At 43.6% G+C, this 101,636-nt stretch overlaps 4 protein-coding genes across 7 annotated transcripts; 3 read left to right on the top strand and 1 right to left on the bottom strand.

The window, feature by feature from the left end:
- Positions 1–17,878: 17,878 nt before the first annotated feature.
- snx33 (sorting nexin 33) lies at positions 17,879–37,684 on the bottom strand. The gene is made up of 2 exons (XM_076733892.1): positions 35,356–37,684; positions 17,879–21,206 (listed from the first exon to the last, which is right to left on the bottom strand). Exons 1-2 carry the CDS (start codon positions 36,785–36,787, stop codon positions 20,953–20,955), a joined length of 1,686 nt encoding a protein of 561 aa, XP_076590007.1. The 5' UTR covers positions 36,788–37,684; the 3' UTR covers positions 17,879–20,952.
- Positions 37,685–37,696: 12 nt separating this feature from the next.
- Positions 37,697–47,767, top strand: snupn (snurportin 1). Of its 2 annotated transcripts, none has more exons than XM_076733894.1 (9): positions 37,697–37,768; positions 40,248–40,412; positions 41,286–41,469; positions 41,709–41,813; positions 44,610–44,706; positions 45,319–45,416; positions 45,582–45,659; positions 46,167–46,247; positions 46,417–47,767. In XM_076733894.1, exons 2-9 carry the CDS (start codon positions 40,255–40,257, stop codon positions 46,735–46,737), a joined length of 1,122 nt encoding a protein of 373 aa, XP_076590009.1. In that variant the 5' UTR covers positions 37,697–37,768; positions 40,248–40,254; the 3' UTR covers positions 46,738–47,767. The 2 variants fall into 2 exon arrangements, with proteins under 2 accessions (XP_076590009.1, XP_076590008.1); XM_076733893.1 differs by lacking the exon at positions 37,697–37,768 and adding an exon at positions 38,808–38,875.
- A 4,609-nt stretch (positions 47,768–52,376) lies between these two features.
- On the top strand, positions 52,377–74,523 carry ptpn9a (protein tyrosine phosphatase non-receptor type 9a). Its single transcript, XM_076733891.1, has 13 exons — positions 52,377–53,015; positions 59,923–60,066; positions 64,288–64,377; positions 65,759–65,883; positions 67,068–67,173; positions 67,862–67,972; positions 68,429–68,745; positions 69,249–69,336; positions 69,656–69,725; positions 70,519–70,597; positions 70,722–70,872; positions 71,564–71,771; positions 72,066–74,523. The coding sequence occupies exons 1-13, from the start codon at positions 52,983–52,985 to the stop codon at positions 72,254–72,256; spliced, it is 1,713 nt and encodes a 570-aa protein (XP_076590006.1). The 5' UTR covers positions 52,377–52,982; the 3' UTR covers positions 72,257–74,523.
- Positions 74,524–77,551: 3,028 nt separating this feature from the next.
- sin3aa (SIN3 transcription regulator family member Aa) lies at positions 77,552–95,187 on the top strand. Of its 3 annotated transcripts, none has more exons than XM_076733020.1 (21): positions 77,552–77,597; positions 82,580–82,796; positions 83,618–83,800; positions 84,005–84,111; positions 85,451–85,745; positions 85,870–86,118; positions 86,400–86,552; positions 86,744–86,899; positions 87,011–87,100; positions 87,350–87,468; positions 87,569–87,779; positions 88,077–88,193; positions 88,467–88,705; positions 89,149–89,332; positions 89,414–89,990; positions 90,472–90,641; positions 90,756–90,929; positions 92,368–92,460; positions 92,949–93,043; positions 93,249–93,441; positions 94,187–95,187. In XM_076733020.1, the coding sequence occupies exons 2-21, from the start codon at positions 82,611–82,613 to the stop codon at positions 94,415–94,417; spliced, it is 3,822 nt and encodes a 1,273-aa protein (XP_076589135.1). In that variant the 5' UTR covers positions 77,552–77,597; positions 82,580–82,610; the 3' UTR covers positions 94,418–95,187. The 3 variants fall into 3 exon arrangements, with proteins under 3 accessions (XP_076589135.1, XP_076589134.1, XP_076589137.1); XM_076733019.1 differs by lacking the exon at positions 77,552–77,597 and adding an exon at positions 80,320–80,528; XM_076733022.1 differs by lacking the exon at positions 77,552–77,597 and adding an exon at positions 80,412–80,528 and having other exon boundaries at positions 87,014–87,100.
- The last annotated feature ends 6,449 nt before the right edge of the window (positions 95,188–101,636 follow it).

Raw genomic sequence — 101,636 nt, 5'->3', positions numbered from 1 at the left:
AAGCAAATATCCTTTTTATGTGTCCATCAAATTGGTCTTAATGTAAATCTCCTGGAGTCTGAGTTTGAGCAAATGGCACTAAGTCAGAGGAGCAAAATGTCTCCATGCAACAGGAACAACAGATAGTGATACTTTACTGGCTGCTCTTAGTTGAATTTACTGTGATGACTTGAATAAACTCAAAGAAAGTTTGGAAATAAAATAAATCCAATTAAAAACTGGTCGTTTAAAAATGATATACTGTGAATGTTCTGTGAAACCATCCTCTGAGATTCGTACTGAACACATGTAACACTCACACACATACAGCTGTCAGAGAGGGTTGGAGGTGGGTCCCCGCGGCCATATGTTGGGGTCAGGAGAGCAGCGTAATGTGCTGGGCCGGGGCCAGAGTGAGAGTCAGACACAGCCCTGCTGCTGCTGCAGTCGGTCCTGCAGAAAGAAAGGCCTTTCAGTCAGAAGGACACACACAGACAGCTGGACGAGGGATAAATGACGAGTTTTTTTGTGGTTGTGTGAACAGCCTGTTGCCCGCTGTACTGTGTGTGTGTGTGTGTGTGTGTGTGTGTGTGTGTGTGTGTGTGTGTGTGTGTGTGTGTGGGCTTTTCCTTACAAATGTTCATGTTCTTAAGAAAACAATGACTCACCTTCGCCTTCTTTTGAATCACTGAGATTAGGAGTCATTTTTCCAAGAGTGTCCTGGCCAAGAGAATCAGCAAGAGAACAATTACACAAAGTATGTCCCAGAAAATCACTATTATAATTCCATTAATTACAATTTTACAAAATCATCAATAAAATAAACAATTGTGAAGAATTGGCAATAATAAAGGTCACATCCCAAATCTCAACTTCCTGCAGTGATGTGAAAAATGTCCTCCAGGGTGTGTCAGTACACTCTGTCATCACTGTCAGCTGTGCAGGTGCAGCCAACCAGCCTGCTACAACCCCCTGTGGGCTGGGTGTGGTCTCTGACACCACACCTGCGTGACTGATCTCCACATCCCATCTCTTTTTTTAAAATCTTTTTTTCATATTTTGGAGTAAATAGTCTAATAAATGTAAACATTTGAGGCATTCCTGTCTCCCTATTATTTGCAGCCCAGGAGCCGGTCCTGATGGAAGATATGAATCATGGGAGAAAACAGCAGATTAGTAAAATATACGCTGCAGGTGTCAACTTGTCAGCATCAGGATTCATTGACCCGACATAATGCTGAACGGCCACAGCTGCTCGTCTTCATCAGAGGCAAAACTACAAATGTCTGAGCTGGCAAACCTGCAGGGAGTGAGACACTGAAAACATAGATTTTTAAGTTCAGTGTGAAATTGGAAGATCTACATTATGTCGCTGCACCCTGTTGAACACTTTAGGAAGCAGGATTAACAGTAATCTAGGTAATTATCCTGAAGACTGGCTGAATCATTGCTTAAACCCAGATATTAGCATGTTGCTTAATAAATGTCGATGACGTCCCGCCCTTCAGCGTTTATTACAGGTGATTCTGTCGCCTAATTTTACAACCTCTCAAAAAAATCCCCCTGATCTTTTGTCTGTTAACTGCAGGATTATTATCTTTTAAAGAAATGTCAGCTTTGCTAAAAAAAAAACACAGTGACAGAAGAAAGGAGGAGAGGGAGGAAGACATGCAGCCTATATGAGAGTTATGTTGTTATTATGTGTGAAAACCCTGGATACTGCAGCCTGTATGCCTGCCTCATTAACCACGTCTCCAAACTACATTCCATTCGCAGTAGGTGACTTATACCATGTAATTACATTAACTCTTTGTAGGAAGGCTCTTATACACACACTCTTCATCTGACCATCAAGGAAACGTGTTTAGCGGCAAAACAAAAGAGGGACAGCACCTATTGATGTCGCACTTTAACTCTGGATGATTTCTCCAGGATTTAGCGTTAGCTTAGCTTCCTCAGAGGTGTGCTGATTAACCCTTATACTTCCTTTAAAAGGTGTCTGAGTGAAAACATACAGACGATGAATTTTGGATTCTTAAAAGGAAAAGCTGAACGTTTGTGCTCTTCTTGGTGGAGTTCATAAGATTGGTACCACTCTGATATCCGTACACTAAATAAGCTGACGTGCTTAGCTATTAGCTAATCTCAGCGAAGCCTGGAAACCAGAGGACACAGAGAATCCCAGCCTGAGAACATTTGTCCATTTACCGTAACGGCCGGGCTCAGAAAAAGAATGCAAACCCAAAAGACAGACACACCAAAGCTGTGGTTTTAGATGCAAATCATCTCATTTCACATTGTAGCTCTTGGTCATATTTTGTCATCATAGCAATTTAGGGTTGTAGTTTTTGTTGGATGGTTTGTGATCCCACAATTCTTTTATTAACTGACAAAATGAACCTCAAACCCTCAGATCAAGAGTCTTATAGTGTCTTTCAGGTCCTTGTTTTGGTTTTCCAGCCCGCTATTATGCTTCTGTCTCACCGCCCTCATCATCTTGACGTCATCTGCTGTCACCTCAGGCCGCTGGTTCCAGTAAAAAAAGGTGCAGCCTAGATTACCTGCTCAGCACCAAATGGCACACAAAGCTAGCAACTAGCTTTTGAAAACAGAGCAGCATTTAGCAGCTAAAGAGGTAAATGAATGAGTTCAGATAGCAGAGATCTCCCTAAAAGGCAGTAATATGTCAGCGTTTTGTTTACAGCTTGTTTCTGCTGCCCCTAAGAGGCAAAGGTTACTTATTGCAGGTTCAAATAAAATCTGCCAAAACCAGCACCTCTAAAACTCAAAAGTAAATGGTAAATGGAGTATTTATGGCGCTTTTCTAGTCTAAGCGCTTTTACAAGAAGTCTGCATTTACACACATTCGTACGGGGGCTAAGCCACCAGCTCATTATGAGCGTTATCCATTCACACACACTCATCACACATAAGGTCTCTCATTTGTTTAATTTGTACCCAAACAGAAATATAAAAACAAGCAGTGGTTTTAGGGTGTGTGGGAACTATTTCTTGGCTGAGCGCAGTGACCTCCTGGAGTCTGATGACAAGGATTCCAGGGAAGCTTGATGCTAACGATCTCCTCACTGCGCAGTCAAAGTTGAGGGTTTGTCTGTAAACTATGTTTTCGGATGTTTTCGATGGACACTTCAGTCATTATCTTACCACTTGTTTTCATTTTCTCTACCAGGAAAAAAAATAGCAAATAACCTGGTGAGAATCCTAAATTACTGTGGTGAAGAATGATGGCCATAAGTAAGAGTTATGATGAACTGGAATTACTCTTCAAAGGTTCCCAGTATCACATCAAATATACCCAGACTGATAATCTGAACTCCAGTCCAGTTTACCCTTGTTTGCTGCAGCCACCTTCTTGGTGACTATCAGTTTGTAGTGGATGATGTGGTTTAGAGCACAATTATGTAACTACATCAGAGATTATCAGCTAAACACCAATCATCACAGCGACTGATTTCTGATGATTTCTACTGATTGAAAGATAATTAACACATCACAATTCATTCCTCGGCTGGCCACAGACCCCCACTTGCGAGCCGCCTCCCCAGCGGGCCGCCCAGACGCCAGCTTGCCTCTGAAGTCGTGGCGCAGTTTATTTGGTTTTGTGGCCTGACCAGCGGAGCAGATGATTCCTCGGGTCCGGCGCTGACTGAGACTTTCACCCTCTCTTCGTCTGTGAGAAATGCACCGTGGTCACCCTGCTTTGTTACTCCCACTGGCTGGAACACTATTGTCATGGAAATCTCTCTCGTGTTTTGCTTGTATGTGTGTGTGTGTGTGTGTGTGTGTGTGTGTGTGTGTGTGTGTGTAGTACCCTGCAGTGGGGTGGGACAGACTACAGCGTGAGCCAAGAACAACACAGCGCTGGTTTAATATAGCCTCCCGCCCTCCTTTCATCCCTCCCTCCACTGCACCTCATCTTTCTCCCCTCCTTCACCACCCACCCTCCGTCCCCTCATCCGTCCTCATGGCCTCCAAAACCATGAAGAAGGCAAAGAGTCTGGACTGGGCAGGAAATCAACAGGGTGGACCCCCTGTCACCCCTCCCTGGAAGCTTGGGGGGGGGTCAAGCCTTCAGATCTGGTTTGTGTCGCGGCTCCGTCCAGCTGATAGGGTGGAGCTCTCCCTCCAGGGTTTATTGTGTCACTGCATGAAGCAGGGAAACAAATTGTATTACTCTGTATGCACACATGCATGAAAAATGCAAACCAGGTCTTGGTTTCTTTTCCTCACTGGAGAATATGACAAGTACTCACACAGCGATGATGTTCTGCATGTTGGCAGGCGGTTGTTTTTTCACAATTTGCCAAACTTTTAGTCCTTGTTATTTTTCGAAGGCGGCTTTGTGATTGAGGTGAAAAGTTGTGCAAGTTCTCCCTGTTGATTTTGGAGAATGAAGGCACCAAACTGTAATACGACCAGAGGAAGTGTGGTCCTGCGGTGGTCCTGAAGGTGTATGTGCAGGGTGAGGCGGTGGTCAGATCGGGGCGGGCCGGGGGTTCGGCACACACACAGACTTGGTATGCAGGACCTGACTGGGAAGTTATTTTAAGGAAGAGCCCTTCTGGAAATTCACTCAGAGCCGTCTGCCTCCGCTGCTTTTCATCACCGATGTTGTTATACAGACCACTGCATAACAATGTGAAGTCATATGGTGGATGGAAAAGAACTGTGCTCTTCAACAATATTCAAAAGCACTTTACGATGTGCGCAGCATGTCGAGCTGCTCGACAGAATGCACTTCAAAGCGGCTACAATCAATATAATTTTCCACGTTCCTTAAACATGATGTACTTTAAAGCAGCCATAACTGATTTTTCAAAACAAGCTGTAAACTCGACACAGATGCGGCAGACACGGAGCTGTGTGTCTTTCAAACCTGCAAATGTGAGCCCGTTATTCGCTCTCAGTTCAGCTCGGATTTGGTCTCAACCAACTTTTAAGGGAAAGAGCTGGATTAACAGCTAACGCTATGTTCAGCAGCTACTTCCGACCTTTGTCTGTCATTTGCTGCTGGGCAGGTAGTGCACGCTGCATTCATCAGAGCTGAGAAGGAACCAAAACACACAAGCTGCAAGACACTAAAACTCTCTGCACACCTGCAGAGTCAGGTGTCAGGTGATGATTCCTGTAGGTTTTTACATTACATGTAGTGATTTGACCTATTAACATTAACACTGCTGTGTTTAAAGCTGCACAGTGTCATATGTACTATTAACACTGTATAAAGGTGAACAAATATCCATTTAAAGTAGCCAAAAACATATGAATTATCCATGTTTCTATTCTGTTATTTCAGCTTTACATGAGTTTAATGTCATTACAGAGTATTTTTATTTTACATTCTGAATGATGTAACAAGGGAAAGATGTTATATAAGAAAAGGTCAAGAACATATCTGAGTGGAAAACAGCTGTTAAATAAATAAAGAAAATCAGCCGGAGGGTGAAGAAAAAGGAAAAATGTGACTAAAGATGTTAACTGAAAACGGATGTAAACAACGGGTGGACAACATGAAGTGTGAGCAATATTTTGAGCTAATTAATGAGAGCTGTTGCATTAGCTGATAGACTGGATCACGTGTTCCTCAGGTTCAGACTGCACAGTAACTACAGCACGTTTAACTGCCGTGTTCAAGTCTAACATGATGTAATCAACTGTTTTGCCAGAGTGTTTCCACAGAAACGTTGGGTCTTCAGACATTAATGAGACTGTGTATTAACATGAACGTAAGAGCTCCCTGCAACCACAGAGGATGTGACTTGTTGACAAAGTGGGTGGATGTTTTCTCTCTCTGCACTTTCTGTGGAAGATTAACTGGGATCTGTCCTCTTCTTCGTCTTCGTCTTCCCCGTTAGAGGTCGCCACAACGGATCGTCTGTTTCCATCTCACTGGCAAACCAGGTCCCACTCAACCGCATGGAAATCTGATTTTAATGATCCACATATCTGATTTGGCAGAGGCCCTTCCTGTCATAACCCTCCCCATTTATCAGGCTTGGGCATCCCTGAGCATCCCAGGGTTCAGTGTTCTGCCCTTTGACATGAGGAAGCGGGGACAGAACCACCAACCATGTGATCAGCAGACGACCTTCTCAACCTCCTGACCCACAACCGGCCCCCTCACTAGGATCTGTCTAATTGCTGGCAGTATCTCTTCACAGTTTAGTTTCCAACCATCCAGGAATGCTTAAAGCCACAGACAGAGGGAATGTGGGGGAGAAAAAAATCATCGAGCTGAAAATGTTGGCATGCCTCCACAGCTGAACAACCAGGACAGAACATTTTTTTTCTTATCTGTTTCCCCTTGTTCTGTGTTCGAGCGCTGACATTTGCACAGCGCGCGATGTGAGCAGATTAACCACGTCGTGCATTGTGTGTCGCATTCTTATTCGAGCACTGTTGATAATACTATCTGGGACTTGTATTTTCCTACTTTAAATTTAACCTTTGAAGTGTTATTGGCCAACTTATTAAAGTGTGTTGCCTGAAATGATAAAGAGCTTTTATAGTTCAGGGCTGTTTTCTGGCTTTCCTCTCATCAACGTCTGGGTGTAAATCCTGGTGACGTGATAATATTTTCTAATGGAATATCTGACTTCATGTAACGTTTCCATCTTTTTAGAGGATGACCCCTAAGTGAGTGCATCTCCTGAAAAATTAGCTCTCAGATGCTAGCAATCAGGGCTCTGCATTTTTCTCTTTCATCATCAATAATAACACAAACTGGGGAAGCATCTCATGCAGTGTTCAAGCCAAAGTCTCTCCTCTCAGGCATTTCGACCAAGCTGACTGGCACTCTCATCCTCTGACTCTGTTCGGTGATGGATGCTTTTTTCCTTGAGGGCATAAGCAGAATTTCCCTCGAACATTAGATATCCACTGTTTCAACACGGAGTCACACTCTTACCAAAACACTGTGGGCAATGAGAGCTAAATTCACTAAACATGAGTGATGCTTTGCTGTATGAAATCATCTGCTCTGTGGAAATATGAAGCAAAACATATTGTACATCAGGGAGCATTGAATCGCGGCGCATGGACGTCTGTGTTGTTGGAATAAAACCTTTTAATCACGCTTGGCTGTATACTTTCTACAGTCTGATGTTAGTTTTCCAATGTTGACGTTTGCTCTGTCCATTTCACAGACAGATTAGACTGTCTCAGGGGAAATGGGGGTGGGGGCAGTTTGGTATGAGACAGTCTGCCCAAACTGGATGGCTGAGACTGTCCTAATTATCACGGTCGTTCTTGTGTCTGCATACATTTAAGCTGAATGTAAGAGTTTTTATTGGCTTGTGTGACCATAACAAATCTGTAGGGGTTCATTGATCAAATATCAGTGACCTGATGATTTCTTTGGCTATTTGCCTCCGTTCTGTAACACAATGTTACAGAACGGAGGAGTGATATGTAGCAGAGGGGTTGAAATCCAGCCCTGTCCTCAGCGGTAAGGACACAGTCTTAGTAAATGGGGCGCATGTTTGCCAGGTGAGCTATGGAGGCAACCAGGACAGACTCGCTGTAAGCCAAACCATGATCTTTTCCTAAATCTAACCGTGTACTTTCTTTGCCTAAACCTGACCAAACTGCCACCATTTCATGTTAACCACAAGTTTATTATTGTTGTCAGCAACCTTTATTTTGAAAGTCTCACCAGACATTGCATATTTATTATTGCTAACTTGGCCCTGCACATGTAAAACGGACACTAGAGGGGGACTCAGAGCGTTTAAAGCATTGGGCCACTGACTGGTGGTCTGGATGTCACGAGCTGGGAGTGATCATTAATGTAAGATTAATGGTGCATTTATATGTAAAATGTCCTGTTAGCACTGGCACTGTTTTGGCCACGTCCGCCATTGCACAAAATGTCCTCATGTAAACAAAGGATACAACAGCGTACTCTGTGTCGTCATAAACCAAGAACTCTGTTTTTCCTGCCTACACATCAACACTGCTAACAGTTTCTAAATATCTTCACCCTGGATGGAGTTTTCCAAAAGCTCAGTTTTCAGTGACCTCAAACGACATTTGTGCGTCAACGAAAAGCCAAAGAAAACTCTATTAAGCATCAAATGAAACAGGGGCATCATCGACATTATTAGTTACACCTTTGCTTTTCCTGCTCTGACAAGTCAAAATGTCTGTTGTGTTTCAGGTCTAATCCCTTGTCATCTGGTCATCTCTTTCTCACTGGTTAGTCCTCTGCCAAATCCTCCACTGTGCCAACATCGCCGCTCAGGCTCTGTTCTGGTTTGCCTACCTGCTCGTTAATGACTCTCTCCTGTTTTCTCTGCCTGCTCCCTTTCTGAGTGTATTTGCTTTCACTGACTGCTTACTTGTCAGCGGTTTCTGCCTTGAACCAAGACCAAGAAACTTTAGAGGGAAATTCTGGAATTTGTCAACCTAGGTCACTGCAGCTGGTGAACTGCAGAGCAAAGCCAAAGACATAGTTAGACGTTGCTTTAAGGTGCGTTCAGATGGAACAAGAAGCCTTTATTTGCATGAATTTGACAGCTGGAGTTTGTGCAGTCAATTTTATTTTCCATAAACAGTCAACGTACCAATTGTACAGACGTAAACTGTGGCTAGCTAGCAACATATGCACGGACTGTGTGCATGGAGTCTGCCTGTATGTGAGTTTTCCTTGTCTCTGCGTTCATTAGGTGGAGTCATTAAGCCCCCGGATTAGCACAAACGTCTCTCTGAAGTCTCAGCTTGCCTCAACGTCGCACTGCTTCAAGCCAAAATGTATCTGTTCACATCCAGTCACATCTTTCCACCAACTTTACATGCAGCCACGCTACATCTATAACTCACTCAGTGTTCAGTCTCAACACTCTCTGGCTGAGGTGGTGGCTGACTTTCCATTTAGCTCGTTAGATACGTAGTACCAAACACAAGTCAACGGTTCGTGTCTGCAAGTTTCATAACTGAAAAAACAAAATGCCAACATGCACAGTGCTGTTTACATCAGCTGTCACTGTACGATAAACAGAGACTCCAGTTGTGGCTAATGGCTCGATAACAGCTACAGGGATTTCTGTACAACAGAGGTCACGAGGAAAATGTCACAACCCACAGACACACTGGACAAAATATAAGAAAAAGACTGAGATTTTACCCTTTAGGCCACTTCTCTCTGCTGGGACACTGACAGGGTTGAGGGTTTAATGTCTTGCTGTTTCAAATCGAAGAGGATGCAAATATGTGTTATAAGTTGTCTACAGTCAAGCTCAGTCATTGCCATGAACCTCAACATGAAAACGTCAGAAACACCAGGAGGGAGAACGTACGTCACTCATTAGTGTAAGAGAGAAAAAGAGGGATGTAGAGAGAGAGGGCAGGCTTTTGGATCGGACAGTGAGATAATGGGTTTTTTGTGGCTTTTGTTTCCTAAAGCAGGAATGTTGTTTACAGGGATTGGACAGCGTCTCCGGAATGCAGACTGTGTTCTGAGGAAATGGCTGTTGTCTCTAGAGGGAACTTCTCCAGCCAGGCTGCAGACCCAGAGGGGAAAAGGTTGACAGAGACGCACCTCATGTGTAGCACTGGGAGCATGTAGAACTGCTCCTTTCACATTAACAGATGATGTGATATAACATCCCTGTTTATAGCCTCACACAGCCAGGATACAGGCTCAGGCTTCATTAGGATATTTACGTCTGGCAATCATTTGAGCTCGGTCTGACGTGCACCAGCTCAGCTAACCATGGAGGAAGTTTAAATCATCCTCAAACATCACTAACAGTTTTTAAAGGTAGACTTTATATACACACTGCAACATGAGCGCGGGTCTTTACAGCGACTTTACGGCCTAAATGTTGCCGCAGATTTATTAAGTAACTGATTTCGGTGGATAGATTCGAGGAATTTCCAGCCACGCTTTCACAGCTTGAAAATTGGAGACGGTGCCCTGTGGCAGCCCAGATCACACTGTGATCATCCAGTTAAGGGGAAGGTATGTGTTTATTTGTGCATGAAGATGACAGATGTCAATCACGTGCTGCTTGCAGTTGGGTCCATCTCAGTTGGAATCATCCGTGGTGACTTGTGTGACGGCTTCACCGCCGTCTGTGACAGAGACAAGTGGTTCTCATTTCAACAGCGCTCGACCTCCTTCAGAGGGTCTTTTCAAAGCAGTTGGCGGTCGGATGAGAGAGGTGCCGGTTAACCAGCTTGCTCCTTCGTTTCATTCTTGGGGATTGCAGAGAATAAAAGGTGGTTAGAAAATGGCTGTTAATGGGCAGTTAATGACTGCAGAGACTATGAGGATGCTTCTGTTCTACTGATCTGAATTCTCTGTAACTCAGCGGGAACAGAGAAGCACCAACACACCAAAGTCTTTGTGGCTTCGTCTCTTTTAAACAGGATGCTTTAATTCCCTCCAGATTTAATGTTTGGGTGGTTTTATTGTGCTTTTTGTATCTCAGTTGCCACTGAAACATACTCTTTTCAGCACTGTTACTTTTACATCTTGACTCTATTAGGTAAACTGCACACTAAAGCACATTTATTAGACTCGCATTACATTGCATCAACATTCCAATCGAAAATATATTCTGAAGAAGCAGGAAAACATTCAACTATTTTTTGGCTCACAAATGGCAAAATGACCCCTCAACTCCAAGCAAAACTCCCTGTTGGATTTCTCCAAGAGGTAACTCGCATCATTCCCCCTCATCCTCTATCTCATATTTTCCTCTTGTACTCGGTGTACTTTTAGTCCTTACAAAACACTGCTTCAGTATCTTCTTGTCTGTCCGTTTTTCCCATCATTTCTTTCAGCTGGGGTCACAGGAGTATCACATGGGCACATTAACATCTTACAGCCACCTTTCACATCTGCAGGATGTGACCATTTCATGCTCAAAACATGAATTTTGGATGGAATATCACTTTAAACTCAGGTTGGCAGACGTATTGGATCTTGCAACACTCCATCGCTTCAACAGCTCATTAGATGAGCGATCTCTGGCAGCTGTTCACAAGCAGTCAGGTTGCAGGATGTGATTTAAAATTTCCAGAAGTTCACAAGCAGTCACACAAATGTTAGAATCACATCTTAATTGTCTTCTTCTGCTCTGAACATAAACGTGCTTGGATGTACCAAATGTTGCCAGAAATTTTTTATACTGGAAATCAGCAAAATTATGGTACAACTAGCAGGACAGCCGTCGAGACCGCTTAAGTACAACACAGTTTCAAGAGTCTAAATGGGGCTCAAAACCAAGAAATTAAACCAGGGTCAATTCAGTACTCTTCATACTATTTTCTTACTGTTGATCATCTGAGATTCAGCTGTGATCAATCTTCCATCACTCAGTGGTTTGGATTTAGAAAAGTCTGAAACAAAAATAAAACTTTCAAAAGGTTGTAAGCTAACAATGAAGTGTATCTTTCCACACATTTGTGTATTAATCTACGAGTCAGAAAAGGCAATATTTGGTTGTCACATGGCACACTATGGAAATAAGGATTACATTATAAATTTTGCATGTTTATGGGGAACTGACACTGACAGCAGCCCTCTCCTGTCAAGTTAACTGACTGAGCCAAGACCAAAGACTGCAATAGGTAAGACCAAGAGCCGACCGACAAGTCCACAATGATAGGCTGTCTGACTGGACTCGAGTACTTCACCCCGACACTGTCTAGTTCCAGTGGTAGATTTTTTTTTATGAGCATTCATGCAGCAAAAACACTGTTCCCACTGGTGTTCTCAAGTTATAAACTAATTTTATGTGCAAAATGGAGACATTTTGCTCCCTGAGACGGCTTGAACATATACCTCAGTCAATGTCAATACGCTGTTCATGAACTTTAAATTTCAACTACAGCAAACAAATGTGTCTGCGATAGAAATGCAGTTTCCAACAAGAAAGGTGAAAGGTTGATGAAAGGTTTATAAAGATACAGAAGTGCTCAGATTAGAACTACTACCGCTGCAGTTTCCATGTGATGACACAGCAGCGCTGAGGCTATACTTAGTTAATTCTTAGTCTTACTCAATTAAAGAGCGTGGTCCGGATGTAACAGCAGCATTTTGTGTCCTGGCAGAACAGTTTACAGGCCTTGTATTTGTCTGATCTAAGCCTGAGTCTGTCTCTCTTTATTTTCCCAGCAGCCCCTACAATTTCCACAACTACCCCGTGTCTGACTCACTTGCTATCTAAAGATCTTTGGATTTCACAATCTCTTCACTTCTGGAGAAATGAGTGTTTGCCATGTGACATCCTGAAAAGGCTCCGCAGAGAAGGCACTCTCACACAACGCATGCATTACCTGTCCGGGCCTGTGGCAAGGAGAACATTTCATCATCTTAAAACAAAGCACACCCACACACACGTACACATTCACAGCCAAGTAAGACATCTGAAAAGTACCAGGATTAAAGTATCACACGTTCTCCTCCCAGATACCAATTGTGTAAGAGTAAAGCAAAGGGATTACAGCCTGTATAAAGTATGTTCTCAGCACTTGAAATGCACTGTAATGTGACAGCACGGAGCCACACAAGGTAATGGGTATTTACTATTGTCTTTCATAGCCAAAAACCAGTCAGATGAGTTTGTCACACCCTGTGCTCTGCTGTCACATGAACACACAGGTAGTGAGCTGTGCTTAAGCACCATTAGCTCAAATAAAATATGATGCTGGCTCATGAATTTGCTAGAGTAAGTTCATAAAAACACTTTCCTATCATTACCTGTGGAACGGCTCCAGGCTGTACATCAGTCTGACCTCTTGGCTCGTTGGTTTTTCATTTTTGCCAAAGAGATGTTAATGCTGATTAATGCTGAGTGGACTATTCTGAGAGCAAACTGGTGAGTCAGTTTGCAAATGCCTGTTTTTATCATGCAGCAGAGAGAACAAAAATTAGATTTTTATGATACATCCTGTCTTCTGCAGACACCACTGATGTCAACCCAACGATTACAGCCATATTGAAGCTGCTACGGCCTGATTAACTTGTCAGGAGATCGACTTGAAAAACAGCAAAATATTTTACTGGGACTTTTGGGAAGAATGTTGAGGCATTTTGGGTCCAACCCACTGGAATGTCCTCTCGCGTAGCCAAGTGAAGTGTTAGAGACCTGCCTGGCTTTGGATCGGTACTGGGTGTTTTTGGCATCTGTTAATATGAACCTGAGATGGACAGTTTTATCCACAGGGCCTTTCAGGACCATCGGATGCGTCACTGTACTTGATACTATGTGGTTGTGTGAATTGAAGTTTAATTCAAATTATTATTTGTATTATTTAATTGGTAAAAGTTTAATTATAAGAGCTCAGTGCTGCTCAAGGACACTGACACTGCCTGGGTGAAAGTCCATTTCCAATGGCTTTCAAGCATGTTTTCACTTGCACTGTAGGCTGACATATGTTATAGGTTGGCTGCATGGCTGCAACTCCAATCTGAAATTCCTACTGGGTAGAAGAAAGCTACCTGATGTGCACTTTGCTGATGGGTCTGGGCAGTAAGATGCATCTGGAACCAGTCAGTCTGAAGTCTGGGTCACCCCTCCCCCTTATCAATAAAACAGAAAGGAGGTCAATAAGACAGGGAGGTGAAAGAGGGCAGACACAGAGACAGGAAGACCAAAACAAAGTTAGGAAGACATTGATATAATAGAAAAATGTGTTTGCTTTACTTCAGTAATTATACAGTGCCACGAGCTAGGAAGTCTATCAGTTTGTTAGTGTGGTAGTTTTATTCACGTTTTGTTTAGCTTAATTTAAGGCCCACATTTATTATTATATGTATAAGTTATGTTTTCATCAGCGTGTAATCACCTGAAAATAAGATTAGTACTTTCATTACCTTAAAAGGAGTTGTTTGTGTCCACAGAGACAGCAGGAACTTGCCACGCAGTCCGCCATGTTGCATCGCCATGTTTCTACAGCAGCCCAGAAAGGACAAACCACATCGTGCTTGGAGAAGCGACTTCCGCGTTATTCGCGTATTTTCGCGGACACAGTAGGGGAGGGTGGGAGTGCATAGTAGACGGTTACACTCGGCAACGTCACCGCTAGATGTCTCTAATCTACACGCTGGCCATCCATAACCCATTCATTGGCTTTCTTTCTTTATTAGCAAACATTTTGCAATAGTTTTGGTGATCCTAACTTTTCATCCAACTCCATCATCAGGACAAACTTTTACAGCCCTGGCTTAGCAAATGGTAGCATGCTAAAAGCACAGCCTTTCAAAGCTGCTAGCATGGCTCCACACCCATGTCTAATAATGTTTACACTCTTTCTTTACAGTCATTTAACTGTGGCTGGGTTAGCTAACCCCCGTGCAAATCATCTCTATATGTTTTAAAAACACATCTGTACTGTAGCCCTGTTCACACCAGTTTCCTTCTCTTTCTCCTCTGTATACTTGTTGTCATCTATAAATGAAACTATTAGCTGTCGTGTCAAACACATTACATCTCTGTGTACTGTTTATTTACTAAGGGCTTTCAGTCAGGATCAAGAATGAATTTTGGAATGAAAAACAGACATGACTTATCAATTGCTGAGACCCGGTTTGCCACATGTGTAAGTCTATAAGATCTGTTGACATTTTCTGGAGCGATTTCAAATTTGCTTCACATATAGCACATCAGCATTTTACAGGAGTTATTATATCAATATACTAAAAGCAATAGTATCTGTAAGCTAGTTAGTTCACTGTAGGGGTCTGGACCCCCCCAAGGGGTCCCAATATATATTTGAGTGATCATAATTCAAAAAAGGGGGGAATTTAAGCTGTTCTGTTGCATAAAATCCTGTTTTTCTGACTTCTTATCTCATATTTGTTTTGTTTTTTCAAGTGAAAAAAATATATTTCACAAACATAACTCACAAATTGCACTTATTTCTTCACTAAAAGGCCACATAGCCTGGCTTTAATGGTCACAAGTAGATACTGCTTCATGATGGGGTCAAAAGCTAGAAGAGGTGGGAACCATTGCAACAAGTATGTAGTCTATCTGAATAGCCCCATGTGTTTCTGCAGAAAGCTAAATGAGAAACACACTTACCTTGACCTCTTTGGAAAGGTCAGAATATGATTTTTCTATGATTGCAGAGTGCTCATATCAGCACTTCAGTTAAAGGACAATAATTACCTCCGAAGACTTGAAGTGCCAGGATTCCTCTCCCAAACTAAGTCAATGGAGCCACAAATCTGGTTTGAATGTTGGCTTTTGGCCTGCTGTGACGTTGGCCCCAGCAGCAAGCAGCAGCAGCAGGAGGAGGAGGAGGAGGAGGAGTGATTACCAAACATACCATGTGTGTTCATTCGGCCATCTGTTGCCTTTGTTTCCCTCAGATGCTCGGGGAGGAGGACGCTGTAATCCTCTGCACCATGGAGGTCAAGTCCATGTCAGTCAAGTCAGTCCAAGAGTGAGACAACAATTCTGTCTGGTCAACCATGAAAGTGATAGCAACAAAAAAGTCACAAGTCAAGTATCCCTTTAACTGCTCTACAAACAGAATGTATACTTCAGGGAAGCTTACTTACAAAGGACCGGGAAATTTGAGATTCAAAACTTGGAAGCTTGACATGTTTGAAAAAGTCATGTGTGATTCATGTCTGCAGTCAAACTGCTACTGGGACCTAAACACATTTGCCGCTGTGCTCTGGAGCTCAGACTGATTTTTCATTAAGGGAAACAAATGAGGACTCTGGGTACATCGTGTCCTCTGAGGTATCCTGCCGAAGGGCTGGAGGTGCAGTTTTCCTCCCCAGACTATGCAGACAAGAAACTGCTCCTTCCCTTCACTCAGCATCTTGTTTTTTTCTTTTATAGACATCTGCTGGCACTTTGGGCCGTAACGCTTTTACCATGTGCCCCTGCAGCAGCGCTGCAGACCTGAAAGAGATCCACGCTTTCCCCTTTAGATGAGCCAAGTGAGTTGCTCTGGAAGTTTAGGGCATGAAAATAAGTTAAGAATGTGCTAAGCAATGCATATGTGTCTAGCAACGTGCCACTCAAGCATGACCAGACCGGTAGCAACAGGTACATGACTGTGTGATAACTGACATGCTGCTCTCCAGACATTTTGATGACACAACTTCCATTTAAGCACCACGCTGGAGCCGTTTCAATAACTGTTCCCTTCTCCTGGCAAAGAGGTATTTAGCTCATCCAGGCTTCAGCTGTGTCTGATGGAAAAAGCCTAAAAGAAGGCAAAGTTGACCGGTTTTCATCTCCCCCCCACTTCCACGCTCCCACAAATTGGGTTGCTGCAAGAAGTGCACTGTTAGCATTACACTGGCAATACCTCAAGGTTTTGGAACTTTTTCCGAGGTGTCGTTTTACTGCCATTGAGGCCTTTTTGCTTCACTAATACTCTGTGGTGTACATCACAGAAGTGTGTGGCAGGCAGGCTTGATTATTCAGAAATACCCTCTAAACTTGCTTTCACCACTCTAATTAGTGTGGAGATTTATGCTTCAAATGTAGATTTCCTGTCCTCTGTCAGTCTCAGGTTTCTGTGTGAACTTGATGATGTCTCCTCTTGGCACATATCATGAAGGTGACATCATCCTGTCGCTCCAGTTGCATACCAAAACCTGAGAGAGCCTGAAACATCAGACCAAGGCGCTGGGTTCAAATAGAAACATCTGGATTTTCTGAAGTTGAAAAGATTGCAAGTGCTCAAGTGCATCTGTAACACACAGTCAGGACACAGGAGCATTTGTGATCCTTCAGCATCACTATAAGTCAACGCAAAGGAACTGTTACTATAAAGGTGCAATAGTATAGCTAAAACACCTGTTGTCAGGGTTAAAACAGAAGAGGAAGCTCAATATTCATAAGGTACTAATTCAGTTTAACAACAGAGCTGTTGATTTGAGGCATCCAAATGAGATGTTTGCTTCCGAAACATCTGGAACGCATTAAAGAGAAACGCCTGGGTTTCACTTTAACATATTGAACTAGGCTATAGTTTGGCATTCATCAGCTGTCTCCAAGAATTAACCCAGCAGGAGGGCCTCACTCATATCAGGAAACTTTCAGTAAAATGCTCTTAGACTAAACGTTTACATCAGGGTGGAGGGTTTTCCTCCAGGTCCACAGCCAAAGGACAGGTCTCATATGTTTAAATAACTATAATTAAACAAGAATAAATATGACACAAGACTACAGCCAAGCTGGTGGCTCTGTGAGGGTGCGCTGAGCTGCAGAAGGCAGCTAAAATGTTCAAAGTGTTTTTGTTAGCATGCTAACTTTTGCTGGAACAGTTGAGGGAAATCAGCTTTGGAGGTATTTGCAAGTGAATGTAAATGTTTGACCAGATCTTCTGGTCCAGATCACTGACCTACAGACTGCATTCTCCAACCTAACTTTGAATAAAAAAACGGTTCTATTGCAAATTCTGGCAGGATGCTCACATTTTTCTTTGTGTCTCATTTACTTGGCTGTTATGTCACAGTGACAGTATGTTTACATGTACAGAGAAATTTGGAGAACAGCTCCTGGCTGTCCTTGTTTTGGTTATATTGAGGACAAACTGTTTGCATGTGTCATCACATCCTGCTCAGATATATGCTGATGTCCTGAGTATGGGCAGAAAAACAAGTTAGAATATGACAACAACAGTGGCTGAAATCAAAGGCTGATGGGATAAAGTGAATGTGAGCTCCAGTTTTTCATCAGTGCTTCTTTGGAAGATAGTTTGTGCTTTTTTATACTTGAGATATGGGTCACTGTAAATGCAATATGACTCTCACATGTTCCTAGAATAAAACTTGAATAGTCTAGATTTAATGTGTGCATGGAAAAATCTCACAACGCTGGCTTAATATCACATGGTTCAAATGATTACTGATTGATATTCCAGTTCTATAAATCCACAAAAAGGAGAAAGACAGTAAGAAATCACCATCATTACTTTTATTAAGTTTTTTAGGTCCCCTTCCCTTTAATCAAGTGACAGATTGCTTATTGAAAATCACCATCTGTTAAACTAAAGCACAGAGTTCCAGCAGCTCACCAGGTCACACATCCATGTTAGGAAACAGTTACTTGTGTGAAATGTCTGGCATTTAACTTATCATGCAGCTTTGGAACATGAGAGGAGAGTGTCATTAAGAAACCCGATTAGGGCCGCGAGCACTTCTTTGAATGGTTTTTCACTTTTGCACCTTGCGTCTTCCTTTTGCCCAAAATCTGTCTTTGCCTTTGGTGTCCTTTACAGTTTATTTGTGGAATGTTTCTTTACTTTTTCCAAACGCTCTCTTCACATTTTCCTCATAGTAGAAAAGATTACAAAACCAGCAAGCACTTTTCACTACAACCAAACGGAGTAAAAAAGGAAGCCCAGCAGAAAATGTCTGACTTCTTTGGTCTTGGAGAAACTGCGATGCAAATCAAAAAAAAAAAAAGAAAGAAAGAAAAGAAAAAAAGAAAAAAAGCAGAAGTATGAAAAGCAAAAGGTTTGTTCGAAAATAAACAAACACCACATGTAGACAGCAAAGAGTTAAAGCTGCAGATGTGGACTGAACAGTACCAGTAACTGATACAACACCCATATCTGAGTCACACACACACACACACACACACACACACACACACACACACACACACACACACACACACACACACAGGGACCATTTGTTGCACTGAATCAGCACTTCTTTGTTATCGGAGAACAATAATAAGACCTAACTTCACATTCTGGAACGCCAGGCAGAGACGCCACAGAAACACTTTTCATCCAAACGCACCACTGACAGATCAAACCCTCTTGCATCAAAGCGGAAAAGAGTCACAGCTGACAAATGAACACCGGAGGCTGCGTGAGGAGAGCGGTGTCAAGCTCGAAAAGCATTCCCGACACGTTTTGAGGTAATGCTTATAATTACAACGCAGACGCCACATAAACCTCGAAGGTTAACACAACGCTCAAGACTTTTTCTCCCGTTAAACGGGATGAGTAATGCTACTGGAACAACTCGTATTTAGTAATAAACACACTCAAACAGTGAAGAATGGGACCTGAATCTCATTCAGTGGGGAAAAATTAGTTAATGAAATGTGAAAAATGAAATATAAAAGGTGACCCTTCACAGCTGGAATAAGAGAAATATGTATTATTATTGAAGGAATAGTAATGGGAATATAATCGCTTTCTTGCTGTGAGTTAGATAAGACTGATACCTCTCTCGCAGCTGGTGAGCTTAGCTTAGCATACAGGGCTAACAGCTAGCCTGGCTCTGTCTAACGGTAACAAACCCGCCGACCAGCGCCGCCAAAGCTCACTAATTAACACTTTATATGCTGTTTATTTAATCCTTATGAAAACCAAAGTGTAAGAATGGTTTTACAGGGGGTCACGGCTGAACTATTTAATGAATGGGTGCAGTGTCGTAACCCCTGTAAAATGACAAGCTGATGTTTTTACACTTTGGATTTTGTCCAGATTCTAACATTTATTAAATGCTATTTAATAGAAAACTTTTAATTAGTGAGAATTAGATGAGCCAGACTATTTTTTTCCCTTTGCAGACAGACAGAGCCAGGCTAACTGTTTCCCCCTGCTTCCAGTCTTTATGCTAAGCTAAGCTAACCATCTGTGGGGTGTAGCATAATGAGACATGCAACATGAGAGTGATACCAATCTTTAATGTCAAACTATTTCTTGAGGTTATGATGGGTACAGCATAGCGATAATCTGAATGATATAATGTGGTTTTATCTGTGCATTAGATGTTTTCATAATATATGATATGTGATGATATGAGCATCAAATCGTGCTGTTTTTGGACCCAGACTATACTAAACACAAAACTCTGGCACTAGAAAGAATTTGGTCTTGCCAACAAAATGATTTAATACAAATATTGAAATAACAATTTCATGTTCTGCCAGCTAATCCATTTCACCTGCATGACTACTTTTCATTCTGGCTGGCTGAATAAACCTGCTGCCACATGCAAAGATACTGTCTAATTTCTTTTGTTTTCCACCGTGGGAAAGGGAATTGATCAGCACAGTAGTTGACTCATTTCACTCGCTCACCCACACATAAACACATGCCACACACAATGACCCAATATTACATAAAAACATGTGCAAACTTGTTTTCTAAATACAATTCATTCCTGAAAATGTCCCCTGTAAAACATAAGCCATGCTACAGACAAATAGTCCATTTGTCAAACGCCTCAGATCCTTTAAGGCACTTGCTGCATGAAAACAGTCAGAAAAGGACATAACTAAACTGAATTACATGATATCAGTGAGTCTTCCACACGGTGCAAAGTTAAGACAGACGTTTGTTACTTGTGCTAAGAGACACCAGAGAAACTCACTAAGATGATGGTGAAATTTCACTTCAGTATGCACTGCACTTATTTGGCCAGATATGCTACTCTTTCATGGTCTGTTGAGAGAAATCAGTAACTTCAATCAAATTCTAAAATGCTGCATTAAAAAAAACAACTGGAATGTTAATCAGATGGTGAAATTTACATACCGGAAGTCACAATCAGTCCCAGGAGAAGCCAAAGTGCATGATGATGGAGAGAAGGGGACAGTTTCAAAACCCGTTTCATGGCGTGCGTTACACTATACGATCAACTATAGATCCGCTATGAATTTCAAACTTATATTCTTATTTTAATGTTACAAACATCTTAAATTATGTAAAATAAACAATATGCTGTGACATTGCCTATGTGATGTGTATTTCGGAAATAAAAAGGTACAGTAGGTCTTTAAGAACAAACAAAAAAAATGTGACTTTGAATCCATCAAAGCAAAAGACGGACTGGCTTTATACGTCTTTCCAGTAACTACCGCTTCACTAATCTGCAAGTCTTTTCATGACCAACATAAAATAAAACGCCTTCATAAAAGAGTCCAGACTTGGATCCTCCTCCATTTATGTACTGGGGTTTTTTTGGGGTTTTTTTGGCGTCTTGAACTGGGCAGCAGTTCGGTGTCTTTACAGACAGTCGTACATGCGCAGGGTGCGCTCCAGTTGCTGGACAACACGTTGGTAAAAGGCTATCTGCTCCCTGAGGTAGGCCTGCATCATGTCTTTGAAGTCCACCTCTCGCTGCTGATGGAAGTGGCTCATCTCTGCCTGGAGGGCAAACCCAACCGTCCGGCAGCGTTTCCTAATGCCGTCGGCCTCGTCCTGGTCCATCTTGCCTTCGTCACTCATCCGCTGGCTCTCCTTCACCTTGGCAAAGGCACCTGGATTAACACAAAAGGTTAAATCATTTGAAAAACAGAAGGCTGGTTAGGAGCCAAGCACAACACCATGATCGGGAAAGCTTGTTGTTGCATATAACCAGTTTTTGAGATATCCATCTCTGAGGTTTTTGCCTCCACCCGAACACGACAAAAACATATTTTATCACTCACACATAGTCTGTGTGCGTCTTGCCAAAGCCATGCAGATAGTTTTGGCTTTATTTCTCAGGTTTTGGGGATTTCCTCCTCCATCCCAGTTGTTTGTTTGTCTGTGTGACTCACAGCATTGAAAAATCCATCTAAAAACTTAGGAGCAAACATAAAGCACTTCTGGATAATCCACTACAGTCAGTAAGAAAGGGGGATTATCCCAAGCAACAGGAACACAGATTCTTGCTGCCGATTGCTGTTTAATCTTTTAAATGTCTTTTTTTTTTCTGTGAGCACCACAGACAAATTTCCATGGAGCAGGAATAAATCTCAAATTGACTTATGTGCAAATGCAGCCATTGATTGGCATCTGAATGTCAGATACAACTGCAGATAAGTGAGAAACTCTGTTCTTTTTTTTGTATTTGGTTGCATTCACAGTTTAATGTCACTGTCAACTAAACAGTCAATGTAAAAACTCATCCCGAGTCACTGAAAGGCTGTAAAAAGTGCTTCCAATTAAAGGATAAAAATAAAAACCCTAAATGAAAAGTTGTAATAAAGTTAAATATAGTCTAAAAAAACAGTTAGATTTTTATTGCTCTTTGGGTGGGTCTGTATTTCTTACTATATGTTGTGATAATACAAAAATCTGCTGGAGTATAATGTGGCAATATCTCAGCGGCAAAGACCAACATCGTAACTTTCCCCCCAGAAATTAACTACCGCAAAGCTGCACACTTTATAGGTAAAGCAGGGAACACACCGCACAATTACTTTTTGTTTAACTGCATACCAAACGTCTAGCTTCAGATGATGCGGACAAGTAGCAACCGCATTCACCCAGACTTCCATGACGTCACTTTCCAAGTGAAGAACATGGCAGCCTAATGGCATGCCGCCACGCTGCACTTCCCATCAGATCAGTGAGCCTGTCTCAGTCTGAAAGTGAGCTCGCAACCGGGAAGAAGACTGATCATTGAGCAGATAAGCTAGCTAGCAGGACTAGTTTGGACAAGTCAGTTGCTCTGTCTTTAATGTAACCGCTGCAGTGTACAGGTTTTATCCATTAACTCTATCTGTGAGTTCATGCCGCCCTGGATTTTGTGTGGAATTCCTGGCAGAAGTCTGGGAAAGCATGAACAGCACTTCCAGTCTGTTCCAGCGAGGAGGCGTGTGGACTACAGTCTGTGGCGCTGACCTACATTCATGTATTCTGTTTTCCACATGAGAGGAGAATGTGCATCACCAGATAGCATGTCTGTGGGACATAAAGGACAGGCACTCGTGGTTGTGTGCATGTATGTGTGTGGAGCGGGGAAGAATAGGAGGGGTTGAACCAACATTTTTGGATCAGCTAATGCAAAATCTCATCACAAAGAAAGCTCTGATGCCGTCTTCCCCGGAGCTAAACGTGCTCTCCGGACTGATGCAAATCTATACAATTACAGCCACAAAACGAAAAATGTGACTGAATAAAAAGAAACAAGGCTGTTTAAGTTTCCACTTTCAACATGTCTGAATCAGCTGATGCACAAAGTTTGATGTGTTCTTACTTGCAGCTGAATCTGCAAAGCATGCAGGTTTCTGGAAACCAATCCCTCTTCCCCACTCTCTGCCTTCTGCCTCTTTTTCCCCTGATAACAAATGCTCTGTGATACATGGCCAGCAGTCTGGAAAGGCACCAGATTTGTTTATCTTGCCCAACCAGACTGGCTACCGCGTGTTTTACGGCTGTGGCCAAAGAAAGGATTGAACTATTTCACATGTGACAGCTTCATGGGTCTGTGCTGGGCAGATATTAGTACTCTGTGGGGGACAAAGAAGGGGTGAGAGGAGAGAAAAGGAAAGGGACAACACTGTGTGGAGGAGTGAAGAACACAAATAAGACAAACCAGCCTTACCAGGGTTTCTGCAGGGTTTTTCAAGTTAATTAAATTTAAGCCTTTTTAATAACACATAAAATGCCATTTAACATGCATTTCATCATTATTCCTGAAACTGCAATGAGTTTTAGCCTCAATCAGCATTTCCACATTAAGGCATGATAAGCTTTCTCGCTACTGCAGCTAGCCTTAGCTCATGTCAGCTAAAGGTCTGATGGTGCTGACTGAAACGACACATGCAATCCACTCCTGCAATAATCCCACTTTATGATGATACTGTGAGTGTGTAACGTCTCCTGATAAGAAAGCTTTTTAAGACTTTTTAAGACCTGCAGACACCCAGTCTGGTTTAGTAAGACATACAGTATGTGGAATGAGAACGATCGAGATTGACTCTGACCTCAACCCTCTGGCTGACTGAACTCAGGCATCTGCTAAATTCCCCATTCCCACAGCCTTCCCCAGGCGCGGGGTCACTGCAGGATGAATTCAGGAAGCGCAGCCACTTCGTCTCTGCATCTACATCACTGCGCTATCCGTTCGACAAACACAGGCAATCTGAGAAAGGAAGTCCCCCTTTAACATATTTGAATTTGTTTACAGCACGGGGTGCTTGTGCGCTTGTATTTGGTGATGATATTTCCCAGTTTCCTATGACTGAGTTCCTTTTTAGCAAAGCCAGCATTATTTTTCCCCATAGACTGCAGATTCTTTTAAGATCCAAGCATAAGCACACAGCAGTTTTAAGACAAGTGTGCCTAATTTTAACTCCTTCTCATGCGGAACATGGTTTCCAGTCACAGCTAATTAAATCATTCTTCCTGTTTAATCATAAAGTGCAGGCATCATAAAACTGGAGTGGAGCCTCTTTAGTTGAGGCCACTTTGTGTAAATAAGCTGACCCTTGTAACGTGTAATTGATCAACATAACGCGCTGGTTGGTGGTGTGCTACTATCAACTGTTTGACAAGGGATTTTCCTGTAATGAGCGTCTTTAGAAAGACATATGTAGCATGACACAAAATGTTTTTCATATTAAAAAACCAACTCGCCATCTATTTTTGTTTCAAATTAATTAGCCTTTTAAATTCTTCTGCCACTAATGATTATACTGCCAAAACGAACTCATTAGGAAACCGTCATTTGGGATGAACTGAAATGACCCCATGATTACAAATCAAGATATGCTCCTTCAAAAGTTGCACATTCCCTTTGAGCGTCAAGTTAGATACAGTCTCCAATTATGAAAAACATTGCTTCACAATCCTCTCGAGCTGTGTGAGTTTTTGTGTGTGTGTGTGTGTGTGTGTGTGTGTGTGTGTGAGTGAAACGGTACTGGGCTAATATGTGAAAGCACAGCCACTAGTATGTTATTACTTCACTGCTGCAATGAAAACCACAAAACACATAACACCCCCATTTTTCCTTTAAGACTTGGAACTGAGCTAAATTTCTCTATTGAAAAGTAAAAGGAAAAAATACTTGGCAGGTAAAGGCATGACGTTTTCAAATCCAAGATAATGGGTTATGGTTTGTTGAGCCAGTGACTGAACCGGCCATTACTCATGTACTTAAAACACGGGAATACACTTCAGTTAAAATACTGTAAGTTTGAAAAGCCTCAAACTGTAACTTTAACGTCCAAGTACTGACAAGAAAACGTGGGGTAGTATTCCATTTCGAATTTGCGTAATCAGAGTGACTCATCAGTGCACTGTAAAATAAACAAATCTGTGAATTTGGTTCAGAGACTTCAAAACAGGAAGGACTAACGTGACTGAGTAAGATTAGGGGATGTTATTCGCATTGAACAGACAAGTAAACAGAAACATTTTTTAACTGGGGACAAATGAGGCTTGTCACCACAAAACACTGACCTTTAGTAAAGGGCTGTGTGTGTGTGTGGTGGGGTTGACGTCTGTGTCAAGCACTGCAGTGAACTGATGAGATGGGCCAATTTGAAAAAAATGCACACAAAATTTACCCATGATTCTATGTGAAGTAAGCATTGCTGGAGGCTTCTAGAGCTGCAATGATTAGCTGATTCGTTGTGAACAATTAAATTAATTATTTTGTTAATTGATTAGTTGGTTTGAGAAGGTTTTTAAACAGAACGGTCAAAATTCTCTGATTGTAGCTTCTTAAATCTGAATATTTCCTGGTTTCTTCACTCCTCTTTAACTGAATATCGTTGGTTTGTGGACAAAACTCGACATTTGAGGACATTACCTTGGGCTTTGGGAAGCACTGGTGTTTTTCACCATCATCTGGCATTTGATCAAACAATTAATCAATTAATCAAGAAAATAATCAACAGATTAACTGATAATGAAAATAATTGTTAGTTGTAGCCCTACAGGCTTACTAACAAAGCAGGGAACTGATAGGGTTAATATAACTAGTTGGTGAGCAAGTGAGCTAACAGCTAACACCCTAGCAAGTCAACAACATGTTAGCACTAGTCAGTCACAATAGCTTTCTGGACTCCTTTCTATTTTCTCTGTACTGTGCCACCATTTTCTTCTCATGATTGTAAAAATTTAATTCAATAATAAATTATACAAGAGGGAAAAATCTTAGCTAGGAGAGCTAGTTAGTTGGTGATTAGTTTGCTAGCTAGCTAACATATTGAATTAACAGTGTGAGCTTATTGCTCCATTAGAGACCGAGCTAACAAGCTAGCTGACTTAGCAGAGCTTGTTAGTTCGGTCTCTTATGGAAAAATAAGTTCACACAGTTAATTCAAAAGACATATTTGTATCATTGAATCCTGTCTCCTAACTGTCAGTAACTATTCCTCATTTGTGGAAAAGTTTATAGTCTGACAGATGAAGGTTAAATAAAAGTGAATGGAGAAACACAGCTAATAAGCTAGCTTCCTCCATTTTGGACTCTGTGGCTTTCTGTTCCCTCAGAAGGTCAGGACTGTCAAGACTCAAAGTTCACCATACATCTCCCCTGCTGCAAATTTTGCCATTTTAAATGATGGTATGATTGGACATTTAGATGATAATGATAGGGATTAAGATAAATAGCCTACTGATATTTAATCTTGATGGAGGCAAGGAGAAAAGGAAAGGATGGAAGAAGACAGGTCAGGAAAGGAACAACATGCAGGCTACAGAAGAGCTGAAAATAGGGAAGAAAGGGAGGTTTTACAAGAGAAGAAAGACTTAAGACATGGCTTCAAAACTCCCTGACAGGGTCAAAAGTACTCTGCTATATCTGCTAGTGTTTGAAGTGGGCCTTAAAAGCCTTGAGGACACACAAACATGAAAAAACCCAGAGCTGAGTAAGCTAACAGTAATAGTGTTTACGGCAGCCAATCAGATGAGACAGACAGAAACAGAGATGTAGTTTATGTCCTGAGCTGGAGACTCATTTCAGCCGTCTTAAATATCCTTTGTCCATTTATCTTCATGGCAGATTTTTACTCTGGAGGGTGCCAATGCTCAAACAGATATTTCCTATTCTTTGATTTTTTTTTTTTTTTTTTTAAATAACTCACGGATGAGGAATGTTCAAAACAGAATCACTCTGCAGCCTGCAAGCAACTGCTTCTGCACGTTCAATGTTATTTTCTGTGCATCCACATGACTGCAACTCTTAAACTCGCAGATATAATATATGGAGCTTGCAATAGCTCCAAAGCTCAAACTGCAGATCTTAATTCAAGTCATGCAAAAAGATGTTCAACAGATGTTCTTTTTTTTTTTTTTTTAACATAACACGATCGGATCTGAAATCATTATATACTTCACTTTCATACAGATGGTGTTATAAATCCACTCTCATGTCAGACGTGTCACTATCAAGATGTACAGTATTTGTTTATTGGGAGGGATATGCTCCGCGCTGATCCTGAAGGGATATAATTCATTACCATTGCTAATAACCCCGTGTTTGTCTCACAGCATTCCTCTGCAAAGGATTTAATTCATCCCTTTTCAGATCAGGTTTCCTACGTTTGTATGGAAAAAGGGTGTTGTCACAGTGAAATCAAAAGTTGGACTGGATTTGGACAAAAATATTTGGGTTTCCAGCTGCCATGTTGGAACAAAATGACCGGCTTTATGATGACCTTGGCCTCACAAAGTTCAGGCCTTTAAAAACTCCGTTATGTCATCACACATCAAGTAAAACAAACGACCAGTGTCAACATTAACTGTGACATCATACTTCCTTTGTATAGCTTAGCAGATTTGTGAGACTAGACTCAAATCCCTCCAGGTCTTAAGGCTTTCTGCTGGGCTTCTAATCATGACATTAATTTAATTTATAACAGTTTGTGCTCCTTTGTTATGGAACAGATGTATTATTTGCTCTGCGTGTTTGTTCTGTAGTTTTTGCCTAATGAGAAGTGTTGCAATGGCTCGAGGGAGGCAGCACAAGTAAAAAGAATGCAGGACGTCCCTATGATGAAAGACGTCTGCCTGATCAGAACATTAGTTGTCCTCCAAGCAATGCGGATGTCAAAACTAAACTGGCCCATCCTTCCAACTGACAGGACTTTCCAGCGTTCTATAGCTTTTATGATGGTATGTATGCTCGCACAGCAAGATCATGACACAAGACCAGAGTGAGCAAAGCAAACAATGCTCTCCTCTGAGGGATGGCGTCTCCAAGCCAACCGCAAGCATCGCGTCAGTGTTGCCATGATTACAGCCACATTGGCAGGCACCCAGTATCTTTCTGACAGTTTAAGCGTCATTCAACTTAACACTTGTAGCGAGACAAAGGCAAAGAAAATGAAGTTCAGGGTTACATTAGCTGAGCTGGAGCTCAACGGACAGAGCCAGAAAAACCATTAATCTGTGAGCTAACTAGTGAACGTGTTGCCAAAGGAGCTGATCAAAACATGAACAAATACAGATGGCAATGACTTCTATTTTCCATTTATTCACGATAATGTTAGCATTTGGAGATTCAACCTCTGAAGCCACTTTTCCTGTTAAGGGTCAATGGGGAGTGAAGTCGATCCCGGCATGCAGTGCGCATGAGGCTGGGTACGCCCTGGACAGGGTGCCAGTCTACCACCACAAGGTTAAACATATAGACAGAGAAACACATTCACATACACAGACAGGGTTTACAGTTAACCCAAGCTGCATTTCTTTGGGCCACAGAGATCATGCAAACTCCACATAGAGAGCTACCAGCTGGTGTGGTCAGCTCCAGCTGTGAGGTAACAGTGTGACTAAGCAACCATGTCTGACTTAGCATTCATTTAGGCTGGAAATAGAATTGTATTGAAGCGGCATTAATTATAGTTTGGCCACTTTGGCTAAAATCTGCCAAATATCACCTCATAAAAGCAAAAATCTCAGTAAACAGCTGCTGATTCACACATCCAGCAGACACGGAGCATCATTAGCATGCATCTGGAGTCGTGTTTTAGCTCTGTTGTGGTCTCCACCAACTTCTCAGGGATAACATCTGGCTTTTTAACCACTATCTTCATGATTACTTCATTATTCTCTTTACCGAGAGCAGCTGCCTGCCTCACCTGGAAACAGGTGTGAGGGGGGGGGGAGCAAGAAACAGTACAGCTGCAGGTCGTGAAACCAAAACAATGTGCTGAAGGACACTAAAATGCCCCCAGTCCTACAGGATTTAACATTTACATGCAGTTTTAGAGTGCCAAATTGTTTGCATGAACACAGCCTTAAACTAAGCCTTAAACCTACAAACTAGTACGCCTAGTTTAACCTTGAGACATCAGCTAGGCTAACAAGCTATCACTGATGCTACTTGAATTACAGGAATCTCTGTGAAGCTTAATGTTCAGTTTTTGTTGACACGGTGTTAGAAAGGTTCAGCTCTGTTGTAACTGAGGTTACAGTTAGAGGTGGTGTTGTATTAGACTGCATTGTACTCTGAGAGGCAAAAGGCTCCAGTCATCCTCAAGAGTGGGACTGGATACACAAAAATTACGGGGGGTCTTTTCATAAGCTGACTCCTCTCTCACTTAATGCCTTTTTCAGTCAAATGCCACAAAATCTGTGGTCCTTTGAGAGGAGGAGGGAGGCGGCAGTGGTAAAGACTGAGTTCTTGGAGACATCTGTAATCTCCTTCAGTGTGAAACAACAGTGCGCTGGGCCAACACAGACAGGAATGCAGAAGCATGAGGATAGACAGTGTGTGTGAAGACGAGGGCCGAGCCTTTGTCGAGATTTATGAGTAAGCAACCAGGAGAGAGAAAACATTTGCTCTCCATAGTCACCACAGTCAGCAAAGGGGGATGAAGCCAACAAAATAACATGCAATGGACGTTCAAAAGGTGCCCTGACTGGGCCACTGCACGCTCCTGAAACCCAAGCCTGGTTTCACAGATTGAGGTTTGTCTACCTGCTGACAGTGCGGTATTTTCTTGTGTGTTGTAGCCAGAGTATGGAATGTTAATCCGTAACATGTTTGTCACACAATATAAACACGCCATGAGCTCCTGGGCAGCACTTACAAAATTTAAACAATACTGTTCCAACAAAACACACAAAGACACTCATCTCTGCATGCGGGCACAAACCCAAAACCTGAGGTTAGACATTTCCTCAGAACTGGCAGCACAGTATCTTTTCCTTTAAAGTGATAGTGCCTGCATGTGGTTTGTGTAAATGTGTTGCCATATGGAAAGACAACTAACCACTTGTCCAGATTAAAAGTCTGGCTGGAGACGTCCCAGGGGAGCTAGCTCGCTCTGAAGCTGATAGTGCTTTGCTCTGGTGTGGATCACAGATGGTTTTATCCCACTATCAGCAAGGGCGGCAGACAAATGCTCGCTTTACTATAGAGCAATCTAAATGGCGAAATGAGTCACGATAAAAGGAGATCCGCTTCGGTCTGGTGCATTTTATTTTGAAAAATGGCCCGATTACCACGGCACATTTGTCATGACTTTTGCTTTGGTTTTATGTCAGTTTCAAACTTGTACTTCAGGAATTTAATCTGCAATTATTCCAATGTGGCCTTCTCTCGCTAACCCACAAATGGAAGTTCAGTTTAATGTAGAAATCCATCATTGTTTTGGTTTGTCCACAAGAACTGAACAGAAATCGTTGCCTTACTTTGCACAACATGCCACTGTGGGGACACTGGTGATGCGGAACCAGAGCTCAGGCCGCATGAACGCCTCAGATTTCATCTTACACAACATGTGATCAGATCAGACTGGACAGATACCCACGCAGCGGGTGGGTTGGTTTCACTCTATTGTGCAGCCTTTTGTGTTTATTCAAAGCTTAAACAGGTGGTTGCATCTCAGATCAGTGCATCTGTTGTCGAATACAAAATCTACAGAACACGATATCCACTTTACTCTCATAAACGGATGAAACAATTACTGCCAATGTTACCTAACATCTACAGAATACACATTGAACAGAATATGAAAGACCAGATTGATGCCAGACCAGCACTGGCCACTTTATGATTTTGTACAATAATTCAAAATAAGCAGTACTCATGCAATAGGAGACAGTACAATGAATTTCAGAGACCAGGGTCACCAACAAATAATTGCATCTGGCAGTGCTCACATCTGCCTTTCACACAGAGGCCACAGGGGCCCTTTATTCTATAGCAATGCAATGCAATTAACCCTTCAGATCAAGATTTTAAAATTGTATTCAAATGAGATCAAGGTCTAACTATGGGATTAGTTTTGGCAGAGGTTCAAAGCCCGGCAGTTAGGAGTCCCAGCTTCTGACCAGACTAGATTTGCTTTCTCTATTATTAAAACCAGGGCTGCTGCCCAGAAAATCCTGATTTGGGTGTCTTCAGTGGGAAACAGGAGGAAAAAGATGAAAAGAAGAAGAGAGACGTGAAGAGGATAATGGAGGTGAAACTTCTGTGACAGACTGAGCTGCTGATTGAGCAACAGCAGAGACCAAAAGAGCCTCAAAGATCCGTTGAGTAAAAGCCAAAACAGGACAGAGAAAATGGGAGAAAGACATGCATGGAGCACACCCTGACATTTTTCTGACATTACCCAAAACCTTCTCCTCCCTCGATCCATTTTATCAAGGCCACATGCAGTTACTGCCCAACACCACATCTCAGAGACAGTTAACATTCCTGCTGTTCACATGCTCTCCAGGATCACGGCTAAAAAACAGCTCCCATAGACCTCAGCGAAGGGGAAAGTCAGACAGGAAAGACGCAACGAGCAGATGAACAGGAGGAGGAGTGCACCGGAAAAGGTTGACCTCAGTTCTGTGTGTTCTCAGTGTTGCCACAGCTGTATCTGGTTCAGCAGAACACAAGTCACATCGAGGGGAGTTATCTAGACCGGCAGGGAAGACTCGGCACAGGGAAAAACACTGCTGCACAACCTCCTCCTGTACACTATTTGTTGTCTCTTGGCTATTAAATTCTATTGTAAAACAAACGGGTTTTTTGTACCCTTATCAAAATTACACCTGGCAAACTGACAATGATAACAGGAAGTGCACGCAGCCCAAAAATAGTCCACCACATAATATCGCTAATCCTTATTTTCACATTGTTTTTTATACATAATATAACGTATTAGTGAGTGAGCTTTCAAGGTGCTGTGAGGCAGATTATGTCACTTTTGAACAGAGCCAAGCTAGCCGTTTCCCCCTGCTTCCAGTCTTTGTGCTAAGCTAAGCTAACAGCGTCCTAGCCCCAGGTTCGTATTTATTGCACAAACATGAAAGTGGTATCAATCTTCTCATGTAGCTCTCAGCAAGAAAGTGAATAAAGGTATTTCCCAAAATGTTGAACTATTCCTTAAACAAAATCAGAAATGCTCCTGAACGAGGTCAAGTATTACAGTTTAATTCACGTTATGTTTAGTCTCGTGTGCTGAATTCTTTCCTCACTGTCAGATGCATCATCTGCTGTTCCTCATATCACCATTGACAGGTGACCAAGTGAAATGTCACCTTGACTTCTCGGGGTTTTACCATTGTTGGAAACATTTGGGATAGAGTACACAAGACACGTCAGTCAGAGTCAAACACAAAAGTTGGCCTCAGATTCCAATCACATAAAATCTACTTATGTCCTAAAAAAAGTGATTTCATTATCATTTGAAGGCAAAACAAATCACTGTGTTGATAAAAATGCCAAACATGAGAGCCAAAAACACAACCCTAAAATGGCTCTATACGTTCTCTCTGTTCCTTTGCTCTAGTGTTGATCATGTGACACTGTGTAAGCTTGACTGGATTGAGTGTGTGTTATTGCTTCAGAGCTGAACTTTTCATTTGTAAGAGGAATAATATTTTATTTCTTCTTTCAAAGCTACACAGCGTTGCTATCAAGGCTCAGTTCCCAAAATTACACAGAGCTGTATTTCCTACTTCCCCCTCGTGGTGCTTCAAGCATTTTAAAATGACGTTTCATGGCCAGAAACTTCAGCGTGACCTGACACCACCAGGGTTCAATAATGGTTTTCATTTCTGGCGATTTAATATCATTCAGATGGCTTTGCTTTTCTCATTTACTCCTGGGTGGAGTGACTAAATGTAACTAGTGGAATTATATCTCGAATGACCTCTGCGATAATGATCTCCAGCTGTTTGGAGATAATAACTCACTGGTAGCAGCCCTTTCCTTCCTCCTGAACTAACTCCAATCAACTGTTACAGTTTTTGGTTTGAAGGTTGATTCAGACTGCTGGTATGACAGTGTCTTGTACCAAAATCTAAGTACCAAATGTACCAAAATTAATATTTCACCAGGGGGTTTATGATAATCCGCCATCACAAACACAAGCCAAGCACAGTATTCAAATCAGGACGTCACAGGACAATGGCATGCTTTATCATATTAGGGCCAATAACGTTACTGATTAAACACTGTTATTCTAATACATGAGAGTAAAGCAAGCCTGACTGCAGCGGCGGTACAACAGTTTTCAACTAATACAAGTTCTGAATCTCCTGCTTCAGTTGCTTCAAGCATTTATGCATTCATTTCCTGCTGTGAGCACTGATAAGTGGAGACCAGCTCAACCTCCTCTTGAAAATGAATGTCCTGTGATTCTGTTACGCCACTTTTATTTGTGAGGTGTGATTCTTTAAGTAGGTTTTCTCTTCTGAAAAAAAGTAGATCTTGAAGGATCTGCTAGAAGAAGCAGAGAAATATCAAGAGCTGATAAAAAGCCCCAGGAATGACTGTTGAGGGTGTCCCCAAAATTAGTCTTTGAAAGGGGATTTTGAGGGTTACTGCCTTCTTGGCTGTTGTAACATTACACAACAACAAAGCCCTCGTCTATTTGTCTCATCAAACTTTAAACAGAATGCAAAAGGAGGTGAACTACCACAACAAAAAACACCCCATTTTAAACATGTTAATGGTAGTTTTGTTCTATCTCTGGTTAGACAGATAGTTGGACTATTTCCAGTCCTTAATGACAGTTATATTGTACACAAACTTTATATAATGTCAGTAGTATCAAGAGCTTTGATATTTAAAAAGTGAGCTCCTTCATACATACACACTTTGAGTTATATATCCTTAGGAGACATTAAGCTGAGGTATGGTGGAGTATGTGTATACTGTGTATCTTCAGTTATTTGAAAAGAGGCACATTTGAGAAGAAAAACCAGAGAGTGTTTGGTATTTTTGCTGGAAAGATAACAATTAAGGGAATAATCTGACCAGGATCTCAGGTAAAATGATTTCTGTAATACTCTACCACCTTCCCTTCTACGACCTGCTCAGGTTGTCAAAGTCCATCACGCTTATCAAAGGAAACCGAGGGAATGTGGTAAGATGTGGGTGTGTGCATCTGCAGGCAAACACTCTGACCTAATACTCATAGACTGACACATAAAACATTCAAATGCTATGTGGGATCAGATGGGGCGTGTGTGTGTGTGTGTGTGTGTGTGTGTGTGTGTGTGTGTGTGTGTGCGCGTGTGTGTGTGTGTGCACAGCGAGGGGAGGGGAGCTGCTGGAGGCTAAACCTGACCTCATCTGTCACCCATGACAAAATAAATAGCACAGATTGAGAAATAAAACGTGATCACGGGCCATCAGATCATGGGAGTGCGCTCCCATTAGCAGACGCTGTGCGTGTTATTCTTAACTGTTACTGAAGTGTTTGCAGCTCTTTCCCACTGAAGCTGCTGCTGCTGCTGACAAGCTGATACAGAATTTCACAAGTTATTATTGGCGGTTGAGTATTCAGGTTCAATAATAATCTGCTTGAGGACAACTTCTGGACCTCACACATTAGGTCTTAAGGACTCAGCAGTGTTGGAGTCCTTATCTTATTTCATGCCCAGTGGGATTGCCTGGTGATATGATATGAAGGAGAATTCATATCAAGCTGTGTGTATGTGTGTACTGGGTGATCCTCTACAAGGTGGCCACAGTAGTGCTCTGGATTTCAGTTAGTATCATGGTGGATTGACAGGTTTTAATGAAGGGGTGGAAGGCACCAGGAAGCCCATCCTTTCAGGACTTGGTGAAGTAGCATCTTGTTAACAAATGTCTTATAGAAGAGGGGACAAATAAATTGAAAAATGGGTTAGATATGTCGTAACGCTGAGTTCAGGTAACAGGAAGTGACCGCTGCTTGTGGCTTGGAGTGCATTATTTTGACATTGTGGTATACTAATATTAGAAGAGGCCTGTGGCCCCACTTTGGTGCTTTTTAGTTATTTCATTCATATCATTTATTTCATTAATTACTTCATATTTCAAATGCATCTTTGTCTTTTTGAAGAGTTTCTTGATGTTTGTTTTTCACGTTTTTGTCGGTCCTCTGTTGAAACATTTGAAAACCTTAATGAAACATAAATCGTGAAAACCATCTGCTGGAACCTCGCACAGTCTTCTCAGTTCAACACAACCTTAATGTTTGAGAAATTCTAACTGTGAAAATCCCAAAAATGTGGCCTCATGACTGGAAGAATGTATCTTATAATGTGAAACAGGGAACGTTGAGTTAAAAACGTACGAACCTGCAGGAATGAAAACTGGACGGATACATTCAAACATCTGTGTTGATTAGGATGTAATCATCATTAACATTCTTTACTGTTCTTCCATTTGTGATTTCCCTTTAATGGAGTTTGCATGCAGAACAACATCAGAGGAATATCTGACACACTGAAACAATTCATGGATGACTTTACCTTTCTGCAGATGAATGATGTCGGGGAAGTTGGCGAGCAGGCCCTGGTAGAGCGACAGCTTGTCCAGCATAAGGAAGAGGTCATACTTTGGTTGCTCTGCAAACATCTCTCCAATGTTCTCGTAGGTGCGGCCTGTATGGGAGATGGCGTTGTTGAAGGTCTCTGAGCAGTGGGGAGGGTCCAGCATGAACGCCTGGCTGATAGACTGGAAGGCATTTCCCAGTCGCTGGAACTCCTTCCTGAACCCACCCAGGTGCTTACGCACCAGCTCTGAGGCAACATGCGTGAGCTGCATCACGCTGTCATCCATTTTCTTAGCGAAGGCCTTGAAGGAGTCGACCCGCTCCTCTACATCCTGAAGGTCCTGGTGCTCGTTAGGGATCTGGAGGGTCAGCATGAAATGGGCACCCACCATCTCATCCTTCTCCGCCCGTCTCTTGCCCAGTTTCCACTGCTTGTCATCAGCACACATCAGAAAGTGCTCGAAGCCTTCATACTGGGAGAGGACTGGGTGACTGGTCATGTGGTTCATCCACAGTATCAGTCGCCTCTTGCGCTTCTCGATGAAGTCTTCCTCGAATCGCCCCGTGGCCTGCTTCTCAGGCAGGTGAGGCACAGAGATCACAGTGAACTTGTGCAGTAAGCGGTTGTACAGCCAGTCAAAGTGTTTGTAGCGCCTGTAGACAGGATGCGCAGTGTGGCTCGGCGTGACCCGGTACGATATGTACGTCTTGATGCCCTTGAACTTTGTTTGTTTAGTGGGGTCTTCAATGGAACAGGAGAAAGGCTGTGGGCTCTCCTTCCACCGGGGCCCTAAGGGCCCCATATCGATGGTGTACGACTCAGCTATCTTTGCCATCATGGGTACATCACCCAAAACAAACGCTTCGACCCCCGAGCGGACAAAGCTGGAAAATCTGTTCAAGTTCCTGCCCACCATGCTGCCTTTCCTCGAGCTGGAGATGCTGTCCTGTCTCTCCATGTGTGGTTTGGACCGGTAGTGCACATTGGGGTTGTTTGACAGTGGGCTCTGATGGGCATGTCCATTGGCCCCGGGGCTCCTGGTGTGGTCAGCGTCGTCCACCACTGTTGATCTGTCGTCCCAGTCGTCCCAGTCGTCATCATCGTCATCATAGTAACTCTGCTGCAAATGCAGAGGTGTGTTTGGGGTTGAGGGGAAATAGGAGGAGTCGTTTCCTAAAGAACCTGCTGGGCTAATGGAGCAGTCTGTCACGTTGGAGTTTGAGCGGGTGCGAATAATTTCTACATAGGATGCAGGGAAGAGACCCCTCTCCCCTCGGCTGTTCTCCCCCTGAAACCAGCCGTCCACTGAGTTCTCATCAAAGATAACCAGTTCCTCGTTCTCCTGGATGCTGATCTCCTCTTTGTTTTCACTAAGAAAAGTGTAGAGTGCTTTGGCTTTCACTGACATCTTGAAACTCCAGTGGGTCCTAAAAGCAACAAAGTCTACATGCACATAGTGCCTAGATTATGTTGATGCTGCTGTCTTGATGCATGCTGTGCTGGAAACATCTGACACTAGCTCACTGTAATATTTAAACTCATCTCAAATTACATGGCAGCTGGGGGATCAGGTGTGCGACAGCACAGGATGTAAATTTAATGATATGACACTTAGTAAACACAGCAGAACTCCACAGTTGCGTAAAGCTGTTATTTGTATCCGCCTAAAAAAGTCTAAAATATGCCTGCTGTGAGCACTGGCATCCTCAGCCCATTGAGGCGATCGCTCTGTTGTCTTATTATCTATTCTGCCTAAAGGTCTGACAATAACTTCAGGCTATAAGGACTCCATGACACATCAACTCTCTCATAACTGACTGTGGCTCCTTTCACATCACAAACACAACAGGTTGAAAAACAAAGCTGGTTTCACCACAGAGCTCCTCCGAAAGCGTCGACGGTGCTTTTAATCCTCACAAACTGGACTTCAAGCTCGCGTTGTTCACTTATCGGACTCTTAATTCTCATTACGGAGCCTAAAAATGATGCTCGACGGAAGTATTTCCAAGACAAAGTGGCCTGGCGTGAAGAAAAGCAGAGGGATGAGTAATGGTATCCGTGTGCAGTCTGAGCCTGCTCCGCATTCCCTCACACTGAAACTTGCTGCGTTTTCCTTGTAAACAGGTTCCTGCACATCTTCAGTCGATCCTAACAAAAAAAAAAAAGCAGACTCAGCATCCGAACAGTGTCCTTCTACAGAGCATCAGCGCACCTCACGGCTCAGTGTTTCTTCTCCGGGTTTATTCCTGTGCGCGCTGCAACAAAGTAACTCTTTCCATGACGTGAGGCTCGGACAATTGAAGGCAAGTTCGCCTTTTTTTCATCGGCTCCTTTATATTCCTGAAAGAGGAGGAACCGGCTCAACACCGCCCCCAACAGGAGAAACACGGTATGACCCATAACACAGATTACAACATCCAGAGGACACTTTATGTAATCAGGCTTCAGATGATAAGGATCAAATAGGTAGAGAGGAAATTATTATTATTATTATTATTATTATTATTATTATTATTATTAACATTATTCGTAGTATTGATGTTAGCAGTGGTGTATTGTAACTAAGTACATTTACTCAAGTATTGTACTTAAGTACAAATTTGAGGTGCCTGCACTGTTCCATTTACTTCAAGTCCACTGCATTTCAGAGGTAAATATGGTACTTTTTACTGCACTACGTTTATCTGACAGCTTTAATTACTTTACAAATTGAAATTTGCTGCTTTCCTTTCAATAATTTTACTTTATCTTTAATAATTTGGAGGTTTAGACTATTGGTTGGACAAAAGAGGCATTGTGAAGTTGTCATTTTGGGCTCTGGGTAATTATAGCGGCATTTCTTCTTCTTCTTCTTCTTCTTCTTCTTCTTCTTCTTCTTCTTCTTCTTCTATTTTCTCCGTGGTAACAAACCAAATAATCAATTGATTGGTCGATTATACGTTTTACTCCACAATATTTATTCAACAGTTCCGGGTTAAGTTTTTACTCACAAAACAAATGAGAAGTTTGTAATGATTGTTCTTATTAATAATAACTGTATGTATACAACACGATATATAACGTAGCTCAGTTCATCAAAAATAATGATCTAATAATGTAATAACTTACATAGGTCATACCGCATAATGAGCAGTTTACTTCTGATACTTTAAGATGATTTAGTAGATTTAGTTTAAAATGATTCTGTACTTTAAGGGCAGAGTTTATAGTGTGGCATTGCCTCCTTTACTTAAAGATCTCAATGCTTCTTCCAGTACTGCAAATATGTATTTAAACACGTGCCTACAGATGCAACAAGCACGCTTAGTTAAAGGAAACTGGTTTTATAGAGATCCTGCGGCAGTGCAGCAGGAACACAGCATTTCTATGAAGGGCAAAAGTTTCCTGTGTGAAACTCCGGGATAGTTTGCTGTATTTAATCGGCCAACCAAAAGTCGCCACCGGTGGGAAAGATGACAGCGTGACGTTCGGGCAGCAGCCTCTTTTAATGTCCTGGGTATGTATTCAGCTAATGTTATTAAGTATTATCTGACAAAACGCTCTGTTCGGTAGTTATTTTAGGCCTGATAGATGTGTGTAGAAGTAGGAAATTAAAGCGATAACTTCACGTTCTGCGCCGCTCGGCCCACATGATGCTAACAGGTTTAGCACGATGCTAGCTGCCAGCCTAACTGACTGGTTAGTGTGATCTACAAGAGTCCCCTGGCTTTTTCATGTCGTGGAATCCAGTTAAAACCCCCACTAGATGAGGGTTTATCTCCCGCCAGAGAAGACGTCTGTCGTCTGGGGTTATTTCATGTGTGAAACTGTCGGTGATGTGTTTAAAACGTCCTGTCAAAGACATCAACGTTACACTTTGTCCTAACGGTACTAGCCTAATGTGCAGTTTTTGTAGCTTTGAAATTAACTAACCAAGAGAAACCCTCTGTACTTCTTCTGTGGTGGCTGAACTCTGTTTGGAGAACAGTTGTTTGGGAATTCAGACTGGCACAAATAAGTCATATGAGCACATATTCAGATGTTGACAATGACCGGTGTATTGTGTGTTTACATGGTGACTATGGCTGCGCTGGGACACTGTGTTATGATGGCATTACACTGCAGACTGCCACAGACACACAGACATCTGTCGGTTAAAAAACAAGCAATATGTAGGTTTCACTATGAGCTCTTTACCCTGTCTTCTGATCGTTTATAGACCGTACGAATTTGGAAAATCCTTCCAAAATGACATTGCTAGTTACAGCCCTAATCTATCCATTAAGGACATGTGTAAACATGCACCTCCTGTAAAAGGGCAAAATTATCTTTCAGTAATCAATATGCAGTTATATTCTGTGTATGTTCTGCATTTTTACAGGTTTTCAGTTTTTCTCAGAGGTTTAAAGACCGCTGAGATAAATCCCTGCATGAAGAGTCTGAGCAACACACAGCCAGTTGAACATGTCTGCCGTGATACAGATGTCAGACAGATGTTACCTGGCAAACGGATGAACTGCCAGAATACACAAAATGTCTGCAGTCAATGATGGACACACATTTGCCTCAGAATCACAAAAGACTGTGTCACTATTATAGTGCGAAACCCTGCATGCATTATATTTTGCACAGCATTCGTCTACGTGTGCAAGTCAAGTGTTACGGCAAACAAAAATAGAGTCAATCCTGGAAGCTGTTCCTAAAGATTACGAATGACCTGTTGCACTAATATTGCCACTGTTTTAATTTTCTGTCTTGCATATGTTCATTATTCATGCATTCATTAACCGCATGTCCTTCCAATATATGCATCTGCAGGGAAAGGGATGGTCAGTGTCCAAGAGAAAGGATTAAAAATGTCTGTAATGACAGTTGTATTGGTTTAACAGAGTCCCCATGGATGACCTGACCAAAGCCCTCTCGGCCAGCTTCGCTGTGTCCAAGGAGCCCAACAGTACTGCCGCCCCCCACCCTCGTCTGGCCCAGTACAAGAGCAAGTACAGCGTGCTCGAGCAGAGCGAGCGACGCCGGCGCTTCCTTGACCTGCAGAAAAGGTAAACATCTTCACAGTTCAGTCTCTGACCCTGGAGTTTTTAACTGAAGAATGGGCGTAAGGAATCTTATTTTAGCACATAATGGACATGTAGAACAATGGCAGATGATGCTTTTCTGCCCCTTTTACTTCTGTGTTGCAACATGAGCACGTTTTCACCGGTGAGAGCTCAGTACGGCTTGATGGTGAAAGCTACGGAATGCAGCTGCATACTTATAACTGCCGTTGTCAGCTACATCCGAAACATGATAATAAGGGTATGCAGATGTCACTGCGCTCAGCTGCACTTCACTGGCAACCCCTCAACTCTGCGCTGTCTGTAGAGCAAGGACCGGGACGCCTGTTTGTCTTTGTATGTCACCGTTTATCGTCTGAACAGGAACAGAACACGTACTGATCAGTCATAAAGGTGGCTCTCACAGAGTTAGCACAGAGGCTAACTAGCTAGCTTAGAAAGTGCAATATGCTGTTACTAGATTTTAGCAACACACTCACGACTCTTTGGTGCATATATATGTTCAGAAGGTGTGTATATGGACATTAATACTCAATATTTGTACACGGTGCAGCAACTCACCTCGGACACATCACACATGAACTGGCAGTGTCTCAAAGCTGCCAGTGGCATTTAATGCTAGCTCTATGAGAGGGCGCCCTCGAGCCAGTACATATATATAATTATGGCAAGTGGGATGCCGTATTATACAAACACAGATTCACTGATTTCATTTCAGGCTGCAATTTATGTGCATGTTTTAATGTTCTGAATGTCTAATATGTCTTGTCTTCAGGTAACTTACATGTTTTCGTCTTTTAAAATAACACCACACTGCCAGTATGTGAATGTGCCTTTTCTCTCCATCACTAATCTCAGTAAAAGGTTAAACTACGTCAACCATGCGCGGCGTCTGGCTGATGGGGACTGGACAGGGGCAGACAGCGATGGAGAGGAGGACATGGAGAAACAAGACGAGGGGGAACGGGAGCAAGATGGCAACGCAGAGGAAGAGGGGATGGAGGTGGAGAGGAGGAGGCTGCCAAAACATTACGCAAACCAGGTCAGCACCGGATGTGTTAATACCCAGAGATGTTATTTCTGTTCATGTGTGAAGGGCAGCACATTACGCCATGTGCTTTCTTGTTGCATTCGTTTGGCCAGCAGAGGGCGCATGAGTTTCTAGAACGACAGCCCAACAAGCTTGTTGAATTCCAACAGATTTGACAGTAAAATCTCTGGACTCTTGAACACGGCATTGATGAAGATGAGTGTGCTAACAGAGTCTCTCTTCCTCCTCAGCTCATGCTGTCAGAATGGATGGTGGATGTGCCATCAGAACTGGACACTGATTGGCTGATGGTGGTCTGTCCTGTGGGGAAAAGATCCTTGATTGTCGCCTCCAAGGTAAGAAGCTGTCGCTGCTCCTCTGTTGTTTGACTCGATCTGCTGCAGCAGTCCATGAATTTTAGAAGTCAGATCATTATTTCAAAGCACCGCATTGATAATTCAGCACATATCAAACTGTCAGTCAAACGCAGTCGAGACAGTGAGCCGCTTCTTACCGGCCTTTGAAGTAGTTTCCATCTCTGCTGTTTTTGATGTGTCATCCTCCAGCCCAGATCCAAAGACTTACCATCATCAATCTTTGATCAGCATGAACAGCAGCAGTCAGGAGCTTCTCTCATTTGAATGCAGCGTCACAGCTGCACTGAGTCAATAGTTTGACAGGATTATTGTACTTTGCATTTATTGCTTCTAAATACAAACGTGCATTCCTGGTAAAACGGAGAATGAGGTGAGATGTGTGAGTAAGATGAGCCAACTTGTCCGGGCAACCCTAAACAAAATGAATAACGTGGGCAAACAGTTACAGAGAATTTCCTTCAACCTGTGATGTAGAAATCAGTAAGCATGAAGTGATTTCATCACGATACTGTAAAGATGTTGGTTTGTGTGTGTAAGGTTCAAAATGAATACCCTGTGACTCATAAAAGTAGCATAGTGTTGAGTCTCCGTGTGAAGCAGATTTATTAACCTGAAATGTGGAGCTGCATACAGCCGCTGCCATATAACTGCTTTAAACACTTAAGAACAGAAGTGTGCTTATGTTTGGCCTCGACGCCAAAGAAGTGTTGAGAAAACTGAAGCACCCAGAGCGACCTGTGCCCGACACACAGGCAGCACAGATTCTCTAATGACTGCACATGTTGTACTGAGCCACGCTGTGTCTCGTCATTCATTGGGAAATAAGAGAAGTCGTCATTATGCTGATTTAAATGTTAATTATGCCATTAGGTTGTAATACAGGAGCAAGAAGAGAAGAGATGATGAGAAAAGTGATAGAATGAGCTGGTGAAAGAAATGGATGAAGGTTGAAAATCTTCTCACTGTCTGTGGTTCCTTCAGCCCAAACACCAGAGATTTACTATCTATAGCAGTGGTTCCCAAACCGAGGGTCGTGGACCAGTACTGGGCCTCAGAGCGTTTGCAGCTGGGTCACGAGGAAACTCTGATTTGGTTTAAAATCTGAATGATGATTTCTAAAGTATTTCCTCAGTCATTTCTTTATAGTCTCTCTGTTCTGCAGCTTTCCTCGTCTCTCCCTGTCAACAGCAGCATCATGATGCATTCACCTGGACTCGGGCAGACAGTAGACAGCAAAGCAGACATCATTTTAGTGGGCGAGAGCAGGACAGTAAAATTAAGTGAAGCTGGCAGAGAATACCTGAAAAAATGTCAAATATTTATGTTAATGGTAGAAGCCAATGCTGTCTGCCATTACTGTAAATGTTCTTACTTTTTTCCGTCCTCCACAGCAGAACGTGCAGCTGGACATTACGTAGCTCCCTCATACAGGGAGAAAACATGGACAACAAGGAGCTAAAGATCTTTGGTTATTTTAGGTTTATTTTATTCCATTTTTTTTAATTTCCATTTTTTATTCCTCTTAAATTTACACTTTAAATCTAAGTTTGGGACACGAGTAGGATCCTGAGAATGAGTGTCAGTGCTGAATCATGACCTGTCAGTCAATGAAACAATCCCCTCCACAAGTAAAAGCATCTCTCAACAACTTCTGATGGAAAAAAAGAAAGAACTTTGTCATAACTTTGGGGTTTTCCATTTGACTTTCTTAGAACATGATGTGAGTTTTTCTCTGGCAGTGTTGAATGTAACACTGGCTCATTTTGCCTCGCGTTGTGTCACTTCTGTGGTGTGTGAGTAATGAAGAGGCTTATCAGCATTACATGCAGATTACTGGGAACTCTGGTACAGCGTGGCCGTCATCTCATTTTGGCTCGAGACGACAGTTTTCCTCTGTTGCCACACGCAAACTGTTGTTGTATTAGTGTCACCCTACACCCGGTGATGCAACCACCTGTCAACCACATCATAATGACAGTCATCTGGTTACTCATTCATTGTTTCAAACTTTGACCTCACTGACGACTGCGAAACACAGCAGCACAGCGCTCTTTACAAGATGAGAGTTTCTGTTGCTTTTATTTGTGACACTTTTGGCTTTTATCTGTCCAGAGTTCCTGCACATCCCAGTGGGTTTGATGTCTGTTGAGTCCACCTACACATCTCAGCTCTAGCGACACCATGATCATATTGTGGTTTTACTTGATTATAATGTTTAAATTAATGACTCTAAAGATCTCAGCTCAATGAGTCGTTACAGTTTTTTGGTTTTACAAGTATGAAGAGTTTTGTATCATGTGATGTATAATAGTGGAACACTGAACCTCAAGTGAAAATTGCCAATATTCAGCATATTGTAATCTATCAGTACATTTATTGTACAGCAACATATCAGCTCCATTTTTTTTTCCTTTCGATTCATCAATATCGTCAGTGTTATTAGTTTCATGTCAGTGCTCTCATGACTGTCTGTCTGAGGTCAGCTGAAGCTAAATTACTACTTGAGGCAGCTTTTAAAAGCGTGTGTCACAATGCTATGCACACACAGATGCCTTTTGAAGTATGTGGAAATTAAGGCAAACCAGTGGAAGAAGCCAAATTATTAAACATTATTATTATTATTATTAAACAGCCGACGGCATAAACAGAAGGAAGCAGACGTCTCGGTCTCGGCTGAAGTTGACATGACAGCGCTCTGGGCGTAGCTGCCATCGTGGTTCCAGCCGTCTCTTCCCTCATGTATCATCTCTGTTTTTGCCTTTTTTTTTCCTGAAGGGTTCCACTGCAGCGTACACTAAAAGCGGCTACTGTGTGAACCGTTTCCCATCCCTGCTGCCCGGTGGGAACCGACACAACTCAGCCATGGGAAAAGGTGGGTGGGGCGCCGTGGTTTATTATAGTGGATTGTAGTGTTGATCCACCAGCATCACCTGAGAGCTTCTTTCCAAGATAGAAATAACTTCCAACTTTTAAATGTTAAAAAAAAAAAACTGGATGTTGAGGCAGTCAGTTAGAGCAGACATCCAAAAAAAGACAGTGAAGAGTTGATATTGTTAGTGTGACTCACAGGAAGTAGACTGTCGGTATCAGAGTCACTGTCTCCAGCAACCTACAAGCCGAAAATGAAATCAGACAGGCGTGCTTGGTTCTCTCATGTATATTTCTTTTGCACAGATGTAACCATTTTAATGCCGGAGCTCACCTTCGTACATGCAAATGTTCCATCAAACCAGCGTTTTTCACCGTTTGCTTACCGCTGAAAAGAAGTGTGGAGGTGATCTTCTGCTGTTTTCTGACTTGTGAACAAGTCTACATGTTGATTAGAGTTTCTTGACATCCTTCTGGCTAACTCTTCTTTCAAAGCATCACACAGGAGCAAAAAGTGACCGATTATATCAAAACCTTTAACTTCTTCTGCCATAAACAAACCAAAGTGATTATGGGTACGTTTTATGCTGATGTATGCTGTACGTGCTCTGTGCAGACTACACTATCCTGGACTGCATTTACAGTGAGGTGGACAGAACGTACTACATCCTGGATGTCATGTGCTGGAGAGGCCACCCGGTCTACGACTGCCCGGTAAGACTGGCTTCTAATCCTCCAGCGATCCAGGAATGCTTGTCTAATTGCTCGAGTAGCTGGGTCTGGGCCACAGATGTGCTTTTTTGCCACGTTGCCCATCTCATTGGCTCCGGATTCAAAAGGGAGTTTTCTTGTTTACAGTGCTTGTTCTCTCATCAACAGACCGAGTTCCGTTTCTACTGGCTCCAGTCCAAAGTCCAGGAGGCGGACGGCCTATCAGAAATCGCCAAACGTAACCCTGTGAGTCGCAGCAGCAGGAACAGAGCCTCTTCACTCCATGTCCCATTTTTCCTTCCTAGTTTTCAGTCCTCGGTGTTGTTATTTAAGACTCTGGAACATGTTTATTCAATCTTGGGTTTGCAGTATTTTGTGTTTGTTGTGATTTATGCCTTGCTGCACCTTATTTCCACATATGGGATAAATAAAGGCCCAAACTTGAACTGAAACCTCCTCAGGGGGAAATGAGACAAAGGAAAAACTTCATCTTCAATTCTGAGTGTGCTCTAAAGTGATTATTCCACACAAATCTTGCAGATTACGGTGCTTTTTGGAAGTCTGAATGAACTTTGAGCTCAAGTTCCACCCCTAAATCTTCAGTGTTTGTGTGGCGCTGCCCAGCAGGCGCTAAATCAGGCTTAGTCCTTGTAGAGTAAACTCACCATTGGAAAGCAATTTCTCACATTTGACAAGAAGACAAATTGTGTTTGAACTAACAGCGTGGTGCTCTGGTTTTGTTTGGTCCAACAGTTCCGGTTTGTGAGCCTCCAAAGCACCGACTGCACAGCAGAGCTGATTCAGAAAGCCCTGGCAGCTGAGTACAGCTTCAGCGTAAGAAACGCTCTCTTGTCCTTCTGCAAACACATTCCTGCTGCACAGTGCTCGAGTCAGAAGGTGTAATGATGCATTTGGGAGATTACTCACTATCTTTTTATGAAACACATTTTTGTAAGCGTCTCATCAGGCTTTGATTAGTTTAATTGTGAATTTCCTGCTGCAGGTGGACGGTCTCCTCTTCTATCACCGCCAGACCCACTACACCCCCGGCAGCACCCCTCTGGTGGGCTGGCTTCGCCCCTACATGGTCACCGACATCCTGGGCATAGAGGTTCCTGTTGGGCCCCTCACCGCCAAGCCCGAGTACGCTAGCCACCAGCTGCAGCAGATCCTGGAACACAAAAAAACCTCCAGCGAAGTCCGCCCGGCCAACAGAAGCGGAGGCTATGAGTTAGAGTATCTGTCCACCCCGAGCCCGGACGGTGGGGACACTCTGAACTTTTTGAACCAAAAGCCAATAAGGGAAGCACACATGGAGCTCTGAGTGGGAGGCTTAACGAGATGCAAATTGCTAACTCAGTGTTTCTGAGTGGCGGCGGCCCACATATGGCTCTTTAGAATGCCTGCTGAATGGTGTTGAGGATCTGACCAATTGCGAAGCGTGGCTAATTCTAATCCGGCACTGCTCATGACACCCTCAGAGTGCAGATTAGTCGAGCTATGCTATACATGTGTTTTTATATGGCTAAAAACTCAAGTCTGCCATTTACATCTTCTCTTCTACCTGCTGCAGAACTCTGAAACGGATTAATTTCCCTCAGAATAAGCGTAATGTTTAGCCACTATAATTACTAGTCACCGTCTCTTCTGCAGATCCCTTTCCTAACACCACACGTAGTTGCATACCATTTTAAAAAAAAGAAGAGGATGAGGTTTCTTATGTGGGATCCGCTTTTGCACTTGAAAGGGATCTTGCATAAGAAACATCTTAACTGTTGTTTGCAGGGTTTATACAGCTACCACTGATGCTTACTCATCAAAAAACACTGGCTGTTTGAGCAGATCAGTGGCTCGAGCAGCAGTTTGTAGGACGCTGTCAGTGTTTTGGACGGTGAGGTGTTGATTGGTCCGACCCTGTGAGTTGTCATCATGCTGAGCAGCAGCAGCAACAATGACTTTTACAATTTAATGTTAAATTTAAAATTGTTTTAAAGTGTTTCTAAATAAATGTTTTTTTTATTGCCCTACACTGCATTCCCACGGGTTGGATTTTTTAAGCATATACATGTTTAGAGGTTTCAGAATCAGTCCAGTCCTGTGGGAGAGGCGTTTAAAGATCCAGTGTGGAAGATCTATGGGGATCTATTGGTTAGTTGGTCGCAATCTGTAACCTCACCACTAGATGCCACTAAATGCTGCACACTGGTTCTTTAATTGATAACACAGTTGTAAGGTTACAAATCATATACTTGAAAAATGCTTGAACTGACTCATGATGATTTAATGCACCAATTAATGGAGGATGTGTCATGAATTCCTGTTTCCATTAAAAAATGCTTGAGTCACTGAGACTTTATCTGATGAGTTGACACTGAATTGATCATCAGTTAACGAATGTGAATTCACACAACATGACGTAACGCATTAATTTAACATCATTTTGGGCTTAGTTTGGCATTTGGATATACACTAGATGGCCAAAAGTCAGTGGACACCTGACCATCACACCTAAGTGAGCTTGCTGGTCACCCCATTGTAAAACCATTGGCATTAATAAAGAGCAGTTCGAGTTAAAACAGCCGCCACTCTTCTGGGAAGACTTTCCACAAGATTGTGTGTCTGTGGGAGTTTGTGTCCATTCAGCCAAAAGAGCATTTGTGAGGTCAGGCACTGATGTCGGACGAGAAGGACTGTCTTACAATCTGTGTCCTAATCCCTTCTGGGGGTGTTCAGTAGGGTTGAGGCCAGGGCCAATCAAGTTCCTCCACACCGAACTCCTCTAACCACGTCTTTATGGACCTGGCTTTGTGCACAGGGGCACAGTCACGGCGGAACCGTAAAGGGCCTTCCCCAAACTGTTGCCACAAAGTTGGAAGCGCCCAAATGGCTAAAATGTCTTCATGTCCTCTGTGTGGTCCACCACTTCGTGACTGAGCTGTTGTTGCTCCACCGCTTACATCTGACCGGGGCAGTTTCGCAAACTGACCCCATTTACAGTCCCTAAGCTCTTTGTGACCCATTTTAAACTCTGAATGTTTGATGATGGAGATGATTTCAGGATACGCTGCTATCAGTGGTTTCAAATTTTAAGCTAACAGCAATATTTAGCCCTTAGACCAGTCGTCCTCAGCGCTCACAGCCTCCCTAAACTGAAGCTAAAAGCCAAAAGACGTGTCTTGTTGACAAGTCTGTGCCACTGCTCGCTTTTTTCTACAGCGGAAAAAAAAAATCTCGTTTCCTCCTTTTCTTGCTCGTATCGCTATTACTTGCTCCCGCCACCCACACGGAACATCAACAGGTGAAATTAACACGTTCACAACCCTTCTGTGGGGACAGATGTGACTCATTCCAGGAAACATGAGATCACAGACTGAAGTGGAAGAAGGTGCACAATGCAGCTGAGGGAAACTCTGCGTACCGCAATTATAATATCTCAGCACGCGATAACTCCTGGAAAGCATCAAACATCGCAGATTGACAATCTATAACAATGAGACTAGATAACAGTATTTAGTAGCAGCCAGTTCTGATGATTTTTTTGGTTTTGAGATTCAATTCTACCGAAATGTAGACAAGGAAAAATGATGTGTTGATGTGGTTTGCGATAAATCAGATTTAAAGCAGTTGAATTTCCTGTGGATGATACTCCAGAAAACACAAGCTGAGCGATGTTTCCATGTGGTTTCAGGTTACATCCCCCATTCTTTTAATTGCATCTGCGGTCAAAACAGGTGCACATACATTACATGCCAGATTTCTACAAGAAGTGTTCGACTCTTCCAGACTTAGAGAACTAGATGTTTGTTCATCAAGTACAGTCGGATGTTTTATCTCTCACTTTGAGTCACCCCTAAACTGAGAGCCCTGTCAAAGAGAGCAAAGCCAGGCATGTGGTCGCTGCGAGAATTCAGTTATTAGTCAGCGACACCGATCACTTTCCAGGAACTGCGCACCTGTGAGTCTACAGTTACACTTTTCTCAGCGTCTCCCACACACACATGTACAAGTTGGTTGCTTTCGGCCTGTCTGATCTCTATGAAAACCCTGCCACTAGACTTCTGAGGAGGGAAGCAGATTTGTGTTTCCTCTGCAACTCTCCAGCACCTGTCAGACATATGATGTTTAGCCCGCGTGGTTGGTAAACTTGTCTGGTATTAATGCCTGAAAAAATAAAAATAAAAAGATGTGAGATGCATGCTGATGTTAGGGTCCACACACAGCTGTAGCTGCTCCATCCTCTGAAGAATTTTGGACTATTCATCTCAGTTTCTTAATCTTTAAACTGTGATTTAATAGTGATTAAAATGACTTTCATGTCTGTGTAGTGAGCTACAGCTAGCAGCCAGTTAGAAGCTTAGCACAAAGATTGCTAGCATAGCAGCTAGCAAAATTCACCCACCAGCACCTCTGAAGCTCACTAATTAGCATCTTATTTTTGTTTATTCTGGACTTAAACCAGAGTGTAACATGTAAAACAACAGTGTTTTGTCACACTTCTGTTTTTTATTATTACTAAACTCTAAAGATGCTAATTAGGTGGAATTTTTTCACCCTCAGACCAGGCTAGCTGTTTCCTACTGTTTCCACTCTTTGTGCTAAGCTAAGCTAACTGGTTGCTGACTGTAGCTTTATATTTGAAGTGCAGACATGAGAGCTTTATTGATCTTTTTATGTAACTCCAGGCAAACAACTACACATCCTGAAATGTTGACCCATAACTTTAACTGTTCAGTAATATTTTCTGTAAATATTATCTGCCTAAATGTCGCTTCAAAGCTTTTTCACACCGCCGCAATATAATCAGAGGGGAGACGTCCTTCGTTTAAAGCAAACATCGGCATCAACCTTCACCGTGAATAATGTAACTGGTAATGCGCAACTGTAGGATGCAAATTCCTCAAAGTCTGTAAATCCCCCAAATTCTCAGACACTGAGGACACTGCTGCCTTGTCCTTAATGATGTGGCTCTGAGGTCACAATGTTGTGCTCAGTGATTCTTTGGAAATCCAGTTAAATTTAATTTTTATGCTTTTTTTTTTTTATCACTTTAGACTTATTATATGGGACCTGGAGTGAACCATGTTGGACCACAGGTTTCCACACACTGAACACTGGACATGTTTATCGGAAACTGTAAATAATTTTATGTCTCTCCAGCTTTCACAATGAGTTAAACGCAGCCTTGATCCCTTAAATGTTTGATGCAATAACTTTTTTTTTTTGTCAGGGTCAACATTATGTGGGCAGGGCTTCGGCTTCACCAATCACATGTTCCCAAATGACATGATGTCAGCTGGTTTGACAGGAAGTCTATTGTTGTCCACTCCCTTTTCCCTTCGGTTTTCAAGTCAGACGTTCTCACGCCTCATTATTTACAGTTCGCCCATTGTGGGGTCTTGTGTTTTGTGGAAAAAAAATACACACAGCATGTGAATGTACCTTTAATTTCCGACCTTTTCCGACATAAACACTCGAAGAAGAAAGAGGCTAAGTGTCTGAAACAGCTTTTCCTTCTTCATCTACAGGTATAACAAGATGATATGAAGGTTAACCCAAGCATTGAGAAACGTTACCAACGTCTCAGACACACTCTGCCTGTTTTGCATCAGATTACTTTTATAGCCTCGTTTAAAACACATCAAGGTATGAATTAAAGGCCATCAATGGTCTTACAGGAAATGCAATCTCCTGACTGCACTTGAACTAACCTCCCTGCTGAAATCTATCTGCAGCCTGTAATATTCCTGTGGAGACCTGCAGAGTGTCTGCGGGTCATATTACAGTGACTTTATCGTTCTGTCGGGTATTTTCTGTTTCCTGTGATGTCATGCTATTCCTGTAAAGTGTACTGGATTATAATGTAGCCTGAGGGATGCATGGGTCGAGAGTTTCACTAATTAAATTGCTATTCTTGCAGCCAACTATTACAGTAGGCCTGCTCCTATTATTAGTTATTTCCGCTCACTCGCTTATTTCAGGCATTAGTGATGTGCAGTGCTAGTTTGGAGTGTGCTGTTGTCGTGTAAGCTTACAGCTAATAAAAAAAGATGTGCACGAAACACAATTTAAATATGGACTACAGTGGAAGATGAATAATGATTAAAGATCCCCTTCAGACATGAATGTATGTTTGTTTTTTAAAGCGCTTACAAATTCTTAAAATCATGCCTCACCCCGTCTCCACTGAAAAGTACAGAATCAGTGAATATATGTGGAAATACTTCAGTTTGTTTTAATTGCCATTTTCCAAAAAAGTTCAGCCTCATGTGTGCACTGGATGCTTCAACTTTCTGCACTGTGTAATTTGCATATTTTGGCTTTGATGTCACAGAACCATGCTTGTAAACAGGGGCGTAGACTTGGGGTGTCACTGCCCGACCTGAACAGCGCATGAGCAAATGCGTCTGCCACCTTGGACAGCCAGGTACGCCAACACCAGGTGGATAAACCACAGGCAGAACTGCAGTAAAAACTACAATTCGTTAAGTGCAGTTACTGTTATGATTACATTTATTAGCACCAAAGAAAAAATAAACTGAGCCTCAAAGCATTAGCTACACTTTTTTTGGAAATATGCTTGTTTTTTAAAGTGCGATCAATCTTCTCATCTATGCAGGAGCTACTGTGTGAAAGCCAACGCTCGGGAAGAAAGCGAATAAGTATATTTCTCAAAATACCAAACTGTTGCTTTAAGCTTTCAATTTAAAAACTGGCCTCCAGTGTCAAAACCCTGCACAGAAAAGACAAGAATCCACATGAAGGACTAATAAAACTCAGCAGATTGCATTCAGAGTGGAAGGAGGCTTCATATTTGATGTGAGTTCTGCTCCTTTTCACATTCAAACTGCCTCCTCCTCATGCAAACTCATGCAAACTGACACTCAAAATGGTGATTTTCCTGTTTGGTTTCCTCTTTTTATGAATGAAGGCGGGGGTCGTGAGCTTTAGTCGTTTTCTGCTCTTAACCACCAGGGGGTAGAGCGACATGCGGAAAGAATAGCCTCCGATCTCTCTCATCGGTCAGGGCTGTGTATGTGTGAGTGTGTATGTGAGAGAGAGAGAGTGTGTGTATGTGTGTGTATGTGTGTGTGTATGTGTGTGTGTCCCCTCACAACATAAAGGCGACGTTCAGGGCGAAAAACTTGCGATTCATGGCATGGAGGAGTCAGCGGGCGGCCGCAGCCCTCCGATCAGTGTCAGCTTGGGCGGATGAGGAGCAGATGATGGTCTGAACCCGCGTCTCGTCGAGCCGAAGCACAGCCTCGTCTCGCTGCCCGAGTGTCCTCTTTTTTTCTCCCCCCTCTTCCCTGTCTTCCTTTTCTTGTCCTCGGTGAAATCTGACACAACACCCGCGGGTTTTCTCTCCGGTTCGGATGGCTGATCGAGGCTAACTGTCCCGTTTGCGTAGAGGAGGAACATTCGTCTCTGATGCCTTCAACTTTGGGCGAGCGGGACAACCCCTGAGCCCCGTTTTTACGCGAGGGGACAGACACAGACATCTCCGTCATCTCCCACTTTCATGAGAAGGACTCGGCGCGGCGAAAGGTGATCAGAGAGCAGACGGGGACCATGGCAGCTCCTCTGTCGGCGGAGGAAGAACAGGTAGGCCTGAAGGACTCTTTCTGTGCTACACGGCCCTGAATGTTCCAGCCTCGGCCTCACCTGGAGCTATTTTGGCTCCGCGCGTTGCGTGCGCGCACCGAGGCGAGCGGCGACGCATTTGTTGCGAAACGCTCCGAAGGCAGAGCGGAAACATTGTATCGATCTCTGGCTCTTTATTGCTCTCGTTGCATCACCGTCGGTTCCTCTCCAGCGGCGGAGCTGAAGCGTTGCGAAACAGGCCGAATGCGTCAGCCTCCACGGGGGTAAAACATCCATGTCCGCCCGTGGGTACGGACCGAAAACGAGCCTGCGGCCGGGGAAGGATTTGGGGGAGAGTTGGTAAATGCTGACTGGTTCCACATTTGGCCCATTCAGGAATGTGCGCAGTGTGAACTTGGTTTATTCTGTCGTGCTAGTAATGCGGCTCTGAAAAACTGGGTAAACTGTAGCATCAAAGTGCTACGATGAGACATGCAGTCAAACCTTTAAACTGCTGTCAAGGACAAGATTTCATTTTACTTCATTCTGGATGAGTTTCAGCCTACTTCTTAGAATGTGGAATATTTCTATAAGCCTAAAAAGATGAAAAAGTCTGGATAAGTTGATCTTGTGTTACATCACTGCATAGAGTAGAAAGATTTGGGTATTAAGGCTGAAAAGTGCTCAAAATGAAACTTTCCTGTTTAAGAATAGCCAAGTCATCACCTCACCCATATCATGTGTGTAGATATGGTTTTGCATGTTCTAGTGAGGAAGTTGACAAGCTCACACGAATCGTTTCATCTGCAGATTAGTTTCTCAATTTATTAAAAGTCAAAAATCTGCATCACAATTTCCCAGAATCCCAAACTGACTTAACGGCCACAGGTTATTCAGTTCACCTCAAACTTAATTCGAGAAAACCAGCAAATATTCACATTTGAGAAAGTGGAACTAGAGATTTATCAGCATTTTTTTTCTTTAAAAAAGTGACTGAAATGATTACTGGATTGTAAGAACAGCTGCAGATCGGCTGATTTCTGTCGATCAATTGACTGAAAAATCGTCTCAGTTGTAGTTTTGCAGTATGTGCCTTTATTTTGATTAATGGATTCACGTCCTGAAGGATTTAAAGCCCAAGTCTGAATCTTTTCAGGTAAACCTGTTTTTTGTGAACTGATATTTATTAGTACTCTAAACATACAAGTGCTAAGTTAATGAAGTCCATGTAGATAAAGTAATGCAGTGAAACAGCAGTCCTACAATAAATCCTGTACACTGTAGCCTTCATGAAGGGACAATCCATTACAGGACATTAGCTTTAGCTATTTGTAGCTAATCAACTGGCAACTGAGTGTACATCATAGCATTTGTCTTTGTGTGTAGGTTAACTGTAACCAGTCAAATGGAAGGAGAGCAGAGCAAACAGACAGCGGTTGTTTGTAGAGTTTCTACGTTGTTCATTCTGTGCTCGGTTCGTACGGTTTCTTTCCAGCCTCCCTCTTTAGTGCTGGTCATGCTCGTGCCTTCTCCTCCCGCTGACTCCTCTCATCATCTGGCCAGCAGAAAGCCTTATCTGGCTACTCCATTTCCTGTGTGAGCCAGGGCCCCCGCTAGGGTACCGGACGCCCTCATTACATCCACAGCCTTGTGGGGGGTGTTTGGGTGGAGTGTGTGTGTGTGTGTGTGTGTGTGTGTGTGGCAGGGTGGCTCTCTCGGGAGCATGCACGGGTGTAGTGGAACTTCATTCTAAAGGCAGCTGTTAAAAGCATTTCCACTAGACTCGGGGGAAGGGGGGAGTTTATGAGTTGCAGAGAGTGTGTGTGTGTGTGTGTGTGTGTGTGTGTGTATCATGTGCTTTAGAGAAAATGTGTGTGTGTGTGTGTGTGTGTGTGTGTGTGTGTGTGTGTTGAGTCTACTCCCAGGAAGCAGTGGAGTGAGAGAAATTGGGGAATAGGGAGAGTGACGTTATTGACTTCCTGTTTTGGTATCGACTCGTGCCAAATGGAACTCGCTGAAGTGAAGCGAAGCCGATTGGCAGCAGCGTTCATATATTTGTAAATAGATTAGCATAGCATCTGTAATCAAATAGCCTCTGGAAAGACAATGTGAAGGGCAGCCATGAATCCTCTTAAAGCCTGATGATAAAGAAAAGCGTCTGTCTGGAGGATCGATGTGTAATCATGCCGCCACCGCCAGCGTCTCTCATAACCCTTCAACTGAATTTCTTTCTTTCTTTCTTTCTTTCTTTAATAGAGTCACCGTGTACAGTGTGACTCCTTCTGGCCGGTATGTGAATACAACAGACAGCATGTCAATACTGAGACATTAAAGTGTCCAACAGCTGACTTATCTCTGCTGTCTTTTATATATTGTGTTATCGCCCAGCTGTAAATCATTCATTATGATAACTGTCTTTATTTCAGTGATCAGAAACACTTCCTGCATCATGCGACACTGTGAGCAATGAATTTAAAACTATAGTCATGGTTAGCAACATGAGGCAGCAACAGATAAATCATCATTTTCCAGGATTCTGTGCACCAAAACTGTGAGCTGCTGTTGCATAAAAAGCCTGAATAGAATACAGTGGGATGAAGCACAGTGTCAAGACTGTAGGTGGCACAGATCCTAAAATGTAGATGGAGGGTTAAGATGATGAGGGCAGATAAAGATGACCCTTCGATTAGCCAGAGCTAAAATCTGTAAGCAAGTTCTGATTTTAAGGAGGGAAGTTATACGTGCTTCACAGAGTGGAAGGCTGTGAGAAAACAAAGGCATATTTACTCCATGTCACAGAGGTTTAATGATAAAATGATGGTGATTGATTAGTGTCTGAAATCTCTCTACAAACTAAGCTACTGAATGTCATTTGTACCCTTTAGCAGCGAGCACTCTGGGTAGGGTCAACATTTTTGGACCCGTGGACTCGGTGTTAGGGCTGTTTGGCCGGGAACCAACCACAACTTCATCCACTAAGTCCCAGCACAGCGGGTTCCTATCACAGCGAACCTAATCAATTAGTCATCGACTGTCACTGTCAACACCGCCAATGGACAACCCCTGACAACTAACAGGATTATGTAATGTCAGAAAGCGCTTGCTCAAAATGCCCCACTCAGCATTTCAGAACAACAAACTGAGGACATAAAGTCAGCGGAAGCAGTAAAGAGTAAAGGCGTGTGATCAGATATTGACCAATTCTGTACTTACACCAACCTCTGAGTCTATTAAGATTCACGTCAGGCAGCGAGAGCCAGAATTAAGTCTTTTAAAATGTGTAATCAAGAACTTCGAGGAAAAAAAATCTCCTCCCGTATCAGAACTGGAGCAAGTCAAGCAAATATTTATGCATCCTCCAGGAATTGAATAAGTCACTCCTCCGCAGCGAGTCTTCCAACGCAGTCTGGTGTGCTATCATGAAAACAAACTGGCTCATCCTCAAATTCCACTCTGGCGGATATGGCCCCTAGTGCAGAAAAACCAAACAAGACTGGCTTCTCCAGGAACAGAGGGTCACTGCCTGGAGTTGGCAGGCTCTCCTTAAAAGGCTAAGAGAGAGAGAGCAGCTGTCAGACCATTGAAATCTTGGAAACCCGAGTGTACCTGACAGCAATCTGACAGGAAGTTGTCTTTGGCCAACACCGAAGGATTAAGGCTTCGCAGTGCGACAACAAAGAGCAGACAGCCCACATTCAACAGCACTTTTGGGCTTCATGTTAAAAGTACAGAAGTTCATCGTCTGGTAAAGTCCAAAACATTTCCTGCCAGTGATCGGGACACCGTCTTTGTAGATCCACAGAAAGTATGGAAACAAAATATGCGTTCTTTAACCGGTTTGTTGCACAGAACCATCCGGGAAGTTGTCCTTGGAAACTGTTTGGAAAAGAGCAGGCAAAAAACACGTGGCATGTGATTGGCTGAACCTCGCACAGCCTAACTTAAACCAATCGGATCAACGAGCCATATGATGTTGTAGTTGGACTCTCGCTGAAGTCAGTCAGGAGAAGAGTGGCGACATCTTTTCCTGTTCTTTGCTCCTCTGTCACTGAAGAAATACCCTCCAGTTGTGATGGAACTGATTCTGGAGCAGCTTCTGTGCTAAACTGTTCAGGAGCTGCTGTTGATGAACGAACAGTCGCTTCTCTCACAGTTGTAACACCTAAAGCACCCCCACAGCTGTCAGTAGTTCCTCATAGGATGGTGATTGGTCCAAAACGACTGCTGCTTAGCCACAAACATGTAACATGAAGCCTGTTAAGATGGATCACGCTTATCTCCCCCCCCCCCAAAATACGTTTTCTGAAGTGGCTCCAGATTTTAGGTTTTGTTAATATCACTTCAGTCTCACCGAGCTTTTACTAAATCATTTTGCTAAGACAAATGATTCCTCTGCGTGCATACACAGTCCTCCATCTTTGTCTTGTTTAGTAAGTTGACAGCCTGAGTTTGCAGCAGTCCAGTTTGAACCAGCTTGAACCAAACCCACTTTTAAAGGATTGCAGATTTAAGTCAGTGAGTCAGCCATGGTCATCAATTACCTGAAGCCCTGAGTCTTCACCTTCTCTGTGATTTTCCAACCAGACCAATGGCGCCAACTGATTGCACACCAGCTAAATTCACTGCGTATTGAAAAACATCAGTGAGCACACCAGTGAGCCAAAAACACACACTGCTTTGCATTTGTGTTTGCAGATTTTCTGTAAATTTAGGAGAATTAGTCGCGTTTCCATCAACCATATGTTTCAGCTCATATGAGACCATGTTTAAGATGTATGTGTATTATTAAAGTATGAGGCTGATGCTATCATCATGGCATAAAATGAACAGAAAAAGACAATTAGATTGGCAATCACAGTTATTTGTATGACAGTTAATTGTCAATTAAAATGTCGTGATTGCAGCGGCCTTATTTAGGAGCGTCATAGTTCATTCTTCAGAAACATTTACTAGTCAGTTTATGTTTAATAAATATTTCAGGCCACTATTGTAGAATCTGCCTGAAATGTTGAGAGACCCGTTCCCAAGCTCGGAAAGCAGAATAACACCCCTCCACACTTTTCCCCATGAGAATCGGATATGAAGCCACGTCAGTCCTGTCAGGTGCAATCATCCCTCATCCCTTGCATGTTAAGACATCTGAACAGAGCAGAAGCTGCCGGCCCTCCAGTCTGTGAAAGCGCTGGCTTTCCTGAGGAGAGACAGTGGCATCCTGTCTTTAGGCTCGGGGCTTGTCAGTGATCGTTTTGTATTCCCCAAGAGCCGCGGACTCCCAGAACTTGACTTCCTGTCTCTCATGCTCGCCCCACCGCCGCTGCGCCTCACCAGAGAAGCGGAACCCTGTGTTTAAAGTGGGAGCTTTCACTGCCTCCTCTGTCGTCTTTTGACGATTCACCGGGTGCTGACTCGCTAACTCTGCGGGTGCTGAGGGTGGAGGGGGTGGGTTCCTGGGGGAGTGTATAAGAAGAGCAGAGGGGAGGACAGGAAGCCCCTGAAAGACTGCCGGCTAAATGCATAAGTTGTTCGCAAGATGGGTGGAAGGCCTTTATGGTAAACACATTTTCTGAGGTGTAAATGCAGCGTGTGATATGAATTTGATCGGTTGTTTTTAGATTTGAGCAAGTATCTTACTTGTATTTAGTTTAAAAAAGCATTAAATCTAATTACCGTAACTCTGCAGCCGCCCCCCTCAACTCTCAGAGCTTTTTAGTCTTTAAGTTCATTGTTTTGCCTCCACAGGCTGCAGCTTTACTCTTTTTGTTCACTCTCACTGCCCTCAGAGTCGATTTTGGCCTCATTGGTCAGACAGACACAGTTAGCCACTAGCTGGTGAACACTGAGGTACATTTAGGAGCTAAACAGCTAGATTTGTTGAGTTAGTGGAGACTAAAACAGAGCTAACCAGCTGACCAGAAACTAAATGAATGCTAATGTTTTTCTGTAAATAAGCAACTGTTTGTCTAAACTGATATTTTATTAACTTACAAATATTGTGTTTCTGCTGTGGGCAAAAAATCAGTTCTTGCAGCTTTAATACATATCACACTTGATTTTGTGAATACTTGGTGCATGCTCAAAAAAGACCTTGTTTTATCTGTGTTTTACGCAGCGTCCCAACTTTTTTGGAATCAGGGTTGCATTTCAATTTCACTAAGACTTGATATGAAGCCAAATACTAAAAAACACTCAGTTCTTTTGCTGTTTAAAAAATGTTATAGGGCTCTAATTAATGCCACGTGATCTCCAGTAATCCATCATAACGCCAGTGGTTGTTTTTAGCTCTTTTGCACTTTGAGGTTCTTTCCTGTGGCTGCAGCCAGATTTCACAAGAAGCTAATTAGCATCTTCATCCTGAAACACGTTAGATGCACATGTGTGAGCTTTACCATCACAGAGTTTGATGGTCAATTAATCACTTTAATCACCGCACATCGCTTGTTTTGTTCCAGTGAAGAACGGCCCTGTTAGCTGATATCTCAGCATCTGACTGGCTTTACTGCAGAGTATAATAAAAGTCTGAGGATGTTGGCGGCCATTATTGCTGCTTCATGTCATAAACAGCAGTTCAGCAGGATTCCATCTTCTTCTCCTCTCATGCTCCAAACTGGATGTTTTCTGTGACTGAACTAAATGTTCCTCTACGTGCTCCTCATGGCTTCCACAAAGTGCCAAAACCTGCCCCAAAATAGCCGTGTGTATGCATTCTTCAGTGAGCAGCACTCCGATCATCCTTCAGACTATACAACAGCACATGAAACACTATCTTAGACGTCTCACCAGGCCAGAAAATTGTCAAATTCTCTGTGAGGCTGTAGATAGCACTTCCTCTGAGGATGTATCAAGTTTAAAGACCAGTTTCACTTCCTTCCTGTTTGACCCTTCGATTATGGGTGTACAAAGTGTGTGACCACATCTGTCTCTGTTTCAGGCTACCAGGCAGTTTCTGGAGGAAATCAACAAGTGGACCAGTCAGCATGGAGTGTCACCGTTGTCCAGGGAATTGGCCGTCAAGTTCCTCATGGCTCGCAAGTTCGACGTCCTGCGAGCCATCGAGCTATTCCACAGCTACAGGGTAAGAAGAGAGGAGGCTCATGGAGTCTGAGCATGTTGGTGCTGGATTCAACTGCTAATATTTAGTGTTTGATGTCAGCATGTTAACCAACCAAGCAGCTAACAATCCAAGGTACAAAAAGGTGTTAAAAACAATATTTGTTTACACATTTTCACTCTTTTTTCATGTAGTAGAATGTGCAGAACTCCTCAATGCATCAGTGTTAAATAAAGCATATCAGCATTCAGATCCTTCACTTCAGTAAAAGTACTAATACTACACTGTGAAAACACTCCACTACAAGTAGAAGTCCTGCATTCAAGACCTTACTTCGACAAAAGTATCTGAGTTTTAGCAGACATATTTACCTAAAATACTAAAAGTAAAAGTACTCATTGTGCAGTAAAATTGTTTTTGTCAATGTTTTATTATTATATATGATGTTTTTGCATTAATGCTTAGGTTTCATTGTGCGGCTTTAGATGTTAAGGTATATTTAACTGCTTTATATACTGTTGGGTGGTTTAATCTACAGCAATGCATCATATTATGTCCCCTTGAGAACCATGGATCTCTAAAAAGTTTCATGATGATGCATTTTCAGGTTAATCCAAGACTGTTTTAATTTATCTCTCTTGGAGAATTCAAGACATAAAGGCGCACTTAATCCTTCAGTTCATCAGAAAAATCACCAAGTATGGAGATTCGTGGTTTTCAGTGGACAGGAAGAATATGAAGATTGAAATCTGAAAAGCGACTAAAGCTGTCAGACAAATGTAGTGGAGTAAAAAGTACAGTAAGAGCCTCTGAGACGTACTGAAGCAGAATTATGAAGCTGCATAAAGTGTAATGTAAAGTACAAGCACCTCAAATTTGTACTTAAGTACAGTACTTGAGTGAATGTACATAGCTACATCCCACCACTGACAAACTCTGTCTCAATACAAGACTCTTAAGTTAAAAAGTTTATCTGATCAAAGAGTAAGTAAACAAGCCTGACCGTTCAATGTGGACTTTAAATACCCAATATTACAAACACAGTTTGGTTGGACTCTGCGAGTATTGAAGAGTTGTGAGTGCTGCTTAGCCAGAAAAAGAGATACTTTAGCCTTTTCTCATCACTCTGTGCAAAGACTTGCCTTTATCTCACTGATGGGTGTGTGGAGGGAAACCTCAGTGACAGTGATGCTCATGCCATCTGGTTCAGCCTGAACCCAGAGCTGCTTCCCGTAACATCGCCGGCCAGTTAGAAAGAGGAGGAGGAGGAGGAGGAGGAGGCAGATGTCATTAGGTGAACAAACTGTTTTACATGAGCTGACTCATCTCAACCTCTAACACAGGTTGTTTTGGTGAAAACGGTTTCCAGTTTTCTGTAACCTAAACTTAGAATCATTAGTCATTAGTCTTTCTGTTTCAGTGTTATCGCAATAATCTACACCCACACTGGAACAGTCTTTCTTTTCTTGCTCAGTAGACTGCTATCTGTCATTATTTCCACTAATTGTATAACATTAGCCTCTTGTTCGGATAATGATGACACAACTGCAAAGAGACAGAACTGCACTTTACGCCCGTTTGGATTATTTCACATGGACAGAAATAACTGGTGACATATTACAAACGGATAATGAAGAAAACCAGCACGGCATATGATGCTACTGCGGCGTCCTGGTTGTATCTGGTGCATTTGAAATCTGTCTGCACCAAATGCAGATGAATGAAAGCAAAGGGTGGCAGTGAAACAGCAGAGATGCAGGCTGACCGGGAGGCAGAAAGGTGGAGCATCTGCACCGCACCCACAGCACAGCAACACAAGGCCTGTTTCATTGAACAAAGGTTCTCAGAAGCCAAGCGAGAGATCGCCTGAACAGATGCACCAAAAACCTGGGGCCAGACACACACACACACACACACACACACACACCACACACACAGAATTATACACCGGGGGCATATTTCAAGAAGCAGCATGCAGCCTTATTCAGCTTTCCAGAGAATTCAAAGCTTATCACGAAATAAGTGCTCGTTGGTTGCTTCAGCTGAGGTGGTGAGTTATGAGGTTAGAGCAAATGAGGAACATGAAGTTAAGGGTATGTTGAGCCTGCGTGCAAACAAATGGTTAACATGATGATAGAATTATGTCCGATAAGAGGGCTGGGATGTGGATCCTCTGTACGTCCACTCCTTTGTTTCTGGGATCCTTCGCAGCTTTATCGAAGCATTGGAGGGGCACAACAGCTGTGTATCTGCACTGAACATTGATGATCTTCTCCTTTTCATTTCCTGTTTGTGTGTCACGCTCCTCACCACCTCCCCGAGGAGAGCCATAAATTGAAACACAAGTTTAAAACGTGTATAGCAGCATCCTTTACTGGGGCGTCGACAGGCCACCTGACCGTGCGCCGCAGCTGAGCACAAGATGAGCAGAGCTGGAGGCTGAGGGCAGAATATAATCGAATGTAGCAGAGAGAAGATGCCATGTATCACTGAAATAGCAGTTGGCGACCTTGGTGATATTATTACCATCAAACCGGAAAATGACGATCAAGATGAAACCTGGAGGGCAGGGCCTCTGGATCAGACTGCAGGTCTCATTTACTTTATGATCTCAAAATAACATCGAGATAATAACATAATCAAGACCTTCTCCTCCGAGCCATGTAATGACTACCAGGGAGTTGAGGATAATGTCTCATTTTGTCCCTAAATGGTCTATACGGCTGTAAATAGCATTCTGGCCAAATTTGAACATGCAAAATGGGATTTATCTGCTCAGATCTGCTCCGGTTTATCCACTGCAGCAAACGGAAAGTTCCCAGACGTCTCACGTAGACTCTAATGACCTGAATAGCTTCAAGACGTGGCAGGATTTTACCACCTACCTTTTAGTAAAGTCGCTTCAATCACCAAGGTGGGTTCTTATTTCTGCAATGAATAGCTGGCCTGCATAAACGCGACTCATTTATGAAAGCCTCGAATGTGACTTTGAGAGGGATTAGTCTCCCCTGCCACGCCACAGTTCATTTAACTCGGTTTAATGCTGCGTCAGCACCAGGAACAGAGGCTGGGTACAAGTAATTTGTCAGAACAGACCAAGGGGGAAAGTTTCCAGGGAAGTGCTTGTTTGGTGGTGGGGGACGTGCAGACAGGCCAAGCTGGCATTCACACTGAGGTGGTTGGTCATGCGAATAGAGCCTGACATGAAAAATCAGTGTTTTTGTATTGTACCGTGTACTGTTACTGCAGCACTTTCAGCTGAGACTTCAGCTGTATTTTAATGAATCACAGCTCTTAGAGAAGCCCTCAAGAGCCACATATACAAAAAAATGTTAGCGGCCTTACATAAGTATGTGTATATTTATGCAAAATCACAAAACAAAACTACTCTACTACCACTACTCTTGAAACAAGCATGATTTAAATTGTCTGTCGAACTGATTTTAGACCAAGATTGAACCCACTCCTGTTAGCCACTTAGCTTAGCTTAGCAAAAACACTGGACACAGCTCACCTGGCTCTGACAAACTCAAAAACTCACTGTATTGGAGATGCTGTTTCAACATGTTGTATCTGGTTTGTTCAATCCATGCACAAACTTTGTGTAAAAAGACACTGGATTCAATATATCATCATTTTAACCTGTCGTTATCAGACATTTCCCTTCAGTGATTCAGTGTCATCAATCATTCTGCAGACAGAACGTCTGGCAGTAAAACATAAAGTCTATCTGCAGAGCTCATTGCTTGGATCATGTCTGCTCTCCAGAGTGATAAACCCATGTTTTTTTGAATCCATCCATACATGTTAGTCTTTCTTTCATATCTGTCTTCCACTACTAATATCACATGATTAATTAAAAAGAGCAAAGTACAGAAGAGCTGCAGCAACTGTGAAGTCAGTCGATCAATCTTCTTGATCAAGTGGAAAATCCTCCTTGAAACAGGTGGGTTAGGTCATGGTGAATTCTGTTTGTATAGCCCTTAAACACAGCTAAAGAAAGGAACCATAAATATAACAGTAAATGGAAATGCTTGGCTCGCAGAACGAGTTCAAGAAACTCCCACACAGCCTCCTTGTGGGGGGAAAAAAGGAATGGAAACCTTTCAGAGAGGGATCCTCCTGGCAGGAAAGTCAGGCGTGTAATTCTCTATTGTTCACGGAGAGGAATTCACCTCAGAGCTGACGGCCTGTTACAGTCAACTCCACAGCCTGACTTCACCTGCTGTGATCTGTTTTCTTCAGGAAACGCGTCTTAAAGAAGGAATCGTCAGACTTCAGCCTCAGGAAGAACCTCTGCGCTCGGAGCTGCTCAGTGGAAAGTTCACTGTGTTGGTAAGGGTCTCCTATAAATCTGCTGTACGTGTGGCATCCCTTTAATGGAAAAAGCCCAGTCTGACGTCACGTTGTAGAACAATTAAAGGATAAGGCAGGCGATATTCTAAAATTTCCTTCTTGTAAACAAACCAAAACCAAGACTGAACTAATCCAGCCGACAAATATTAACATGTGTATCTAAAGCCTGATATACTGTCCCATAGTCCTCCACTGTTGTCCAGAAACTATTGAAAACACTTGACAGATGAGACAGATTGTTGCATGTATGTACTAGAGCACCAAATGTGTATTAATCCACAGCTGAAAATGGTCCCTAACAAACGCTGCTGAGTGGCATGTGCTGAAAACCACAGTGCCCTGCTCTTTCAGAAAACTACGTAGCTGTTTTTAAAGCTGAAACTGAACACCAGTGACCTGCTTTACATGTTCACATCTTCAGAATTTTAAAGATTGTTTGTTTGTCTGGATGCGTTACCTTCCATAGATTTAGGTCCTTCTGGACTCGTCAGGGAAGCAGCTTGGTTTGAGGATCAGTAACTGACACTTCAAAGATCCCGACCTGCTTACCTAATGAGCTCGCTTTTCATTGACAAGAAGAAGTTTAGGGCACAAATTCTAAAAGCAGGCTCTCATTATCAGGAATTAAGGGTCCTTTCAGGGTGCGAGGTATTGATTGACTGATGTGCCAAGTGGATATCCTGTGCCAGATAAATTTAGCCTTTTGTCGGCCAAATCACAACCGTAAAAGATGCCCCCCTTCTAGCACACACTCCCCCCCCTGCCGCGTTTCCCCTCTTCCTTCCCCATTGACGTGCCACAGTGGCATTGATGCTGCACATCCTCTTGTCTGACGTCGGAGTTCTCCAGCCTCAGCAGCGGGCTTCATATCCTGTCTGAGGTATTTTTAGCCCCCGTGCCCGAGAACACAGGCTTATTTGCTTACAAAGGACGGTGCTGTAGTATCTTTGGTCGGTGGCTTCATTCAAGTGAAGAGCCTTTGGTTCTTTTGACAGCAGCAGCCTGAACGATGATCAGATTTGACATGAAAAACATGTTCTGTGTCCCTCTCGGGGAGAAAAAAAACGAGCTGTAAGACCCGCCGTATCATTATTGACAAGAATTGTTCCTCCTGCTGAATTGTTGACAGCCCTTTTTGGCAGCGTGCCAGTAACCAGCATATGAACTGAAGTGCCCCCCTGTGGTCACTGTGCGTCCTTCGTCTTTGCACAGCTTCCATTTGCCTGCCTTGTTGTCACACTTTAAACCAGTCCCAGTGAACTCCTTCAAGTGGCTAAAAGTACCACATGATTTCTATGAACACATATAGTTGGAAGTGAAAATGAATGCTGGTCTAACCTGTTGGCTTTGTGTATTTCAGAGTGTACGGGACCCCTCGGGGGCCTCCATTGCCTTGTACACAGCCAAACTTCATCACCCAAACAAGACAGGCAACCACGTGGTGCTTCAGGCCCTCTTCTACCTCCTGGATCGGGCCGTGGAGAGGTGAGGACTGTCTTGCTTTAGCATTGGGGTCTGGTGCAGCATTTTACTTAAGGTACCTATCATGCTCATTATGTCATGATTCACAGATCAGAGAAGTCCCCGTGTATCTTATAGTGGCCCTTTATGCAGCCCCTCAGCTCATCCTCTGTCTGAAATTAGCCGTTTAAGATCCTGTGTCCTTAAGGCACCCCTCCCTAAAAGCACACTTTCTTCTGATTGGCCAGTTTCCAGAAGTGCGGGCTTGTGATCACCTTCCTTCTCTCACAGGTGTGATGAGTGAGTCCATGTCTCACCGATTACTCGACAGAAACACAACTTTACAGCTTCATTCACTGATTTTTTTTGCATCACATTTCATGGAGGAAATAACTTGATGATTTATGGACTTTCCTAATGGAGAGATGTTGTTAGCTCAGTTCGCCATGCAGCTAATTAGCTCAGTTGACCGTGCAGCTAGCAGTCTTGTCACCTGACTCTTCTTGAACAGGGAGATCTGACCACAGAGGGAACGTTTGTCTTAAGAACTCTGGACCGATGGGAGGAGAGGGTATTCATGCAAGGGGCAGGGGGACCCAGCGGGGAGAGTCAGTTCACATTAGTTAGCAGTTACTTTTGCAACAAGCAAACCTATCTGTCCATCAGGAAAATCACAAGGTCAGGCAGAGCAGCCGGAGGACATCTGATGGAAAACCAGGAAATGCTTTCTCCATGAAATATGATCCAGATTAGGGTCCTGGTTGGAGCTGCTGTAAATCACCTCAGTCCAAACAGACTGGCTGGGGGGGTGGACGGGCACGTCCCTGCACTTCTGCTGGAGCAGATGACCAATAAACAAACTGGCGACGAGCTGACGACAGATCGTCACAAAAACAGAAAAAAAAAAGAGTATTCAGAGCAGTCTGAAGCCCGGGCTGTTTGCTCACTGGGATTACTTTCACGTACATTTACCTCATTGTTGTATTATTGTACACATTATACTGTGTTTAAACTAGAAACCAAATACACTGATTTCTGAGTAGGTTAACAAATGTGACTATCAGAAACGCAGCTTGGACCCTCTTCCATGGCAACTATACTATTATTTCAATCTGTGCATGTACCTGCATTAGTCAGTCGTTACCTGACCTGTTTGTTAAGATGTCTGAAACATTAAGGCAGAACTCTGCACTTCTGTTTGCCCCCAGCTTTGAGACCCAGAGGAATGGCTTGGTGTTCATCTACGACATGGCAGGATCCAACTACACAAACTTTGAGCTGGACCTCAGCAAGAAGATCCTCAACCTGCTCAAGGTTGGAATTACAGCGCTGCATCTTTACATCATTACGCGTTGAATGTTTTCACACATGTCCAGCGAATGCCAAACAAAGGCAAATATCTGAGAAAATGAGGTGCGTCCTCCTGAGAATACTATACTTAAAGGGGGCAGGCTGAAAACGATTCACTCCTTTCCAGGGTCAGGTTAATACTTACCGGCTGAGTTATGTCCTTCATCCTGTGAAGAAGAAAATTGATTAAATCAGGGTTGGTGTCTTCCAGGAATTTAGCGCCCGTCCGCTGGACAGAATGAATGGCTCACCGGATGGTTTGACAAGCACAACAATTATTTAATCCATACACGGTGGCTGCGTAATACTCAAGGGTGGTGATTATTTTGGCAAGTATGCCTACATCTGAGTGATTTGTGCTCTAAGGATCTAACAGTGTGTCATTCTGGAGTCAGTAATACAGGCACTTCAGTGGTCATGGCAGCTTTAGTGGCAGGTATTTTACGCCCCCATATTGATCTAAAAATTGCCTTTAGTAGTATATGTTTGACTTCACTGTGCAGGTCACGCTTTAGAATAAACTTCCCACATTGTTTCACACACAACGAAGGAGCACATTATTGTCTAAATCGTGACTTTTACAGAAGAATGACGTAAATTCAGTGATGTAAGCTGTGGTTTGCTCTACACTCTGCTGTCCTCTCTCCACCAGGGGGCGTTCCCCGCCAGGCTGAAGAAGGTGCTGATTGTCGGGGCCCCTGTTTGGTTTCGAGTGCCCTACAATCTGCTCAGCCTGCTTCTCAAGGAGAAACTTAGAGAGAGGGTAAACAGAGAGACTTCCTCCATGTTTATGATGACACATTATTAAGAGCTTTGAACATTTCTGTTTAGTTTCTCTGGGCTGGTATACAACGAGTGAGCAGGCAATTCAGTGTCATTGATTGTTGCAAGTGATCATTTGATTAGGGGGTTTTCTCCAACCACTAATCCACCCTGCTGCTGCACACGTCCCTGGGATGTTAATGCTTTAGTCACTGGGGTTGATCATCCAACCTTGAAGAGTTTCATTTGTATGGATTTCTTAAGAGACTGAAGACAAAGAAACACTGTTGGACATGAAAAAAGGAAGACCACATAAATATCCTGAACAACCAGATGATACCAAAGCTGACTGAAGTTTTTACCATGTGAACGCACTCACGTCATATTTGATCGTTACATGCTGAGCACAGATTTGCCCTCACTGAGTCCTGGCCTCCGCTCTCTCTTCTAACTCCAGGTTCAGATGGTGAAAATGGCTGAGCTGCGTCAGCACCTCCCCAGAGACTGCCTCCCCCAGCACCTCGGCGGCCTGCTGCCTCTCGACGCCTACAGCTGGAACCAGCAGCTACTGGCGGGCCAGAACGGACGAGTAGACCCAGTGGACGAGCTGGTGGGCATCCCGGTGGAAGAAGCTTCCATTCACGTCCCCGGACCAGAGTCCATGCGTCCGCAGGAGCTGCTGGTGCACCTCGGCCGGCTTCAGCGCTCAGGCATCCATCAAGAGTATGAAGAGCTGCGCAAAGAGCCGCCGCCTGGAACCTTTCACTGTGCACAGTGAGTTCACAGCAGCAGCAAAATATGTGTGCTAAAGGCTTCAGGGCTAACATTCAGAGCTCTGGGTTTTCATTACCGACCTCAGACTCTTATTACTTTCTGTAAAAAGCAATGAATCTGTTTACTTTTTCTCAGGGAACATTTACACACAATTAGAGAACAATTAGAGACACTCTAGAACTGTCCTCTTTTAGGCTGGTTGTGTTGATCGAGTGAATGATTATTGCGCACAGGCAGACGAAATGACATGAGCTAAAATGATCACTTAATTGATGAATCAATTAACATAAAGTTAATCTAATTTGATGGTCCCAGTAAGTTAAATGTAAGCCTTTCATGTCTGTCTTTGTTTTTTATGATAGTACATTGAATATATTTGGATATTGGATTGCTGGCCATATAAAACAAGCAATTTTAATATGCTGCCTTGGCAAACTGTCGTTGTTAAGTATCGGCTTCAGCAGTAAGTGTCATTAGTCATTTTTGGTCTCACCTGTCTACAGAGCAGCCTACAATCAGGAGAAGAATCGCTACGGAGATGTGCTGTGCCTTGATCAAACAAGAGTTCGCTTGAAAGCCAGAAGGAACGAGGTTGGTGTGTTTTAATACGCTACGTGTGTCAATGTGTCACATCAAAGGAAAAAAAACTGCCAGTTCCATTCATGGTCATTCTCAGCTGCCAAGAAATCGTCAACAGTTTGAAAGGCTGCCACGCTGCCAGTGTTCTGCTGTGAGCGAGCTGGTATCTGTCCAGCCTCACAAACCAAAGTATTTTCATCCTGTTATATTTACTCCTCTAAGATCATTTAATAGTCTGTCAGCCCCATGTGGACTTCTTGAGCTAACCTATTACTTCAGATTTTGTGAGGGTTACTGCCATCTTTGTAGCAAAGCTTTGTTGTTCCCACAGAGATCAGACTACATCAATGCGAGCTTCATGGACGGCTACAAACAGAGGAGTGCGTACATTGGTACTCAAGGTATGACAACTGGCACATGTTTTTAGTTAATGCTCTCTGGATACTTAAACATTCATTTGTGTTTACATGGATGGTTACATGGATCTTTTTGCCAAGAAAATCAGTAATTTTGCAAACAAAAGGTCAAGTTTCTGTTGTAATTAGGCTAAAAGGGTATACAGGGATGTGGGTTTGGGTGTCCCAATAACTGCTACATCTGCACAACATTTAACCAAGAAAATGGTCAATAGCAGTGGCCCAAGCACCAAACCTTGTGGCTCACCGATGTTAACTAAAAGGACCAGTGTGTACGATTTAGTGGCATTGAGTGATGAAGTTGCAGATGAAACCACCTGAATACCCCACTTCACCGTCTCTAGAGCCAGTGTTTGGTTTGTCTGTTCTGGGCTACTGTAGAAACATGGCGGTTCTGCCCATAGATACCTCTGAATCCTGCACACTGGACCATTAAGAGCATTCAGAGTTGATTTGTGGAACCTAGAAAACCATAAATCATGAGTGTGGGGCTGTGAATGACAGTGTTTTTGGCAGGATGTCAGTTTTTTGGTGAGTGGTAATTTTCTGAAGATATCTTGGGAGAATTTCTCAAATGGGCACAATAAGCTGGTGGACCTACAGGTGCTGGATAAACATACAATGTCATACACTGAGGTCAATCTGAGAACAGAGAAGGGTCTCATGTCAAAAAGTAAAGGCTGTCTTTGTTCATGTTTGGTACAAGTTTAGCTCATCAGGCGTCAATCTAATGAACATGTCATTTTAATGTGCTTTCAATGTCTGTTGAACTGTGCAGGACCACTGGAAAAGACCTACGGTGACTTCTGGAGAATGGTCTGGGAACAAAATGTGCTCGTTATTGTCATGACAACCAGGTAATTTGAGTTGATTTTTAAAAGTAACTCATACGAGATCGTTGAGTTGGTTTCTCCTTTTTTTAAGGTTAGTCAGAATTCAAGCTGTGACTTGTGTTTAATGGAACGTGTCTCTGTGCTGCAGGACAGACGAGGGCAGTCGGAGGAAGTGTGGACAGTACTGGCCTCTGGAGGAAGGGGGGCAGGAGGTCTATGGCCATATGGCAGTGGTTAACCAAAGGGTTGACCACCACACCCACTACAACCACACCACCCTCGAACTGCACAACACTGAGGTACAGCCACCTACCACTGCAAGAATATGTACTGCAACAGGACAGAGCGCATCAGGGAGGTCGTTCATGTGGCAACAGTATTCAGTTTATCAATGAACGACTTGGGGAAAATAAAAAACACACCAGGTGCATAAGCAAGCAGAGCAGAGAGTCAAAGATATTTTTCAGAGGAAGTTCTGGCCACCAAATTGCAAGTGAGATCCATTTTCCTCTCATTATCTGGGTCAGAGGGAAGCAGGATAAGTAATGTAGCCCAGACGTCCTTTTCATACCGGAACCCTGCTAGAACTATTTCTTGGCGTGGTGCAGTGACTTCGTGGTGACCCGTCATCACCGTGACGTTGCCAGTACCAGCAAAGACTCCAGGAAGTCCCTGCTTCAGGCCAAGGACTGGTTCCAGCACACAACCCCCCGTAAACCATGTTGTTTTTTACGTTTCTGTCTGTCTACGGATTGAACAAATGAGATGCAGCGTTAATGAGTAAAATTTAGAGGTGTTATTATTTTTTTTTAACTTTGCGCAGAGCCAAGAAATATTCAGATCCTTTACCTGAGTAAAAGTAGTACTACCACACTGTGAAAATACTCCACTACAAATAAAAGTCCTGCATTAAAAACTTGCTTACGTAAAAGTTGCAAGCAATGTAAAAAAAAAAAAGTTTGAAGCTAAAAACTTTTTTTATCCATTCAGACATGTGAACAGAGACAAGTGAGTCATTTCCAGTACCTCAGCTGGCCCGACTACGGCGTTCCCACCTCAGCAGTGACTCTCATCGACTTCCTGGGAGCCGTGAAGAGACAACAGAGGAAAATGGTGAAGGCTCTGGGGCCTCAGTGGACGGGCCACCCACAGGGACCCCCGATGGTGGTCCACTGCAGTGCAGGGATTGGGAGAACAGGTGAGATCCTGAGATTATATTTTTCAAAAGCTTGACGTCTGACTACTAGCGCACCACAAGAGTCAGGCTGCCCAAATTGTCCCTGCAAAGCTCGAGTGGAGATCAGAGTAAGAGCTCTGCAGGTACGAGCGTCATCCACGAATGTCTCTTCATGTAAAGTGTAATCGGTATCACTGGTGATGTCGTGGGTTTATTAACCGGTGGGAAAATGTCCTCATCGTGGCATCCCCAGTGCTAACACTTCAGTAATCCCTCCTTTAAAAGTGTCCCACTAACGAGCCCTGTTGTTGGCAGGTACCTTCTGCGCCCTGGACATCTGTCTGTCCCAGCTACAGGACGTAGGCTCACTAAATGTTTGCCAGACGGTGCGACGCATGAGAACACAGAGGGCCTTCAGCATTCAAACCCCGGACCAGTACTACTTCTGCTACAATGCCATTCTGGAGCACGCCCAAAGGCAGGGCCTCCTCCCAGCCAATCAGTGAGCTTCAGCCCTAACCTCCCAAACCAGTCCATAGTCCTGAGATTTCTGCAGTCAGTCTGTTAACCCCAAGCTGTGTTGTGTGACCAATTAGTGAGGCCAGAAAAGCTAACTTCCTCGCCGAAGCTGTCTTTTGAAACTAGGCCATTCATCATTTGCAAGCCAGAGCGAGACAAGACGGTGACACGAAAAGGCTCGAGCGCTGACGTGACGGGTGACGGCGCTGCAGTGTGATAACGCTCTCGCTTCCAACTGTGTGACATTTTGTTTCTTGCTGAACAGATCTGAAAGAATGAGGTAGCGCGAACAAGCTGCGGTCTCGCAGTCTGTGGTCAGGCACGTTGGCCGAAGCGATCGAGATAATGTTCATTAACCTTTTTGTTTATTCATCTGACACTTTAAATCAGTGGTTTAGGGGACCTTAAAGGAGTAGATCACCCCAAAATAAAGATTCAGTCATTATCCGCTCGTCCCATAGCAGTTGAAACTCCACTAAAGTTTGGAAGACTGCAAAACTGAATGAATTTCAACAGCATTTCAGTCAAATTCTCCTTAAATTCTAAAGTTAACATGGATATTGTGCACCTACAACTGCTGTATAAATGTTTTTTATGGACGCCCCGTATGCATAAATACTGTACACAGACTCAATTAGATGCATGAAGTAAGCACTAAAGTTCATTTTAAAGGAGCTGAGATGGAGCCACAGTGGCTAACTTTCATGCTTTTTATTCACAAATTATAATTATGGGAGTTTCAATTGACGTGAGACGAAAGTAACTGACACAACTTTTAATTTTGAGGTGAACTGATCCTTTCACTAAACGTTTTTATTCCAGCTTGAAGTCCACTGTTATGCAACAATAATAGGTTTTACTTTTTTTTCTTAGGTAAGTTTTTACACCTCCTGTGTACAGGTCACTGTAGTGCTTTTTTAGCACATGGTATATGTCACCTTGATGGTACGAGCTAGTTCTGCATGGTCTCAGGAGGTGAAACTGCCCGACTCGTTGCCAAAAAGAAGCCCAGAAGTTGTTGTGTTCCTTTGAGGTTGCATGATGCATTCTCCTCTGCCTCGGTAAAAAACCCCCGGACTGCAGTAAAGAGGAGCAAAGCATCCAAAAAGATCAGGCCGTAAACTCCCCTCTGCGATCGCTCTTTAAATTGCTGAATTCCTCTTTAGTTTTTTCTTGTTTTTCCAAATGCATCCACTGAAACCTTCCATCTCTCCTGAGCTCTGAGATCTCCTGACTTGCAGCACAGACAGGGACCAGCGTCCGGCCGCCTTTGCTCACTAGCAGTGCCATCATGCTTTAGTGACAGTGGGAATGTATCGCCAAGCGCCCGCACACATGCACACGCACGCATTTAGAGTCCGCAGTGACGATGCCATCGAAGCGCACATCTGTGTACATCTGTGGAATTCATCGGTTAAGACCTCATGAGTAGTGCAATACTTTTTTCTTTTTTTACACACAAATCACGTCTTAGCACTTTTAATAACTATTCCCAATGTGCTCTGAGATTAGTCACCATCGCGATAGAGTGGGATGACAAATAAAACTTAATAGTAAATCTACATGTGATGCTGGGACAACTTGATTGTTATTAAATTTAGTAACACTTAAAACATTTAGCGACATTTTGGACTTCACTGTAAACATCTGCATAGAGCTTTATTGGGACAAATCAAGAGGATTTTACAGCGAAAGCAGAAATGAGCGACCAAACGGCTGAGTAAGCATGCACAGATCTGTGCCTACACCCTATAAAGTCCTTCTTGGGCGCTTGAGAGTCAGAGCTTTTGTCTGAAGTATATTTTCTTTATTAATGTGTTAGTTTAAGTTCTACAGACTGTGGTTGTAATCAGTGCTTTCATCTGGTCCCAGTATCTTGCCATTATTGTAGAGTACATGTACAAAATCTGAGTGTCTGTGTCATACGTTGCATTGTGTTGTTGCCGGGTGAAAAAAAAAACAAAATGTGTTCTTTACTACAGAATTCATATTGAATTTGCTTGTAGTGAAGCCTTTTTAAGTCCGCCATCCTCATGCACTCTGATTTTAGAATTATTTTTCCTTTCAATGATGGACGCAAAATGTGCCCTATTTTATTTTTCTATTGTATTCAACAACTGTTTTCATACGATTACCCAGGATATACAGTTATCTACATTAATTTTATATTTGTTTTATTATAACCTGTTTCTTTATCATTCGTATGACTATTGAATCAAGCTATACTGTATTAAATACAAACTGTCAACATAAACGCTTGTAAAGGTGTGTTTTATGGCATGCTAAGCTGAATTAGTAGAAAACTTAATTAAGACTCACTTTTCAGCAAGGCATCAAAAAGAGCATGTAAGCCTGTAAAGAGCAGAAAGTATAAAGATGCTCATGAATGGAGAGATGAGATGTTAAGTCAGATCTAATGTCACTAACAGCTAAATCAAAAGGGGGCTCAATGAACAATGTGTGACTTTGCAGTTCCACTCAGCAGCAACACAGCGAGTCTTTCAGCTGGGTGTTCTGGTTCACTCTCAGCCTCATTTCCAGCTGCATCAGGCAGCTGTTTTCAGCAAACCTTAAACCCACTGAACACTCTCTGCCCAGCTCCAAACGGTGGACAGGCAATGCTAGTGATTAGCTTGTGAACATAGTGGAGCAGTTAGCTTTAGAAGGCTGCATATGTCACTGAAGAGTTGGTGGTGACCAAAATAGAGCAAAAAAAAAAAGGGTGAATATTGGACTTAAAGCACATCTGTTGAGTATTTAGAGACATGACTCCAGGCAACTGTCTGCTGAGATGTTTGCCATGAAGGTGCTAATAATGTGCTAATGCTGAGTTTACAGCTTGTTCCTCTGTTCCTAAGCAGCCAATAAAATCAATTAGCACAGGTTTTTAAAGAATTAGTTATCACTGTTTGGAAAGCTGAACAGTGATAAATGGGGGGGGGGGGGGGGGGGGGATAAAACGAATAGAGATGTTTATTTATGTTACATGCTAATCACATGTAATGAAAAGCCTATCAAAACACTAAAGGATGGAATATATGTTGGGGGAATGAACTCTTTTCCACTCTAATGTGTCACTCTTGGTCTCCATAATCCAGATCAGGCTCTGCATGAAGTTGATGAGACGATGGATTTCAAGCCGTCAACACTTCCTACATTGAATCTGACCTGAACCAAATACAGCTCTCATTACAAGGCTCGGTAACGATTACCAGTCATTTCAGCTGACAGCTGAAGGTCCAAACATCACTTTTATCTTAAAATACAGAGCTGGTGGTTGCAGTACCACTCCTACACTGCTGCGTACACCCAACACATGCAGTGAATTGAGTTCGACTGTGGGGTTTACCGCCAGCCAAAGTGAGCAGAGCAGGCAACAGTATTGAGATGGGAATACCCACAAAATGATGTGTGCTCCCAGTCTGCTGAAGCGCTGCAGCCATGAAGCATGCTGGGAGCTGAGTTCAGCAGAGTGTGGGTACTTCTCTCTCAACAATGCTTATTTTTGGGTGTGGTGTGATGTCCTCAGGGCAAATTATTGCTCTCTATAATGCAGCAGCGAAGCCTACTGAGAACAAGATTTCATTGTGTGCATATTTCTTCCATTTTTAATATTGGTCTCATTTTCCCCCGAGGCTGCAGCTGAGAGGATGTTTCTTTGACTCGTAAACACTGTTTTCTCTCTTTAAAAACATCCAAGTGTGAAATTGCTAAAAACCCTCTTATCTGATAGTTTCCTCACCATCCGTCCCCAGCCGGATTACACAGTGTCCCACTTGTCTTAATGGAGCTCCTTTAACAGGAGAGCTTTCAAACGTCGTTAAACGACTTGCCAATATTCTTGCATTACACGTGTCACTGCGTCAAATCCTACACCTGATTATACGATCACAGACTGAGCGATAACCAGTACCCCGATCCTCATCTGTACTGCATCAAACAAGGATGTTGAAAGCAAGACAACAAACTTTGAATCAAGAGTTGTGAAGAATTCTGGGACCAAGTACACAGAAAACTCCTGGAAATCTTTGAAACTTTACATTTTACACTTGTGAGGTCTTCAACTTGAGAATTTGTAATCTGACAGAAATATTTCAATTCAAGATGTGCAAGACTCCCTCCATCAAGCAGCGTCCTCAAAGGATTGTGGGTAAGTTTTCCAGCGCTGTGGAGTGTAAATGCTGAAAATGCGTGTTCAAGATCACACAGTGAGCCTCTTTCATGAATGACGCCGCTCCATCAAGTATGAAATTAGAGTCCTGGGGCTGGATTGAATTACTTTTCATATAAATTTGAGGTGTATATCTGGGCAGAGGGGGGAGATGAAGAGAAATAATCCCTCGAGGTTCCCTGATTTTCTCCTCGTACCTTTGTTGGCAACAATTTGGGCAAACACAAACACATGGTTGGAGTAAAAGTGCTTTATTCGACAAGCACAGACAGGCATATGTTGATTTTACAAAGTATTGGAAGAAGTTCACAATAAACGTTTGAGTAAAAGTGGAAAAGTATCAAATGTAGAAGTAATTATAATACAGAATGCCTAATTTCAAAGTGTTGTATTACCTTTAATCACTATATATTAAATGTCTATATTCACACAGGCAAACATTACATGTCATTAATCACACATGTACAGTAAGTCTGGTGTTTGCTGTTTACAGTAAATAGACTTGACTTTTACCTTGTAATTATGTCTTTAATTGCTCTTGTATTGCTTCTTCTTGTTTCCGCTTTATATAGCCTGCCTCTTATTATTCATCCTTACTTTTTCCATTTATCTGCACTCATTTCTGCCCTTGTGCTGCTGCAACAACCAAATTTCTCCTCTGGGGACCAGTAAAGGCTCGTTTAAGCTGATCTTTCTCTCCTCATCTGCTTGGATTTTTTTCGGATCCATTATCATGGATCAGGTGGAGGTGGAGCTGATTGGAGGGTTTAATCATAACAATGCATCACGCTTTATTTGTTAAGCATGGTTATGAGTAACGGGTAACTTAAGCAGTCAAAAAAAAAATGTAGATGAGTAAAAAGCACCGTGGAGTAGAAGGATTTAGGTCCACAGCTCGAGGAAATGTACTTGTTTGCTTCCCACCACTCTTCCAAATCACTGCCTTCCACTGTAAAGGCCTTGAGTTTGGCTGATAGTCGCGCAGTTTGGATCAAATGGAGACACTGCTGCTGCTCCTCCGATGCCTCCTCGGTTTTAGCGGGTCATATTCAAAATAAAATGACGTGGATTGTAGTATGCGCCAATGCCAACGGAGGGGGGCGTCTCCAACTATTTTGTTACAAACACGAATCCGGAGTAAGGAGTCTTTTTCCTGGGTATGTAACAGCTGGTTAAACTAAATAATATTTACAGTATTGTTGCTTTAACGAGTGAACGATGTTTATTTCGAAGCGGAGCGCGTCTGGCGGCCGGTCGCGCCTTTTGCGCGTTAAAATGAATTGACGGGGGGCTTTTTATGGTCGTAAACGGCTCCAGAATCGCCAGAAACCTAACGTGGTGCGCGGCCAGATCTGCAGGACGTCATTTTGTCGGCTAGTAAACAATCTCCCCCGGGCTGTGTGGTGGTAATCTGAGGCATCCCGCTGTCTGGAAGTCGAAACATTTCGTCTGCAGCGTTGTGGGAGCATGTAACGCCAATGGATCTGTAGGGGGAGGGAGTTGTTGTGGTGAGACAGGTTAGACATTTTACTCCGACTATTGAAGTAAACAAAGAATATGATTTGTTAAGAGCGCGGTCGTCCTCTCTGCAGGGAAAAAATGGGGCTGCTCGGTTGCGTTTTTGTGCTGGGGAGGGGAAGAGGAGGAGGAGGAGGAGGGGGACGCGGAGAATGGCGTGGCTCCGCCGTGCCGATGTTTCCATAAAGCGACGCCGTAGTTCCCGTTTCGTTTGACTTTGGCATTGTTTAGTAAGGGCAACCGGATCCGCTCGTGCCGCCTGGGAAAGGGTGCAGCGTTCGGGCCTACTTTGCCGAACCCCACCAGCGCTCATGCAGAGCGTCAATCGGCAGATGATGCGTTCTAGTGCCGTGAACCTTTTGTTTGGCGAGCGCAGCCTGCGGATACCCGCGTCGACCGAGGCTGAGTGCACGGGCTGGCTGACCCTGCAGCTCGCTGTGGATGAGCTCCACAGCCCGCACTGCGTTGTCCTGCATGCTTTTGCACAAAACTTGAACGAAAAATACTTGTTACGCTGCAGAAACATTCATATATTGTGCGTTTAAGAGCAGTCAAACTAAACGTATTGTTTGTCAGATGTTGGTTTCTGTCTTGAGCAATACTGGTCTGAGCATAGCTTTTGCAAGGCGGCACGCAATTACGTGGGGAAAACCAGTCGGGGTAGTGAGTGCTGTGTGTGTATGTGTGTGTGCTGCAGCCTACGGTCGCTGCTGAATCCTCCGCCCGGGCTGGAAGGAGGAATCCCGGGCTGGTGTTGCAGCTCCGCCTGTCGTGGGCGATGGTTTATTTTGGAAGTTCCACCTTTTTGGGATTTGTAATGACGGTCGCATGCAGCGATTGGCTGAGATGTCCATAAAGAGGAGGGACACGAGTGCAACGGCAGAGTCCCGCCTACCAGGTCACGTGTTTGCAAACTCCAGGAAGTAGATCGCACTGTAGATAGATCCGAATACATCCAGTAGATAGGACACTCAAACTTCAGATAGATCCAGTGGGAATCCGCTGTAGCCTGCATGGTTGGTGCAAGTTCAGTCGATGGTGTGTGTTTTGTTGTATTTGCAACTTGCTTTGTTGAAGAGATGAGTGTTGGAAATCACAATACACTGAATCTCATATATATACAAACAGGTATGTAGGCTGGATTACTAACACGGGAAAGTCAGCAGCTGCCCTCGGGCCCCAAGAAGTCCCAGGTGTACACTGTGCCCGTCCCTAAAATATTGTGAAATTACACCACTAAAGTGCATTGTTACACAATCTTGTGAGCCTCCTCTTGTAGAGAAACCCTGTGTCAACATATAGATTAAATACCTGCATTAGTTGTTATGTTATGGCCACAGAGAGCTTTTTTTTCCCACAGAATAACCAACATACAGAAAACCCGGGGACATGTAAAACTAGTACTAATTGTTTTGGGAGTCTGCAAAATATTAGGAAGCTGCTGTCTGTAGTGTACTGTCTGCACTGTTCTGCATGGAAGCTTGAAGGGGGCCCAATTAAATTTTTTTCCAAAGGTCCCCAAATAGGTTAATCAGGCCATGAATATACAGGTGCATACCCAACATAATACATGCAAAATCACAGCTGTGACTGGTTTTACAGGTAGACAGTACTCATTTAGTATTCACTACTGAATGAACAGAGATACAGATATAATGAAAGTCACAAAATGTACATTCATGTTAACAGTTTGTCTTTATTTAAGGAGATTTGTCATACTGAGTTATAAATTGGCTTGAGGAAGAAAAAAAGGAGAGCCTGCCACAATGATAAGTTGCCTTACTACAATTATTAGCGTTACTATTATTATATATGGAGAGTGTGTTTGTATTAAAGGAAGAGGCACAAACTGTATTTTTCCAGGCATGTTTTGAAGTGTGCATTAAATGTACACATTTCACTTTTGCTCTTCATACATAATCTACACTTTCATTATTTTATGTGTCAGTTGTGAATGAGTCTTGTAGGAACTGTGCAGGTTTCGTGCACGATAACTGAATAGTCCTGCCGGACTCGTTAAAAATGAATGTACGGACAAAGAGAAATGTCAATTCTTCGACAGTCATAACATAACAAGTATGATTTCAAGACACTTACAGCACGATCATACAAATGCCTAAAACGTATCACTGGCCGTACATGCAGTTATACAAGCGGGTCTCTTCTCTGCTGGCATTGTCGCGCTTCAAGTCAAAATGGGCGTGCTTGGTTGCTGTGCGATAAATCCTTGATTGACAGTTCAGATTCACAACCCGAGTCCTTTACCCCGCCCCACCGTGGTTCATCTGAACGAATTGACCAATAGTGCCAGCCAAGGGGCGGGACTATATCTGAAAACCCCGCCTTCCCCCACAGCTAACCGATCGGAGATTGTTTTCCTCTCTAGGGGAGATTTTCACTTTGCAGCCCACAGCTTGAATTGTTTATTTTAAATCGCACGCCACTGATAAGTTGCTTTTACCACATACGCCACTTTGGTATCTTCCCCAACCAGAGGTGTAGCGGTTAACCCACAAAAAACGGATTATCAAAGCATCATTGGGATCTTCAGCTTGCTATTTAGGAGAGGGGTGAGTTCAGCTGAATTCATTCAGCAAGCTAACACAGCTAGCTACCGTTAGCAGACGTTTTAAGTAAACCGCACGGGGAATCGACGTCTCTTTGCTTGTCACTCACTCTTAACTAGACCTGAAATGAGTACTCTAATAAATCGACAGCTAATGTTTGCTTCAGAAAGCCTGTTTCGGCAACAGTGAACCAGATCGCTAAAATCGTTAGCTGCATGTGCTTCCCTGAACGGAGCTCGGTGTCGGGCTACTCATGTTGTTTACATTAGCTAGCAGCTAACTGGCAGCTCACAGCCCCTGACGACAAAACAAGTTCTCGCGCAGTTAATAGAAAAAAACGATTTGATATGCTTTTAAGTTGGGTGGGCAGTGAGACGGCGAGCAAGTTAGCTACTTTTCGTGCTTACCTGCTTGAAATGGAGTGTGATTTGCTGCACTCCTGCGCCACGCTCTAAATGGCGGGCGTGGGGAAAGCGTCGTGCTGTAACTCGAGGTCGGTGCTTGTGTTGGCAGGCCATAAAGGGGATGGTGAACCGCTGTTGTCGGCTAACGGCTGTTAGCATGTAGCGGACATAACCGTATTTGCCTCTGCGTGACTATAACGTCGCTACACCGAGCGAAGTTGATGTATCTATAAATACCGCAGCCTCGCTTTCTTTGGACGCGGCTGTTGGGGTTTTGTTGCTTAGCTAACAGCTCGGTAAAGCTCCACTGTGGGAGCGTTAGCAGCACACTTGGCGCTTCAGTTTGACAGTCACAGTTTCACTTTTGCTCCATTTTCGGGGTTTTGAAATGCCATTTATTCCCTCCCGTCGAGTTTCAAGCTTTGTTTTTCGACCGCGCCATTCATTCAGACGCTTAGGAGTTGTTGCCGTGTTGAGGAAGTTGTGAATGGCAGACGGACTCCCACATTCCCACAGCACCTGTTTGTTGCATCGGTGACGTAGGCTGTCTGCATTTCATTGGCTACGGAGACCGCGAGCTTTACATTCAGTACATGTTAACATTCAGATGCATTTAAGATGTGCCTCGCATCACCTAGTAACCTCACTTCCTTAACAGTATAAGAAGGGCATTGTGGGAAATTATCTTTTTCATGTTAGTGCAACATTGAGCATTACACTTTCACTCTTCATCTTATATGAACATCAAACTGTTGGTAGGGTATTCACTTATAACAGGTTATGTAGTTTCAGACTGTTGAGATTTGATTAATCTTAAGGCAGAACACAAGTCTTCAGTGAATTAAACTTTAGAAGCAGGAGCGTGAAATGTACGGGAGGTAATAGCCCCATGCTCATTTATTAGAGTTTTTCCCCTTTGCTTAAGAGGTTAGTTGCACAAAAATGCACAAAATACAGCATCAGAGGAAGAATAAAAGTTGTATGTTGTTATTTCAAAGTGTTTCTGGCTTACTTTTTCCCAAGGATCCCCTCTGGTCTACTCATACACCTGCAAAGTTTCCTCATTTCATACTGTTGCTCCGCCGTCTCTGGTGTTGTTGCTGCTGTTTAATGTGTGCAGCAGATCAGCAAATCTCCTGGGTGTACAGTGCAGTGCCGCGTCGGAGAGGTGCAGAACGCCAGCAGGTTCAAACAAAACTGTAATAAGACAGTTGAAGTCGGTCTGCAGTGACGCGCGCTGTGCACAGACTTAATCCTCTGTTGGGGTATTTTTGCTGTGGTTCTCATAAAAAAAAGTATAACACAAAGTAAAACTGACATACTGACATGTGCTATCACAGCCTAGTAAATCAATACAAGTCGTTGACCTCTGTAAACCCTCAGGCGCCTTTGTGTTCGCTAAAAGCATTGGATGTTTGATTGGCTGTATGGTCAGACCATGCAGTAATTTTCTTCTTACGTCAAACATCAGAAGTGGCTCGCTGGCACTGTGTGTATCCATAAATTCACAGTTGAAGTAAAAAAAAAAATGATTTCCATATGTTCCACAGCAAATGATTGAATGAAACCAAGAGACTCATTTAATGGATTCTGATAACTTGACAGAGATCTGCCAGTGTGAAATAAGGTCCATATGCTCTTTATTCCCAGGTCTCTCAGCTCTTACGAGTATGAGTTCATAATGAAGCGGCGACTGGAGGATCAGGAAACGGTTTTTGTGCCCCAGCAGCGGCGCCTCGCTGGCAACGCAGAGGCTTTCCAGCATCGTGTCCTGGCCCCTGCTCCAGCCCCAGCTGTGTATGAGGCCGTGTCTGACAACATGCAGCCCACAGCAGGCGTCCAGTACTCCGTCCCCCAGGGATACCAGGTATGCTCTGCTGTTCCCCTGCAGATTTGTTTTGGAGTTCAAAGTAGGTCAAATACAGCAGTCTTAAGTCACCTGTCACTCATCACCCAAGCTGTCGTTTTAGTCCCCGTCAGTTTGTGTTGCCTGCCGGATTTAAGGACTGAACCTCGTTTTGTAATCCGTCTGCATGTCTCACTTTCTCTGAGGTTAAAGTATTGTGTGGTGATTTCAGTCAGGGGTGAGCGATATCACATCGTTTACAATAATATCAGCGCCATTTTTAATAGGATATGAAAGACATATCATATTATGCTAATGGAGGTATTTTAACTGACCGCAACAACAAGCAAGGCTCACAGCAAAAGTGACACTGCTACTGGTCCCACGGTGGAGGAGTCATTCCAAAAGGGGAGTGACTGCAGTGGTGTGGAAGTGGTTTGGTTACAAAAGATCAGATGTCCAACAAACTACGAAGTAATGTGCAAGAAGACTGTAACAACTAAAGGGGGCAACACAGCAAACTTATTTCACCACCTCAAGCGGAAGCAGCCGGTTGAGTATGAGGACAGCTTAACGGTGATCCTGAAACCAAAACTAAAGGACAGAGAGATCATTTTTCTTTAGATTTTACTCAATATTTGAAGGCAAACATTTATGCTGGCTTTAAAATATTTTTCTTCATTTATAGAATAGAACACCATTGTTGTGGAAATACCCTGAAGTATGGTGATGTTACTTTAGGGCCGTGTCGTCCACCCCTAATTTAAATCATTCTTCATTTTATGACAAGATCACAGTTCTCTCGAGTTAACTATTTGCCGTCAATGTCTCTGCTTTCCCAGGTTCCTGCCGTGGCCCAGAACAGTGGCGGGCATGGGCACACTCCGAGCCCGGCCGTCCATGGCGGGTCCCACCACCACAGCCCGGCAGTCCAGTCCCATGGGCCCTCAGGGATGTCAGGGCACAGCCATACGGCTGCTCCTCAAGCCTCTGCTCAGGGCCAGCAGCAGTTCCAGAGGCTCAAGGTCAGTCTGCAGGTTTTATTTTTATAAGATTTTAAGACCCGGGTTAAATTTGATGGTGGGGTAAAGGGCCATTGTTGATGTCTAAGTTATTGTTCCTGTTTGATGTTTGATATTGGAATCAGGACAGTGCTGCCAAAAGTGACTGCAGAAGAAAAACAGATTGGCAGATTGATGAAATTGACTTTCCTCCTCTTTGTCCCAAAGGTGGAAGATGCTTTGTCCTACTTGGACCAAGTGAAACTGCAGTTTGGCAACCAGCCTCAGGTCTACAATGACTTTCTGGACATAATGAAAGAGTTTAAGTCTCAAAGGTGAGCCCACTGTTTGTTTTTACACAAAGATATTTAGTTCAGAATGTACATTGTGTGAGTTCTTCCTCTTTCAGTGATGCCTTGGACAACAGTGTCACAGTACAAATAGTTTGCACAATGCAGTACTACTGCTAATAACAATAATACTAATAATAAACTTGTTTGCAACTTGCAGGAGCCAAAAGATAAACTAATATTGTCTCTATACCGGGATGCAATATCATGTACCCAGCACTATTCCTATGATTCCCAAAAAACATGAAAGTTTTTGAGCAGTCTTTCAGTCCTGGAAAAATCACAGCATTTTTTTCTGCCTCCATAAAAATATTTAACATTTTTTCACTGTCCCCATTCGCTGAAAGTGACCGGCCTGTTATCCCCCGTCACAGATGGCAGCTAAAGGTTGGCATTTGTTCACAACAATCTAAATGGGAGGAGCCGCTCTTTGGTAAAACTCTTAATGCCTCACAGTGTTTTCAGCTTTTGAACGCAGTCTGAAGGACATCCCAGGTGCAGCAGGATGACGCTGTAGTCACATTTGTCAGATTGGGGAGATGTACGAGGGTGAAATTATGACTAAACTGTAGAGATACGACCAAGGAATGTAAATTTATTGTGGAAATAGAAGTTAAATCATTAGAAGATATTATTAAGATATTATTATATTTATGCAGAGGGTCTGTAACTGCATAGATGGTCCCACCATAGACGGTGTGTAAAGGTGGAGGACACGTTTCAACTTCCCCCCAGTACACAAAAATGAAGCCAAAATACCCTCAATATGGGCGCTGCCATCTCGTGCTGATCATGTCATTTGGAGCCTGCCCAGTAGTGATCGTGCGTTTGAGCCATGAAATCGAGACTCCATCAATGCACCTGCCTGATTTTATTTTATGTGCACTTTTACTTTGGTCCACATCTTATCTGCTAACATGGAGGTGGTCGGGTTCATGACCTATACTGCAGCCAGCCACCAGGGGGCGAGTGAGATGTTTTGGCTTGATTTTTGGAAGCTTTCATGTCGTCCATCTTTCCATACAGTCAATGGGTCCCACCATTCCTACATGTACAATGTACTTATCAAGTTTGATGCAGTACAAAGTGAACAGAATATAGATATTTCATTACTATGACAGTCAACTGTGGGCATTAGTGCACCTTGTTTTATCTTGTAAGTAATGATCCGGACTTGGTTAGTGGTGTTCATTTAACTACTGTTGTCGGAGAAGTGAGAGAGTTTTCTCAGTTGCTTCCTGTGTTTTGTTTTAATGCAAATTACAGAAGTGATTGACACGACGACAGCAGGGAGGATTTGAACTGTCTGTTTTTGTTTTGCCAGTATTGACACCCCGGGGGTCATCAGCAGAGTCTCACAGCTCTTCAAAGGTCACCCCGACCTCATCATGGGCTTCAACACCTTCCTGCCACCCGGCTACAAGATCGAAGTCCAGACCAACGACCTGGTCAACGTGACCACGCCCGGTCAGATCCACCACATCACCCCGCATGGCATTTCAGTCCAGAACATCCCCATAACTGGAGCAGCTACCCAGCATCCGGCCCAGCTCCCTCCTGCTGCAACCACCACCGCTCCGCCCCTCCTGACACAGCCAACCCCCGCCAAGATGAGCAAGGTGATTAAATCAGAGTGGGAAGTGACCGACTGACACCCACAGAGTTGTACTAACAAAAGTAAAGTGTTTTGTGCTGCAGCATCTGATCAAAACCCCTAAAACCTTAAATGTCGTTGATCCCCAGCCTCTTCAGCCCCAGGCGTTGACACCGAGCAGTCAGAGCAATCCGTCCATCCCTGCCTACACCTCTCCTCGCTCCCCGCCCATGCAGCTCCACCCGCCGCTCAGCGGGACCCCCGCTGGGCCACCCATTCAGAACAACCAGCCTGTGGAGTTCAACCACGCCATCAACTACGTCAACAAAATCAAGAACCGCTTCCAGGGCCAGCCCGACATCTACAAAGCCTTCCTGGAGATCCTCCACACGTACCAGGTCAGTGACAGCTGAAACCTTTGTGATACTTTGGTATTAAGAACTGATGCAGCTTCAAAGAGCAACTTCTTGCTTTGCTAATATAGCAGAGCTAACCAGCCTTGGCTACCTAGAGGCTCTGCTGGTGTTTGTGTCTCTGGGGGAGTGTTTATCAGTCCTAAATATCTTGTTAAGCTCTGAATACATCGCGGTTATCAGCTCGCCCGTGTTGCGTTCACTGCCACTGAAGACAACTACAACACGGTGACTTGACAGTACACTTGTGTTTCCGTCCACTACAGAAGGAGCAGCGTAATGCTAAAGAGGCTGGTGGGAACTACACACCGGCTCTGACGGAGCAGGAGGTCTACGCTCAGGTGGCGAGACTCTTCAAGAACCAAGAGGACCTGCTCTCAGAGTTTGGACAATTTCTCCCTGACGCCAACAGTTCAGTGGTGAGTCGTGATATTAAGTAGATCCTTCTAGTATGGAGTAAAAGTACTTTCTCTGAAGTACTGGCACCACCAGTTAAACAGTCCTCGTTGTTCCTAACGGTGACCTGCTGGAATGGTACCGTTGTGTCTGTAGCTCTGGAGGGGTGTGTTCAAGTAACCTCGTCTTAATCAGTGTTGTGTCTCCCCCATAGCTGTTAAGTAAGACCACAGCTGAGAAGGCAGAGTCTGTACGGAACGACCACGGCGGCACTGCCAAGAAGCTGCAGCTCAACAACAAACAGAGGCCCAATCAGAACGGCTGCCAGATCCGTCGTCACCCAACTCCAGGGGCCACGCCCCCCGTGAAGGTACACACACGCACCTGTTTGCTCATCATGTTTGTTTCACGTCTGCCGTTGTTGGATCATTTTGTGATCGTCGTACCCGTGTCTTCTCATTGTTTGTCGGTGATGCTGCAGAAGAAGCCGAAGTTACTGAATTTGAAAGATTCCTCGGTGGCCGAGGCCAGCAAGCATGGAGTCGGGACAGAATCTCTGTTCTTTGAGAAGGTGAGTTTTTAGTGCGCTGCGTTTTATCTTTGTGTTAATGTGAAACACAAACAGGCATTAAACAAAGGATGTGAACACAGAAAACAAAGGAAGAAAAGGAATCACTGAATCACTTTGAACTCAACCTCTGAGTTACGCTAAAGTCTTTTGGTCAGTGTAAATTAAAGGTGAATGTCTCACATGAGGTTAAATGAATAAGAAATTAGGAAGTCTGTCACGCTCTGTTCTAACTTTTATTTCTCCCCACAGGTGCGCAAAGCCTTGCGAAGTGCAGAGGCCTACGACAACTTCTTGCGGTGTCTGGTCATCTTTAACCAGGAGGTGATCTCCAGGGCCGAGCTGGTGCAGCTGGTGCTTCCCTTTCTGGGGTGAGTCCTCAGTCGTCTCAGCTGGCCAACGATATCACTGTATTTCTTAAAGGTACAGTGTCGATATCATACAGATTTTTCATTTAATTTTGTCATACAGAAAATTCCCCGAGCTGTTCAATTGGTTTAAAAACTTCCTGGGATATCGGGAAATGTCCCACATCGAAACATACCCTAAGGAGCGGGCCACCGAGGGCATCGCCATGGAGATTGATTATGCTTCCTGTAAGAGGTTAGGCTCCAGTTACAGAGCCCTGCCCAAAAGCTACCAGCAGCCCAAGTGCACCGGCAGAACTCCACTTTGTAAAGAGGTGAGAGGGGAGAGGGTTCAGAGGAGAGACCGAAAAGATGTGGAAAATGTCATGAACTGCAACATTTGAGTGTTTTTGTCTTTAAAGTTTCTGATTACTGAAAACCTGAAAGTTACTTCATATATTGTAGATCAGTTACTGTGTGGAAAAATGAGATTTTCTACACCACAACAGACCAATTTGTATGCTTTTTAGATCAATAAGTGCCTAAATCTACCAGTCAGTGCCTCATATTGATTGACATTAATAAGACTGTGGACTTAAAGGTGACGCAGTGTTTGTTTCTGCCGTGTCCAGGTCTTAAATGACACCTGGGTCTCCTTCCCCTCCTGGTCTGAGGACTCCACGTTTGTCAGCTCCAAGAAGACTCAGTACGAGGAGCATATCTACAGATGTGAGGACGAGCGCTTTGAGGTGAGCAGGAACATGAAACGCTAACACCGTGTCTGTGGAGGTCACCGCGGGACTGATGTGCCAGGATGAGAAGTTATTTTGTTCCACTAGATGTTACGTTTTTCCTCTTCAAAAACATCTCTGAATACAGACCTTTGAATCTGTCGCTCAGTGGTGATCAGTAGAAGATGAGGATAATTATAAATCATGAAACACCATGAGCTTTTTAACTGAAATAAAGGAAATGCACACATGGCAGCTGGTATTAAAACCTCTGTGTTTTCTTGCCCGCAGCTGGATGTGGTGCTGGAGACCAACCTGGCCACCATCAGAGTCCTGGAGACGGTACAGCGGAAGTTGTCCCGCATGTCTGCGGAGGAGCAGGCCAAGTTCCGTTTGGACAACACGCTGGGCGGCTCCTCGGAGGTCGTACACCGCAAGGCCATCCAGAGGATATACGGAGACAAGGCGCCCGACATCATCGATGGCCTGAAGAAGAACCCTGCTGTCTCTGTCCCCATCGTGTTAAAGAGGTGAGAGAGGAACCCGCGTCTGATGATGTTATCTCTCTTACGTGTTTTTCTTTTTAATCAGCCGATCTCTTCATTTAGAAGTAGAAGCTGTTTTTTAGATAAGAGATTTATCTTTGACTACAGGGTTTCCGGTTTGAAGATGTAGTTTTCTCAGTAAAGTGCACGTAGAATGAAACACAAATGTGTTGCATTCACGAGCTCTCTGTTGACACAGTGCAGTAAGTGTGTGTACACCAGCGTCTTCAGGGCCCAGGCTGAAGTTATGAACCACCTCTTATAAACTGTAATCCACACAGGAGGAAATGGCAGATGTTTGAGTCTTGTAACAAAAGCTGTAGTTTAAGTGTGAAAGATGCAGGCTTTAGTTTAAAATCTCGTGTGTGTGTGTGTGTGTGTGTGCGCGCGTGCGCGCATTTCTTTCTTTTGCCTTCTTTTATCACCAGGTTAAAGACCAAGGAGGAGGAGTGGCGGGAAGCCCAACGAGGCTTCAACAAGATCTGGAGGGAGCAGAATGAGAAGTATTACCTCAAGTCTCTCGACCATCAAGGCATCAACTTCAAACAGAACGACACCAAAGTGCTTCGATCCAAGTCCCTGCTGAACGAAATCGAAAGCATTTACGATGAGGTACATTTCTTCAGCGCAAAATACCGTGCCCTCCGTTTCTGTGTGCCCAGAATGCTGACATTGAACTGTTCTTGTTTGCAGCGCCAGGAGCAGGCGTCTGAGGAGAACGCCACTCCACCCACAGGCCCCCACCTGACGCTGGCGTACGAGGACAGCCAGATCCTGGAGGACGCAGCGGCGCTCATCATCCACCACGTCAAGCGGCAGACCAGCATCCAGAAGGAGGACAAGTACAAGATCAAGCAGATCATCTACCACTTCATCCCCGACATGTTGTTCTCTCAGCGCGGCGAGCTCTCCGACGTGGAGGAGGAGGAGGAGGAAGAGGAGATGGATCTGGAGGAAGGCGCTTCCAAAAAGCACAACGGCGTCCCCGGCAGCGGGAGCCCCTCCAAGTCCAAGCTGCTGTTCAGCAACACGGCGGCGCAGAAGCTGCGCGGCTGCGACAACGCCTACAACCTCTTCTACGTCAACAACAACTGGTACATCTTCCTGCGGCTGCACCAGACGCTGTGCTCGCGCCTGCTGCGGCTGTACGGGCAGGCGGAGCGGCAGATGGAAGAAGAGGTCCGAGAGCGAGACTGGGAGAGGGAGGTCCTGGGACTGAAGAAGGAGAAGAACGACAACCCAGCCATCCAGCTGAGACTGAAGGAGCCCAGTGAGTAACAGACAGACAGACAGACATGTTTCCCGTGTTGTTCCTTAAACCACACTGTGTTGCTTGTTTCTCGCTGTGAACCATAAATCCTGTTTCTAATGACTTTTGTGCCACGTTCCTTTTCTCTGACGCATGATTCACATTCCTCGTTTTCCTAGAGAGACTCAGAAAAGTATTTAAAAAATGTCTGTAGGCTTGTTGCAGACGACGGACATGACGGCAGAAGAAGAGCTTGAATGTTTTTAAATGCACATAAACAGACAAAAGACAAAGCGAGTGACGAAAGCTAAGAGTGGATGAAAGCACAAACACTTTGTGTGTATTGAACCAGGGATTCGCTCACTTCACCTTTTGGAAAACGAACCTGCTGCCAGAATGAGCTCGGCTTGCCAAAGATGATTGATTTGAAACGCCGCCAGCCTTCCTGTCGTGCGCTGATCCACTCAGCCGTCTGATGTTTGATCTCGTTTCTTCTCTCCAGTGGACATCGAGGTGGAGGATTACTACTCCGCCTTCCTGGAGATGGTCAGGAATTTGCTGGATGGAAACATGGAGGCGTCTCAGTACGAGGACTCGCTGAGGGAAATGTTCACCATCCACGCTTACATCGCCTTCACGATGGACAAGCTCATCCAAAGCATCGTCCGGCAGGTGAGCGCCTCTTTGTTCTCTCGCCTGCAGCCCTCTGGCAGTCGCTTCACGAGTCATTCTGACACAACAAACAGTTGTTTTCCGCTCTAACACAGTTTCCCTCTCTCCATGCAGCTCCAGCACATCGTCAGCGATGAGATCTGTGTCCAAGTCACGGACCTCTACCTCTCAGAGAGCGCCAACAGCGCCAGCGGAGGGACCATGTCCACCCAGTCTGCACGGAGCTCCGCAGAGTCCATCTACCAGCGGAAAGCCGAGCAGCTCATGTCCGACGAGAACTGCTTCAAGGTAAATACACGATTTCCTGCGCTCGCTGGAAAACCCTGGAGGTGGTGGATTATGGGAGATGAAATATGGAAGTTTTGAAATGAGTTCATTGAAGGAGAGGTTCTTAAAATGACTAATTTTCCTGGAGGCTGCAGGAGTGGTTCCCGTAATTAATCCAGATGTGGAAGTTTCTGCAGAGAGGAACATCCCACCCTCACCAGCTGAGAGCACGATTTCTCATATTGTTTTTTATTTAAAGTCTGTTCTCGGGTGTGTTCACAACCAATAAATCTTCCCCACGCTCCCCCACTTTCCAACAAAGTATGAGTGAAATGCAAGCAAGCTGTGCGTAGCGCTGTGTCAGGAAAAAGCTGTGCTCTCCCAGGTTCCTCCTGGGTTTTGTTTGGAGACATAGGTGGCAAAGAACATGCATCACCTGCACAGTTTGAGCCGTGAAAAATAAAATACATGATCTGATAGACCAAAGTGTCCCAATTTTATACCAAGATGGAACAAGAAGAAGAAAATTAAAGGGTCTGAAAAAGACAAAAGGGGACAGAGACTGATGGGAAAAATCAATGAATAACAATGAAGAAAAGAGTTTTCCAGTGTGACCAGTGAACAGATACCAACAGGTGGGTCACATGACAAGGAAGCTATTGAAAAAAACTGCAGAAAATATTTATATAAAATAAATTGATGACACATCAGCAGTCAGAGTGGGTGCTACATGAGACAATGTAGTGTTTAAACATATGTTCACTAATATGAGCGAGTCAGCATGAAAGTATTGAAAATAACGCCTGTGAGTGCAGCTGACCAGGCTTTGTTTGCAAACACACGTTCGTCCGCCTCACGAATAACCGCAGCGCAGCGCTTACCTTCACCTTGCAGAAATCGTGCATGCGTCATTCTCCTGCTGCCTCCGCACCCGACGGCCACGTGTGACATGACACCGAGCACAATGTGTGAGGTGTAAGCACGTCAAAGCAGGTGCTAATAGAAGGCGCAACGGGTTTGGTGTGAAAAAAAAAAAAAAGAGTGTTCAACAATGATGGCGGCCGGCAGTGTGAAAGCATCCTGCCTCTGAGTTTGATAGACAGGAAATCTGTGTCCCGAGTGTCAGACCAAGACTAAACTGAGGTGTCACAGTTTGGAAATCAGCCCGTCAGCAGCTTTCCAATGATCAGAACGTGATAGCATTTTTCAGTGTGTAAAGCAGCTTCAGGCCACCTGCCAACCCCAGCAGAGCTTCTCTTTGACCTACTCTGAAAGTTCATTTTACAGCCGATAACATGCTCGGTTCACACAAATTTCTCCAGCTTCGTCAAACAAAAGACTTTGGATGGAAAAGCAAAGTGAGACCTTCTCACAGAATACAGCTTCCATTGTTTTTCACCATGCTGGCTCTTTGATCTCACTGTGAATGTTCTCACCGCGCTCTGTGTCGCCCTCTCAGGTGATGTTTCTGAGGAACAGGGGGCAGGTGCAGCTCACAGTGGAGCTGCTCGACACGGAGGAGGAGAACTCGGATGAGCCCATGGAGGCCGAGGTAAGAAACCGTTTAAGCCGCCCAAAGCTTTGAAAGTTTGGCCTGCGAGCAAAGAGTTTGGACAAACGCAGGATGATAAGTTCAGCTGGGATTTTTAAATCATGTGAAGCTTCTGTGATGGTTGGAAGCCGTCAAAGTTAGTCTAAAACTCCCACACTGACGCTGAGCGGCAGAGGGAAATGTTCACTTTCACTTCTTCTTTGGTTATATTTGAGCAATAATACAAAACCCGCCGTGTTTTAGTATCTTACTCATGTGCAGTCCAAACTTTTCCCTGAAACTCTTATATTTTCTCTCATATGAAGATTAATATTTTTGAGTATTATCTTGATATTATATGAGAGAACTCAGTATTTTAATTACATTTCTCTCAGTAAGAGTCCACTTTTCCAGCTGACCTTTTGTCAGCCTTTTGGAAACGCTGGTGTTTGAAGTAATGTTCATAATCTGTGTCCTAAAATGACTTCTTAACTTGCTTTTTGTTGCAGCGTTGGTCTGATTATGTTGGACGCTACTTAAACCCGGATTCCACCACACCTGAGCTGAGGGAGCACCTCGCTCAGAAGCCAGTTTTTCTTCCCAGGTGAGTCGTCACAGTTGCACATTTTTGAATTGTGAACGAGTTTTATTTTGTTTTTCTCAGATAAAAACAGTTGGAGGGTGTATCTCGTCCACTGATCTCTTCCTGTGAAAGTCAGATAAGTCGAACGAGTCCTTTGATGAATGAACTCGACTTGTTCCCTCCGCTGCTCGTCTCTCATCACGCTCGTCTTTGCTCTCGTAACCAGGAATCTGAGACGCATCAGGAAGTACCAGAAAGGCCGAGAGCAGCTGGACAAAGAGGCCTGCGAGGGCGGCAAGAAATCCCTGGAAAAGGAAAAAATGGAGTGCATGTTCAAACTCAACTCTTACAAGATGGTCTACGTCTTCAAGTCTGAGGATTACATGTACCGACGCACCGCCCTGCTGCGAGCTCACCAGGTACCTACTGCTTCCTGCTGTTACTACGACGTCTGTTACCGGCTTCCAGAGGGTTTACTCAATTACTGTTACGCGTAAAATTCTTCTTTACCTCATTAGTGTTTAAGGTGTTGGAGGAACAGTTTACATCTCAGACTCAATTCACAGTTTAAATGCATTCAGCAAAGCGTTTGAAAGGAGAAAAACTGCATCTAATAACTGCAACGTTAAAAACGGAACTCAAACGGAAATCAAGCATTAAACCTGCACGTCACAGCGGTTCAGAGGAAGACTTTCACTGCAAAATCTTTAAGATTTACTGATTGATAAACGTGAAATTACAGATCGCTTTGCTGATAAAAATCATTTCCTTCAGTTTGAAGAATTAAAGACTTTTCAGTTTCCTGTTCAAGCTGTGTTTTTAAAAGGAATTACTTGTTTGCTTTCTTGCTGAGAATCAGGTCAGAGGATTGATACAGCTGTCGAATTAAGTGGCTGGTAAATATGCAGCTGCTTAGCTTAGCTTAGCATAAAGACTGAAAACAGGGAGAACGACCACTTTCAGCTCAGTCCAAAACCGTATAGATAAGCAAGTGACATCAGTCTTTTCATCTAATTTTTGATAAGAAAGCATTTTTTCCCAAAAAGTCAGACCATTCCCTTAAGTTCAGAACAAACAAGGCCTTTAAAAGCACCGTTTATTGGGCTAATATTTCCTCTCGTGCTTCTCACAGCTCAATGATCAACGATGTTCTTCTTTCCTCAGTCACACGAGAGGGTGAGCACACGGCTGCACAAGCGCTTCCAGGCCTGGGTGGACGCGTGGGTGAAGGAGCACGTCACCCGCGACATGAACGGCGAGACCAACAAGTGGCTGATGGGCGAAGGACGCGACGGCCTGTTGCCCTGCAGCACCACCCGCCAGCCAGAGGTCCTTCACTTCATGAACATCAACAAGTACCGAGTCAAATACGGCTCGCCCAGCAAGGCGCCGTAGCCGAGGAGAACCGGGAGAGAGACTGATTCTGGGGATGTTTGGTCTGAAGTCAAACAGGTCAGGAGTAGAGGTAGGGACGAGGGCTTATTAATGAGTTTTTAAGGCCCACATGGGAGCACAATTAAGCTAGCTACCGTGTGTGTTGCACCCGGGGCGGCAGGATTACTGATTTTACCAGCGTTTTTAGCTGGGCCCATTTTTTCACAGGGCCTCCGGTGCCAAAACTTAGGAATCGTCATGATCCAGTCGCAGACCCGAGCTCCCCTCCCCACCCCCACCTCGGAGCCGCTTCCCAAACAAACTTCCCCCGAGCCTTTTCGACGGGGCTCAGCGACAGAAACGGCGAGCCTGCGAGAGATAAGAGTGGTGCTTTTTGTACTTTATCACAACCGAGCTTCGGTTCGGCTTTTGACCGTTTCGAGTCCGAGCTCCATCGAAAGCAGTCGTGCAGGGATTCCTTCATGATAGTGTTACCCTGCAGTATCCAAGGAGAACAATACAGAGGACAAGTGCACTTATTTAGCAAGAGGAAAATGTCATTTCTAAAGTTTTGTTTCCCCCAGATTGAAGGTTTGGAGGGAGCACAAACGACGTCTGAGGGATCTGGTTCAGACATTCCTGCGTTAAGGCCAAATCACGATCATGTTCCTATCACTAGAAGAGGGTCGCGTTTCCTTTTCCAAAACACACGGCAGCATTATTAGAAACTGTGCCTGAGCCCCAAACAGTATTGTCGGGTGAACATCGAAAAGCACTGTTGCGTTTATGTAAAAAAAAGAAAGAAAAAAAAAAAAGTAGCCTCACAACACTGTTTGGTCTCAGACTGTAAAATTGTATAGCTTGTGAATGTCAGATACTGACATGAATTCCAGTGTATGTGTTGTGTATATATATTATATATAGTTCTATTAACACAAATGATCCTCGCCGCCCTGGAAGTCAACCTTTTTTAAACTGCCCTCCGCCAATACACCAGCTTCCATTACACACACACACACACACACGCACACACTCGTCTCATTCTGGGAGGACTGTCCACATGCCGCTCACCTTGTAAATACACTGTATATAGTCTCAGACTTTTTATGACAGATCTGTGTTGTTGTGCTAGTAATACTTTCCAAGCTTACTGTGGACTTTAGTGATAAATGGCTAAAGTTAGTATGTATATGAAAAAGACAAATGCAAGACCATTTATTACAGTTTTTACCAAAGGGAGTTGATTATAAAATTAGCTGTTTTCCCCCCTTTGTGTGTTCCTTTCTGTCTTTTCTTTTTAATTTCTGTAGTAAAACCATGTGGAAAAGTAGAAATGTATCCAGGTCTTTCAGTTTTTATATATGAAAAATAACTTTCTTTTTTTTTTCTGAATGTGACATTTGGTTGGTAAAAATCACTGCCCCCCCCCCTCCCTGACAAGCGACACCGTCCGTGGTGATGGTGGGACTCATTTCAAAGTTCGGTCTTCAGACGAATGGACGCCACAACGGTCTCACCTTGTGATGCACGCTTCCCTCCCTGGATAGATTTCTGCTGCAAACATCACCCCCACACAATATGTATTTTTGATAATGGAAGAAGTCACACGAGCATGTCTTTAGTCCCTTTATTTAGACATTATTTAAAGTAATAATAAAAACATTTGTAGCCTACGGAGCCCTTTGTTGAGTCGTCAAGTCCTTTATTTTTCCCGCACTTTTCACCTGTTAGCTTCAGTCATTCAAACACAGTAAACACAGATTAGTCCTGGTTTTCTCATCAGATACAGTTTTTTAATCGTGTTTCGTGGTGTTTAAGACCTTGCCCCTTTAGGACTATGAAACTCGTACAAAATTGCATCATATCTGGTATTAAATCAAAATTTCTTCAAATTCTACTTTTTTGTGCGTGCACCTCCATGTAAACGCCTCCATCAAATGATCTGTTCCCTTCAAATCCTGCAGAGGGAGCTCTCTGGCCGTCCACCATCATCAGGAGCTCCATGTGTTCAGCACACCGACATTAAGCTTCCCTGAGGATGAGTTGAATGCACTGGAGAACTTGACTCCATTACAGCTTTATGGTGGATTGACACTAATTTCTATTTTCATATTTATTTCTTAAAAATGTGAAGCTGTGCGTTACAAGTTACACAGAGACCAAGAGACTCCACACAGCTCACACTGTCCCGCCAACGGTCCAACCACATTCACAGAAAGGCAGAAAATCACCACATTTAAAAAGCAGAAAACAGTGATTATAGTCATTTTGTCCAATAAAAAAAATGGTATTTAAGATTTCCTGCTTAGATTTTGATGAATGACAACGGGAAAAATTAGCTTCTTTAGTTTTTACAAGTGCAGTCCAGGACCAGGACTACATATGTGATGACTGATCAATGAGCTCTTATAGAGCCACGTGACTTCAAAATGACCCCTTTATCCAGTTCAAGCCTGCATCCATAGTTTCACTGGTTAAGAAACTGGTGACACTGGTATCTCTGGTTAGCATCTTAACATTAGCCATCTGTTAATCATACATGAATGAAAAAGGCTCACGTTTCTCTTGGCCTGAGCGGTGAGGCCTGAAGCCGTGTAGTGACTGCTGCTGTGACGTCTGTGAATTTCACACCTGACGGGGGTCAAACACTCTGACTTCCAGTGTCCACGCTCCACCCGGCCTGTGCCATGTGCCAGACCTCACCTGACCGACACTACCTGCAGCCTTCAGACCCTGAACACAACACACCCCCTCACAGACACACACCCTTCACCCACTTGGCGGCTGCGGCGTTGAGGCCCTGACGAGGACCGGGGCCGACACATGCCAGCGGAGCCCTCCACGCCTCCCACTGGCAGCGCTAACAATGAGTTCCTCAAAGGCAGCACCGGCTGAGGGGGAGTCGAGGGCTTTTTCTTTTTGTCCCAAAGCTCTTCTGCGTGATTTCTTCCTCGGAGTGCACACTCCTGAACTTTCAACAGCTTTCAGCTCCCTAATGCCGGCGCTTCCGCAACTTCTGACTCAGAGAGCAGAGCCATTGTCACAGCCACAGAGCTGGCATTGTCCTTCAGGCTTGGAGGCCTTGGCACTCACAATGCAGAGCAATTAACTCACTGAGAGTGACCACGTAGATTTCTGCTCTTTATTCTAGTGTGTGGGGAGGCGGGGGGGGGGGGTTACAGTGTTTGCTTTATGTCAAAATTCAACAGGCACTTTTCACTTTGCAGACTTTTACCTCTGAATACTGTACAGACGATCTTGGCAACGAAGTTTACAGCATTCGGATGATGGCAGGTTTTCAGACATCAAGAGCATCTCTGAATAAGGGCAGATTATCCAAACTATGATGTATTTTTGGAATGGGTTATAAGGTTTGAAGACAGAAGCATGAATTGGAGCAGCTATTAATACCACAAAGCACCCGTCAGTTCTTTCACAGCTCGTCTGTCTCACGGCTCTGTGGGTGATTTCTGCATCCAGAGGCCGTTTTCGTCTAAGTGAGAGGATCTTTCTGTCCGCCGGTGGATGCACAGCCCAGCTGATATGTCTGCTTTACAGGCCGATTACCCTGCAGGCTCCTCTCTTCTATAAAAGGATTAGTGAAGTCTGGCACTCTTACATAACTGCTGCAAGCTCCTGTGCCGAACGGTCGAGTTTACACGCTCAGCTCCAGCAACTTTGATGAGAAAAAAGTCCCTCCGCCAGTCGTTTCAACCTTTTAAAGGTCGTTTTACAGCAGAGGTGTGCGACACAAGGTTTTGCTTGTGCTAGCCTGCAGTGCTCTGGGTGGATAGATCCATGCGTCCCGTCTTTATCTTGTGTTGTTGCATCTCTACCGAGCTGCAGACCACATGCTGCACTGCTGGAGAATAGAAAACAATACGCAGCTCACACCTGCAGCAGGCATTTTGGTTGTAGCTCTTTAGGTGGCTGTGACAGTGTCAGTCCATCACTTTTGTCCAGACTGAAATATCTCAACTGCTGCATGGAATTTTGTGCAGACCTTCATGAAACCTGATGATCATCCTCTGACGTTTTTCAGAGCGACCAGAAGTCATTTTCTTTCACTTATCCTGTGAAATATCTCAACATCTACCAGACGTACTGGAACAGAATTTTATAGAGAAGTTTGTGATTCCCAGACGATGAATCCTGAGGACTTTGGTGATCCTCTGACTTTTCCTCTCGTGCCACCGTGAGGTTCACTTTTATGGTTCCGAGTGAAATGTTGGAAGCAGCTTTTGGATGGATATTCATGAAACTTGGTACATACGTTCCAGCCTGGTCTCACTCAATGACAGATGAATAACACCATTGTCTTCAGTCATTTTGCATGTTGCTCAACACATTTTTAGCTTCTCGTTTGAAATGTTCTGAAAAGTGACGTGCTATTTATATGCCATCCCATAATGAGATCATGTTGCACATTCATGGCCATCACAAGAAAAACTGGAACAATTTTTCAAGTTTTCCTGTAACTGCAAAACCAAACTAAAACCCATCAGCCTCAGCTGTACTTCATGTTAATGCTAATAAGTGGCTGTTAGCATGCTAACTTGCTAAGATGGTACACGTGGTAAACATTATACCTGCTGAACTTCAGCGTGTTAGCACGCTGGAGTTAGCATTTAGCTCACCGTTGGGCCAAAGTACAGCCTCACAGAGCGTGAGCACTTTTAGACTTTTGTTCTTGAATTATTAACACGACAGCAGAGCACATTAAAACGCTGCATTCATCACCCCAGAATCGACTGAGGTTTATGTCCATCACATTGGACTAATGGACACTAGCAGCAATCTGGACGTCTCCACTTGCATTCAGAGTTTGAGAAGTTCAGCTGCATTGTTGGTGACTTATGACTCAGCTGTGAGTGTAATTTCTAAATTACTGTCAACTTTATTTTCCTCTCACAGGATCAAATTATTATCTCATAAACATCACCAACGGGACACATGTTTTGAATCACACTAAAACTCTAACTAGTGACTCATGTTTAGATTTATTGACAGAGCTGTTTTTTATTGTGACTCTGCCCAAAACTGTTCATAAAGTTTATCAGGAGACTAACAGCCACACACAGAGCAAATCACCGACATGTAGATCAAAATCGTGTGTTTTCAACCAATAACAATCGTCAACAAACAACAGCATCTCTGCAAAGTTTCAGCCTTTCTAGGCCTCTACACGTGTTGTTATGCTGTGTGCCGCTGTGTCTGGTTTAGTGGAAATCAATGATGTTCCAGCTCCTCAAAACAGCAGATAGACAATGAAACGCCAGTGGAAAAGCCACTTCCACCACGTCCGTCCTGCATGGCTAGAATCAGTTCAAATTCTGGGTGAACCAAACCTTAAAAAATGCAGGCTTGTAACATGAAATGTTGGCAGTTTGAATGCTGGGTGGACAGGAGATATGTGGTCGGGAAAGTGAGAAAAAGTCACAACTTTGAAATACAGCATCTTGCGGTGTCCTTGAATTCACCACCATGGAAGAACTGTCAAAACAGTCACTGTCTGCATGCAAAGTAACTCCAGCATGATGCAATGAAATGTGAAAAAAATTATTATTCAAAGCAAGTTTCTGCAGGTGGGTCGTCATTCCCTGCTGGAATAAACCAGGAGGTAAGCCAGGAAATTGGACTGAAAACCAAGGGAAACGTGGTCCCTGCATTTATTTGTCACAGAGATGAGAACGATGAACTGCAGTAATCTGAAGTATGAGAAGGTAACAGCTAATGGGCTAAAACATGCACAGCCACTACTACAGTCTGGTGTTTGCCGTGTTTAATGCACGTTGCGAAGTTGCTCTTTGTACAAATATCATCATCATGTTGGTTCCTATCTTCTTCTTCTTCTTCTTCTTCTTCTTCTTCTTCTTCTTCTTCTTCTTCTTCTTCTTCTTCTTCTCTTCCTCGGAGTGGACATTCACGGCGAGCTGCGGCTGCCTGAGCGCTCTAAATATGTGCACGTTCCCTCCTGAGAAAGCCATTTATTGAGACTTAAGCGTGACTAAATATATCACAAGATGAAAGTCATTGGGGATGTCAAAGGCACAAAGCACGCTGGGTAATTTAATGTGACAGCAACCCCCTTCACACTCACACTCACACTCACACACACACACACTTGGCTGAACTTGACCTTTTCCGTCCTCCCTTGGTGTTCATATCCAGTACGTGTAAGTTAATGTGCTGCATGTTGCACCTTCTCCAGGGTTAGTCAGCACCATCTGCCAGGGTTAAATAAAAGTGCACTGATTAGCATTTTCTGACACTTTTCAGGCCCGTGCTGTTTAACTCCACCAGCGTCATGACAGGCCACAGTTAGCATCACCATTTCAGCACCACTCTCCAACAAGGCATCCTTTAAACAAGCACAAATACGACCTCATGCTACAATGCAGATGATGTTCTTCTCTTTATTCTATTGCAGCCAAATGAAAATGGCAGGTTATTATGACTTTGGTCTTATTTTTGATGGTTGGTCATGGTTTCTGATCAGTTATGAGAACACTGAACTGCCACAGTAAATGCTGAGATCAGGGAAATGGTGAAATTGCCAAACAGATCAATGGTAATCCATTTAGCTACGATATTCATTTAGAGCTACGTTGCTAATAGTCATTGCATTTGAAGACTGTGTTAGAGTCTTTCTGTAAACTGTGATGATGGTTACAACAAAAGTTTGGGCACATTTTCTTTCTTTTTTTTCGACATTTTCTCTTTTAATTTCGTCTTGCTATCCTGGATGCTTGTTTAAAACATGTCTGATCCTCTGGCTGCTTGTGTTTCTTGCTCCATCGAATGTCTTTTTAATGTTGCTCATCAACAAACTTGCTGCGTGCAGTCTTATTATTACCAATATAAATGGTAGCGAAAACTACAAAAAAAAGGAAATTAAGTACCAGGATGCTTGAAACTGGAATTTCCCTTCAGATATTTACTAATTGGTCTGGTTGTGCAGGAAAGGACCCAGTGGGCCTTTTTCAGCTGTATCCAAACTCCAAAACCCACTCAAGCTTTGGGAGGAGTTTGAGTTGGACACTAAGTGGAGAAGAGGAGGGAAACTTTTGTTTTTCTTTCCTTAGGAAGCGGCGTCGTACTCCACCGTCCTCACAGAGGCTCCACTGTTTGGTGCCCAGAAGAGAGCAGTAAGACAGGCGGAGGGGCCCCTTCCCTACAAAGTGGAGCAAAAACACAACAATCCCTTTATTCAGCTGTTTGGACCTGCCATCTGAACAGC

This window comes from Chaetodon auriga, chromosome 6, assembly GCF_051107435.1.
Source record: "Chaetodon auriga isolate fChaAug3 chromosome 6, fChaAug3.hap1, whole genome shotgun sequence".
NCBI lineage: Eukaryota > Metazoa > Chordata > Actinopteri > Chaetodontiformes > Chaetodontidae > Chaetodon > Chaetodon auriga.
Note: the sequence above shows the minus strand (reverse complement) of the source record. Positions and strands in the feature narration are given on the sequence as shown.

Bases quoted from the DNA above. Each gene is read 5' to 3' on its own strand.
- snx33 (XM_076733892.1), bottom strand. From the start codon at position 36,787: ATGTCAGTGAAAGCCAAAGCACTCTACACTTTTCTTAGTGAAAACAAA. The intron at 21,207-35,355 runs GTAAAGTCATCC...GTGTTAATCCAG, and splicing joins CATCATTCATCTGCAGAAAG to GTGCCTTTGCCAAGGTGAAG.
- snupn (XM_076733894.1), top strand. From the start codon at position 40,255: ATGGATGACCTGACCAAAGCCCTCTCGGCCAGCTTCGCTGTGTCCAAG. The intron at 41,470-41,708 runs GTCAGCACCGGA...CTTCCTCCTCAG, and splicing joins CAAAACATTACGCAAACCAG to CTCATGCTGTCAGAATGGAT. The intron at 45,417-45,581 runs GTAAGACTGGCT...TCTCATCAACAG, and splicing joins ACCCGGTCTACGACTGCCCG to ACCGAGTTCCGTTTCTACTG.
- ptpn9a (XM_076733891.1), top strand. From the start codon at position 52,983: ATGGCAGCTCCTCTGTCGGCGGAGGAAGAACAG. The intron at 69,726-70,518 runs GTATGACAACTG...TGAACTGTGCAG, and splicing joins TGCGTACATTGGTACTCAAG to GACCACTGGAAAAGACCTAC. The intron at 71,772-72,065 runs GTGAGATCCTGA...TGTTGTTGGCAG, and splicing joins TGCAGGGATTGGGAGAACAG to GTACCTTCTGCGCCCTGGAC.
- sin3aa (XM_076733020.1), top strand. From the start codon at position 82,611: ATGAAGCGGCGACTGGAGGATCAGGAAACGGTTTTTGTGCCCCAGCAG. The intron at 83,801-84,004 runs GTCAGTCTGCAG...TTTGTCCCAAAG, and splicing joins AGCAGTTCCAGAGGCTCAAG to GTGGAAGATGCTTTGTCCTA. The intron at 93,442-94,186 runs GTACCTACTGCT...TTCTTTCCTCAG, and splicing joins CCCTGCTGCGAGCTCACCAG to TCACACGAGAGGGTGAGCAC.